The sequence below is a fragment of the Phaseolus vulgaris genome, chromosome 1 (assembly GCF_051622355.1).
Source record: "Phaseolus vulgaris cultivar YP4 chromosome 1, ASM5162235v1, whole genome shotgun sequence".
Classification (NCBI taxonomy): domain Eukaryota; kingdom Viridiplantae; phylum Streptophyta; class Magnoliopsida; order Fabales; family Fabaceae; genus Phaseolus; species Phaseolus vulgaris.
The window spans coordinates 10,485,610-10,629,788 of record NC_143498.1 but is presented as its reverse complement, the minus strand read 5'-3'; the positions used below and the strand labels follow the sequence as shown (position 1 = coordinate 10,629,788).

General features: G+C 32.5%; 6 protein-coding genes and 4 pseudogenes across 34 annotated transcripts; 2 read left to right on the top strand and 8 right to left on the bottom strand.

The window, feature by feature from the left end:
• Nucleotides 1–3,268: 3,268 nt before the first annotated feature.
• On the top strand, nt 3,269–4,943 carry LOC137813510 (transcription repressor MYB5). Its single transcript, XM_068615821.2, has 2 exons — nt 3,269–3,723; nt 3,850–4,943. The coding sequence occupies exons 1-2, from the start codon at nt 3,338–3,340 to the stop codon at nt 4,553–4,555; spliced, it is 1,092 nt and encodes a 363-aa protein (XP_068471922.1). The 5' UTR covers nt 3,269–3,337; the 3' UTR covers nt 4,556–4,943.
• A 14,098-nt stretch (nt 4,944–19,041) lies between these two features.
• Nucleotides 19,042–28,668, bottom strand: LOC137813509 (nucleotide/nucleic acid binding protein). The gene is made up of 15 exons (XM_068615820.1): nt 28,440–28,668; nt 28,238–28,345; nt 28,024–28,138; nt 27,173–27,900; nt 26,811–26,942; nt 25,310–25,396; nt 25,096–25,219; nt 23,866–24,189; nt 23,284–23,348; nt 22,449–22,620; nt 21,445–21,549; nt 21,248–21,349; nt 20,995–21,168; nt 19,617–19,748; nt 19,042–19,467 (listed from the first exon to the last, which is right to left on the bottom strand). Coding segments are annotated over exons 1-15 (2,544 nt in total). The 5' UTR covers nt 28,442–28,668; the 3' UTR covers nt 19,042–19,293.
• Nucleotides 28,669–36,205: 7,537 nt separating this feature from the next.
• Nucleotides 36,206–50,857, bottom strand: LOC137813508 (NAD kinase 2, chloroplastic). 3 transcript variants are annotated; one of them, XR_011081438.1, is made up of 9 exons: nt 50,532–50,802; nt 47,198–49,165; nt 45,980–46,101; nt 45,729–45,870; nt 45,378–45,602; nt 44,935–45,009; nt 43,955–44,044; nt 36,890–36,991; nt 36,206–36,646 (listed from the first exon to the last, which is right to left on the bottom strand). XR_011081438.1 is itself a non-coding variant. In XM_068615819.2 (8 exons), exons 1-8 carry the CDS (start codon nt 50,742–50,744, stop codon nt 36,443–36,445), a joined length of 3,051 nt encoding a protein of 1,016 aa, XP_068471920.1. In that variant the 5' UTR covers nt 50,745–50,857; the 3' UTR covers nt 36,206–36,442. The 3 variants fall into 3 exon arrangements, 2 of the variants coding, with proteins under 2 accessions (XP_068471920.1, XP_090156256.1); XM_068615819.2 differs by lacking the exon at nt 43,955–44,044 and having other exon boundaries at nt 50,532–50,857; XM_090300130.1 differs by lacking the exons at nt 43,955–44,044; nt 47,198–49,165 and having other exon boundaries at nt 50,532–50,821.
• A 6,552-nt stretch (nt 50,858–57,409) lies between these two features.
• LOC137813506 (uncharacterized) lies at nt 57,410–72,592 on the bottom strand. 23 transcript variants are annotated; one of them, XM_068615806.1, is made up of 18 exons: nt 72,035–72,488; nt 71,921–71,963; nt 71,429–71,550; nt 68,547–68,688; nt 67,330–67,437; nt 65,805–65,949; nt 65,630–65,721; nt 64,817–64,910; nt 63,788–64,265; nt 63,472–63,614; nt 62,973–63,301; nt 61,575–61,742; nt 60,615–60,905; nt 60,049–60,465; nt 59,905–59,949; nt 59,725–59,810; nt 58,509–58,599; nt 57,410–58,299 (listed from the first exon to the last, which is right to left on the bottom strand). In XM_068615806.1, the coding sequence occupies exons 1-18, from the start codon at nt 72,127–72,129 to the stop codon at nt 58,222–58,224; spliced, it is 2,967 nt and encodes a 988-aa protein (XP_068471907.1). In that variant the 5' UTR covers nt 72,130–72,488; the 3' UTR covers nt 57,410–58,221. The 23 variants fall into 23 exon arrangements, with proteins under 23 accessions (XP_068471907.1, XP_068471908.1, XP_068471909.1 ...); XM_068615807.1 differs by having other exon boundaries at nt 58,509–58,596; XM_068615808.1 differs by having other exon boundaries at nt 58,509–58,590.
• Nucleotides 72,593–82,232: 9,640 nt separating this feature from the next.
• LOC137813505 (ubinuclein-1) lies at nt 82,233–99,630 on the bottom strand. Of its 5 annotated transcripts, none has more exons than XM_090300094.1 (13): nt 98,969–99,630; nt 97,557–97,718; nt 97,392–97,481; nt 97,167–97,243; nt 91,864–92,449; nt 87,534–87,633; nt 87,328–87,437; nt 87,027–87,113; nt 85,835–85,960; nt 84,728–84,859; nt 84,554–84,601; nt 83,455–83,556; nt 82,233–82,877 (listed from the first exon to the last, which is right to left on the bottom strand). In XM_090300094.1, the coding sequence occupies exons 5-13, from the start codon at nt 92,287–92,289 to the stop codon at nt 82,431–82,433; spliced, it is 1,578 nt and encodes a 525-aa protein (XP_090156220.1). In that variant the 5' UTR covers nt 92,290–92,449; nt 97,167–97,243; nt 97,392–97,481; nt 97,557–97,718; nt 98,969–99,630; the 3' UTR covers nt 82,233–82,430. The 5 variants fall into 5 exon arrangements, with proteins under 5 accessions (XP_090156220.1, XP_090156223.1, XP_068471895.1 ...); XM_090300097.1 differs by having other exon boundaries at nt 87,027–87,110; nt 98,969–99,531; XM_068615794.2 differs by having other exon boundaries at nt 97,632–97,718; nt 98,969–99,500.
• Nucleotides 99,631–104,675: 5,045 nt separating this feature from the next.
• On the bottom strand, nt 104,676–107,237 carry LOC137815436 (uncharacterized). Its single transcript, XM_090295642.1, has 7 exons — nt 106,612–107,237; nt 106,404–106,530; nt 106,035–106,313; nt 105,854–105,955; nt 105,362–105,770; nt 104,926–105,023; nt 104,676–104,810 (listed from the first exon to the last, which is right to left on the bottom strand). The coding sequence occupies exons 1-7, from the start codon at nt 107,235–107,237 to the stop codon at nt 104,676–104,678; spliced, it is 1,776 nt and encodes a 591-aa protein (XP_090151768.1).
• Nucleotides 107,238–109,658: 2,421 nt separating this feature from the next.
• On the bottom strand, nt 109,659–112,342 carry LOC137815489 (uncharacterized; annotated as a pseudogene).
• A 297-nt stretch (nt 112,343–112,639) lies between these two features.
• LOC150029513 (uncharacterized) lies at nt 112,640–126,470 on the bottom strand (annotated as a pseudogene).
• A 4-nt stretch (nt 126,471–126,474) lies between these two features.
• LOC150029512 (uncharacterized) lies at nt 126,475–130,697 on the bottom strand (annotated as a pseudogene).
• A 430-nt stretch (nt 130,698–131,127) lies between these two features.
• LOC137815488 (uncharacterized) lies at nt 131,128–132,572 on the top strand (annotated as a pseudogene).
• The last annotated feature ends 11,607 nt before the right edge of the window (nt 132,573–144,179 follow it).

Genomic DNA, 144,179 nt, shown 5'->3' with positions numbered 1-144,179 from the left:
TGATAATGCTTAACATATTTGAATGTTAGGAATATATTTGAAATGTTAATTGTTATCAACGTCTGATCTTAATGATAAGAAGTTTTTATAAATATGCGAGAAATCGATATTTAGGACACAACTTAATAATTTTATATGTGAGGAATCAATATAAATTATTCTTATACGGGCATCAATATCAATCAAAGGACACAATATTGGCATGTTAATCAAAATATCAGCTACAACATGAACAAAACACACACACAATATATATATATATATATAGAGAGAGAGAGAGGGGTTTATAGGGATTACCAAAGTTGCTTCACTAGGTTTAGACAAGTTATTTGTACTAGACGATCCACCAAGTCTAGACAACCTATTTAGGTTATTAGCCTTCCCCTCTTTTTGTTAGGATCAAACCTTCTAGTGTCATTTCTTCTTGTAATGATAATATCGTACATTAGAAACACTTTTACCATTGCAAGACTTTAACTTCGTGCTCCTTCTACCTCTGTTATCACCAATGGACAATCTTCCCATTGCTACAAGACTATCTCCACTACTAGACTCCTTAATGTCAAACTTCTAATTCAACTCTTCGAGCCCAAAGTTGCTTGAACCTCCTTTAAGAGAAAGAGTCTCTCTTTGATGCAACAATTTTTTTGAAATGATTATACATCTTAGATAACAAACACAAAAAATATAATGTATAATTCTTATCATTAATCTGAACATCATTATTCTCCATATCCAAAATCATACAATGAGTACATTGTTTGCTTTACATTTAAGCGGTTTATCGAATATTTGATCAACTACAAGCTCTTAAGCTTCATCCACAATCTCGCTGCAATCTTCTCGTTAGAACTTGCTTCAACACTTTGTCACAAAGACTTAAAACAAGTTCACTACAAATGTCAATAAATTGATAACAAAATTAACCGCGACATATTCATTGTAAAAATAAAAGTAAAAAAGATAAAAGATAATACATAAGGAGTATTAACAAACTTTAATATATATATATATATGACAAAATTTACTATAAACAACAAAGATGATAACTCTTTGAATGAATTCTCGTTCAACTCGTTTTTAGTTAATAGTTTACAACAAACTTTTAATTAATTAAATATCATTTTATCATTAAGTAACAATACAATACAAGGTTCTAGAAAAAGACAACAAACTAGCTTTAAACATATACATTTGTTGACTTCATCTAGTCATAAGCACCAACAACAAAAAACTATAAAAAAAAAACTAGAAATGCTACTAAGACTAAACGTTCATAGACAAACTTTGATCACATTTTTCTAACCAATATTCACCTTCAAAAATCTTATAAAACTAAATATCTTGCGTCCTTTACGAACCCATCATTTGAAGATCCTACATAGTTCTATCTCTCCATAGTTTTAGGGAAAGTGAGAAAAAGGATTTGGATGTTATCCCAAAAGCGATTATTCTCTCTCATAATGTTTCCTTCCTCACTCCTACCTCACACCCCCGCGTTTTTTTTAAGCAATGCCCCAAAACTTCTATATTATTCATATAAATTCATAACTTTATAACTTCATTCATTATTTTAATATTTTACTTTTTCTTACATTTTTTATATTCACCAATTCTCCACTAATAATTTTTTCAGCTTTCAATACTATTTTTTATGTTTTTAGAAAAAAATATAATTTGATTTAAAAATTAAAAGATTAAATAAAAAAGAAGTATGTTTATTATTTAAATATTCATGTTTCATTGTTAATCACGGTAGTCCAAAGTCGTTTTATATTTTTTTTTATTTAATTATGTTTTAAGTTCTTCAATTTTGAAAAGGAAATTTTTTTTAATTTCCTGATTTTAAAACAGAACAATCTAGTCCCTCAAATTGAAGAAAAAAATACAGTTTTAGTCTTTTAAATTTACTGTTTATGAATTAAAAACAAATTTAAAAAACACTTTAATTACTCAGATTTAGTGTATTGTACTTTTCTAAATTTGAAAAACTAAAATATTTATAAAATTTAAATTTAAAACGGGATTTACTCTATGTTTTATGAATTAAAAATATAAGTAAACCTATTTTTTTTCGATAGTATGTCATTTTCAACATGCGTGCTTCGTTGTTAAGAAACGCCAATTGATGAAAGACACGCCTTAAACAACGATATCCAACACACTTTATGGTGTTAAGAGTAATATATAAATGATTCTCCCCTTCAACTTATATTTTTTTTATTTTATTTAATAATATTTTAAAATTTGGAAAAATAAAGAATAAAAGTAAATTATCTAACTGATTAAAGTAAGAGCACACATTTTAATCCTCTCTTTCACTAGTACCAATAAAATGAGTTCTTAATTATATTTTAAAAACTAACTGTCAAAATATATTTTTTTCTAAAATTATAATATAACAGAAGCTCAGCTACTAAAGGACCAAAATCAGTCATCATTCAAAGAGAACTTAATTAAAATGCAATCACTTTATTCATTATGTTATAGATAAAGATTGTACTAACTATTGTTTTTTTATTTTGATAACTCTAAAAAAAATTGAGCACATGCGCGATATCACGTGGGTGTTTTTCACTAGTATAACACAGAAAAATTGTATTATACAACACAGTTATTTGAAAAATTATTTTCACAATCATTTCTAAACAATTGAATATATTTACATATTTTAATGAAATATGAAAGTGGCCAACACACAACAGAATATAAAGTGAGAATAAGGATAAAAAGAAAGTAATAATCGTAAATGTAAATTATAACATGAAAGAATACAGATAAAAAAAAATAAAGGGACAGAAGAAATAATTATATACTCTGATCTTAGTCTCAACGCCTATTGTTTTACCAATCATTGCTCAATAATTAAAAAAGTGGGTTAAACATTAGAACATTATTAAACGTGCTCACACTTTTATTTTATTTTTTTCATATGCACGTGTTCACTTAACAACCTTTGTTTTATTTGTGTTTTTGTTAAGTGAAATGAAGTAAGAATAAATAAAAATTGCAGGAAAATAAAAATCAGTGGGTGTTGTTTGTTTATGATCCTTGCATGTTGTGGGTTACCTTTAGAAACAAAAAAGAGAGAGACAGAGAAACAGAATTATTAAAGGCAACAGTAAAAGACAAAAAGGTTTAGTTGTCAAGTAAGGAAGAGAGATCTCCATCCATTCGTGAATCTCAGTGGCGGTCTGAGGCGCGTGTGCATTGGGTTTTGCTTGGAAATTAGAAAGAAGATAAGTTTGAGAGACAGTTATATAGCATTACACTTCCTTCCTAAACCCAAACACAAACCCACTATATATTTTTTCCATTCCCTGAATCTGAACAAGATATGAGAAACCCTTCATCAACATCAACAACTAAGAACAAGAAGAGTGGTGGTAACAGCACTGCTACCAGCTGCAGCAACAACAGCAACAACAACAATGGTAGCAGCAGCAATAACAATGGTAGCAGCAACAACACTCCATGCTGCACCAAGGTTGGGTTGAAGAGAGGACCATGGACACCAGAAGAAGATGAGGTGTTAGCCAATTACATTAAGAGAGAAGGAGAAGGGCGGTGGAGAACTCTCCCCAAGCGAGCTGGCCTTCTCCGCTGCGGCAAAAGCTGCCGTCTCCGATGGATGAACTACCTCCGCCCCTCCGTCAAACGCGGCCACATCGCCCCTGACGAGGAAGATCTCATCCTCCGCCTCCACCGCCTCCTTGGCAACCGGTAATGTCTTTGTTTGGATTCAGGGTTTAGAGTTTTGTTGTCAACAGAAGAAGAATTATTAGGGTTCGTGTTCTTCTTTTTTTCTCTTCTCTGGCTAGGGTTTGATTTTCTTGTCTTGTGCATTAGGTGGTCTTTGATTGCTGGGAGGATTCCTGGAAGAACAGATAATGAAATAAAGAACTATTGGAATACCCATCTAAGTAAAAAACTCATTAGCCAAGGGATTGATCCCAGAACTCACAAGCCTCTCAACCCACCATCCATTATTATTCCTTCTTCTTCTACTACTACTACTTTCACTGTTCCTCCACCCTCTATGCCTCCTCCAATGATCATCAACCCTTGTCATGATCTCACTGCTGTTGACCAAGGAATTCATGCGATTCATCATTTGGGTCAACATCACCAACCTCCGGTCTCAAACCCCTTTGATAACAACAGCATTAACAATCAAGTGGCTGCTGTCACAGATGATGTTTCTGCAATGGGGTTCATGGACAGTGAGGACTGCAACTATGATATCAACATCAATTATTACTCAGATGATGCCTTTTCTTCCTTCCTCAACTCCTTGATCAATGATGATGCTTTTGCGTCGCAGCAGCACCACGTGCAAACAGAGCTCCCCAGTGAGCGTTGCATTCCACTGCCATGTGATGATCGTGTGGATGATCCTCTGGTTTCAATTACCACAGCTTCTACATCGCAGGGTTATGATGATGACCTTGGGGTTCTGTGGGAATCGCCTCTCGTGCCTTCTACTACTTTCACCCATCACGTTAACGATCCCATCATCAAGATGGCTCATGATCACCATCACCTCCATCAATAGTATCTACCATTGTTCTTATTGGTTAACTGCTTCATCAAATATCAAGTGTCCAAGAATACTGGAATTTTTATGTATACATGTTTTGTTGTGTCTCCTGTGAAAAAATATGAAGAGAAGGACATTAGAGGAGTCATCAAGAAAGATCTCACAGTGAATTATATCTTTTCAAGTTTTGGCTTTTAGTGGAGCTGAATCACAACTAATGATCCACATAACAGATCTTACATAGTGAGATAAGATTTTATTGTTCTTGTGTTATTCATGGTTCCACATACATGTAGTTGCTTTTGTTGTATGATACTCTTGTTGAGTTTGGCGTGTTCAATTCCATGATATAGCTTGCTATGTAAAACACAACAGATTTGTTAATGTACTATGACTTGTGCTTTAAATCATACTACCATTTTACTTTAATGGTTTGTGTAAGCTAAGTGGAATCGAGATGTATTATGTGTGGCTTCTTCACTTGATTAATTTTAGATTCTTCATCACTTAAAAGATAGTCTTCTTCATGATCGATTTTGATGTTCTTAGTGTTAACAAAAAAGATGTTTGTTATGACAATGAGTTTGAATAAGAAAATTTAAGATATACTCTATAAATAATGCAATAATATATACATTATGCAAACAGTTATAATGTAAGAAGATATTTACTCTTCTCTTCAAGACAGAATCTAAATGTTGGAGAATAAATCAATATCTAATGAAAAATTAAAAGCATAGAAATGTAAAGTTGTACATTAGTAATCCAAGCTATAAAGGACATTATTCGTAATCATATGTATAATGTATCCATGGTGAATGTATTTCAGTTGGAAGGAGAAAAAAATATAAATAAAGATGACGATAATATTGCTTCATACACTTTATATAATGCTAAAATCTCTTATTTATACTAAAGATATAAATGCTTGAGAGCTTTAACTTAGATTACTACACTACAGCCTCAATTACAATAATATTTGAATTAATACAAGTTCACACATGCATGAGGCTCTTCATTCAATTTCTATTCATTACTTCTATAAATTGTCTAGACTGAAAGTAAGAATTTACCTTCAAGATCATATTTGGTGATGCACACACAAATGCTTTAGGGATGTTTAAAATACTTTTTCCATTGAGATCTTTTTAGGAGAGGAAAGAAGGGGAAAATTAAAATTACTCTCAAATAAATTCTATACTTTTTCTAATTTGATTATAAGTTGCTTTTAATTTATAAAAAAAGTTTTTTTTTATAAATTTTTGTGAAAAAGTTCAAACAACTGGACCTGTTTTTCCCCTATATGGAAACATAAGGGGTGATACACAAACACCCCCATTTTCGGGTAAACAATCATCCAACATCAATGATATAATATTTTTATTTTAAAATATAAACTAATTTGGAAAGAATCAACTACAAATTTAAAATATTATTTTTTATTAGGTGTTTCATATGTGTGGAAAATTTGAAGGGTGTACATGTAAAATTTCCAACATAATTAGCACATGTGTAGAAAACTATGTGTCTTCTTAACTTTGTTTTTTTTTAAAAAATTCCATCATAAAGAGGTCAAATCAGCTGCTACATCTGCGCTGAAGAATATATTCCTTAATAATTTATCCTTTGTTTTTTATAAAAATTATGATAATAAATATCATTATAAAACTTGATATATCTCACACATTAATTAAGTGACAATATTACTCTTATTTTACTGTTAGAAGAATTTATGATAACTACAAACAAATTGAGTGTATTTGGATAAACAGTTAATTGTTTATTGAATATTTTGTATCAGCAAAAAAAATATAACATATACTACGTTGGCAATATAAAAGAAAGTTCATATTTACAAGACTTTTATGTAAAAGGCATATATAATCCATTGAACATTAAAAAATCCTTTATCTGAATAATTAACCAATTCAAATCTATATTTTATAAATTACATTACAGAATTGCCATCTGAAGAAAATAGTCAAATAGTCATACATTTTTTACTCTAACTGTATGAGTTTATTTTGAGCATATTCAATAATCAAATAGTCATACATTTTTTAAAAATTGAGATTAAGAACAATTTATACAAATATATTTTTTAATCTTTTATAATATATTTTAAAAATAAAATTATAATGAAAATTTGAACTTCAAATTAAACAATACTTCTAATATTGAGATAAAGAAATTAAGAGCCCCTCTTCATTCAACGTATTATCTCATTAATGCAGCAATCATAGACTCAATTCAAATAATATATAATATATTAGATTTCTTTTTTGTGGACAAAATATTATTATGATGAGATATGACACATGATGTACATCACAGATACAGTAATTGAATTTTAAAACATAATTTCTCTCAAGAAAATTTACAAAATATGCTTTATGATCTAACTGTGATAAGGTCAAACAAGCTAATCATATTAAAATCATCATGCCCTTAAAGACAATTTCTATATTCATATAATTCAAAATAGACTAATTAAACTACCAAAAACCATTCAAGCATGCATATATATCCAAATTTGTTTTAAAACTCTTCCTTCATACCAAATCTCTATTCTGGATAAAATGATGAGACTTACTGATCAAAGATAACACACTATGAATGCCAGCCATGCATGAACTGCATCCCATCACAGACCTGAAAAGAGATGTCAAAGTGAAAAACAAATTAAATGCATTGATCATGGCTTACATAAATAAGCACATATATGTAGAATAGTGTGAGGAACTAGACCAACATCTTTAAATAAAAAAAAAACTTAAAAAAAAAAATCAAATTACATCAAACTATAAGATTTATAGCTATTATGAAAAAAAAAGTTCAAAAAATGTTAGGAAACACGTATTATCAGTGCGAATATAAGTTAGCAATGCTACAACATTTCTTTTTATTATTATCTGTAAATAGAACTGGTTCTCATCATATATATTCCACATTTCAAAAGATTGAGAGAAGTTCTTCAAGCACATACTCTGAATAACTGGAATCAACATCAGCACGGTGAAAAAATAAATATTGATATTCCTTTTTTCTATCTGTTTTCAGCTATATTATGTTAATTTATTGGGTTTTTTTTCTATTTCTTTCTCTCCCTGGTTGTACTCTAGCACGGGGTTTTTCACTGAAATAACTTCTATACATTTTTTTAAAGTTTAATGCCCTTATATTATTTCTATCTTTATTTAGGAAAATAAAACTAAAAGAGTTAAAAATGTGTACAGTTTAATGAGTTATTCATCTGGCTTCACCTATTCATCTCACTTGCAGAGAAAAAAAAATACAAAGTTCCTACTTTATGCTTACATAATAAAACTCACAACACAAAAAATGTCACATGGATCGATATGAAGCATAAGAAATTCCGCAATATAAATAATTAATCTATGCATGCTGTTCAGAATGAAATTTAGTGTCTGTGCATACCATCAAAGCTAAACTTGAATGGACATTTAACAATAAAATGATGAACCTGTCAGATTAACGTTATGGACTCTGAGATTATAAATAAATAAATATATATATATATATATATATATATATATATATATATATATTTCGTTGCTTAAGTGAGGGAACATATCACACAAATGAGACTCTAAATCCTAAATATTGAGAGAATAAATTTATGAGTTTTTAATATATATATTTACTTATCTCTTTCCAACACAGCTTTAGCAAGTAAATTTTCGATACTTGACTCATAACTATGAGAGGTATTTTAGTTAGTAAAAATATGGTTTAACCTAAAAAAAAAGGAGAAATGAATAAAATTGAATTGGATGATAATGATAAGTATTGATTACAAACTAATCAACATATTTTTGCTAATAAGAACGGATATAAAATGATAGGGCATAAAAGAAAAATAAAGAGGAAAGTGAAGGTTTCTTTTGGAGATAGGCAATGTATTAAATAAAAAGAAAAACATAACCAAAATAGATATGTTAATTAGTAGTATTAGTGTTCTATTTATTTATTATTATTTAATAGAGTCAATCACAAACTTAAACATATATAAATAAAATAGTATATATAAATAGGAGTGAGAAGCTGGTCCAGGGTCATGTATTTGGTGATACATGGTGGTAAATTAAGTCCACCAATCTGTCCTGACATGTCTCACCTAGTCCACCAAGTTACTTTAAAAAAAAATCTAACATGTATAAAGTACTAAAATATTATAATTTTTGTGTTAATTTTTTGGAATACATAAAATGGTTATAATTTTTAATAATAAACATTTACAAATAATGTTTTAAATATTTATTGTAATTTAGTAACTTAACATGTAAAAGTAATAATACTCTTGATTTATCAAATTAAATATATTAATTAATCAATTAGTATTTTAAAAATATTAACATGATTAAGTGTATTTTTAATATATATATATATATACTAAAACAATAAAATTAAAAATTAGCAGGTCAACAAATTGACGAGCTAGTATGGTGAAGGCACCCAATTCATCCTGGCTATGAAGCAAACCAATTGGGCTTATTTTTGGCGAGTCAGAGCAAAGGTGGGCCTAAACAAGTTGGACTTGCCTGTTTTATTCTCACCCTTATATATAAAGACAAAAAAAAATGGTTTTTAAGTGTAGAGACTAAATTAAAGTTTATTTAATTATAAGGTTAGGGTGAATAATTTAACCTTTCCTAAAATATAGCATAAAAAGATTATCTTTTATATTTTGCTTCCAACTTCCAACAATCATTTTGTGAGCACTCTTATTTGACTTGTGAATTATATACTTCAAGCTTTTTGAAGGAAATATTAGTTTTTAAAATGGAATTTGAATTGAGTAAATAAAATACTTTGAAACAAAATTTCACATATAAATTTATTAGACATTTGTAAGGGGTGTGAGATAGTTTTAAAAACAAGTTCACAATATTTTTGCAAACATTCAAAAGATGACCTAGTGTAGATAACTAAGTAAAAAATAAGAATGAATTCTTCAATTTATACTTGGTCACTCTAATCCAGGTTATGTCCCGTTCTTCTTTATCAATTGCAAAGGATTTAATTAATCAAAATATGCTTATAAGTATTATTATTATCATTTCTAACTTACAATGATAACATAAAATTACTTCAAGTTATCCTCTAATCTCTCTGTGAGATTAAGAACAAGTATGTAGTGTCACTCCTAATTAAATACATAAAATTACTCATGGATATACAACAAAGTTATTTTTAACAAATACAAGGAAGAATCTCATGAAAGGATATACAACTAATCACTCATTGTTATAGAGACTAACTTTACAAGGATTTACAAATAAACGCACACTTTTAGTCATTAAGAAGATAAGTTTTTTTATAAGCACTTAGAAGCTTATGAAACTCTTTTTGCATGTAGTGTTTACGTAGTACACGTATCTTCACTTGTTCATACGTTAGATGATTCACTCGTTCTCATTATATTTCTACATAAGGAAGTTTCTTTGTATAGATGTCCTAAATTGAATTGTTGTACTTTGTGTGCTTTTTTACTTTCACTTGTCCTAGTGTTAGATTATTTTCATAATATTTTTAATTTTATGTTGATACATTTTGTTATTGTAATCAAAGTGTTGTATGAAGGACAATTTTGTCTCTGAATTGTCTCTAAATGCACCAAATTGAACACAAAAAACTTAGATAGCCGGTCGTTTGTGTCAAAGTTGTCTTCAAGATGCATTTTGGTCAACTAGTTTCTCTTAGACTATTTTCACATTTAATCAATGTGTCTTGATGATGTTTATACATAAGATTATGATTATTCTTTTCATCTTGCATCTTGTCTTCACAAGGAATACTTCATCTACTCTCTTGAATAGTGTATTGTTCTTTTAATCTTTTATACTATGTCTACTATTTGTATACATCTTGTCTTGAAGACTTCATCTAGTCTCTATATGAAAATGACACTTTGTGCATCCTTCACCTAGATATTCAATCAGACTTTGTTTAATCTTTATGCAATTTCTTGCACTTTTTTGAACTTTGTCTTGTGCTTCAAACATACTACATCTACTATCCTTAGTCTTAGAACTTTTATATTTGTTTCACACTAAGTAAACCATTAAACACATCAAAATATGATATTATTTGTTATTATCAAAATCATGAGTGTATTAGGCAAGAACCTCATATTTAGATTTGTATATACTCATATGAAAAATTCTCCATGCCTTAACACTTTTGTCTCAAATGTTTAAATTTGACTTTCAGAAATGACATTGTTAGAATATCAACACTTTAATTCTTTATTTGTAATACAATTTTACTTTTCCTTTCCTGCGAACATTTCTTGGAAGGAAAAACTTTATATTGAAGTATTTTATTTTGTTAGAAACATTAAATCGTTGACAAATTAGATTTTGATTTTGGTGTCCATAAAAATGTATTTTCCCTTATTGTTTGTTATATACATTTTCATAATTTTTTATTAAAGATTTTTATTCACTATCGTATAAATAACAACTATTTTTTAACATTTATGGTTGATTAAGCTATAAAAATTTGCTTTTAACACCATAAAAAAATTCTAGCTAGAACTAAAGGTAGAATAATAACTAGAGGTGTTTTTCATGTCATCAATAAAATATAACCAAGTATTATGAAAGTACCCATGAATCTTAAGATTATGACAACAAGATTACTTCACACCATAGTTTGTTATAGTACTTTTAATATATCTAACAAATCCTTTAACAACTTGTTAATGCATCTCATTAGCACAACGTTTGAGCATCAATAGTATACTTACTACAAACAAAATGTCATGTCTAGTTGTAGTAAGGCACATTATGCACCTAATCATACTTCTATAAATGTTTACTATCAATTTTCATCATCCTTACTAAACTTTTCCTTCTGGTTTAATGGGGATGTAATGTTAATGTAGTCTTTTATATGAGTTTTTTTCTAGTATTTCCCTCGCATTTTCTTTTGAAAAATTAAGATTTTGTTATGATATTGTTTGATTTCCATTATCAAGAAACAACAATCCAAGGTTTTTCATTTCAAATTCTTTAATATTTTTAGCTTTAAACTCCTATAAGTTCCTTACACATCTTGTCATAGAAATATAATCAACATAGACAATAATAATAATAATAATAATAATAATAATAATTAAATTTGCATCTACCAACTTTACATATAATAATGTGACTTCACTTGAACTTTTGCAAAATTCAAAATCTTGAAGATAATGATTTATCATATTATAGCAAGACTTAGTCTATTTAAGGCATTTTAAATTTATAAATATTTTTCTCTTCTCCTTTTATTTGAAGACCTTATGTTGCAATACACGTATATCTTCTTGTAAACCATTTAGAAAGGTATATTTTACATCTAAATGATAATACATTTCACCAGCGCAACAACATGAGTAGCATCCTAATTGTGTCAAGGCATACAAGTGGGACAAAGACTTTTGCAAAATTCACGTTAAGCATAATCTTTCATCACCAACCTAGAATTGTATTTGTATATAAAACCACTTGAATTGAATTTAGTTTTATAAACTCATTTGAACCCTAAAGATTATTGCGTTAAGGTTTGTCCACTAGATCCAAATGTCATTTTTTTTCGATCATCTTTGACTTTCCTTCCATGACAATTATTCATTTGTCATCCTTCTCATTTTATTCAACTTTTGCACCTTCTAAATCAACTACTTACTGCTACCTTGTTAAAAACTCACATAAAGCTCTTATATCTCTAAATAAAAATGTTATATATATCATTATTAGATAATTGTGAAATTTTTATAAAAAAAATTATAATTGGTTCCTTCATTATTGATCTTGTATGAATTTGAGATCTTTATTTCCACGAATTTTTACATTTTTTTATTGTAAAAATGTGCAAGTTTTATAAGTATAATATCTAATTAAAGTTGGTGTTTCACAAAATTTATTAAAAATATCATTTATCTTTTCCTCTTTGTCATTGAACCATTATATGAATCATGCAACCACATTTATTCTCCACTAATGATACATATTTCTAGAAAATATTAGCAACCTTAGTTCTAGATTTAAAAAACTAAATTTCTCAAATTTTGGTATATGCATCAATAAATGTAATATAGTATTCATTACCATTTAAAAATGACAGTCTTTGAGATCTTCCAAGATCATTGTGTACCATCTACAACTTTTTACTTTTTCTCCATGTTTAAGTAAATGGTTTTTTGAATAAGTTATTGTAGATCTTGGTATACTAACTTTTCCTGGGATATAGAGTCTGATGGTTCTAAAAGTCATTTGTTAGTAGGATCATTTGACAATTATAGACATTGTTTGATAACAGAGTCATAAAATAACTCAATTGTACATCTTCTAGTGAACCAGTAGTTTGTTGTAAGTTTAGTTATGTTAGTTGTCGTTACATAATTTTAAATAACATATTATCGTTGTATAGCCTTATACAAGGGTAGCATGTACTTGTTGTTATACAACAAAATACCAATTTGTAAAACTTATTTTCTTAATAATTTAGATGATTAATCATCTTTATTTATTTTGTTTTCTTTGTTCTATGTCCCTAGTTATTGTGATTCACAAACAATTATTATTTCTTTCATTTCTCTTTAGGCTTGTTTTGACACTAGGTTCACAACAAATTGGTATCAGATCTAGTTTTGGATCTCATTTCGCATTTATGATAAGTTTTGACAAAAATATGGGTATCACATCCAACATTGAGAATTTCAATCAGAATAAAAATTCCAACGTGTGAAGAATCAAAATGATAGGCTTTCTCAAGGAGAAAGGGGTGTGATACAAGAAATACATAGTTTATAAAGAGACGTGCTCTGGATGATATGAAGAGAAAATCTCATTTGGTTCTTTATGAGCTTGTAGAGGAGAAGACATGAACAATATTGTGGCTAAAGCACGGACAAATTTTCATGGAAAACTCCATTTGTAAAAAGCTTTTACTAAAAATAGATTAGTTGGGCTTTCGATGAAGGAGGATACACCACTCAAGGCTTATCTTGATGTAACTTTGAGACATATATGTCAAGATAGAAGATGAAGACACAATAACAATTTTGTTGACCTCTCTCTCACCATCTTACGAGAACTTGGTAAGTTTTTTAGTGTAGAGAAGGATTTCATGCATGAAGAGTTTAAGTTTAACACATATATAAAGAAGTTGTACCTTAAAGAATCACGAAATGTTGATGATGCTTGTCTTCAAGATTGGTGGTCTTTAAAAAAGACAAGTCGAGGAAGATAAAGGTTGATTATAAAGATATTTGTAGATAATGCAATAAACTATGGCATTGGAGGACGTATTACACGATATTCTGGAAATAAGATCACGCGACAGTTATAATTTAGAAGGAGAAATTATCTAATGATAATCAATTGTTGACCTTTCTCTCAAGATAATAGTAATCTAATATCTAATAGGTGGGTGTTAGATTATAGATTATCATTTCACATGAGTCCTTGAAAGGATTAGCTCACCACATTTGATGACCTGAAAGGTGGTAACATTTTGATAAGTAGTGACACTTCTTGCAAGAAGGTTGGTATAGGTTCTTTGTAGATAAAAATGCACGATCACATTATTCATACATTGACAAACGTCAAGTATGTTTCGAAGCTAAAGAATAACCTTATATCCATTATAACCTTAGATATGAAAGGTTATAGATGGTGTGTGAAGAGTGGAAAGTGATTAAGATAAGGGGAAGGAATGGTGTTGTAGAGATTTAAGGATACAAGGAAGAAAATTTATATTTCATTGAGGGGTCGTCTAGTGTTTGTCTTATTGGTGACACCCCATTTGGTAGTGTAAGTTGGCACATGTGTATGTGGTACATGAGTGCTAGAGGGTTGGACATTTTATCCAAGTGGAGATTCCTAAGAAACCAAAAGGTGGAGTTATCATGTGGTTGTATAAGACAAAGGTCGCACATTAGACTATGTCTATACAAATTGTTGAAGTCATCAAAATTTCCATCTTTGGAAGGTGTAAGAAATTTTCTCTCAATCATTGATGATTAATCAAGGTTCACATGAGTATTCATAATGAAGTAGAAATTAGAAGTTTGAGATTATGCTTCAAGGAGTTACAAATTTTGTAGTAAAATTTAAATATGAAATTTATTAATTAAGTAAACAACCATTGTCAATAAAGTAATCAAAGTCAAGAACTTGAGCATTCTAAGTACCAATGTATGATATTTCATAATCTACTCTAAGTTGGTTTTGTTAGAAAACCAATCAATAATTGTTATTAGTAGTTTCACAAAATTGTCAACGGCACTCATATAAATTGGAGGAACAACTTGTTGGAGAGACTAATGTTTCATTCAATTTAATGTGAATAATTTAAAGATTATGATTTTAAGTTGTGGTTTTCATTATATACAGATAACTGTTGTCAAATACGTTCTTTAAAACAATCTTTCTAACATATAATTTATTATTATTTATAAAAAATATAAAATTATAAGAGAGAACTTCTAAATAAGAAGTATGATAATGAAAATAGGAAAGATAGAGCTAACTTTATATGAACATAAAATATCATATAGATCATTTGTACTCGACAATTCTCAAAATAAGTTATAAACTTCTATACCATAAATTTCAACTTAAAACCAATTAGTATTAACTGAAGTTGTCCAACAAATATACAAGTCTCCAGTACAAAATTCCACATCAAGATTTAAGGCAATCGATTTGGGACTTCCTAACAACAAGGTGTCTCCAATGCTACTAAAGCTCTAGGTAGAAGGTATAAAAATAACAAATGATATAGAAGCATGTGTTTTTCCTGATATCAAATATTTTCAGATAAATTTAAGTAAAAATTGTAGGGTGGTAAATGTTTTTATTATGAATGTTATTATTATGAGTCTTTAAAATGCAAGACTGGATGATTGTGAATTTGACATTTTTGTCCTAATATAGAAGCTTATTTTTATCCTAATATAGAAGCATGTTTTTGTCCTAATATCAAGTGTTGAAGGATAAATCTAAATAAAAATTGTGGACTGTTAGTGTTATTATTATCTGTTTTTTTTTCTTACTTAAATGGAATGTAAGAATGAAGGATTATGAATTTGGTGTTGGTTCACACAAAAAAAAAACTAGTTTCAAGAAAGAGAAATCTCCAAAATTTAATTATTTAAATGAAAGAATAATTTTAAGAAAAATTGTTTTTTACTTTGTCAAGGCCATGGCCATTGGATGGACCAAGAAATTTTGTACAACTATTTTTACTATAAACTTGTGCAACGCCATACTCTAGAATATAATTTTGATTCACATGGTTATCAAGGAAACATTTTTTTGAAACACTATATGAACATGGACTTATATAATTAGGTCGTTATAATGTTGAAGGAAGTGCTCAAAGTAAGAGCATGTGTGAAATGGATAAAAAAATATAGATCAAATAAAGATGTCAATTTAGTGATAGTGTTTCCATTCTTTATTAGATTATAGATTATATGCCCTGTAAAGGAAGGGTATGATTGCTAAAAGGATTAGGATTTTTCTGATATATAATATGATATATCTTTTACCTTTTAATGAAATTTCTCATTTTAAAAAAATGTGTAAAATTGAAATTTTCAATAAATTTCATCCAATAGAGAAATATATTCTTTACTTGAAGAAATATAAAACTATTCAACGTGACTCAATAACTCATCCCAACGTGAAATCAATTGGGATTAGATTTGGGTGATGTTTAATATTTATTATTGATGCGTGGTAATATACTATATTTTAAAGTATATAATTTTTAATAAATAAAAAAAATATGTTTTTGGTCACTTTAAAATTTTCAAAAATTTCAATTCTAGGCCTTCTAAAATAATTTGTTGATTTTTCATCTTTCCAATTCTGAAATACACTACTTTTAGTTTTCAAAATGGTTAAGATGGACCTTCTGAGTTAAGGCTGGTACATTTCAAAATTAAAATGATGAAAAACAAGCAAATTTTCTTAAATGATTAAATTCAAACCTAAAAAAATAGAAGGTAGAAAAATATAAGTTACGAAAGAAAAACTTATAAACTTAAATGAAAATTTTGTACAAGTAATAAGTAAAATTCTACTAATGTTGTACAATCTAAAAGTTAATTTTGTAAGTTGAATCAAAACTAAGCCAGCCTTATAAAATAGATTTCAATACCATTTTGATGAAATTTGTTAAGTTTTACGCTTGAGAGGTTTAACTAAACATAAAAACGTCTATTGAAAATCTTACATCAATTAAAATAAAACTAAACTAAAATACATATAATTAGAATATAAATCTCATTTTCAAATAAGTTTTATACGATTAAATTAGAAGTAAGGCTATAAAAAAATTGGTCATATATGTTCTAACTCACATCATGCATAATTGTTTTGATGTGTTATAAGATATATGAGTTTTGGAAATGTGTTCTCAAAGAGTATTTGATGACGTAATAAAACCAATATCAAAAGAAATATTCTAGAACACATAATTTATAATGAATAATCTAGAATACTAAAGATGATGGTGCTTGTTATTTGAAAGAATAATTATATTACTTTCTATTATATTTTCTGGAATATAATGAATTGCGCGTATTCATGTTTTAAAATGGGTTAAATCAATGTTTGGTATCTTTAAAAACTCAATGAAATTGGTATTTTTAAATATTTCCAGTGTTTCTATATTTAACATTTAAATAAATAGATTTGAACTTTTACTTTGAAATATATTTTACGCTAAAAGAAAATCACACCATAGTTATTATTTTCATAATTCCTATTAAAACAGGTTATAATCAATTTTATTCATTTAAATTTTTATCAAATTAAAATTTGTGAATCAGTAATTGAAACATAAAGGATTAGTAAAAAAATCAATAAAAAGGAAAAAAAGAAAAGAAAGGTGAGAGGATACATTATTAGTAGCAATTGAATGCATGTCAGAAACGTTATGTATATTCAATATTACTTAATTAAATTTATCAATTTACCTTCCTTAGAGCAATTATAAAGTCTGATTATTTTCCAAACATGGAAGGCGACAAATTTGTTTACCAAAATAATGATTTTGAACTCAACTCAGAATCTCAATCTACCAGTCTTTGCTACTCATATATTGACTTCAACTTTGTGAACTGTTTTGACCGTTTGATTGATTTTTTTATTATTACTTTTATATGCAAATTGTACTGTCACTTTGGATTTTTTGTTACAATACAATTTATGTTTGAGAAGTACCCATTACTATATAGTACAGGACTATTTTATGGCAGAAACAAAACCTTTATTTCATCAAGCACTCTCGCACTGCACAAAATTTCCTTTCTTCAGGAACAAAATCATAGTACCAGCATTACCTTTTTTACATGTTCTTGAAAAGAACACAAAGTATTTTTCTTTATAAAAATGTGGGAAAATTCTATGCTCAAATATATACATACAAGGAGTTATATGATTTGTATAACTTGTTAAGGTGCTACATTCCATTCATAGAGTATAGTACTCAATAATGAGTTTTGGATTACTTCATCTGCCAGAAACTGATACATTAACTCGCTTTTAAAAAATGTTTATGTATATTTAGCCATTAAACAATAAAAGGGGTACCAAATGAATGATCAGTATTCTATCCCAGAAACAAGCCTTGATCAACTTAAGGTGTTGGTTTTTAAACTAACCGTGTGAAAAGTTGAACTTAAGATATTCTGCAATATTATTTAGTTTCTAGATACAACTAACGTTCTAATTCTGCATTTAACATCATAAAAATGAAAAATAACCAAACAATGTGAATTTATTCGCCTAGCATATTCTTATTATATTCATGTAGGAAAAGGGGAAACAAGTAATGATGAGGATAAATAGTAACCCAGACCAAAATGAAGGAATGGCAATAGAAATTAAAATGCACAAGCTCATGCAAACAGCATTCAATTCATGGTGCATGATGTATTTGAATGGCATGGACTCACCTGGAAAACTTGCGACGAAGAAAACTGCATACTCCAAAAGGAACAAGTTGAGCAACTCTCACTCTCGTGCACTGAGAGCCCCCCATCTTCTTTACTCTCCCAGCTAACTCAACTTGGATTTTTCCTTTTAAAATCCAAAGTTTGGATCAACCAGTCACGAAGTGGAAAAGGTAAAGTTGAGAAATGGTGGGTTGCTAGTGATATGTAAATATGTTGTGACATGTTAGGTCGCAGCAGGTGAGATAACAGAAAATCTATGGCCATGGCTAGTTAGATGCTTGCATGGGGATTTGACTGTTAGATTTGAGTCCAGAACAAAGAATGAAGGATTCATTGACCAAAGTCCAATACTAACCAAACGTTCTTCGCGCCACCCAAACCAACTTTCCTTCCCGCGTTCAAAGTCCAACACTGCTTCTCTTACGCAGGGGCAGAGATCGACGGTGTCTTTAACATCTAACCAACAAATTTAATTAATTATCTTGAAACTTGATTAAATCAATGTTCTAATCCACCGACATCAAAGAAAATTAAATGCGAAAATGGATTGATATATTATAGGAATACAAAAGTTTAGTCTAAATAAGCGAACAAAATTTAATGAGAGATGGAATTATGGATACAGAATACAGAACTAATCTTAGAAGCTGTTTAACACTTGAGATCGTAAGGGAGCACCATGGCATGCTATATCTAAGAAACTATGACAAAATTGTGATCCCTGAATTTTCAGGACATATGCACAAAAATTGTTTACATATTTGGACACGTACTACTCAGCAAACCTTCCAAACTTCATCTTCCCTTCATCTAAGATGTCAACGTCCTTTCTTTTCTTGGATAATTTAATAGCACCTTGAAATCCATTGTGATCGTCACTGAATTGGGCAGCTGTTCGTGCTCGCAGTTCTTCCAAACTCTCACCTTCTTTGGCTCTCTCTATCACCTGAAAATAGTGACTATTAGTTCTCAAATACTTGAAATATTTACAGACCTTCTTGATAACCAAGACAAAGGGAGTAGACTCTGAATTGAGCAGCTGTTCGTGTTCGCAGTTCACTAAATTTCTCAAATCCAAAATTTTGTTTCACTTACCAGATGTCTCCCGTAGAGATGGGTGCTTGAAAGTGCTTTGAGCGCATTTTGTGCTTCCTGCTGGGTAACATACTCTACAAAAGCAAAGCCTCTATGGCTTCCAAACTTCGTTGGCAACCTCAAGCTTTTAATCTGCACATAGAGCAATTAAACATGAGTGAAAAGAAAGAAATAAAATGCACAAGAAAACTGAAACCGCATATTCTGGCGGAAATAAATATACATATTTAAACAAAATCCATGGGCATCTCACGCACTAAGCCTCCCCCTTTAGATATCAGCTAAAACTGAGCTAAAACATCATTCAAAATTAAGATAAAATACACACATAACAACTCCTATACACAATAGCTAAGATATCAAGTTTGTTACTTGTCTCTCAATTTGGTATAAATCGCATTCCAATGATGTACGACCTAACTTAGATAATTTGGATTTGGCATACAAGATAACTGTACCAAAATCATGTGCAAGATTAACACAATTGCACATTATCATTTTTATCCGCAGTGTGGTTTATCACCAAATGGCATAATATGTGTTCATATTTTGATCTGCTGAACTACAGGATATGTGACTGGATATAGATTCATTTAGAAATAACTTGGTGAGGAAGAATGAAATTTTTTGTTGCAATTGGAACAAACTACAGATGGCAACATGTAGGGCTTAAATAGGATACTCTAACACTTGTCCCCGGATAAACATTTAAAATTGTATACTTGTACCCATATTCACATGGGCAGCAACTTCACTACCCATAAGTTAGTTAGATTGGTGAGTTAGATAGACTGAAGAAGGCATTGCCTATAAATTAGTGGGACAGAGAGAGACAGATCAAGCTCGTCATTTGTGAGAGGATTGAACCTTTGGCCAATAGGATGGGGAGGTAAAACCCTCAAAGTTTGGCAGTGCAAGATCTTTTCTACCAACTGGGAATTTCTCTCCTATTCTTTCTAGTAAAGACAATTTTCGGTGATTCTAATCCAGTTTTTACAACTCATTATATGAATTTGTTTGACAAATTAATAAAACATAAATGCCATCTTAATACTAATATTACTGATGAAAAGTCAATAGAAAGAACATTGATTAAAAACAAAACATAGCTTAATAGAAGAAAATATTCAAAGATATTCCAATCTTTAATTTTAAAAATGTGGATATATTATGACAGAATGAGTACGTTTGGTGACACATTACCCATAATTGCACCCATACCAGCCTAATTTTGTAAGAAACAAACTACTTATACCCAAACCCTTATTTGATGGACAAATACCGTAGCCATTGTAGGTAATTTTTAAGAGTATCCGCTGCACTTGGATCTTAATATCATCCCTATCTCAAATTAACTCTTTGAACAGTAATTAATCACCTGGCCAAATGGGCTAAACAATCGTCTTAGATCCTTCTCTGTTGCCTCAAAAGCAACATTTCTTACGAGCAATTTTGTTGAACTCTTATCCTTCTCAATTGCCTTTTGCTTTTGCCCATCATTCTTGACATGACAAGGTTGTAAAATAAGAGCATGGCTGTCCAAAACTGTCCCCTAAATCCAAAAAACAAAAATACAATTTAAAAAATCAAAAGTAGAATTAGGATCTGAAAATGCAAATAACATGTAATACCTGCAAATCTCTGCAAACATTTGTAGCAGTTTCAGGAGAGTCAAACTCAACAAATCCAAACCCCATAGAAACATTTTTCCCATTTTTCAAATGCTTCTTCACCTATATGTGAAAGCAACAAAATCAAAATATGAAAAGCAGCAAAACAAAATTACAAAATACAGCAAACTCATAAGAGTTAGCAATTAAAAAAATACCTTCACACTCAAAATTCTTCCCTCTTTCATGAGTTCACTAAAACGTTTCCTCAGAGTTTCATCTGTTGTCTTGAAATTTAGGTTCTTGACAAATAGTGACCGAGCCTAAAGCATGACAGATTAATCAGTAATCAATAATGAAGAACAAGTATTATGGATTATTTAGAAGCAACTAATTTCAGAAATATAGAATATTTCTACAAAGTAGCACCATGAATCAAAAAGAGACAGATAGCTAATTTCATTATGGGCAAGGACTCAAATAGCCCAAGGTCTCGTATCACTCTGCCATTTTATATATAAGGCATGGCAGCATTATCTTCTGGAATATAAAATGCTCAATATCATACTGACTTGACAGTCCTGCTAAAGGATAATTTCAATCATGATACACGCTGGGGGTAGACTCGACAAGTCAAAGACTGTAATTATTCAAGTAGAACCCAGGAACATATATGAGGCAAGCACATACCTCTCCTCTTAGGGAACCCATATCCTTCAAGATTATAATTAACGCAGAACATGAAATGTTCAAAACTGTTCTTATTTACATAGATATGAAGAAACTAGAAAGAATAAAAGAAATGGACCCAAAAAAATTTAAATGCCCGAGCCTTCGAGAAAAGTTACAAATGCTTATGGGATAAATACTTTATGTCACAACAACGAATAGAAGAAAAAAAATCTTCATTTGTAAAATTTAGGGGGATGAAATATTCTTATTTCCAATGTCTGTTGTTAGCCTTGATTGTTCGACCATATGACTTAATTTTCTAGTATCAAATAATTTTCCCACGTATTGGACTTTCATGGGTAGTAAAAGTTTGGCGTGTCTCATTTTTATCCTGTTTTGTTGTCACTTACATATAAAAAGACTTAAAACATCTCTCTGCTTATGCTTATACTGACATTATCTTTCCTTCTCTTATCCCCCAAAAACTAATGCTTCAGATCAGAAAATAGAACACAATCAAATGAAAAGAAAAGGATTTAATAGGTCAGACCTCTACTCTGTCTGGATCAATATCTACATCTGTTATTCTTTCCACATGCTGCTCCAATATCTGCCTCTTGGCATCGTTTTCTCCAATTGCACCAGTCATGTCATTATTGTTTGATGTTGAACTTTGGCTAAGAATATTGGAAGGAGCCCACTCCAAGTATAATGGAGCATCCCTACATTGAATTGAATATGAAACAATTAAATAACCTTCAATCAATCAAGACTGCAAATAGAGTGATGCAAATTATTTTGTGAATTCTAGGTCTTGACAATTGTGTGGGGGGTGGGAGTTTTGTGGGAAGAGGTGGGTAAATGGGGGATTTTGGGAGACTGGACAAATTGCCTAAACCATGTTCATTTGTCTAACATTCAGAACCTGTTATCACTTTGATACAGACCTGGGATTTGCTTTAACACAGTTTACCGTTAATGTTATTTATCTAGTATCTATCATTCTATCTATTTTTCTCTTACACTCTATGCCTCACATGCTCCTCACTTTGTGTGTAAGAAAGAATGAGCTTTTACAAAAACCATTCTCATAGAATGCTTTAATTTTCCAAACACCACAAGAAATACAGCCGTATTGCTGCAGTTTCTACACTTCAGACCCACCTATAAAACTTACTGCTAAGCAAACTAACAATAAGTTTATTTTTTTTCTTTTTCATGAAAATGAACATGCATATTCAAGAGAAGGAAACAATAAATTCATTCAGGGAGGATAAATGTCTTTAAGGATGGATTATCCATTGATAGAAGAAAATTAAAAACTAAAATATTACTGAACACTAGTGGGTGAAACTTACGACCAAAAGGAAAAGAAAAATACTTACTTATAACGCTTGTAAGCTAAACCTCTAAAAGCTGCTCGAGCTTCCGCTGGTTCGAGGAAAACAACCTGAAATATCATCTCCAAATAACTTCACTAGACACAAATATGAACAGGTAATGGTAACAACAATAGTTTCTCCAGTACATCACTTCTGAAGGCAAAGTTCTAAACATGAAAAGTAAGCAACATACCAACAGTATATTCAAATTCCCATACTACAGAAAATTTACAGTCATGATGTCATCTACAGAACATGACCAAAAAGAAGCATATGTGGGATCCAAAGGTCCAGAAAAAGAAAATTATAAACCCTTTTTTCCCCTTAGATAGTAAAAATATTGTATTTAAAATGTAAAAGGTGTATAATTTACAAGCAAAATGTTGTTATTTGCCTTTTGCTTTTGGATATTTTGGAAAATATAACTGTTTCATACCCACATACTCTGAACTAAATAAAAATGTACTAGAAACAGGGACAGAAACTAGGGCATAAGACAGGATAATAAGTACCAAATAATCCAACATAAATTGCCGAGGTACATCACAAACATCAAAAAGTTTGAGAAAGGACGGAAAAAAATACCAGTGCCAATGTCTTTGTTGGAGGGAGAATTATTTTATCCAAACTACCAAATTTCCCAAACATCTTTGAAAGTTCATTTTCTGTGGAACCATAAGGCAAGTTCTTCACCAAAAGCACATGATTACTTCTTTTTACGCCATCTATTTTATTGTTAGCAAGTTCCTCCAAGGCCTCCACATTTATGCCAGCATTTTTAAATGCCTTTTTTGTTTCTGAAATCACTTGAGTCTCTCCTAGAGCAATACGTACGGCAAGATCATCTGCTTCTCGGTCAAGTAAATCACTTTTATCAACACCAAACTTCCGTGCAATGTTTTCCACAATCTATTAACATAAAGACACCATTAGAAATCTATACAAGGAAACTCGAGACCACAGAACATAAGATTACAAAACCAGAAACAATTTTAGGAAGAAAAATCAACAGTAACACTAATTCCCTAATAGGGAAACAAGATCTTCTCTACGCTTATCAAAGTCAGAAAAGAAATGGATCCAGGAAAAAAGATTCTATTGTCAAAAAAATATATGAATACATCAGAAATGAGAAACGTCAGCATTGCCATTTCTCCCACATCCCATGCCTCCAAATTAAGAAATGATACTTAAACAACCCTGTATGATATTTAATAGAAATGGAACTTTTTACAAATAGAAAATGTACAACTATACAGAAGAATAATAAATTTCAAATCAAAGTACACAACTTGATAAAAAGTTATTTTAAAAACCCAAACTTTATGGATGCTAGAAATAGCAATTCCATTGAAATAACCATTAGCTGAACACTAATGTGAGGCCATAACAACGATCCACCCCATGTTAAGGGGTAGAGAGGCAATCCTGAAAATTAGAGAAATGTCCTCCAATAGTGAATCGGTAGATTGCCTGCTGTCACAATGTTATTTGTCAAATCCTCAAAACCTAATAACCAGAAACTGATGCAGAGTATGTGAGGAGAAACCCAATGCTAGCAAGCACCTTCCAAAAAACCACGAGAATAATTGCTAACAGTTATTTCAGAGCTAGAGCAGCACAGACACATGAGGGGAAACACAATAATGGTAAAAAATTGAAAAATAAGCAGAAAAGGTTGTTATTTTCTCATTAAAATTAAGATAATGATAAGCATCATTCAGAATTTTATTTACAGTTGCCTACTCAGCTATTCAAAAAAAGCTGAAATAATAGAATCGTGATTTGCAATTTAATAAGTTTCAAGAAACATACTGTATCAGGGCGCATGAACAGACTATTCCATGCTCTAGTATCTCCACTAGCTTCATTCGCTTTCCTTTTTTCCTCTCTCTGCTTTTTGAGGGTTTTAGAGCTTTGGTCCTTCAAAACATTGTTCCTACAAAAAAAATTGCAAACCATAAACTATCGAGTTGGTGCAAAAAGAATGATATCCCAGTTCATACTGCAAGATTTATGTTTTACTTACTCTTGATTCTCTGAATGTCTTTGTAAGGCTGGCATTACATGCAACAATCTTCCTTGAAAGATTGAATTGTCTAACTCTTTCTGAGCCCTGATAAAAAAACAATTATCATACAGTCAGGTAAATTATCACAAAAAATAATAATAATAATAATTGCTGATCAAAAAAAAAAATCACGAAAAACTAATACATCATAAGCTGATGACAAGTACCAGCTGATGTTTTGAAATAATTTTAGTATTAGAAGAGGTAGCAACTTTCTGAAGTCAGTTATTTTAAGTACATTTCAGATGCCAGGGAATACATACTACCAACCTACATAAGATTTATTGCAGAAAACCTCGTATTCAAATTCCAAGAGGTTCTGAGAATCATTCAGATTTTCTCAATGACTAAACTGACCAAAGCAGTGTATATTATTTTCAATTCATATTCTCAATGCAAAATCCATATTTGGAACATTAAAGTATAAAATGACACTATTTTAGTTAAAAGAAACAAGGGCACGTGATATGCCCATTACACATATTTATAGAAAGAAGGACAGAAAAATGAGAGAAGGAGGAATTAAAAGGAACAGGTCCAATGAATCAGACCTGCAAACATATATGAAAGGGAGGAATGGTGTGCAACAAAGGGGGAATGGAAAGAGAAGAGTAAAAACAGAAAGGGGACACATGGGAAGAAGATATTGAAGCGGGAGAGTAGGGGGAATCTGGGTGAATCGGGAGGGAGGTATTTGGGGGGAGAGGAGTAGCCATAAGAGGGGCTTTTGTACATATCGGGTGTGGAGAGTAAGGGCTGCTCCTTCTCTCTGGGTATCTTTCAGTTCCCTTCTTTATTGGTTAATCCCATCTTGTAAGGAGCAGTGTTCAATTCCAATTTCCCTTTTCATTGTTGATTTTCTTTATTCAGAAAGATTTTAAGAGGATAGGTCCTATATACTAGTTCAATACAGCAACATATTTGTTCTTCTTAACTGCTGAGTTCAATCCTAACAGCACACAAAAACTTCTGAATTACACTCCTTTGATACGCAGAGAAACAGAAAAGATAACCTTGAATGGAAAATGGGGTAAACAATAAAAGGTCATAAAAATTATCCCATCAAAATAGACTTTAGAACTAAGGACTGAGAAGAAAACAAAGATAATAACATTCCATTCAGGTCAAATACAACAAAGTATAGTGACACATCATAGTAAAGTCTCTCCCTCCTCGATTCTACCAAATCCTCTAACATCAAAACACAGAAATTGTTCCAAAATGATAAACATAAATTTTACCAAAACTATCAAATAACCAACTCGAGAAGGAAATGGCAATAGGAGCTCAGGTAAAAAGATCATTCTGAAATGAAATGGCTTAACTTGACAAATTAGAATACCCTACAACATCTAATGACCTACCATGAACTAAAAGAATAACAGCTACAACAAAACAACAGTTGGCATAATATAAAAAAAAAGGGCAAGACAACAACTTCTAGGTGCCCAATTGGTACCTGGCTGCAGATTCTGAAGATGTATATAGAATATATGCGATTCCTTTGGATCGTTTTGTATCTTTATCAACAACTAGATGAACCTGTGAGACACTACCAATTTGACTGAAATGTTCTTCCAGTTCCTCCTCACTGTAAAAACACAATACAATGATTCAAACAAACTACAAATAGAAAGATTATAAGTTCAAGTAAACCACAAAAACCACTGATAGTTTTGGTAACGCAGATGATTCAACTTTATTAATTAAGACATTCTTTCTAAAGAAAGCAATGCAACTGGAAACAGTGCCAAAATAATATCACACATGCATCCAAAAAAAAATTCGAGAAAAAAGAGAAATATATAAGCATATAAGTACGTGGTGGTGTATGGCAGATTACGGACAAACAACCGACAGGACTCAAAAACTCCTTTCACGTCTTCTGTTTTTGATAATTGCTCCCTGTGCTCAGTCACATTTACTTGAGCCTTCTCATGGGTAACATCCTCTCCACTAGTATCTTCTTTGCCCTCCAGGTCTACCTCTCGAGCATCATTTCTCGGATCACTATTTTTTTCATCTTCATTAACCCCACTATTATCATCTTTGTCATCATTGTCAACAGATGAGGCATCATTAGCATTGCTATTGTCATCATCTTCATCACTACTTTCAGAATCAGACCACTCTGTCGTCACCCTACTCTTGAAATAATCCATATCTGAAATGACCTCACCACGTTCAGGTTCAGGTGACTTGCTGCTGGGTTCAGAAATATCCAGAAATTCATCTTCTAATAAGCCACTTTCATCAGTTGAAACTGATGCACCTTCATTATCCTCATTGGAGACTGCTTGGTTGTTACCAACACCAGTCAAACCGGAAGTATCATTTGCCCACATCTTAGAGTTAACCCAAGGCTGCATGACCTGAAGAAAATCCTGAAGCTGCGGGTCATCAATATCCACACCGTCCTTCAAATTTGTTTGCCGTCCCTTAGCTCTAGCAGGTTTCCCCGCATCCGGTGCAGTCCCTTTGTCCTCTTTCTTCTTCGAATGGCGACCCCATGGACGAGGAAGATTTTCATCCCCAAGTTTTCGTGCTACCTGCTTGGTTAATGAGAAGAACATTGTAAAACACCTTTAGTGGCTTCCAGTTTCAACAACACAAATTTGAATAAAACACATCAAAGTAAAATATATAAGAGAAAAGTGGCACATATAACAGACCTCACATGCAATTTTAGATGTGCGAAGATAAGAATTATTGAAATATCGAATGGCTTCATGAGCTTCATTCTCGGTTCGATACCCTATAAACGCAAATTGTCGACTCTTACCATCTCTGGATTAAAAAGCAAGTCAAAACCAAACAAAACAGTCACAAATTCAATTTCCATAGGGAGAACACTACGATTCGAGCAGAGAAAGAGTAGTACAGTACTTGGTACGCATGAGCCTAACGTCAGTGATTATTCCTTTCTCAGAAAAGAATTCTCGTAGTTCATCCTCCGCAACATGTTTCGGAAGATTCTTCACGCAAATCCTCGACCTGCAAAAACAATTCGTAATGGCGCGTGCATTGATTCTCATTCAGCGTTGATTTTAATTTTCTTCATATGAATTAGTAGCAAGGGTTCACTTACATGATTCGATTGCACGTTGAAACAGTAATCAAGCAAGAGTTGCAACTATTCAAAATTCAGGGAGGGATTGAGCTTGTCGTCTTACTAACCCTAAAATGTGCGCGCCTCTTTAATCTGGTTTTTCGAATATGAGAATGTGGTGTGTTGTTTGTGAAAGATTTTAGGGCTTAGTGCTGTCACACTATACCAGTGTACGGATCCGGCAGGTTTTTTTTTTCTTTCCTTTTTTACTATAATTTAAAAAGTTGATATAGCTTTTTAAATAAAATCTTTTATACAAATGATTTTCATCCTCTAAAATATAATTTGATTCCTCTAAAATATGTAAAATTCAGTTTTGATCCTTTTAGATTTTTTTTATTTTTTATCCTCCAAATGTTATTTAATAGTCTTCCTTTTATACGGGCTATCTTTTTTTATCCCTTTATAAATGTTATTTAACTTGTTTTCCATTTATAAAGTGTTATCTAAACTACTTTGAAGATTGATACATTTTTTAAAATTAGAGAGATTATAAATAGAGAAAAATATTTAAAATAATATAATTGAATTTTAAATATTTTTAAAAAAAATTATATTTTCTTTCTTTCTTTTATTTTAAGTGTATAATCAACATTTTGAAATTTTAGTCTCTATAAATATGTAAACATATAACATTTAGATGATGAATAATTATAATTCTACATTTATTATATTTCAATAATAAATATTTTGATATATTTTGATAAAGAGTATCAAATTGAAATGGAAGTATAAACATCTTACTAGATGCAGGACTGTGAGTATGCACTTGGGGTGGTTTATTAAGCCCATGAGGATGAGTATGTTCTTGAGGTGCTGCAAATTAGATATTTTGAATAATTAGATAAATTTTAATGAGCAAGTACCAAATTGACATCCAAGTATAAATATCTTACAATATTGTGGAGGATGAATATGCAATTGAGGGGTTGAGTTAAAAAAAATTGAATGTGTAAATTTCATCTTCAAGGTTCCTAAGAATAAACATTAGTTAGGTTTTATCTTAAAGTATTATTTTCAAAATTAGTAAGGGGACTTAATAATTCAACTTAGTTGCAGGACGTGGAGATGTAAATGAAAGTTGGATAATTCTATTTTTGGAAGAGCTAAAACTTAGTCAAAAGTGTTATTGAGGGTCTCATGTCTTGTCTTGGTGATTTACTCTTCTGGATCATCTTCAAGGATTGTTGAAACAATAACATTAATACAAGTGAAATCATAAATTCAATAAATAATCATAATTATCTAGTATAATGTATATATAAGTAATAAAGGTGATATTTTTAAATATATATATATATATATATATTCTTAATTAAAAATGGGATCTTATTATTGATATATTCTATTTTCCATCTAAAAATAAAGTTTCCAATTTTTGTTGTTCAAAATTATTAACATTCATGAAAAAGTAACATTATAATCTTCATCCATGTCATATAAGTTTGTGGCTTTAGATGAAGAGTCTAATTTTTATCTAATCCATCCACTTGGTATAAACCATTTGAGCTTTTGTAGTCTGAATGTTTGATTTGTCATCATCATTATCATCAATGTATTTACAAATCTAAATCCTAGGTTATCTTTCATAATCTTTTAGAAATAATTGTATTATCCCACACACATTTAAAGAAAGTAATAGAAAATTGACCATTATAGTTTATCTCGATTATGTCAACTAATTTTTCATATTAAGGTACACCCCAAATTGCATTTGATTGTTAATGCTACTTACAAAACATTTGAACAAAATAATAGAAAATTCAATCAAGTAATTTATCTAATATTAATTAAGATAATTTTACGATATCACAATATAAAAGTAAAAAAATAAAAAAATAAAATTAAAAAATCATTAAAAATATGAGAAATATATGTGAAAACAATATTTAAATATATTAATACTTTCTTAAAAATTACAAATTTTAAAAATAAAATTTCATTCTAAAACGTTTCCACTAACCTCCAATATAAAAAAAAAATAAACATATAATTGTATATGTGAAAAAAAAATCACACTAATTTAGGTTTATTTAAATAACTTCATTTAGAGAGTAAAATTGTTGTTGCATCTGATAAAAAGTTTTTAAAATATTCAAATAGGACTAAATGAAATATGATATGTGCAAATTTTTATTTAAAAAAATATTATTTTTTATTGAAAACTGAACATTTTGTTGTGAAGTTTGATGGGATAATGCATAAAAGAAGAGTGATATAGTTGTTGAGTTGGTTATTGAAAACCTAGATATGGAGCTTAAATATTTGGTGATTGGTTTATATCATTAATCCTCAAAGATACCAATTCTTAATCTTCTTTATCTTTCTTTAATCTTTTTAATAATCAATTCTATTGTTAATTAACTAAATTAACAACTCACTTGCATTCATTTTTCTTATACTATTAGGTCATCATTTCATTAAAAAAATACATTAAAAAATTAAATTCGGAATAAAATTAAAAAAATGATAAAAATAAGTTGTATTGAAAACTTTTATTTTTTATGGTAAAAAAATCATTTATACTTGTCATTTCACAAGAAGAAAAAAGAAAAAATTATGGAATTGGTTGAATTTCAATAATTACTCTTCAATATTCATAGGAATAAAATAAAAAGAGCCTGACTAGGTTCGGGGTCATGGCTGTAGATAAAGAAAAAAAAAACTCCAAAATAGAAGAATATAGAATAATGAAAAAAAAAATAAGATAAAAAAAAACAAGTCTCAACATAGGAGTTCTAAATATGCTTGATATTTCTCCATTAAACATTCAAAAAGTCTATTTGGTCAAATAAAGAATCAGAGAGGTTGTGATAAAAATAAAAAATACGGATATACAATAATGATAAAAATAAAAAAATACGAAAACACATGTTAATATTTAAAAAATACAAATACATATAGGTTAACAATGAATTAAAATATTACCATATGAATTTTTAGTTCATTTTAATAAATACAAATATATGATAATGATAAACTAAAAAATACAGATATACAATTTGATATCTAAAAAATATAAAAGCACATATTCTCAATTAAAAATGGGATCTTATTATTGATATATTCTATTTTCCATCTAAAAATAAAGTTTCCAAATTTTGTTGTTCAAAATTATTAACATTCATGAAAAGTAACATTATTATCTTCATCCATGTCATACAAGTTTGTGACTTTAGATGAAGAGTCTAATTTTTATCTAATCCATTTGGTATAAACAATTTGAGCTTTTGTAGTCTGAATGTTTGATTTGTCATCATCATTATCATCAATGTGTTTACTATCTAAATCCTAGGTCATCTTTCATGATCTTTTAGAAGTAATTGTATTATCCCGCACACATTTGAACAAAGTAATAGAAAATTTACCATTATAGTTTATCTCGATTATGTCAACTAATTTTTCATATTAAGGTACACCCCAAATTGCATTTGATTGTCAATGCTACTTACAAAACATTTGAACAAAATAATAGAAAATTCAATCAAGTAATTTATCTAATATTAATTAAGATAATTTTACGATATCACAATATAAAAGTAAAAAAAAAATATAAAATTAAAAAATCATTAAAAATATGAGAAATATATGTGAAAATAATATTTTAATAGATTAATACTTCTTAAAAATTTCAAATTTTAAAAATAAAATTTCATTCTAAAACGATATAAAAATAAAATAAACATATAATTGTATATGTGAAAAAAAAAATCACACTAATTTAGGTTTATTTAAATAGCTTCCTTTAGAGTGTAAAATTCTTGTTGCATCTGATAAAAAGTTTTTAAAATATTCAAATAGGTATAAATGAAATCATATCATATGTGCCATTTTTTATTTTAAAAAAAATATTATTTTTTATTGAAAACTGAACATTTTGTTGTGAAGTTTGATGGGATAATGCATAAAAAAATAGTGATATAGTTGTTGAGTTGGTTATTGAAAACCTAGATATGGAGCTTAAATATTTGGTGATTGGTTTATATCATTAATCCTCAAAGATACCAATTCTTAATCTTCTTTATCTTTCTTTAATCTTTTAATAATCAATTCTACTGTTAATTAACTAAAATAAACAACTCACTTGCATTCATTTTTCTTATACTATTAGGTCATCATTTCACTAAAAAAATACATTAAAAAAATAAATTCGGAATAAAATTTAAAAAATGATAAAAACAAGTTGTATTGAAAACTTTTATTTTTTATGGTAAAAAAACCATTTATACTTGTTATTTCACAAGAAGAAAAAAGGAAAAATTATGAAATTGGTTGAATTTCAAGAATTACTCTTCAATATTTATAGGAATAAAATAAAAAGAGCCCGACTAGGTTCGGACTCATTGGTTGTAAAAAAAGGGAAAAAAAACTCCAAAATAGAATAATATAGAATAATGAAAAAAAAGGATAAGATAAAAAAAATAAGTTTTTAAAGAAGAATTCTAAATATGCTTGATATCTCTCCATTAAACATTCAAAAAGTCTAATTGGTCAAATAAAGAATCAGAGAGGTAGTGATAAAAATTAAAAATACGGATATACAATAATGATAAAAATAAAATAAAATGCGAAAACACATGTTAATATTTAAAAAATACAAATATACATAGGTTAACAATGAATTAAAATATTACCATATGAATTTTTAGTTCATTTTAATAAATACAAATACACATATGATAATGATAAACTAAAAAATACAGATATACAATTTGATATCTAAAAAATATAAAAACACATATTCTCAATTAAAAATGAGATCTTATTATTGATATATTCTATTTTCCATCTAAAAATAAAGTTTCCAATTTTTGTTGTTCAAAATTATTAACATTCATGAAAAGTAACATTATTATCTTCATCCATGTCATATAAGTTTGTGGCTTTAGATGAAGAGTCTAATTTTTATCTAATTCATCTACTTGGTATAAACCATTTGAGCTTTTGTAGTCTAAATGTTTGATTTGTCATCATCATTATCATCAGTGTGTTTACTAATCTAAATCCTAGGTCATATTTCATAATCTTTTAGAAGTATTTGTATTATCCCGCACACATTTGAAGAAAGTAATAAAAAATTTACCATTATAGTTTATCTCAATTATGTTAACTAATTTTTCATATTAAGGTACACCCCAAATTGCATTTGATTGTCAATGCTACTTATAAAAAATTTGAACAAAATAATAGAAAATTCAATCAAGTAATTTATCTAATATTAATTAAGATAATTTTACGATATCACAATATAAAAGTAAAAAAAAAAAGATATAAAATTAAAAAATCATTAAAAATATGAGAAATATATGTGAGAACAATATTTTAATAGATTAATACTTCTTAAAAATTTCAAATTTTAAAAATAAAATTTCATTCTAAAACATTTCAACTAACATCCAATGTAATAAAAATAAACATATAATTGTATATGTGAAAAAAAAATCACACTAATTTAGGTTTATTTAAATAGCTTAATTTAGAGAGTAAAATTGTTGTTGCATCTGATAAAAAGTTTTTAAAATATTCAAATAGGTATAAATGAAATCATATCATATGTGCAAATTTTTATTTAAAAAAATATTGTTTTTTATTGAAAGCTGAACATTTTGTTGTGAAGTTTGATGGGATAATGCATAAAAGAAGAGTGATATAGTTGTTGAGTTGGTTATTGAAAACCTAGATATGGAGCTTAAATATTTGGTGATTGGTTTATATCATTAATCCTCAAAGATACCAATTCTTAATCTTCTTTATCTTTCTTTAATCTTTTAATAATCAATTCTACTGTTAATTAACTAAAGTAAACAACTCATTTGCATTCATTTTTCTTATACTATTAGGTCATCATTTCATTAAAAAAATACATTAAAAAAATAAATTCGGAATAAAATTAAAAAAATGATAAAAATAAGTTGTATTGAAAACTTTTATTTTTTATGGTAAAAAAATCATTTATAATTGTTATTTAGGAAAAAAGAAAAATTATGGAATTGGTTGAATTTGAAGAATTACTCTTCAATATTCATAGGAATAAAATAAAAAGAGCCCAACTAGGTTCAGGCTCATTGGCTGTAGAAAAAGAAAAAAAAAACTCCAAAATAGAAGAATATAGAATATTAAAAAAAAAGATAAGATAAAAAAAAACAAGTCTCCAGAGATGAGTTCTAAATATGCTTGATATTTCTCCATTAAACATTCAAAAAGTCTATTTGGTCAAATAAAGAATCATAGAGGTAGTGATATAAATTAAAAATACGGATATACAATAATGATAAAAATAAAAAAATACGAAAACGCATGTTAATATTTAAAAAATACAAATACACATAGGTTAACAATGAATTAAAATATTACCATATGAATTTATAGTTCATTTTAATAAATAGAAATACACATATGATAATGATAAACTAAAAAAATACAGATATACAATTTGATATCTAAAAAATATAAAAGCACATAAAATTTTGATGAATTATACATATATGATAATGATAAAAATAAAAAGAGTCATACAAGCAGAAAATCTCAAATATCCTCGATCACGAGATATATAATTATCACTATGAATAAGAACGAGAATGCCAACCGTAGTAGTTAATATTTACATAATAAAAGTAAGTGAGTCAATCAAGTAGTCAAACTCTAAAGAAATATCATTATTTATGGTTAAAGACCATACATATTGAAAAATTGAACTTGATGAATAGACAAATCCACAGAAATAATGTGAATACATAATAATAATAACATTAATAACAAAAATAAAAAATGAGAATACACAATAATGGTAGAAATAAAATATTGAATACATAATAATAATAATAAAATATAGATATACATTAAAAAAAAATAAAAAATGTAAATACATGTGCTTAACAAAAAATAAATAAATACGAATACACAGACGCGTGACTGTTCCCATTAATTCTCAACAATGTAAATATAAAATTCTAGAATTTGGAATGTATTTTCGAACCCAAAAAATACATTCAGAACTTTAAAATTGAGAATACAAAATTGTATTCCGAACTTTAGAGTTCAAAAAGTTTTTTATTTCCTTTTACTTTTTTTATTTCCTCTTACTCGTTCCTTTGTTCATTTTTTCTCCTCTTACTTGTTCCTTTGTTCATTTTTTCTTTCGTGACCACACATCGTTGATGGCTTCGACCACCATCTCTCCCTCTGAAGCTCGTCACGACTTGTATGTTAGTCACGACATCCATTGAAGAAATGAATTTTAGAATCGAGAAGAAAGGAAAGAGGGGTGTTAATGGAAAAAAAATAAGAAATGGACAAAACTATCATTTCACGTTTCTATAGAGTGCATGAAGAAAGCATGGAGGTGCCGGAAGAAATCCCTTATTTTTATTCTAAAGAGAAGGAGGCTGAGTTCACGTATTCCCACAAAAATGAGAAGTTATTGACTTCAATACCTATTCCCACTACATTCTTTTATCTTTCTTTTATCATTTTTAAATGAAATTAATTTCAACCTTTTTAATAAAATTATTAAATACTACAAAACATGTTTTCGAGAATATCATTCCTAAAATGTAATATTCCACGAAATATTATTCCTGAGAATACAAAATCATACTGTCAAACAAATCCCCCTAATAAATTTAAAAATCCTTGCAAGCAAAAGACTCTTGAGTAAAATTTATAGTCGAGTCTTGTGAAAGAATTGCACTTCCAAAATTGTGGCATGAAAATATAGTTGCAGGTCAATTAGAATTCATATCTTAAAGAAGCCTAGCAAACAATGATAAATTTTTTACTAATAAGATGTATATACAACAGCATCTTGCCATTATAACGTGTTGAAAAACCATTGGCAAACCCTATCTTCACAATGGTAGCCAATGTAATAAAGTGGGGGTATCTGCTATATATCTACGTAATCTCAATGTACAAGCTGTACAGTAGTTATACGAGTTTTCCTCATAAGGGTAATGTATAGTTCTTCACTTTCACACGCATCACAGAGCCTTTTGATCAAGCCTCTCATTCCAATTTAGGCACCGAATCAAGCTATGGAACCAATCACCCGTTTGGTCAAACTTGTTAACAGTTGGAAGGGGATGTTGACTCATAGATATTCTGACAGAATCACCTCTCGAGAGTTGCTGCCTTCTCTTCCCATCAAATGAAACCCAAGCATTACTTCTTGCATCTTCCGGAATCTGTTATGAATGAACCCTATTTCAGTATGCAACTCAAATCCTTTTACTTAACCTTAAATTATTAAACACAAATGAACGCGTAAGTCTATTCATCATGTATCCTGTTCTTTTTAACACAAGCCGGTGATGCAACAAAGCTTAGCTCAAAAAGGGAAAACATTTGACATTGGAGACGCATCATAAGCCATGAAATAACAATATCCAATATGATTATGTTAGGAGGGAGAGGAAGATTAACTTCACCTTTAATTCTAATTGTGCAGAATCTGGAAGTATAACTGGCCTAAAGGAGAGTGAATGTGGACAGATTGGAGTGAATAGTATGCAAGGAACATTTGGATGGACCTGCAAGTATTCTTCTAAGATTAGATTAAAACATCAAGGAAAACAATTATGACAGTATAACTATAGCAAGTCCATATATTGTACTGACACGGGGACACCATGCCATTAGAAGATGTACATATGCCACATTTGAGAAGTTCTATGACAAAAGCATACAAGATGACTTCTATGTTTCTGATAGTGGGCCTCCCACTATACAAACTCATCACAGGAACCCACATGGCTTAAAGACTAAATTTGACATACCATGAGTTGTCTCTGCTAAGAATATCTTCCGTTAGATTAATTAACAGGGATCACACCAGTACTGTTTTCTTGTAATTTTGGTCCTTTTAAGACCAACACCATGAATGAAAAAGGCAGAGAAGAAAGTTATTAGGATTGTTTTAGTTTTATTCTTTACTTTTCCCTTCCTTTGTTGAGTTTTTTGTACCGTGCTTTCATTGGCCTACCTCCACGCCTCCCAAACCAAACAAAGACATGGAAGAGACCCTCCAGATTATCCTGGACAAATTAGTCAATCTGCAAACGTTATTCACTGCTGATCCTTGCAACAGGGTTCTCCTTTATGCAATAGGGTCATCGGGTTTTACATCAGAAGTGATCCTTAACTGTTTTATTTCCAGCTTCGTTCTCGAGATATGCAGGGAAATTGCAATACCACAACCAACATCTATCTCTCAAGCACTTGGCCTCGCTAAGTTAGTGGAGTTCAAAATCCAAGACTCTAAACCCAAATCCTCACGCCATTTTCCATCCCTCCTACAACCGTGACAAAACCTCCTACCACCAGCCCGTCCCAACCAATTCCAATCCACAACTTGTCCCATTTCTCCCATACTTAAAAACAAAACTTACCACAACCCAACTCCAACAATGTAGGGCAGCTTTCCTTTGTTACATAGTGATGAAAAAGAATTCTACCCTGGTCATAAGTGTACATACCGTTGTTTCCTCCTCTTGTTGGGAGATGAGTCCATTCCACAACTGAACACAACCTCCACCCAACAACCTTATCACCACTGAACCAGATGACCCTCTACATGTCCATTTATCCTTCCAAGCTATCATTGGCACACCCTCTTGCAACACCTTTCAGATTTCAAGGTCAAATTACACATCTACACGTAACCATTTTGGTAGACACGGGTAACTCCCGCAATATGCTAATACCCAAGTCGACATCCCATCCCACTTACACCTATGCGCAATCCACACCACCCCATTCTCTGTTATGGTTGGCAATGGAGAGTGCATTCAATGGTCATCTTGCTACCCCCAAGTCACCCTCTCCATCCAATCTCACTCATTTACCATACCATTTTACCTTATCCCCATTGAAGGGGATGTTGTTGTTTTAGGCATGGATTGGTACGATCCTTAGGCCCAATGACAACTGATTTTCTACCTCTATGCTCTCCATCTATAACAACTCTCCTATTACTCTTTTTGAGTCTTCCTCCACCACTCCAGTTGAAAGAAATAGATGAAATATATTTATGAGATATTTTACAAATGTGATTACAGTCTCTAATTATAGATTGTTTTACAACCTAATTAAGGAAAAAAATAATAGGTAATGAAAGCCAGAAATAATGGGTGTTTTAAAGCTGTACAAATCAAATCACTAACAAATTTGTCCTAATAAATATAGAATGAAATCTGCACTTAATTATAACATAATTCTTCTGATTATGCAACACTCCCCCTCAAGTTGGTGAATGTATATCTATCATTCCCAACTTGCAAGTAAGATCTTCAAATTGTTTTGTGGGAAGTCCCTTAGTAAACATATCCGCCAATTGGAGTCTTGAAAGTGGCTATAAGACCATGATCCAACTTCTCTTTAATAAAGTGTTGATCTATCTCTACGTGCTTTGTTCGATCATGTTGAACCGGATTGTGTGCAATACTAATAGTGGACTTATTATCACACGCCAAGCCCATAGGAGCTTCATATTTTATTTTTAGGTCATCAAGTATGATCTTCATCCATAAGAGTTCACACACCCCTTGAGCCATGGCTCTAAATTCTGCCTGTGCACTTGATCTTGCAACTACATTTTGCTTCTTGCTCCTCCATGTCACCAGATTTCCACCCAAGAACATGCAGTAGCCTGTGGTGGATCCCCTATCAACAATCGATCCTACATAGTTAGCATCAGTATATACTTTCATGGATAAGTTTTCCCCCTTTTTGAATAACAATCCTTTTCCTGGAGAGGCTTTTAAGTATTGAAGAATTCTATCTACTGCCTGCGAGTGTCTTTCCCTTGGATCATGCATAAATTGGCTAACCACACTAATTGCATAGGCTATGTCTGGCCTAGTGTGTGATAGATAAATGAGTTTTCCCACAAGTCTTTGATATTGTGTCTTCTCTACTTTTGGGTTTTCCTCATCATTCCCAATCCTATGATTTTTCTCTATTGGCACTCCAGTGGTCTTACAACCCAACTTACCAGTCTTTTTGAGAAGATCAAGGATGTATTTCCTTTGAGAAATAAAGATGTCCGAGTAAGCAACCTCTATCCCAAGGAAGTACTTCAGCTTCCTAAGATCCTTCATCTCAAATTGAGCGGCTAGTCTCTGTTTCAAATTTTGTTTTTCAATCTCATCATCACCTGTAATAATCATATCATCTACATAAACCAAAAGTAGAGTGAGTTTACCATTCTAAGAATGTTTTATAAACAGAGTATGGTCACCTTGGCTTTGTCGATACCCTAAAGATACCATAGCTTGAGTAAACCTTCCAAACCATGCACGAGGTGATTATTTAAGACCATACATGGCCTTCTTAAGTCTGCACACCTTATTTTCTTCATTAACATTACCATAACCAGGTGGAATCTCCTTGTATACTTCTTCCTCCAAGCTTCCATGCAAGAAGGCAACTCCAATACTTACTTCATTCTACCAATCTTTCAGTTCATACACACTGACATTATTGCCTTTCTCCACTTGCTTACTTATCACCTCCTTGAAAATGAAAAAGTTTTCCCTTAGCCCCTTCCCACTCTTGACCTCGTTATGAATACCCTTATTAAGGAATTTCAACATGTTTTTTCCACACCTTGAGGCCTACACCAAATTTTCCCCACAACCACCCATATTCCCCTGTTACCTAATATGCTCTAGTCAACATTAAGCCCTACCACTATCCATAAGCCCATAAACAAACAATGACATCCCTGGTCACCAATACATTAAAAGAGAGTATTATCCAACCAACCACAAGCCTCTTTTCCTCTCCAATGATACCAAAAAAAAGATGGCTCTAGGCGTTTTTGTGTTGATTATAAGACTCTCAATGCTATAATAGTTAAGGGCCACTTTCCTATTCCCACAATAGAAGAATTGTTTGATGAATTCATTCTTGCTAAGTTGTTTACTAAACTAGACCTTCGTTCTAGTTATCATCTATTAGAGATCTTGCACCAACTGGAGATTTAATGAAGTTATAGTGTATAAGTGGGGGCAAACCTCAAGTTACAAGCTAGTTTTGTGAAGTTAATCTTAAAGTCCACTTACTAAGATGACATAAAAACTTCTCTTAACAAGATTTGTTAGGCCTATCATGTCACCTTCTATTGGGCCGTTATCAAACCACTCACAAATATCTAGTCTCATGCTTTAGATGTCTAGTCCTAGACGTGTGGGGGCAGGGGGTTGAAGATCCCTCATTGTCTCAAGATATGACAAAATTATAGTATATAAGCGGGTGAAAACTTTACCTTACAAGCTGATTTTATGAGGTTGAGTTAGATTTAAAATCTACTTTCTAAGATCATCAAATCAAAACATTTAGGAAGATTACCACAAAACAAACTTTAACACTTTTGATGGATACTGAAGTTTTAGCTATGCCTTTAGACTTATCTAATGCTCAGTCTACTTTCCAAGCAGCTATGAATGACATACTAAGAGCACACCTATGCAAGTTTGTCTTAATGGTTTTTGATGATATTATTGCTAATATTACAATTATTACAAGAGCACAAACTTCCAAGCAGCTATGAATGACGTACAGAGAGCACACCTATGCAAGTTCGTCTTAATGGTTTATGATGATATTGTTGCTACAAGAGCACAAATTTTATGTTAAACAGTCAAAATGCGAGTTTGGTGTCTCCTCGATGACATTTGGGCCATGTTATAGTCCAACGAACCATTGGCCCTGACCCGACAAATTCAAGGAATCAAAGATTGGCCACAACCCAATTCTTTGACTAGGGTTTTTGGGCCTTATAGGGTTTTATTGAAAGTTTATTCATGGTTACGCCACTCTCACCTCTCCCCTTGCAGATTTACTAAAATTACAAAAGTTTATATGGCTAGACATAGCAAATAAAACTTTTACAACAACAATGAAAACTATTCTTATTGTTGCTTCTATCCTCATGCTCCCAGATTTTTCTTTAGCATCTTTTGTTGAAACTGATGCTTCTCCTATTGCTATAAGCGTGGTTCTATCATAGAAGGGAGACCCAATTGCTTTCTTTAGCAAGAAATCATGTCCTTGCATGCAGGCTCCCTCGGTATACGTCCATGAGATGTTTGCTATTACAAAATTCACTTAAGAAATGATATCAATATTTGATAGGGGTTCATTTCCAAATTATAATTGACCAACAATGTCTTAAAAATCTACTTTCTAGTGCTTTCCATACCCCCCAGAACAACGATGGGCAACTAAGGTCCTTGATTTCTACTTTGACATCTATTGTAGACCAAGATGTCTAATAGAGATATGGATTCCCTCTCATGACCACCGACACCTTAACCTACATTGATGTTCATCTCCTCCCTCATACAATTATCAACAACCTTAAGGACTTTTACAAAACAATAGAAGGAAAATAAATGATAAATCAACTAACCTCACCGCCAAATTCGTCATATTCCTTTCGCAAAAGTCTCATTTATCATCAACAAGGGATTTTCCTCCCCTGACTTCCACACATACACAACCATGTTTTAGAAAAATATCATTTAGCAACCACCATTGACCACTTTGGCATCAAAGCCACCATGCCAAACTCATTATGTCATTCCACTAGCCTGGCATGTAAAGACTACAAAGTCTTAATCCAAAAGAGCCTCACATGAAAATAGAATAAACAAATTAAGAAAAAAATTGGATTACTACACTCCTTTGTCCCATAAGAAGTTCGGATGACTTAACATTTCATTCCAATACTCATTTACATTCTTCTTTTGACCATACGGTTGTATAGGTGGTCTATAATCTTCTTTTCAAATTTACTCATTCCATAGCCTTACCGGCCTTCTTCACAATCCACAACTTGTTTTTCCATTGAGATTGGCAACTTACATGGACTTCTAAAGACCACCGTCTTCAACAAAAATCCCCTTTTTCCTCAATCAGTTTTGGAAGGAACTGTTTAAACTACTAGGCACAAAATTAAAATTCAATACAACATACCCCCTCCAAACTGATGGACAATCAATAGAAGCATAGAGATGTACCTTAAATGTTTTGTTGGCAACAATCCCCACATGCAGTACAAGTTCTTACACCTCATAAAATTTTGGCACAATTCATCCTTTCATTCCTTTATCAACACCTCCCCATTCCACACTCTCTTTGGCCACCATCCACCATCAATAGTAGATTATGTCACCAATATTTCTACCATTTTGTCCTTAAACACAATGCTTCAAGAACATGCACAAATACTCCAACAGCTCAAGGGAACCCTTGAATGCACATGTCAATGCATGGTCGTCACCACCAACAAGATTCATCGTCATCACTAGTTTCACCCTGTAGACATGGTTCTCCTTTGCATCCACCCCCACCGACAAAGTTCCCTTTGCCACCACCATCAATACAACAAGCTCTTGCACGTGTTCTATGACCCCTTTTTAGTGCTTTGCCACATAGGAGATGTAGTGTATAAACTAGATCTACCCCCTCAGACCTATACATCCAGTTTTTCATATCTCCCTCCTTTGTCCCTAAAATGGACCATTGCCACCAACCATCATCCAACAACCACTGGCCACCTTTCTTAACCCACCAGACCAATCCACTAACCCCCACCCTCTTACCAAACATAGACCCAAATTTGCTCTCCCTAAACAATCCTCTCAGTTACAGTTAAAACATTTTTCGCGTTTTTTTTACCTTCTCGCTTTCCTGTAGAATCTGAAAAGCAAGCTCAAACACACTTCTTCTAAAACCATACAATGGTTGTACCATTTTCTCAACCCAATACTACTCCCAAAAACATTAACACCTTACCCTTATCTCCACTACATGCATTGTCCCTTCCCACCCATCAAACAACATTTAGATGCCACCTACCATCCTTCACCAATCACCTCAAGCCCATCACCTTGACATGATACTTAATAAACCAACTAGTTTCAACTCTCCAAGCACAATGACTCTTCCTTTCCCACACGTATCAACTACATTTTCCACACCAAGCAATCCAACCACTTAAGCTCGACGCCCAACTTCATTTAACCCAAATCCTAGCATAAACCCATTAATCCCAAGGCCCAAATTCCGCTACCCCAAATTCCAGTGTAAACAGATCACCCTCGTACCATGAACACATCCCATTGTCCCAACCCAATAAAAAAGCCCCATCCGTATTACCTACCTCCCCAACACTAACAAAGCCCAAACCACACCAACATCCACATCACAAACAAAGTCCATTTGCAAAAAGGAGGATATTTATACAAATTCATCACAGGCCCATCAGAAAGATTAACAAACCCACATGGCTTAAAGACCACATTTGACCTACCATGAGCTGTTATGAGTTGTCTATGCTAAGTATTTTCTGTTAGAATAATTAACAGGTGTGAAACATGTACTCATTTTTTGTAAGTTTGGTCCTTTTAAGACTGACACCGTGAATGAAAAAGGCAGAGAAGAAAGTTATTGAGCTTCTTGTAGTTTTATTCTTTATTTTTTCTTGCCTTTGCTGATTTCTTCATATTAGTTTCTGTACTAATCCAAACTTTGCCAATAATTCTTCATCCATTGTCTTGAAGAGAAAGAAGTGTTTACTGCATGACATCAAAGGAGTGATTTATTCTTACCACATGTATTCAGTATTTTTAGTTTACATGTGCGATAACCTACAATTGAAGTGTAAATTAAAGTGTATTATCTTTAGGGGATAAGGTAAATGAAAGTACTAAGGTAAATGAAGTGCTGATGGCATCACATTGAACCTTATTTTTATGGAAGCAAGGAATAAAAGAAAAACACTGTTTATGTATTTATTTCACCAAATTTATTTTTAAAGAAAATAAAATACACATAACAATGTTTAGATATTGTATGCGGCGACTCATTCTGTCTACCTACCAACATTTGCAAAATAGGAAAAAGAGAAATTAAACTCAAACAATTTTACTACAGCCTTGTTACATTATAAAGAATATCATGCAGTTATCTTTGAAGTTAAATTGTAATTTTAGACCCCTTTAAACTCCAAATCCCTGATTTTGGTAACTTATTTTTTTTTCTGCACTTTACTCTCCACATTTTAAAAAATCTGCTATTTCCATCTAACCCTCAAATTTGCACATTTTGTTTTTGGTTCAATAGAACCTAGCTTAACATTTCACGTAATTAATTAAAATATAAAAAATAAAAACAATAAATGTACGTGAAATTGAAAATTAGACAAAATTTGTAGGTTTTGTAAAATCTGCAGACCAAGATCGCGAATAAGAAATTAAATGGGATGAAAATTGTAATTTAGCCTATCTTCTAAGTTTCCACCTATAATGCAATGATGTAAAAAATGGAACACACAAAGCAATATTCAAAGTCTAGCACTCGTGCAGAGAAAGCATCGCAGGGAGGCTTAGGTCAAAAGCAAGAATATCAAATCAACATATCCAATAATTCCATTTTGAGTTAAAGTGTAAAACTCTCACAAGCTTACCATGGAACCTCCAGCAGCAGTAGAATAGGCAGTACTTCCTGTTGGGGTGGCCACGATGACTCCATCACCTTGTACCTGAAATACATGACACTCATCATACAAAAGGTATGCCACTGCTTAATAAAAGTGTTGAGATGTGAAATTTCAAATATTTACTATTCTCATCATAGAATATGTTATAACTATAGAAATAAAGAATTGATCCTATATGATTATATAAATATTATTAGGAATCTTTTTATTTATTCATGTATCATATCTTTGTCACTAAAGGATATCAAATCTCCTCTATTTATTATGTTGATTTCTTCTCAATATACACAAAGCATCCGTGCTGCTGGTTTTAGCTAAATTTTTCCCTTTTTCCTAGAGTTTAAAAAAATATAAAAAAAATGAATAGATATTGAGAAGGCATATTATATATTAGACAGAATAAAACTCACTTTGGTTATTAGACGATCATGTTCATAGCATTCAATCTTTGAAAGGTATGGATTGGAGCCCCGATCAACAACAGCCTCATTGAGGATGTCAAATACTTTCCCTGGTATTGCTTTACCTTTACGGAAAATTTCACATCGGAGACGCATTCTGAGAGTAATATACACACCATCTCGTGTATTATTTCCATGAATGACTTGTCGTAAGTCTTGCTTGTAATCCTCAAACTGCAGACAGACAGAGCAGTACAGAAGTCAAAAAATGGAAATATAGGTACACACACACATATATATATATATGTATGTATATATATTATTTTGCAGTAAAATAAATTATAAATTTTGAAAGCTTACATAATGAGAAGTTAGAAAACCAAGGGAGCCTAGGTTAAATGACACAATAGGGGGAACCGCTTCTCTGAATAGATTTGATGCATGCAGTATAACGCCATCTCCACCCAAGCATGCCACAAAATCTACTTGTTCATGTAGATCACTGAATCAAGCACACTTTATATGTTAAACAAAAAGAATGAAAGCAACACTTCTTTAGGAACAGAAAAAACTGTCTGAAGCTATTCATATAAATTTACAAATGCCAGCACCTGGTATCTTGACTGTAGAAGGTCTGAACAAATCCAAAGCCAGGAATTCTAGCAAATACGTCATGCACATCAGGTTCCACAAGAACATTCATTTTCTCTTGGCGATTAAGAAAAGAAGCAACCTGCATATTATAAATAAAAACTGTTGAGAATGTATGAAGTGAAATTGACAGAAGTTCATAATAAATACTCTCAATTAACATTTGAATTAAAAACAGACAAAATGCTTTTATACTATTCAAAGCTCAAAACTACTCCAGTCTCATGTTCCCTAACATATTTTATTGCTAAATTCCTCCAAGTCTTTATTAGACAAGGAAGTAGAATTAATATTCTTTTTGGTCCATTCTTTATTATTGAAAAAATATCAGTATCCCATATTCTATATTTTACATCTAAAATGTTGTGAAAGCAACACTTTTAATTTACCGATATTCTTCATCTATCCAATTTCCGTATTTGAAAAATCCTTCAAAATTTAATGCAAGAAAGGGACAAACAAAATGTTATAGCTTTGGATTTTACAATTATTTTTAATCATTATCAAGGAATTCAAAATATTTTATGCTTGAATGATTAATAAACAATAAAAATCTGTCAATCATAAACAATCGGTTATTATAATGAGCACATATAAAAGAACTCAATCTTAAACGAGTCCAAATCTTAAATGAAATCTCATACAACACAAACTTTTAATGAAAACCAGTACAAAAAATCATAAAATCTGTTTCATAATTATAAAATTGCAAAATAATTTGAAAAGTATTTATGTAACGATATAAAATTATATATAAAATACTAAAACAATATAATCTACAATTATAAAACATTTTTCTATATTTTATTACGGGAACTATTAAATAGTCAAGCAAAGGAGGAATCTCAAGCTAGGCTTGTTTCTGTAGATATGTTTCATCGCTATCTTAAATCAATATTTACTACACGATGAGACCGACCAAGCCCAAACCTCTTGCTAAAAAGCTAAGCACAGCCACAATCCGACAACTATGGTTCTTTAGATTAATGGTCGAGATGAGCATATATTGTTTATAAAAGATACAATAGAACTTCAGACATAGAAGATAGAAAACAATGCCAATGATCGTCATGTTCAATGCTAAATCCTTTTGCAAAAATATTGTTTCTAAACACTCCAATATGAAGACCATTTCTTTGAACCACTTACATGCTTTTGGAGTCAAAGAAAATCCTTACCATTTTTGCTTCTTCCATTAGTTCATCCCCAAGTTTTTTTAACAATAATACATTCTTCGGCGTAGACTTCCACATAAGCATCTGCTGCTGGGTGCTAGGATGAGTGAAAGCCAAAGAAGATTCAGTCACTTTTTCTCTGGTACAAGAAAATCCATCTGTTCGAACCAGGAACATCTCAGCCTTCTTTCTTGATTGCACTCTTACAACTCCTGTTGAAGAAGCACACATATCTCCTTCAATGGATCCCAAGTCATCATCATTTAAGGCTAACCTATCTTTAACCATATGATCTTCAAGCCTTTGAGAGTTAGCTGTGACATCATCAAAATTATTCTTCACAATGTTGGAACCATTGCCATTAGTCATGTATTCATGTTTACTAAATCCATTTACTGTTGCCCTAACAGAACTAGAAGTACTCCCCTTCACTAACTTCCAATTGCCATCAACTGTAATCTGGGACTCTCTAGATGGATAGTCAACATGGGCTGATCGATTTGAACTTTCTGGACCTACTATTTTAGGTATGGGATTATCACTACTGCTGACACCCACACCTCCCTGTAGTCTTGTGATATTCATGTTCCCTGGTTGCAGAGAGCATTCCAACCTTCTACTCTTATAATTGACATAAGAGGGTGGTGAGATCTTTCGGCTTCCCAAAAATTTTGACATCTCTCTTTTGGAAAAGATATCACAAGGAGGAAATTGAGATTTTAAAGGGTTAATTTTGCTGAAGTCACTTGGAAAAGATCCTTCCGCATTAGCAGAAGTGGCTTCTGATAATTTCCTGTTATCAGTCGAAACTTCACTCAAGACTGTAGTACCTTGTGCTTTACCGTTATACTTCTTTTGAGAGGTACTTCTGTCAAATGTTCCAACAGAACTATGTGCTGAGTTCAAATTCTCAGGCAATGAATTGAAATCCTTTTCCAGGGAGGTTCTCTCTGCAGTCACTGAAGAATCCTGAAGTTTAGCAGATTCATTTGTATAACGTGATAACATGTCATAGGGTGTAACTGGTGGATTAGAAACAATCTGCGATGAAGAACGAGACATGTACTGCCTCCATCGGGAGACCATAGCAGATGTTCTTAAAACTCCTTCCTTGCTGTGAAGATAGATAGGCCTTTTGCTGCAATTTGAAACATAAGATGCAAACCTCACAACCTGTTCCATTGTAGGTGCAGTCCTAGCTTCCACTGGGATTTTTACCAATTCAATTCTTCCAGATGAAATAGCATCATCTAAAGCCGCTTGATAGAAATTATCTTTTACAGTCTCTGCTCTGAGATCTATAATGGTTTTATATCCTTTATCCAGTAACCACTTCAGGCCTTCTTCTGTTACCTGACCACCAGTCCAAAAGACTGCTTCTGTCTCTTTGGTATCCATGTCCTCTTTAGAAGCAGATAAACATACAGGATTCCAATTTGAAAATAGTGAGTGACAAGGAAAACCCTCTCCACGAGGAAAACCAGAATCATAGCAGACATTCTTCAGTCTTTGAAGTGTCCTCCATACATTTAAGCTTCGATCATCATCAAGTATTAAAAAGTTCTCGAGAGCTACATGCAAGCTTTCAGAACACCTTTTCATCTCACTCCTAAAAAGGGCAAGTGGGGGGAGCTTATCCTCTGTTGTGCTAACATCTGCAGCACGAAAGGAATTCATAATTGAGGATCTTCCAGAAAGAATATCCTCCCTTCCTTTGTTCACAAGGGATACCATGCATCCAAGGACAGAAACTATTTTATCTTCTAGTTGAGGTTTCTCATCTGATGGAACCTCATATGAAACACTACACTCACCAGTCAATGGGTTACATAATGCATCCATTAATGCAGAATAAAGCCTTTCTGAATTCCTAAAGATCCTACAAAACGCCTCGACTTCAGCAATATCACCTGGAACTGGACCCATCCAAGATAGCCGTGGTGTATCATTGGATTGGAAGGAATTTAAATTCTATAAAGAAAAGAATCAAAAACAAATTTGAAAGATGGATGTCAGTCCATGACATGAATAAAAGGACTTAAATCATTAATGCACGTAAGCTGAAATATTAAACAAAAGAAAAACAAAGAAGAACAAGATGACAGACACTAACAACAATATGCTAAAGCACACATTCAAAATTAAAAAAAAAATGGACCTCAATAGTAAATTGAAGAGTTCGTTTTAGATTTTGGGTAAGGCAGTGTACAATGACCCTCCTATACGTGTACAAAGCGAGGAGTTTTTTCACATTGGGGTACATAATTTAGTTTTAGATTTTGGGTACAAAATCAATTCTGCAAGTAGTGTTGATTTTCAGAGAAGTAAAAATTTTAATTTTCAGTTGAGAAGAATTGATTTTATGTATGAAACCTACAAAAACACTTATATTTTACACTTCTAAAGCTATAGTACTTTACTATCGGAACAGAATAAATTCTTGTACATCGTATTTGGTTAGAGGGAAACGGAAGGGAGAGAAAGGGAGGAGGAATTTTATAACTTTCTTGTTTGATTCAATTTTCAGCAAGGGGGGAGGGGAGCAAAATCTACTGGACAATTTACAAGAGAGATGATTTAAAACATTTGCAGTGTATTAACATAAACAGGATATCTAATCAAAATCTCTCTCTTCCTTCCATTTCCTCTCCCTCCCCTAAACTCACTTTTAAAAGAATCATTTCGAAAAGCAAATCGATTCTTTCAAAACCAATTCCTTAACAAATTTCAAAATTAAAAATTCCATTAAAATTAACACAAACACACTCTTTACTGCATGTGAACCAACATCAAAGTAAAAATGGGCTCCATATCTAAGCTACTTATACACACGAACACTGATTTAAAGAACTAAACTCAGATGCAGTTCCCTAACTGTTTCAAGTAATGTTCTCTCATCAAAATTGAAGTTCTTGAAAACAACACCAAAAAATTCCATTTCCCATAACATACATTTCAAAACAGGGTAATACAATCCAGATCGATTTCTCGGCTAATATAACACTGTCACATCAAACACAATATTTTACAATAAAATGTGAGCCACCGAGCTTCTTAATCCACATAAAAAATAAATTGTCTGACAAAATATTGTTTCTACCAAGCACAACTAATAAAAAATTAAAAACTATATTAAATTAATTTCAAAAGAACCTTTCCATTCTCACCATTATTTCAATTAATTTTTTATAACCATTATCAAATTTAAGTACTCGCGTCAAAATTGCTAATTGGAGTAAATCAACTTAAAAAAAGCAAAAAAGAAAAGCTGAAACTAGTGTATCATAAGCTGAAAAAAGAAAAAAAAAAAGTTGCAAAAAGAGAAACAGATACGAACCGGAGAGTCTAGACCGAAACTGAAGGAGTTGTTGGAAAATTGGGCGCTGATGACCAAGTTGAAGTGTCTACGGCGCCTTCTTCCCTTCCTCTGAAACTCCAGGCCCAAGCCCAGGCCTAAGAACGACGGAGGAGGCTTAAAGAAACAGTGATACGAAGGTGACAGAGCAGTGGCTATGTCCGTCGAGAATGCCATGTCGATGCATGCTACCATCTGAGTTTGCCACGATCTTGCAAACCAAGAATATTATATATATTTTTATAATAATTAAAGTATAAATAAAAATGTTGCTTATTTTTATTATTATTATTTTTGTATAGATATTTGCATCTGGGAAAAGAGATAATGAGAAAGAAAATGAAAAAATTGTGGCTGGAAAATGGCGGAAGATAAAAATAATATGTACGGTCTACGGTCTACGGACATTTGCTGTTTTGTGTTAGAATCTTGATGTTTATTATATGGGTTTTACGTATTTTTCTTTATTTTTTTTCTCATTATTATCCATTTTGCTTTCTCAGATTTCATTGGCCCAGGTCATTGGGCAAATCTACTTTATCTCACTCTTGTTCTATTATATATATAAAGAAATTGTAGAACTAACTCTATTTTCTTTACTTTGGATTGATTTTTTTATAGTTTAATTATTTGATTTTAATTTGTACATTTAAAAGATAAATAAGTTTAGCTTTGTAGTTTTAATGGTTTACATTTAGCCCACACGTTTACAAACAATTTAGAATATGTTTGACTAAATTCTTTATGATAATTTATGAGACAAAAAATAAAAAAATTTATAAATTAAAATTAATTTATATAATTAATATGTAAAAACAATTCTATGTATTTTTAAAAAAAATTATTTTTGACTTGTATATAAACTAATTTTAATTTATGGCAAGTTGGATTTATTTTTTTATATTTTCTCTCCTAAAAATCACTATAAAGAAATATTTTTCTCTCCTAAAAATCATTATAAAGAAATTTGTCTTTGCTCACTTATTTTTGCATTCTTTATGAAAGTTGTATTTCTTTTCTTAATTTAAGTTGTATAAATGCAGAAAAAACCTGCAGGATGTATCACATATACAATTTATAGTTTTTTTATTATCAAATTAATTGTTTATGTTTGTAGCCTTTCTTGATTATTTTAATCAATTCTTCTATGTTAACATATATACTCCTTACTAAATCATTAGACTCTTTACGTAGAAGATCAATGTATTAGGCATTAACTTAATTTTGATTGCATCTCATCATATATGTTTAGATAGGTTTAGTTTTGTATATAAAAATCATTAGATAAGTTATTTGTCTTTGGATAATCTAGTATCTCACATACATAAACTAGACACCACACTATAAGCAAGAATTTAAAATAATTACTTTAATGCTTAATTGTATTTATTATTGTCAAAACATCAATTTAATGACAATCTAATGCCTTTATAGTGTACTAGACCTTATATTTAAGTCATCATCAATGATCCAATGAGAAAGTAAAAACTAGACTATGTTTTAAGGGAATTTTGTATTCCTATCTTTTAGAGTCCAATTTATGAAATGTTATACAATCAATAATGCATTCAAGTTATTCAAGAAGACTAATAAGTTAAAAAAAAAAACATTTGGAACTTGGTGGAGCTACTAAAACGCAAGAAAGGAATTGAAGGAAGTTCCACAACAAGCTCTTTAAACAAGGTAATGTTATAAGGAAAAAGTTGTACTAGTGATTATAGGGTACTCAGATAAGAAATTCACAAACTACACAAAAGACTTATGCACATGTCACAAGACTTGAGAACATACACATCTTATTATCATCTACTACTCATAGTGATATGAAGTTTATCAAATAAACATTAAGAGTGTGTTCCTCAATGATGATAAAGGAAGAAGTTTATGTAGAAAAAACTCTTGGACTTGAGACTACAACATTTCCTTGTTTTTAAATTGAACAAAACTTTATATGGTTTAAAACAAGCTTCAAGGGCGTGCTATGAAAAGTTAAGATATTTTCTCTAAGAAAATGGTTTTAAAAGAGGGAAATTTGATATATTATGTTTTGCAAGGACTTCAAGTTTGACTTTCTTATTATACAAATTTATGTTGATGACATAATCTTTGGTGCTACTAATGAATCTCTTTAGGAGAAATTTCCTAAGGTCATACAGAAAAAGTTTAAGATGAGTATGATGAATGAACTAAAGTTCTTCTTGAGACTTCAAATCAAATAAATAATGAATGATGTCTACATTTACCAAACTAAGTATGTTAAGGAACTTCTCAAAAAGTTCAAGTTTGATGATGATAAAGAAAAGAAGACCTTTATATAATCACTACTTCCCTAAGACTAGACAATAAGTCAAGGAAACTGGACAACAAAATCTATCACCAAATGATTGGTTCACATCTTTACCTTACAACGTCTAATGTTGTTGTATGTTTGTGTGTTTTCTTTCAATCTAACAACAGAAATCCATTTAACAGTTGTTAAAAAAATTTCATTATCTCATTGGAATTTGTAACCTTGATCTTGCTTTAAGGGTAGAAATACTTTCAGGTTAAAAGGTTACTCAACAACTGAAGGATGATACTTCATAAGAGGTGTTGGGTATCTAATAAAGTAACTCATAGAAACATGTAAAGAGCATTGGGTGGTTTAGTGAATGTAAAATAGAAACGCGCAAGGAAAGATCCAAATACAATATGATGAGAAAAAAATAATATAATTATAAACTTGTTCTTGGTGAACACATATAAGAATAAAATTCAATGATTATATAAAGTTTACAAATCACATATGTCAAACAAGAAAAAGAAAAGTATAAAGATGATCAATACGAATTATACAAGCACATATGGTCCAACTCAATTAGCTTTACTTAGACTAAAGCATGTACATATTAGCTACAACATAAGTAACTATATAACCGAAAACATAAAGCCTATTGACTAAATACAATAACCATTTAATTGTTGAAAAAAATAGTCTAACTTCAAGAAAGAGGTGAATTTAATTTCACAGAATTTAGAAACTTTTTCAAATAGATAATTAACTTTGAATCAATGAATAATTTAAAAAAAAATCCAATTTTAGCTTCAAGATGTTATATTTTCAATGTTCTTTAATCTTCTATAACCATGCAATATGAATTCAATTTGGATGAGTTGTAAGAGATAAATGAAAGAGAATAATAGCAAGAGTTACTGGTTCAACCTCATAAGAGAGTTCCATCCAACTGTTTAATCGCCCTAATTAAGTTAATCTATTAATTTTAAGTTTTTACAAGCACCCTACAAGAAAAAAAAAATACGCAACACAAGATCTTGAATACTACAACATTTCTTACAACCTCTTGTGAAACCCTATCACAAGAAAACCATCTTGACAACCCTACTCAAGAAACAAATAACAAAATTAGAGAAACAAAACTAGAATAAAATCGACAATGAAGTAAAAAGATTAAATCCCTCTAGAAGCAATGTTAGGTTATTCATAACAAAAGTGAGAAGCAACACTTGAATCTTGATCTATAGAAAAATTTGAAAGAGAGCTCCAAGAAAGATCTTTTATTTTTCAAATAAGAGGTTCAAATGTGTACAAACAATATTTGAAAAAGCTATTTCGAGTTCTCTTATAAATATAAAAAAATAGAAACCAATTTTTTTGAATTGATAAAATCCACTAGTTGAAATATGTTTTAATGGATTAAAACAATGTAAAATGAGTTTCTGAAAAAAAAATCATTCGATTAATTTTTCAATTCAATGATTGAAATAACTTAAAATGATCCTTTAGTAATTTTAATAGATTGATTTGCATTTCAATCGGTTGAATGAAGTAGAGCAAATTCAATCATGAACAAAAGGTCCAAGATTTTAACCAATTAAATCCTTGTTTTAATCGATTGAAATGTTTAAGCTTGTATTCCCAACAAAGCTCTGAACATTTCAACAGGTTAAAATTCATTTCAATTTATTGAAATCTTTTCAAAACAATTTTAGCACATAAAATATCAAGATCAAGCATCACATACTAACCCAAACACAACCTAAACCTCATGCAGTATATCAAGATCTCCAATAAGATGCATCTCATTAGATTGCCCCTCAAATGAAGATGACACAAAGCATGATGAAAGCAGACTCCGAAGTAATGGAAGACTTAGAAAATTTTCAAACATTCCCGAATTTAGGTTCCTCTTCTAAGGAAGGTTGAGAATATCCATTACGAGAACACTCCCATTTTTTAGACCTAAGAAGAACAAGAAGGCAAGCATTTTTATTCAATTCAAAGGTGAGCTTACAAAATGGGGTATGTCTTTATTTATAGCTAGAAGAGCTCTTAACAATCGATGATTTAGGAGATGTAGGACTAATTGTACAAATTGCAGTTGCACTTACAATTTTCGCCACTCCATGCAAAATAAGTCACACATTGCTCATATCTTTGATTTTCCAATTGTTTATAAGGTTCATGTTCTCTTGAACTTGCATAACAGTGTGGGTGTGTGGACAAGATATTTAAGATATTATAACAATTCCTTTATATTCAAATAAAAGAAACCATATATTTAAGAATAAGTTTATATTGATTCACTTTCTAAAGAAAATTACATCCAATTGCTCAATCACATTGATTAAGCTTATTCACTAATTCAATTTTTTTACATACACTCTGCAAGAAACAAGAAAACAATACAAACACTTGATCTTAAATCCTACATTATCACCAACCACTTCTGAAACCCCTGCACAAGAAGCCTTGATCACGATGTTAAGAAACCTAAAAAATTATGATATCAACTCATATTATAAACAAAACCAAGGTGATTTCCACTATGTAGTAAGGTTCAACAATGCTTGACTCTTGATCTTGAAGACATTTTTCAAAACTGAATTATTCATAAAGAATTTTTTGACTACGAAAATGTCAAAACACGGAATATTGTCATTATTTTTTTATTCATCAGGTTTCATGTATTTAACCACAATGAAATTAGTTTAGAAAAATAAACCAATTGATAACAATTTTAATCGATTGATGTAAAACATTGAATGATTCATTTAACTATTTCAATTAATTGAAATACAATTTAATCAGTTGAAATCACTTAAATCTCACTTAAATGTACTTTTCTTATTGAGTTTAATCTATTGATTCATGTTTCAATCGATTGAAAAAGAATGAGGCAGCTTTTTAATGAAGGGTTCAAGATTTTAATAGTTATGAACTATAAACCTTAAACCCTAAACCAATTAAATCTCATTTCAATTGATTGAAATGTTTAAGCATTTTCACATAGCTATGAACATTAAAATTGACTAAAAATTTATTCTAATTGGTTGAAATTACATATCCTAGAAAACAAATAAAACCATTTTAAACTAATTTGAAAACATATATTATCAAGATCAAGCATTTTTTAGTTTACACACACCTCCCTAAGACAAGAATAACACAAATAACTCATTATTCATAAAACACTTTGTATCTTCATTAAAAAAAATTGTGTATTCATTCATCAAACACTTTACTCAAATAGGTTGAAAGCATTAGATCAAATTTCAAGCTTCAACAAAATTCCCCGTTCCCCTATTTGATGATGACAACCACTTTGATACCTTAAGAAAAGGCTTAAAACTTGAAACAAAATAATACACCACCTTTTTCCCCTTTTGGCATTATCAAATAAGGATAAGGAAGGATGCATTTTCATTTATGACAGAAATTTTGGTCATTGATATAAGACTACATTATAGCAAACAATGAAGAAAAATAATTAGAGTAGTTTAAATAACCACACAATATACTCAAAGTGAACAAGCTAAGAACCAATAAAAAATGAATATTTTTTCTTAATCCTTCTCTCCATCTCCATATCCATAAGCCATCTACATCTTAGAAAACTAGTCGTACAACTCTTCAACACTATTGTCAAGTTGATTAAACCTTTTCACACAATAGATGTAATGCATTTGTTTGCCAACTGAGATACCATATAATCTTTGTATAACCATCTTTTCAAATGGAGAGAGTGAAGTGCGTGAAGATACTAGATGGTCTAGTCACTTCTAGACGGTCCAACACCCCACTAGATGGTCTTATACGTATAAGCAAGTCTATGAGATTTCGATAATAACAAAAGTTATAAGATACGCAAAGGTTTTTAACAAAGTTGATTTTCATGTACAGTGTTAAGATAAACATGTTAGATAGTCTATGTGTTAACATGTTAGATGATCTCCCATTGCTAAATGCGTTAGACAATCTCACTATGCTAAACGTATTAGACAATCTCACAAGTGTTAAATATGTTAGATATTTGTCTTATGTTAAACTTATTAGACGATCTTGTAGTACTTAACATGTAAGACGATCTAATAGTCCTAAATGCATTAGACGATTTTGTCTTTGTTTTCGTGATAGACAATCTATCCAATCAGGACTTTCTGAACTTTATTATTTTGTCCTACAAAATATTTCTAAGTTCTTAAATGTTTATTACCAAATTTGTATAGATTAATCATTTAAATCTAAAATATGCTTCAACGTTTAAAATTGTAAGTATGGAAAGTTTTCGAAATACAATGTTAACATAAGCTTTCATAAACATAAGTTTTTCAAAATAATGATTCTATTTTAATCAATTAGATTTGCCTTTATTACAATATATTAAGAATCTATTTGAATTGTTCATAAGCAGATAAACATTTAGGACTCATTAGATTTATCAAAGCTGAAGTTTCCCTTCTAAGCTTGTACTGCTAAAACGATGAAGATATGCAGAATGAAATTAGTGCAACATCAAGTATTGGTGTTTCGAGCTTCAAACGATCATCGTCACTTTATATAAAGGATTACAACACAAAGATGAAGATAAGAACAATTATAACAACTTTGTACAAAAATATTCAACATACACGAGATTTTTATATCTGTTGATTTATTACATCTGGTCTTTTGGGATGTAATTCTTCATAGGAAGTCTTAATTGAAAATTAGTTCTCATAAAAATTCGTAGGTTCACATCCCCTCTATCCTTGGTACATAACTACTCTTGATGAGAAGCTATTAATTGCATGTTGGGGGTTAACTTTTGGCATTCTATAATCCACGTCCATTTTGATGCAATCAAGTGCTGCTTTGTGTCTTGTTACAATTCTGTGGCGTAAATAAGTAGAGGGGTGCATCAGGAACGCTGAAGGAAACAAACATGCAGCCACTGTCTCGCCAGAAATGTCACGTGACTTCAGATTCTTGAAAAGCATTTTGCTTATCCGATCAGAACAGACATGCCAGCAGAAATTACTCATTTACACAACCTAACACATGTTTATTCCCTTTTCTTCCGCCCCTGCCCACTTTACTGGTAGACAATCAGGCAGATTGGTACTAGACATGATTCTATAGCTAGATAAATTTTTCTTCTAGGATGAATTTGATCAAAATTATCAGAACACCTTTGTCATTTTCGTTATAATTTTCCAACCTAATTCTGTGCACTTAAGGGTGTTATTTCTCAATCAAACTCAACATGTTTAGACACTAAGGTACAGACATAATTGATTGACCTATATACTAAGCTGCTGCTGATGTTCCCTTCGTTAGCTGACCAAGATTGAGTTTTTTTTTTCTTTTATCTTTTGTATTTGAAATCAGGACAAGACAGATTTTTGTTCCTATTCACTGCGTGCCACTTCGAGTTCGGATTATATCTATAAGCCTTTGCCTTCCTGATAAATCTTCTTCATAACTAACAACCTGCATTGTGACAAAAGTAAATGACATCCACCAAAAACACTCAAATAGTCATTAGTCAATAGCAAGTGCAAAAGGTAACTAATTCTTGTTCCAGGGAAAGACTTGTAAGTAACAATGAGTGTTAAAACAAAAAAAGAAGTCACAAAAACAAGACAAAATACTTGAAAAAATTGAACAGTAAAAGCAGTAGCCAATGTCCAAAATATAACCTGAGATTCTGTCTGTGTTTCACTAAATCCATCGTATATTCCTGCTCGTCTGTCTTCAGAAGCCTCCCCATTATCATCTTTTCTGCCACTTCTAACACAATATATGCTCAGTACCGATTCAAAAGAGAGGTGAAAAAATGATATGCATTCTGGTATAATTTACATTGTTATCAAAATAGACAAGAGTTTGAACTTTATTATCATGCTTTTTACACAAAAAACATATTATCCAAAAATAATAGTTGTGCAAATGGCACCTTGAAGATTTCATAGTTATGCTCCAACCAAATGCACAAGTTATTGCACATTGCCACAGAGTCAATCTTTCTACTTCAATTTTAACCATCAAAGGGCATGTCCAGGTTATTTCCAAAAGGCAGAACAAAAAATTCTACGGAGACACAGGACAACGTAAAAACGGATGAGACGCCAATTCTAAGCAAGCGCCACCCATGGTATATTAAATGAAATAGCCTTATGCAACTAGTTGGATGTTGTTAAATATTCAGAGAAAATGTATTGCGGGACTTTTGTCCTTGGCCAATTCCAGGATCTACATAATTATGGTAATCAAGAAACTAAGAAATCTGAAATATTCTTTTATTTATCACCAATACTTTATAATCATCCTTATTTAGCTTAACCTCCAATCTCCATATGATGGAGTAATATATGATATTTGCACGAAAATAATAAACTCTTTCAAACACTCTTTTATTGGTTGAAAGTTGTAGGAAATCATAAAATTATGTGAATCCTATTCTTATTTAACCACACAGGCTTGCGTATGGTAATTAAAAACTAATTATTATAACAAGATTAATTAAAAAATCTATCTAAAATTTATATAAAACTTATAAAAATTTGTGCACATAAAAATAAAATGTACAAAAAATATATATTTTTCATTTTTATTAATTGTTATAATTATATACTTTCAATCTTTATGGGTAGATCTTAGATAATGGAAACTAAAAATTACTTAATGAATATAAGAATACAAAGGGTAAGAAAAAGTGTATATAAAAAAATAGTTACGAGATTCAATCTCCACTAATAATTCCTATAGATAAACATGGTGTTCAATAAATTCTAATCAATAAAGTGATCAAATAGGTCTTTTAAAGGCCGTGGTAAAACAATCAAATTCTGACAGAGATTATGTGGCGAATGAGAACAATATGATACATTTTAAACAGGGAACTACGGAGCTAACCTGTTTGACCAGTGTTTAGATAACCCAAAGACGGTATGAGGATTGGAATTATCTTCACCAAGGACTGAAAGATTAGATGGGTAAATCTATTCTACCATCAAGGATAACTACTCCCAAAAATAAATTAAGGAAATTATAAAATAAAATAACATATATGAAATTGATCACACTTAAGGATACACCTCTCTGACACCCTGTCTGTGCTGGGGACCTCTGACCATGCATCTTTGTAAGAAAACGAACAAGTTGAGCAGGAATACTTTGGCCATAAGTACAAACAAATTTAATGAAATATCAACATAACAAAAAATGCAGCTGTTGTACCTTACTAGTCTGCTCTAACAAGTCCTCAATTGCAGAAGCAACATCAGGAACAGTAGGACACACCTCCCCAGCATCTATTATCATATTGTCTTCAGAAAAATTCTTTTCATAGGCATGAATACCTGAATTTGATGCGAAAGGCATCTTAGTAGACAGGCAAGGTTCTTCCACAAGTCTTGCCTTTTTGCTATAAACACTTGGTTTCTTGAAATTGGCCTCATGATTATCAACTCCACAACCCACATTTTTATTTGTGATGCCTCTCAAAATTTGTGATTGACTTGACAACTGCGAGGGCATGTCACTTATCATTTGAGCAGCCTGGGTAGGAAATTGACTCCCAGTGCAAATTCCTGCCTCTCGATCTTGAGCAGTTACTTCTTTTGGTAAAAATCGATCAGTGGCAACAACTCCATTCTGGAAAAAATTAGTTGCATGTAGATAAGGACCTTTTTAGTAATTAACACATAACATAGAAAATGTAGACTTTCATGAAAAACAAAATGTCAATGCACATATATTAAAGCTCTCACTGCCCTGTACTCGGTCACCATAAATAATATTACCTGTTTGATGCATTCAAATATCCATTCAGATGTAACTGATTGAATCCCCCATTTACAAGCACCATCATACTTGGGTCCATTCGTGAATTTACACAACAAATGCGTAACCTTCTTAGTCAACTTCTCCCCAAATTTAGCTCCTAGAACAAAACACAAGTTTCTTAGCAGATTCCTGTCTTTCTCCTCATACTGTGAAACACAAAACCGGAATCTTTCAAATCCAGGCAAGGGAACATGGCAGGGAAGTGGAGAATAAAGAATGTGAGTGTCAACATCCAGCAAGGATCCAGCCTTCAAGAAAAATAATCAAAGTATAAGTATGTAAACCAACATATATTCTCAATGTATCCAGCTTTCAACAGAAAAAGGAATCATCATACACAATGGTAATAGAAGCATATACACAGCTATGGAGCCTTTACAAATATCTAGTTCCACACTCGAGATATCTTGTCCTAGCATGAGGGTGAGTTTGAGATTCCATATTGATTATATGACTAAATCCAAACAAACTTCATCTTAAAAACTAATTTAGTAGGGTTGAGTTATTCTTACTGTTTACTTTTTAAGATTCTTTCCTTTGTGATAATAAATGATACTAGAGATAAGAAAAGGATAGATGTAACCACAATTTCAGGATTTAAATTCAGAAAAATATAAGGAAAAGAATACATCCATGCATCACAAGTGATTGAAGTGTTGAATTTTTGCAGCTATATAAAAATGGATCCAACTTTCCGTCATTATTTTATTCTTGTTAATAGCACTTTTGATATAATAACTTGGGACACATGGACCAAGACTAGTTTGGGTTTTCGCCTTAAATCTATCCTAATCATTCAATATATAAATAACGAATTTTAGCCCAACAAGCACAGCACCTGAAAAATGCAGAAGATAAAAAGCATCTTAAAATAGAGGTGAGAAGGGAAATCTACATTTGTGACTAATAAGGCTTACCTCCAAACAAGATCGTATCCAATGACTGGAAATGTACAAACTCGTGGAATCACCAGTCAACATGGGTGTTACACCATGACACTCAACAGTGTAGTGGACAATCTGTTTTGTTTTCCCACTTATTACCTCTCCTCCACCTTGACTTATCCATTGAACAATCTCACCTCTCTGAAAAGTGATCAAAACTAAAATTAAACAGTATCCACAAACATATATATCTGCATATCTTTGGTGAAACACAACATTTATGATTACTCATATAGAAACTTTAATTTTAGAAACCAGAAAAAAGAAAACATATTGTTATAATTATAAAAATAAGGAGAAGATTCTATATAATCAAGAATATCTTGATTATTTATGTATTATTAGAAACAATTATATTTATTCCTGCATCATTTCTTTATTCTTAGAGGATGTCAAATTTCTTCTACTTATTGTATTTATTCTTCTCAACATAAATACAGCATCCGTGTTGTCTCAGAACCCCCGGTTTCAGCTCAATGCCTTTCTCCTTACGTATAGTTTAACACATAGAAAACACTAAATAGCTAGATCATATAAAAATAGATGATTCAGATATCATGCATATAAAAAATGAATAGTCCAAGCACCAAAAGGTTGTGGTTGAAATAGTTTCTATGGTATTCAACTGTCTTAGTAATTTATTTAAATTTGTCTACAAAGCATCTAATAAATCACCTATTAGCATGTAATCTAGGTTGTGTTCCTTGTTGCCCCATTTGTCTAAAGCAAAAGGTTAAGTTTTAGCACAAGGTAGGGTATGTTTGTGCATCCACATTTACAAGACCAAGGGATTCATGTGAGGCAGCATGTTTAATGTAAAAGCAGTCAAGTTCCTCCACCAATCAACTTACTTTTTTTGGATAATTGGTTCCTGTTTCTATGATTCCAAATTAACCATTAACAAATACTGGTACACCATTAAGCTCAATTTGATAACTAACTACTTGACACAACCTTATGCAACCTCAATGAATGCCTGAGGCCTGTGGAAAAATAAACTTCCTTTGCAACCTCAACCTTATGCATAAACCCAATACACAGGCCCACCTACCTTTTGCTTCAACTTTTACTAGAAGAATAGGGATAGCAAGGATTGAGCTCAACTTTTTTGGTCATAAATCCTTTCAGAATTGATATCATGTCATGAAAATACTATCCCAAAAGCTTAAATTGTGATGTGAACACGTTTTTATACTAAATCTAATACTGATAAAGTTCCAGGTTCTACTAGAATAAAGCTGTGGCCCTTTTTTGTTTACGAAAAAACTTGAATATATCTTTCTTGTCCATGAAGTATGCCGGGGGTGATTTAAAATAACCAAATAGACACTTCAGGAAGAGTTTATGCCTAATAAGATCATAACGACTTACCTTTTCTTCAGGAAACAAATTTGAGAAACAAAACAATTTTCCTCTGAAAACATTTGTAGATTTTTCATAATGAACACTGAAGTCAGGCCGGCTCATTCTTTGTGTGCTCAATTTACTATCAGGAAGTTGATTTTGCAACATAGTTCTACAATTTGCTTTACGGAATGAGTAACCATTTATATCCATATCTTGTATCTCTTCTTTTCTTTTCTCCAAAGATTCTGGCTGCACAATTTTGAAGTCCACCTGATGCGAGCTTTGATGACAACTGGAGCTTTTACTGTGATCCATAGATGTGCTTCCTGTTACAGTTCCTTTTACCAAGCTTGCTGAGTTTAAGAAATTAGAGAACAAATAAAGCATGAATTCAATAAAATCAACTTAATAAATTATTTAAGAAATATCTAATAAATTAACAAAAAAGTGTTCTCCAGCTTGAACATGGTGAAGAGATAATAGACAGACTACAAAAGCGAATATGTGCATCACAATACCAGACCTTTTGGATGAAGTAGATCATATGCAATGTGTCTCCTAAGAACAGGGACTTCTATCTTTTTATGGTCGCAATCTTCAAGCCATGTGGTTTTAACAACATAAATTACACCTAAAGCAGCAAGACTCCTCACATCCTTCTTTTCCCTTGAAAAACACAATGCATGTAAAGGTAGATAGCAAAAGAGAAGGAAAAAAGAAATAATGTTGCCAAACATTTAAGATTGATACTTGTAACAATCTAAAATATATATTCAAGATAGAAACATAAAAATGAAATGCACCCGTAAAGATTCTTTATAATATCACAGTTGACTTACATTTCAGTAGGATTCCCAACTACTATGTGTGTCAATTTGTCATTAAAACACATATACCGGGAGCCTCCACCTTTACGCACAATATTAACTAGTTTCCGCATTTCTAGAGCTTCAAAACCAACTAGTAATATTCTGCACTCTGATAAGTACAAGTCATTATCATCAGATTCAGAATCATCAGCAACAACACCGTCAAAGTTCAAGTCACCACTGGCCTGCAATGGAGGTTCAGCATCTGCCTCCTTAGCAAATCTACAAGAAACAGAGGACATATATTCTGATGGCATAGCTTCTTGATCTCTTTCCACAAACTCAGAGCAAGAAACTTGCACATTTGAATCTGTAGCACCTGAGGATGCCGCAGATTGCAATTTCCCAATATCCTTTTCTTGGCAGTGTTGCATTGTTAAGTCCCTAGTTACTTTATGTGAAGATACAGATCCATGCAGAACAGGGAAGAACTCCTCATTCAGACATGCTATCCATGAAAAGAAAAACAAATAAATAAATGATGAAAGTCAGATACAATGAGTGGCATTGAAATTTTAGAGATGAGATGGAAAGTAGAAAGGAAAAAAGATAATTAATATGGCTCTGAATAATTGTATGCCGACACAAACACTAACTTCAAATTCCTACCGGCTGAGTAAATATTCATTTGGTCCTCCTAAGATATTGATGAAATCACATTGGCCTCCATATATAAATAGATAAAATTGCTCCTCCAAAAATATGCATTTCTGTACCACAAATTAGATCACATGTAGAAGTCCAATATAAACTTCAAACTCAAGATGTGTAGTCCTTATAGTAAGGAAGTGTTGAAAATCTCACATTGACCGGTGACATGGCCAAAATAGTGTATAGAGGGGTAGCCCTCACATACATCATTTTGAAGTTGATTAGCCTAAACCCAAATTCTGAGACTACTATATTATAATAACATTGTATTTTAACATATGGCATTCTACTATTCAGTTTTGAACCTGAAAGGTAGTGCAACATACATCATTAAAGCATAGAAGTTACCTCTTCGAGCAATTGATTGATCAAACCATTTACTTATCACAATATGAATGTGGCCCCATCGTTTTGCTACCTTATACTTGTCACCTTGAGGAGCGTAAGAACAGTCAAGAACACAAATATCCACCAAGTTTAAACAATTATAACATATCCTTGAGCTCATGTACTCAATTATTCCGGCATAGAGGATCTCACAGAAAAAGACAAGAACAACCTTCCATACCTTTAGACAACTAGCCAGTAAAGTAGAGCATCTAAGCCTATAATAGGCTAATGAATAGCAGACACCAAAACAAGCAAAATGCAGAATAGCATGCCAAAAAGTATTTCAGATACATGAACTTGAGTTATCAAAAGGTTCACTAATGCAGGAGAAACAAAATTTCACCAAGCCAGCTGTTGTTGAAAACAGAAATCTGACAATTATTGTGGATTGTTAGAAAATAAAAATAAATAAATGTCATACATTGAAACAATGTGTGCTCTTCAATAGGTAGTCTTTTCCAATACATTGAACGCCAACTTTGATATCAATTAGTAAGCACCCAAGCACTTAGAAAACTCATCCTTAAAAACTAGCAACTAAGGGGAGATAACCAGACACTTAAATTTTTCACTGAGTATCCCATAATACTCAACGTGGGAATTAAGTACCCCATAATATGCAAGTCCCTATTAGAAACACATACGTTGTTGGCATTTTGGCAGACGAACTACTGAAAAATAATATAAGATATGCTCTCTACTCAAATAATAGATGAATATTTGCATGTCCAAAATATACACAATCATTTACAATAACTATGAGAAGGATATCTCAGAAATCAAATGTGTGCAATTCTTTGTCAATTCCGCGGAGTATTTTCCACCATTTTGTAAAATAAGCTTCTCCATCTCTTTACGAACATCTGAAAAAAAATATCAAAATCATTAGCATCCAACAAAGAAGCATTCTATTATGAGCAAAACTAGCAGATAGCTAAGTTACAACCTGCTGGAATTCCAGTAACACAAATCTTTAACCCAGAGAAAGGAAGGACCTTGTATGACTCTTGAGGAACAACACGATGCTCCTCCGAGCATTGTTTTAACCATTCATACGTGACTATTGGTTTCTTCAATTCATTCAAAGCCCACTGCCAAACATAAAGAAATGTATTAGATAGTAAAGCATGAACAAAATTTCAATATGACAATTAAAACCTCCACAAAGATTGAATAAGACAGTCTAACTGATTTTTTGAATTATCACCCACTTAAAATACAAATTGTATATTCAGAAAAGGCAGGTGGATTTTTAGTATCGGCACATTTGCATAATCAAATGGCCATCTAGATGCATTGTAGGGAAATAGCCAAACCAACTCAGTAGAAGGCCGAGAAACAGAACATATGAGCTCTATTAAGAGCCATTGTAGCCACCAACAATTTGGAAGCTAAACTGTGCACAAAACAAGTGCCAAACATTATTTTATATTACTCCAGACCAAATAGATATATTAAATTTCCTTAAATACTGAGCCATGACCACGGAAAAGAGCACCAGTTGAATTTGTTGAAAACTAGAGCAATATATTTTGTATTTATTGCAATAGTAGTGGTTTATAGGAGTATATCTCTGGTTTAGAGGAAGCAAAATATCCTCAATTTAGGTACAGTTAATGTAATAAGCCGATATAAACTTACATCTTGTGAAATAAACATACAATTTCAGTCTAATTAAGTCAATGATTTTCTCTCTCTTTTAACAAGTCTATTTTGCATCTAATTGTTGTTACTAGGTCTATTGGACCACCCATTATTGGCTCATCATCAAACTAGTTGCAGATGCCCAATGTTGCAAACTTCATGCTCAAGATGTCTAATAAACATGAGGAGGATGTCAGCAATGTCGTATCAATTAGTGATATAGCCAAATTAATGATTACAAGTGGGTGACAACACTCACTTTACAAACTGGTTTTGTAGTTAAGTTAAACCTGAACCATATTACAAGTTGGTGTAAGATTTTCTATCTGATTTTAATATTACTCTCTCCATTGGCCAAAATGGCTTTCGTACGACTACTATTCTCCATGGTCACTTGTCATTGGCCTCTTTTCCAACTCTTAATTAAGAATGTTTTCGAATGTTAAACTCTGGGAATGAGAGAAACATGAGCTGAAATAGTGTATTTCTGAGATAGCACTAGTGCTTTATTTATATTGAGAAAAAGGAATCAATATAATAAATAGAGGAGATTTGATACCTTCTAATAACAAAGATATGATATGAAAATAAATAAAAGTGTTTATAATTATACATATATAATCTTTTCTTGTAGAAAACAAATATATGATACAAAAATAAATAAAAAATGTTCCAAGTAGACTTCTTCATCAAGATCAGCATGCAGAAATGTATTTTTTTATGACAAGTTGAAATAGAGTCCAATGATGAATAGCTGCACTGGAAAAGTGAAGTCAAATAGATTTCATTAATAGAAGAGAAAGTGTCAATATAAACTAGTACCAGACCTTGTACTTTGCAGCTAAAACATTTTTCACAAGGACAAAGTTCAGATCCAACGATGTCTTAGTGTGTAGCACTCCCCCCATTTCAGCCACTAATTCATCTATCTTAACCTGCAAGATCACATACATTAAACACTGTCAATTGAGATTAAGAAAAGATGAGGAAGAAGTATAGGAGAAGACAACAAACAACAAAAAATCTTATCCAACTAGGTGATCCAACTAGGCGAGGCCAGCTACGTGGATCACACGATGCCATCAAGCTCAACTAAAGAAGAAATTCACAGGAATTTTATTCACCATGAGATCCCTCTTCACAATCTACTCTCCTCACTCGGACTTCTAGTAACCTTCTTTGCACATGCCCAAACCACTTTAAAGAATTTTGCCATCTCCTTAATTGGTATCATACCAATATCTTCTCATGTATTATCATTTCATATCATGCATCTTCTCATTCTTATTTCTAGAACTCCCACCTTTTTTCTCATCCCTTCAAAACATAATATTCACTACGATAGAATATAACTAAACATACAGTAGGACAACAATACTTTCCTTTAAATTTGGTTGGTACCTCGTGATCAGGAATAATCCTCGATGTCTATTGCGTTTTTAATTGTCAAAACAGTGCTGCTCATTATGTAATTTAGAATGTTTTTTATTTTATCCTTGCTATAATTTATTATTTATTACAGGTGTATCTTGCCATTTATACTAGGATTATGTATTTAAAAACAATCCCATGATTACAGGGATTTGATTCCTTAGAATTAGCTCTCTATATTTCCTAAAATAACCAACAAGCTCACGTATTTACAGGTCCAAAGGCCTCATTATTGAAACATAGAAGAAATATATTATTCTTTCTAAATCTGAGATTAACCATCTAGTTTGTATCACATGTGTTTCATCTGTTATTTTCCCATTATTTTCATAATTTTGATCCATTTTAATTTAGTGTTAGAGATATGATTTGATTATGTTAGTGATATGATCCGATTATGTTAGATATATGACAAGATTTTATTTAGGGAGATATGATATAATATGATAAGGAAATACCTTACAAAATATTTCCCATTAGAAGGTATTGATTTTGTTCCTTATTATTGTATCTCTTCTTTATTGTGTATAAGAGTACTCATGCATGTTTAAATCACACAATTACAAGCACTCCCCCCTCTACAGGTTCCCCTTGTTCTGTGTGAAAAACTCACTGGAACAGCCAATTGCACCAATTGGGCTGCTGTTGTCCACTTGACCACCAAAATGGCAAACATTCCTGCCGCCAATAAAAAATGTTGGAAACAGATTGATGCCTCTCTATACAATGTTCTTTGGTTTTCCCTTGCTCCCAACCTACAAGCATAGTTCCAGGTTAACACCTACCTGTGTTGATGTGTACACAAAGGCCAAAAAATTGTAATTATGTTCACTGTTGCTACAATGTCCTCAATACGTTAATGAATATTAAATTGGAAAACATGGGCATGTAGACATACCTTAGAATAAACTTGATCACTTCATTCCAAAATATTCCACTCTTACGCCCTTTGCTAGTGGTGCAGAGATATTTCACAACCAACAAGGACAATTCTTTACAGTTGTTTCTTTCGCTGGACTACCACCTAATCTAGTTGTAGTTCAAAATCAGATTTTATTGGGGTTGGTGTCTCTCTACTCTATATACTTTCGGATCCTCTTCCACATCTACTAGGGATTCTTTTGCCCTTGTCTCACAATCATCCTGTTGCGGAGGATGTGGTAGTTGTGAATGCAGTCTTTATTGAGACTACTGTATGAATTGGGGACATGTTGAAGTATAGTGTTGAACAAAAGTTAGGGAGCAGTCTTAATCCGTCAATGTGGCCCAAGTCACCACTACAGCCTTAGATAATACTATCTTTACTGCTGAATATAATGAGCTTCCCCAGCTTAGTGCAACCCATGAAGCTCCCTCACTTGTTACTATTGTGGTGCAATCTAGTGATACTATAGCTTTCATTTCCAAGTTCCCCTCTTTGGACCTTGGATCCTTGATTTTGGTGCCTTGGTAACCAATCTCTTTTTACTTCCTTGACTCTATTATACCTTGCCTTCTATTACTCTCATAGATGGCCCCCAAATTAAAGTTTCGCGTACCAGAAAAACTCATCCTCTTCCTAACCTTTCCATACATTTTGTATTATTTGTTCTTGGTTGTCCATCCAATTTAATCTCTCTTAGCAAACTCACCAGCACTCTTGGTACCCTGTTTGAAAATAACTTTGTTCTTGTATAGATCAATGAACTGGACACATGATTGGAGGAGGACATGAGTCTAAGGATTATATCAGCTCATTCTCCAATTGCCTATGTCTCCTCTACCTCTATTACTCTTGAACATCTATGTCTTGGCCACCTAAAGTGTGGAGAAATTGTGCTTACTTTGTCCTAGTTTTTCCAATGTTAAGCCTTTTCAGTGTGAGTTGTGTCAATAGGTAAACACACTATTATGGTCCTCGTGTCAATAAATATGTTGTATCACCTTTTGCTTTAACTCGCTTTGATATTTAGGGCCCCATTCAAGTATGTATGTTAACAATGGGATATTTCATTTCATTACATAAGTTGTACTTGAGCTTTTCTAATGAAAAGTCATTTTGATGTGTTGTCTATTTTTCATAGTTTCTTTTACCTAAATTCAAAATCAGTTTGGTTTGTTAATTAAAATTTTACGAATTGACAATGCAAAAGAATACTTGCCCTCCTAATCTCACTATTTTCTAAATTCATAAGGGATTCTTCTTTAGACATTATGCACCCATAGACCACAACAAAACAAAGTTGTTGAGCACAACATCACTTGGTAGAAACACTTTTGTACCAGTCTTCTTTATTGAGATGGCCCACAACGTTTTGGGGGGATGTCATTCTTACACCTATCACCTAATTAACTGTACTTAACAATCAGATCCTTATTTTATCTTAAATCCTAAGTAGAACATACTTTAGTTTTTTTTTAATCAGAGTTGATACAAATATCCTTTTTTCCATTATTTATTTTTGGCAACATCATACTTTCTCCATTCTTTGATCCAATATCCTGTTAAAACTCTTCAAAAGATTTAGATTGTGTCTCACTCACAGCTTTCTTTGTGTCCTTTCTAGTATTCCAATACCTTGTCTAATCCTTAACATTTTAGCATGATTATAACACGTTAAGCACTCTCTTTTGTTTCTTACATTGCCTTGAACATTTTCATTCCACCATTAAGATTGCTTATCTCACAATTCTAAACCTTTTGATTCACAAGACTACAGTAGCACCCAACCAAATTCTCTTAGACATCTCATCTAAAATGAAATTAGTACTACATTGTAAGTTTTATTATCCTCCTTCAATATCTTTTCTTAAAACTCAAATATTTATCTCCTTTGAAAGCTATCACCACTTGGTTCTTGGATTACTTTTTGAGTTTCTGGGGTTTTGGCTCTTCAAACAAACATCCATGATCAAAATAATTGAAAACAGAGAAACTAAGAAAGCCAAAAACAACAAAGAGAATGAAAACATCAAAATATGACAAGTTAAAATTAAATTAAAAGGGAGGGAAGGCCAGACAAAATATGAATTGAAATACATAACTTAACTTCAAATAGTAACAATATTTAAATCAAAAGTTGCTCATATTAAAGAAATCTTTCATAACTCCTTTTTATTTTCCTTTTTCTGTTGAAGAATGTTCGAGGAAAAAGAGAGACATTGCAGTTCATGGCAATGCTGACAAAGAAAGTGAGCCAGAAAGGACCTTTTTGGTTGTTGAGATTGTAAGTGTTCACTTTAGCCCCTCACTTTACAAAACTTTCCCTCTAGTCCCTGACTATATAAAAGGCAGTAAAGTTTTATTCATCTTAACCCCTAATGACAATGGGAAAAAAAACCTAGTGAAGAAGAAAAGAGGACAAAATTTTGAAACATTCCTCAAATCCAGGGATTGAATTGAATTGAGAAATTTTTAAAGACGGGGGAAATAAATAGTCCTCACAATCATAGCAACCAAAATGAAGATTTACAATGAAAATAGGAACACACAAACATGGACAACAACGAAAATACCTTCTCTTCCGTATCAAAACCAGATGCAAGTATTTTGACGCCGTCCATGGCAAGACAACAAGTGAAGCCTTGTTTAGGCAGAGACCTTCCACCTTTGGCACACGAAAGAACACATCTAGGACCTGTTCAATAAAATAAAGAAAAAACAAAGACTCACGAACAACACCAATTTCAATTTCAACTACATAAACCAACACAAAGACACACTTATAAAGAGTGTGTGAACTTATTAGGTGGTTTTGAACTACTGCATTGGTCCAAACTAATGTATATAACTTATTTAAATATTAAAATTTACAAAAAAGAATTAATAACACTTGATTATGTGCTGAATGAAGATTGAGAGAGACTATGGAAGAATTTCTCGTATACCACCACTAAAACCTAGAACTACCATTGTCTAACACACATTAGAATCCAGACTGGTTCAATAAGCAATAGAGAAGGCAAATTCAAACAGATAATACAAGCAAAGTAGAAACGGAAAATCACCGAGCAACTTGCAGCCCTTGGATTTGAGATGATCGAACTTTTCCTGCGAAACAGAGAGAGGAATCAGAAAAGAAAGAGGAGAAAATAAAGGAGAGCATGAGTGGAACTAATTACGTGTTTTCTGGAAGCAATGATGTGGTAATCGTTGGGGCCGTTACGGGAGGGGTCGCAGCAGAGGTGGAGCTCAGCGCCGTTATCTTTAACGGCATCGTGCAGCGCGTCGAAGACTTCCGGCGGCACGAGGTTTCGCGACATGAACACGTGAGCACCTTGGAATGCTTTCGTCTTCAACATCTTCGGACAATCACTTCCGGCACCCAATTTTTTTAACCTCCATTCATTGAATTTTTAAAATTCTAAAATTGTCTTTCGACGTTTTATTTGAAAAGAGAAAGCTCTGTTTGATGTTAGTGGTTTCCAGTGGTGGCAGCGTTGAACTGCGGCGAGGTGCAGTGGAGCTAATGTTAGTGTGTTACAAGGTTAGGTTAGTGGTTTCATATAAGAATGGGTGGTGAACAGGGGTTTTGGGTGAAATGGTGGAAAGTAAGTTTCTGGAAATGGTGGTCCAGAAGGTGTTTTTCATATTTTGTGTGTTTTCGGAATATGAAATTTAGAATTAACAATTTTTTTCAAAACAGGAAAATTTGAAATATAGTGTTTTATGTTCCAGACAGATAAATCTTAAAAATAGTGAAATATGAAGATGTTAGGAATATTTTTTTTCTCTATTTTTTAGTCAATATTTAATATAATATAATAATTTTAAAAAAAAATCAATTTGGTCTCAAAGTTTTTTTTAAAAAGTGCAATTTGGTCTCCTCCATTAAGTTTTTACCAATGGCATTAACTATTGATGATGTGACACACATTAATATTGGTTTGCACACACACGTGGTGCGGTGAGACTATTATCTTAGGTCTGCATTAATTCTTTACCTTCTTCACTCAACTTCTTCTTCACCATTAATTCACTTACATTTCTCACTCACTCTTCTAAAACGTCTTATTCTCCCTTCCCTTTATTTATTCTCTTCTCCCTCCTATTGTCCGAAAGGAATGTCTCTCATCCTTTTTCCACTTTTCCCTCTCTCCATTTCTTCACACCCTCCCTCCACCGTGAATGTTTTACTTCCTGATGTGAGTTGATTTTTAGATGTTTTCATTTAGGTGATACTTTACTTTAAGATTGAGATTTTAACAATTAAGGGTGAGGACCTAAGGAAGATTCTCACTGGACACGAACTTAACCAAGTGGTTAAGTAAGTGTGAATGTTCACTTCACAAAGGCAAAGATGAAAAAACAATATATGGTGAATATGGAATGCAATTGCAGAAATGAATTGGGAACATAGTAAGCATCAATGGTGGTCATTGCCAAACCAAATGATGATCCATACCCAATAAATGAGTCAAAACCCAAGAACACAATTCAAGGAAACATATGAAAATTAAGATCATAAATGGAATGGAAAATGGAAAGGAAAATGGAAGAAGAAACTTAGGAAAGGGATGGTGAGGATGATCACGCCACTTGGGGTGTGGAGGCCACCAAGATAAGTGGAAGGACCGTCACTTGAGAGCCTCACTCTTCAGGATAAGACCATGTAAAGAGGAAACAAGCCTCACTATAATCTCTCACAAAATGTGCAGAGGTTCTTTACTTCTCAAAATTCAACATGTAAAATACAATGGGTAGGCCTCTTATTTATAGGTGAAAGAACCTTGGAAAACAAGCAAGAGGGGTAACATGGGAAAAGGAAAAAATGGGCAGCCTTAAAGTTTGACTAAGTCAAACCCGCATCCTAGCTCGTCCTTCTAGAAACTAGGTCATTCTTAAAGGGCTAGGAACAAGCTAAAATGATACATACACCCCCTATTATGCTAAAGACACCTTATTCTAGCTTATATTTGCTATTTGGACACCTAAAGAGAGCCCAAATTATCTACAAGATATTTGTATCTTATAAGAAGATCAAAAGGAAGAATAGTTTGTGTGATGGTTTATGCTCAACTCCTTTGGTGAGGTCCATGTGATCCTTGGTAGGGTTATGAATTGTACGCTGAGATGATTGTTCATCATGTGCTTTGTCCTTTTCTTCCTTGGTCATCTTCATAGCTACTTGGGTTGTATCATGCCCCCCAAGTTCGAGACAATTCGACCTCGAATTTAGAACTCCTATATATAACATAGTTAGTTTGTTCACATATAAGATAGTGGAAGGATTGGGATGTGCACTCAACTTATGAAGATGAATAAAGGGCTGAAAAATAAATTGCAAGAAAGTAAAAACAATAATTTAAAGGTACTTCAATGTAAAGACAAGGAATTAAAGGTGCTTGAAAGTAAAGTGTCAATCAACTCTAAACAAGATAAGCTAAAAAACCAAAGCTTGAATACCACATGATGTGAGTTGATTTTTAGATATTTTCATTTAGGTGACGCTTTACTTTAAGATTGATATTTTAACAATTAAGGGTGAGGACCTAAGGAAGATTCCTACTGGACACGAACTTAACCAAGTGGTTAAGTAAGTGTGAAGGTTCACTTCACAGAGGCAAAGATGAAAAAACAAGATATGGTGAATATGGAATGCAATTGCGAAAATGAATTGAGAACATGGTAAGCATCAGTGGTGGTCATTGCCAAACCAAATGATAATCCATACTCACTAAATAGGCCAAAACCCAAGAACACAATTTAAGGAAACATATGAAAATTAAGAACATAAATGGAATGGAAAATGGAAAGAAAAATGGAAGAAGAAACTTAGGGAAGGGATGGTGAGGATGATCACGCCACTTGGGGTGTGGAGGCCACCAAGATAAGTGGAAGGCCCGCCACTTGAGAGCCTCACACTCTTCAAGATAAGACCATGTAAAGAGGAAACAAGTCTCACTATAATCTCTCATAAAATGTGTAGAGTTTCTTTACTTATCAAAATTCAACATGTAAAATACAATGGATAGGCCTCCTATTTATAGGTGAAGGAGCCTTGGAAAACAAGAAAGAGTGGTAGGATGGGAAAAGGAAAAAAATGGACAGTCTTAGGGTTTGACCGCATCATAGACTTGTCCTTTTAGAAACTAGGTCAAATTACCTTGGAGGTTGTAGGAGGTTGTGGTGCACACAAGCTCCATGCAGTAAATCACGGGTGGTTGTGAGAGACTGCATGGGTGCACCACTTGAAGCTTGTGCTATGCATGAAGGAGCCAAAAGCCCCAAGATGAGAAGTAAATGTACGCAGAAGAACCCATGTTGTGAGGAGAGAGAACAAAAACATAAAAACTAAAGTTAGTTTTCGCATGGTGTCATTGGTGTTTCTTGAAGGTGGAACCCTATGTGCTAGAACAACCTCTCATTCTCATATATATATATATATATATATTCAAATATATCATAAGGATTTTAAATATCTTTTTATCATCAAAATAGTATAAGATATACGTTAAATTATTCATGCAAACTCTTGTTATTTTTTCTATTTCTATATATTTTTTTCTTAAATTTTACAAACTTTAAATGGTAGAAACTAATACAATAGGTGTATAAGAATGGAAAAATACAAAAAAAAAGTCAATAAGATATTATTTTTGTTAGGACTGTAAACCGACAATAGTAATACTGTTACCTATGGGAGGAGGAATGGAAGAGGAAAAGTGCAAGTAGAGAATGTAGACAAGCCAATAACAAAATATTTTTATACATTTCTCTTTTAATAACATTTTTTTCCTTTTACAAAAGCAAACTACTAAATCATGTATTAATTGTATTAACTTTGATATGCAGTTAAGCATATATATTATTTCTTCAAATAAATAGAGTTCTCCACGAGAAAAAAATATTAAAAAAATCAATTTTTTTTTATAAATTAAGTTTAGTTTATATAAGTTAAGTGCAAAAAATTAAATTAATTATGCAAATAAAATTTATAAATTAATTTTAATTTATAAAAAAAGGTTATTGTTTTCTTTTTAACTCTCTTCTCTGTAAGTTATGCCCGCATCAACACCAATACCTGCACCCACCACACCAGCAACTCAACCACTATCTTTAAGGATGAGAGAGATATTCCTTTGGTACATTAGAAGGGAAAAGAGAATAAATAAAGGGAAGGGAGAGGGGGAGATGTTTTAGAAGAATGAGTGGGAAATGTAGGTGAATTAATGGTGAAGAAGTTGGGTGCAGAAGAAGTTGGGTGAAGAAGGTGAAGAATTAATGGAGACTCAAAATTGTAGCCTTAACGCGCCACGTGTGCATACCAATACCAGTGTGTGCGCCACGACATCAACCGTTAACGTTGTTGGTGAAAACTTAAGGGAAGGTGATGTGAGTTGATTTTTAAGAGTTTTCATTTAAGGTGACACTTTACTTTAAGATTGAGATTTTAGGAATTTAAGAGTGAAAACCTAAGGAAGATTCCCACTGGACACGAACTTAACCAAGTGGTTAAGTGTGAAGGTTCACTTCACAGATGCAGAGATGAAAAACAAGATATAGTGAGGATGAGATGCAATTGCGAAATTGACAAGGGCACAAGGTTAACATCAATGGTGGTCATGGCCTCCCAAATGATGCATCATACTCATAATAATGAGTGAAACCCAAGAGCAACAAAGAAGAGAAACAAAGACACAAAAACATAAATGGAATGGAGAAATGGAAGGAAAATGGACTGAGAAAACTTATGATGGTGGGTGAGAAATGTCATGCCACTTGGAGCTTCCTAATCACTCAAGATAAGACCTCAAACCTAAGAGGACATAAGCCTCACTAAGAGCTCACACAATTTGTGCAGAGTTTCTTTACTTCATTCAAATTCAACTTGGAAAATACAATGGGTAGGCCTCATATTTACAGGTGAAGGAGCCTTGAAAATCAAGCAAGAGGGGTAGGATGAGAAAAGGAAAAAAATGGGCAACCTTAGGGTTTGACTAAGTCAAACTCGCACCCTAAGCTTATCCTTCTAGAAACTAGGTCAAATTGCATTCCTAAAGGGCTAGGAACAAGCTAAAATGATAACTACACCCCCTATTATGCTAAAGGCAGCTTATTCTAGCCTATCTTTGTCATTTGGACCCCTAAAGTGAGTCCAAATTATTTACAAACATATTTGTATCTTATAAGAAGACCAAAAGGAAGAATAGTTGGTGTGCTGGTTTATGTTCAGTTCCTCTAGTAAGGCCTATGTGATCCTTGGTGGGGTTATGAATTGTTCGCTAAGATGAATGTTCACCATGTGCTTTGTCTTTTGCTTCCTTGATCATTTTTTAAGCGACTTGGGTTGTATCAGAAGGGACCGAATTGAACATTTTTAAAAAACCTTGGGACCAAATTGATTTTGTTTAAAATCATTTTATTGAATTGAATATTAACCCCAAATGTACGAACCAAAAAGGTAATTATACCAAGATGTTATGTTGGAAAGTAAGATTCAAAATGAAAATAATACATCATGAAAAAGAAAATTTTGAAGATAAAATAGGACTTACAAGTTTTAAAATTCAGAAATTATATTTTGTCAACTATTTCAAGATTAAAAATCTATAATTCAAAAAATACAATTTAAAAATCAAAATTTTATTTCAAAAGAATAATTTAAAATGTAAAAAATACATTTTAGAAAAGAAAATCTGGAAGACAAAATCTAGAAATACATTCTGAAAAAGAATTTCTTGAATTTAGAAATATGTTCTAGAAATCCAAATTCAAAAATGGATCCCACAAAAGGAGTTTAAGAAGTATTTTTTTTTATCCTCATTCTCCTTTTATTTGAAGTTATTCTCGTCATTTCTTAGGAACATTTTTTTCATTTTATTGAAAAATCGGGTGCATGCTAAAATTGATATGGTGTAAGAAGAATTTGTCAAAATTATGTGTCTGAATGGGTTAAAACAGTTATTGCACTAAAGATTATGCAAAAATAATGATTCAGGTTTTGAAGAACAATATTTTTCAAGCTGACACTCTTATGCTTTGTTTGGATTGGAGAGTGGAAAGTTGAGGGTGTTGAGGAGTGAAGTATGAGGATTTGAGAAGAAAGTTGAGGGTGTCTAGATTGAGGTATGTTAGAGTGGATGTGTGAGAAAAATTTATTAAAATATGTGAGTGATGTGATACTTGTAAGAATATTTTAAATTATTTTTAATGGTGTAAATTATAAGATTACAAATTTACCCATGTGTATGAAAAAAGAAAAAAAAAATAATTAATTTTGTGCACATTTTAATTAATTAAAATAATGTAAATTTTTAATTATAAATAAAATAATCTAAAATAAAATAATTTTTTTAAATATAATTATATTATTTTTCATTTTATTAATTTAAATTAACTTTTTTAGTTAAATTAATGTATTTAGATAATTTTAATACTATCTATGATTATTTAATTTATATTAAGTATATATATATATTTATATAAGAAAATTAATATTAATCATGATTTTCATTATTATTATTAAAAAAATTAATATATTTTAAAAAATAAATGGATATTTAAAACATAGGATGAAAATTGAGTAATCATTCATTACATTTAAATCCTTCTTGTGAAAAATTAAGAACATAATAATGTTAATTAGAAAAAAAAACCACATCCCACTAACAACATTTAAATCCTTCTTGTGGAAACCTTCAAAGATTTTTCTAAAAGACATTTCTTATTCCTTTGACTGAGAATAATTGAATCTATTTCATCGTTAACGTCTTTCATGCACCATTTGAAAAAATTATAGCCTAGAACCATGTTACTTTTAATCTATTTTGAAGAAAAAAAATAAAATTGAACAATGAATAATTTTAAAATATCATTCTTAAGTTTGCATGAAACCTAATTGAATAACTTTTACCTTTTACTTAGGACAACCCCAAAATCATTTTTCGGCTTTTTTTTTAGTTGTTGTTATTCTCAAAACAACAAAATCTCCACAATCACAAATAGGTGCAATGAAGACACTCGTGCTCCCACCAACATGGATAAAAGTACAACGTTTTTGCACAGTACAATTAAATGTGAATGAGGTGTGATACACAGACATTGGAAGCCACCGAAGCAATGCTCTCGATTCTCCAATAAAGGTATTGGAGCCTAAATTTGATTTATGCATAATATAAATAAAATGTTACAAAATTTTCATTAGTATATTAATATTTTTAATTTTAAATAATGTATTTAATTAATTTTGATTAATAAGACAAAATTAATTTATATTAATAATAATAATTTTAAAAAACATATTCAGATTTGCAATCTAAAATAATGTTAAACAAAATAAAAACTTATATTTCATTTTTTTTCAAAATACAATAATAAATTAGATAAACAACTTTACAGAACATGAGATAATTAATTTATTAATATAATTATTGAATTTCAAATAAAATATTTACATCTAAAATTGAAATACATATAAACTAATAATTTCTAAAACATCTTAATTAAAAACACATTTAACTGAAGCTACAAATATATTAAATTACAAATATATTCAAGTAAATTACAAACTTATTTACATAAATAATTAATGTGAAATAAATTAAAAAATTAAATTTATAATATAAATATTAAAAAAAATATAAATTTAAATCACAAATTTAAAACAAAAACAAAATATACATTAAAGAAAAAACACATACCTTGACAAAAGCAAACAAAAACACAAGTGGGAGGAAAAAGAAGGTATGCTTGAAAACACATAAAAACAATCAAGATTTTATTAAAAAAACAAAGAAAAAATCAAGCAAAACACAAATTTGAAAAAATCTGAAAAAAAGTATGTACATAATCGATTATCCTATGTCTTAAAAACACAACCTAATTGATTAATTAAAGGTTTCATAAGCATAATCAACTATGCCTTCAGTTACAAAACAAACATAATCGATTATGCTATAACATAATCAATTAAACTCTTATTTACACACATCAGATAATTGATTATGTATTCAACCTAATCGATTATCAACTATTTTCTATAATATAATCAATTAAGTGTTGTGTTCTTTTCCAATGATAATCAGTTAGGCATAGTAGAAAACTCACAGAATGACTAACTTGAGATCAAAGATGCAATAACAAACTCACTGCCTTTGCACTCTACTAACTCACAAAGCTCTCCAAGGCCACTCAAGTAGTGCATAAGTCTGTTTGAATGAAATGTTTGTTTCAAATGCAGTGTGTGTGTTTCCTAGAACCATGCTTTTATATAATTTGTGAATGACATTATTTATGACCTAACAACTCTGAGACAGTGCATTCATTGCGTTCACGTTCACGATGGTCAAAGAGATTCCCTGTGTCAAAGTCAGGAATCTCTAAAATGGAATAATTGTGATGTTGTCGTGACGGCAGTGGTGGAGTGGTGCATGACACTGATGCAGTGTAAAATCAATTCACTTTCAAAAAAGTGAAGAAAAGGGAGGACACAATGGTATTTCACATACTATGACGTGACTTTCTCTTCACTCATCTCTCTTTTTTCTTCAAACCTCAAAAGTCCACTCACTCACTTTTCTCTCCCCCCGCTCCCGCTCCCTCACCCTCATCTTTGTCCTAATCCAAACGGGAGTGACACCATATCATTCGTTCTCAACTACAATGTCATCCCCCAATCCAAACATAGTGTTAAGGTGATAAATGTTCTCATTTCTGCAATGTATAATCGAAGAAGGTCTTGGAACACTACAATACTAAACAAAAAGTTGTTTCTTTCTTACCATAAATGGCTATCACTTTTTCTAATTAATGGGATAGAGGATCAAAACATGCCATTGAAAAACTCTACTGAGACGACAGACTGCCAAGAATGTAGAGGAGGTAGGATGGACAGTTGGTTAGATCTAGTATGTATCGTACATGGACGGTAGTTGGAGTCAATGGCTCTCCTTGGATTTCCTCATTTGGAATCATCATGGGGAAGAGGATCAAGCTGGTCCTTGGGAACAATAGGCTAAGGTATCTAGAAAAAAAATCAAAGGGATCTCGGGAAAAGCAATAGCTCTGAGAAAGTCTTATTTCTTTCCAAATGGCTTATGTCCCTATTGAATTGGAACACATCATTATGAGCATGCATTAAAGTTAAATTTTAATCACAAAACATATGGAGAAGGAGGAAATATGCAACTATTGAACTGGAATTAATGGGGATCGATGCTTATGATATTCTTAGTATAAGTATGTTGAATCATACCATGAGAAAAATATTTTGAAAAGGTAACTCATTGTAATTTTCAATTCCAAATTGAGATTTTTCTCTAGAAAGTTGAAATTTAGACGGTCAGTCCATTCATCATCAATGATTTCAATCCATGTGGCAAAATTTTAACTTAAAATATTAATGACCAAAGCTTAAAGCCTTACAAAGTGATGTTGAAAAACTAAAAAAAATAATTAATCTAAACAACTTTTAAAGGGTCATCTCATCCATCAAGCTAATAGCATTCAAGAAAATGTTTACTAGGTATGTGCCGAAAGCTTCGCTCTTTTCTTCATTTAGTTCATACCCGTTCGTTATTTTCTCGTGTTGTTTTAACACATGGTTTTTAATGAAAATGCGTTATATGGTTAAACTCGAAATAGAAACAATAGGATGTACGTAAATCCTACAAGTACTAAAAATATCCACAAATAAGTAAAATAAACACTCAATCAATTAAAAGTAGACCCGAAGTATTTATCAGAAATTTTTAATAAAAGTTAGTGTATATACAAGTTCTGTAACAGTGAAACCACTTGCACCAAAAATTGCTATTAAATTCATTTATAAATATTTAATTAGCCCATTTTAAATTTATTTATTACTTCCATAGAATAAAATATGTTCACATTTTAAAACTTTCTTTTTAAGAATTAATGTGTTAAGAATCTTATGATGCTCAAAGAAAATGACCCTTTTAAACTTTTGGCAAAGGATTTTAAAGGACTTCCCATCCTTAAACCATCTCCATTGTAAGAGTCATCCTATGAAGAAGTTTACTTCTAAATTTCATTGTAACACATTACTTTTAAGTTTTTTTGCAACTTTTACTTCAAAGCAAAGATCTTATAAAGCCTAAATTTAAATTGTTTTATTTAATTAGTAGAAAAATATATTTTTAAGACATTTATTTTTCTTATGATTCAATCTAATGATGAGTTCTTATAAAACTCAGATTTAAGCTTATAACCCTGTACATTATTACCCAGCAATGAAAATGCATTTAGAACTTTGGAAGACCAAATTATGACTTCTATCACGTTTGTTCAACACGGATCAATTCATTGCACGCTCACTGCAGATGCAACACTTCCTGCGAGAAGAATACTGAGACAGACTTGAGTTGCCAATATGGCCCAACCACCACCAAATCTACCTATATTTAAGGGAACCTTACGAGGAAATTAATTACAAAAATGGTAACAGTAAATAGGATATTAACTGATCTTGGGAGGAGGATTGTACCAAAAAAATATAATGGTAAAAAAACTGTGAATCGGTGAATCTGCTAAGTAAACATCCTAGTTGATATCATGTTAGCTTGACTGCTCAAGACCATGGAGAGAACTTGGCTGAAGGTTTGATTTGGGGAGAACACCTGCAGACTGTTTTAGGGACATAGGTTTTTCACCTCGCGAAAAAGCCGTCTTCTCGGGGCGAAAATGAGTTCCTTCTAAACCCTGTTCAGGCATTCTCTTTACTCTCTTCCTTACTACAATACGATCTGTACCCCTGACATCATTCAGAGAACCACTAGAACTTCCCTTTGCTTTTCCTTGTTTTGAACCATTCAAAGAAGGATTGTAAACCCGTGGAGCGGCTGTATTAGAAAGTGCCTTGTTTACTGAATCATGATTAAGACTGCTAGAGTCTGTAGCTAATCTCTCTCGCATGGGCTGTTGCCAAGTAATTGGATTAGCATCGAATTGAGCATTCTCATCTTGTCGAACTGCAAATAACTTTTTCTTAATTTCCTCCCGATCCTAACAATATGAGAAACCAGTGAGATAAAAGTAGAGTAAAACCATCATCGCCACGAATATCAAATCCTGATTGTCATCAGTACATACAAATAACAGAAAGCAAGTTCCCCAATTCTTCAGATGGCAATGGCCCAATTTATTCATAGCATTTTAAATCATGAAAAATTAAATCCCGTGTCAGATTCCTTATTCTTTTTCTCGATGGAAACACAACCATTTCTGACTAAGAATCCAGAAATTGAGAAATCAGAATTTCCATTTTTGGCCATGGTAAAAAATGTGACGCAATCCAGGATATAATAGTTCAATAACTTAATATTTTAACAATATTTTCAGCGGTTCATAATTCATAGTTATCTATTTACAACCATAATTATAGTAAGGACAAGACGAAAAATTAAAAGACTACTGTTCCAATATAGTTATGCTACATAGGCATTTGCAGACTAAACAGTAAACTATGGTCATGACAAATTCCTCTCAAATTTCCAAAACTGACAACAAGGAAAAGGATCCTTTTAAAGAGATTTTAGAATAATACTACACTATTAAAAGTTATTTCATTGCATAGGCATACCTTATGTTTGATATGCAGTGCTCGGCGCCTCTCTTTTGACCTGCAAATTGCTCGCTTGATCCCATGGTTGTCCATGTAACCAGTTGGCCATAATTCTGCAAGCTGAAGAGAATGCACTTGAAAGTGAGAAATCCTTTTTATAAAAAATAAAGATATTAACTTGGACACAAGAAACTGCAATGCTATATAATACACGATCACACATAAAGTAACACAAGCTTCAGAAATAAGAGAACCATTTATTGCACGGAATAATGGGAAAAAATGGCAAATATTTCCAAGCATGAAAATACAATTGAGAACCTTTTCTTTTCAATGTCTTAAACATAGTTATCAATCTAGATAGTGATACTTGCTATTTGAAATTTATCATACAAATATATTATTATTGATCATTATGTACATAATTACATATATAACAAATACTTGTAATTGATATTTCTTGGAATATTCAACACTATTAATAAACAATCAATCACAAAGTAAATAAAAATATGAAGGGGAGTAAAATTTCTTTTGTTGGAGAATAGAGACAAGAATAGAGATGGGTGTTGCAGAAAAAAGTGCATTAGAATGTTTCACAGGTTTGGTAGTACAGCAGAACAAAGACCAAAAGAAGAAAGGGGTTGTTCACTGAGAAGTGGAAACGTAGGAAAAATACGGGTTATGGTTATACATGTTGTCCGAAAATGGTTAAAAAACTCTAAAGAATGTGTAGCTTTTGGGCAAAAAGGGAATTCAAGGTTTCACGGCTGACTGCAGTGGTGCCATAGTTCAGTGAAAACCTGCATTTCCACAATTGTACTGCGATTGTGCACTATTGATAACCATGGTCTATAAAACTTGAAAAGAAGGGATAAAAGATATTGTAAATAGTCCTAATTTAGTAATTTAACAAAAACAAGGATATATTGAAAATAGAATCAACCAAATCAAACCTACAGAAAGTAGGTACTGAAATTAAAGAAAACAAAAATGAGTTTGTGTTCCTCTGCTGCATAAATCCATAACTCAACTATCGATAAACATAGGGATAGCACTAGTAATCCATTAACTCTGCTAGATCAATATTGAGAGGAAGACAGAAAATTTGAACCACCTCATAATACAACTTTCTGATTTGCGGACCAGCATTTTCATCTAAACCCTGGAACAATTACAAATAAGATTCATTAAGAGCAAACATCAACAAACCAAACAGGATCTTTCCCTCCTGTAACCATAAAAAAACCTTGGTCAACAAAATAAATCTTTAAAGCTCAAACTTCTGTACATCAACGAAAATGTCATAGAGATCACAAATCCTGTCTTCCAATGCAGTGTCCATACTAAAAATCCTTTTAGTTATTGCTTTTCCATCAGGACCTAATTCTTCTTCCCCAGATGCACCAGCTTGCTGCTGTAGCTGAAATGCAGGGAAAACATGAATAAGCATCCCATAAAAAATAACCAAAATATTTATTTATCAAAAGTACACTTTAATGAAAAATTGCAATCAAGATACAATGCAAACATGATAGGCCATTAAGACAAGTGTATAAAGGAAAAAAAAAAGGGTGTGGAAAGTGATGAGGTATTTGGAGGAGGGGGAAATTTTCTATTGGACATTATTGTGGCCTGACCGAGTGAAGGAGTTGGTCCTTCAGGAAAGGTTTTCTTTAATTTTAGTAGACTACATATTGTAAGGAGTAGTGCTCCATTCACCCTGCACTCATGTTCAATATCTCTGGAATGCTGTTTATTTTTCAGCCCAGTGATTAATTTTAGTTGACTACTCCATATTGTAAGGAGCAGTGTTCCATTCCACCCTGCACTCATGTTCAATATATCTGGGATGCTGTTTATTTTTCAGCCCAGTGATTAATTCTACCATCAAAATTATATCAGTTCCTTTCCAGTTCTTAATTCAATTCGGGGTCCTATCAGAACATCAAGAAATATTGCAAGAAACATAGATCGAGTGTTGTATTAAATAGCCAAATATTTGTTAATCAATCAAGAGTACCATTATTTCCTGAAAAATTGCAATCAGGTTAGAATGCAAGAATCAAGAAATTTATCAAAAATACTACATTGAGTGTCAGAAATACAAATTACAATTAATATGAAATCCCTTTCTGTGTAAAAATTATTCATCTGCAAGTAACCATGCCAAACTAAAGATTTGCATATAAAACTCAACTGAATTAAACTCATATAGAGAAGCATCCACAAAAGTGTAATTATTACTGTAATACAGGGGAACCAAAAAGGAGCCATATGAACCAGCTAAACAAGTAACTATTGAATGAGTGGAAAACTGAAAATATGACACGTTAAAGCCAGTTTACAAATATTTGATTTTGATACCGAGTAAATAGCAATGGTAACTATGATAAACCTTGGATTCCATGGATGGGGCCTGCATCTTAATCATCTCAACAACTTCCTTCTTTATCTGTTGAAACCTATCATCTTTCTCCTTCTTCGCAGACAAACCCATACTGATCATAATTTTTAAGTTTCTCTGTAGACATTGCATGAGAAGATAAATTTCAATTTGAGCAATATCGGAAACTAAAATACCTATATAATGATTCTTATAGATATAAAATATAAACAAAGAGAAGAATAGTTGCAATATGATGACCACAATGACATGCAATAAAAATAGGTGGCAAATTCCTATTATTTGGATTGGATTGTAAAACAATGGAGTTTTAATACTGAAGGATAACTAGTAATGCAGTAGTTATAGAAACCACTTGAAAATTAGAGTCCACATAATGTTGTAGAGATGGAAATATATATTTTTCTTTGTGAAAAATCACCTGCTCGGTTTCTACTGTTAGTGTTTAAAAGGAACATTTATGTGATTATAAATAAAGAGCATGTGCAGGTAAGGAACATTCTACAAATTTTTTCTAAAGCTCCAATAAGTTCTTTCTCGCAGAGACAATGCAACTTTACTCTTCCTAAACTTGTTTCTATGGATAAAAAATGTGAGCTTGAAAAATTTCACAAACATGATCAACTACAATGAGTGTGTGCTTAGTTCAATTTATTTTGAAGGGATAATTACATATTTTTGCCCAATTCATGATAAATTTCAAGAAATAAGTTAGTAGTTCTCCAAAAACAATCTATATCAATATTGAACTTAAAATCCCTTCAGGAAGACCTTCTGTCACTCTGGAGTAAGCAAATAAGAATTTCATAGACAGACATATGACACGGAAGTACACCATATCAAGCAAGAAAAAATCCAATCTTTCAGATGGTCACAATGGGATAGGTCACGAATGTATTCAAAGCCTAAATATGGTAATGCATAATCACATCTCAATAAATAAATGAACTACAATTGTATAGAAGTTCAGTATAATGGACTCAACAGCAAGATAAGTGGTTTGAGAGATACAATCTTTAGTTTCAATTGTCATATTTAATATAACGTTGGGGTTCAACAACCAATAATGAAAAAAGAAGCCGGTCATCTATAAAGCTCCCAGTACGCATTGGAGGTACTATAACCAGAAACTGAGACAATACACACTAAAGGATTATCGTTCATGTTTATCAAGCTGAAATACCTTTAATGTTCTAAGCTGAATCAGATGTCCAAGAATACTCATAAGACGGTTAATTAAATCCTTTGATACTTTCCCTTGGCTTGCCTGCTGCATCAAAAGTATATAGTCAATATTACAAAATGATAAATATGCTCTACTGTTTTAGATTTAGTGAAGTTGAAATAATTTTTTCTTAGTGCTTTCCCTCCCTCCTCTGTCTATTCTAATAGAAAGTTCAAACTGAGAAGACTGGAAAAAAAAGTAATGAATTGTTCATATCTAGAAGCACTAAGCATGATATCACAAATAAATTTGCCAATACCGCTAATCTAGCCACTTTAGCGAGTTTCAGCTTTATATCTCTAGGCAATCTCCGTTTGACAGCCTGAGGTGTGTTATCACCCTCCTGGTTTTCCATAGTAGGTGGCCTTGCTGTAACATTATTTAAGAGAAAAACTTCACATTAGCAACAAACTCCCTACACTGCCAATATGAGAAAAGTAAGCTTCACAAATTTTCTGAACTTACATTCTGTGACTATCTTCTCCAAATCTCGAATAGCTTTCTCAAGTGCGGTAATTTTTGGCCTAGCACTAGAACCATCTTTCTTGAGCACATGTTCAGATTTCTGAGTAAAAGCTTCAATCAAGTTCACAACTAAAACAGTATATGTTACACATAAAAAAGTCCACTTTCACAAATTTTGTATTCAGAAGTAATAGCAATAGGAACATTTTATTTCACCGAGTGCATGTTGCAAGTATAGTATAGTTTGCCAAAGCTTCAATTTAAATCTATCTTAAAGATACACCAACCTTGTATACCAATATTGTAAACAATTAGGACATCTTGGGTTGACAAAATTGTAGAAGATGGTGTCAAGTTTAAAACATTTGTCTAGTTTGAAGTGTAAGTCGTGTCAATTAGGAAAATATATTCAACAATCTTGTCCTTATATTCTTAATAAACAAGTTTCGTATCTTTTTCATTAGTTCACTCTGATAGTTGGGGTCATTCTTGTATTATTACTCCTTGTGGTTTTAAAATTTTTCTTATCTTTATTGATAATTAATGTATATGTACTAGGATTTTTCTATATTTAAAGCTTTTTCTAATGAAATCAAAACACAATTTTGCTTATCCATGTGCTTTCACTACAACAATGACCACGAATATTTGTCTCACCAATTCCAGTAACTCATGGCCTTTAATGATATTTTGCATCAAATTTCGTGTCCACATACTCTTCTACAAAATTAAGTAGTTGAGCACAAAAACAAATATCTTCTTGAAACTACTTGGGCACTTCTTCACAATCATCTTCCATCCCATCATTCTAGGGGGATGTTATCCTAATAGCATGTTATCTCATTAACCAGATGCCCTCATCTATCCTTTATTATCAAGTACCTCACTTTGTCCATGTTCCTCATTCCCATTTATATAATCTTCCTACAAATAGTTTTGGTATCACATAATTTGTATATAACCTCACACCAGATCGAGATAAACTTCTCCTTAGTCATTCCAACGTGCCATCCTGATATATCATCATTCTCAAAAAGAGTATTGATGTTTTTCTCCTGATCTTAATAATTATTTTCAATCTGCTAAAGTCCCTTTCTTTGAGTGTCATATACTATACAAATTTTCCTTCTAATGAGACATGCATTCACTTTCACCACCAATAGTCACATGTAAGAGAAAATATGCTTTGGAGATTCTAAAAGAAAAAAGGGATGATAAATTTATGCTTATGGACACACCAATGGATCCATTTCTCAAACTTGAACCTGACCAAAGAGAATCATATTCTAACCATGGGAGATAGAAACACTTAGTAAGCTAAATTACCCTAACATAGCAATTGCAGTGAGCGTAGCAGGTCAATTTTTAAACTTTCCTTGTCAAGATCATTGCGATGTAGTCGTATGAATTCTAAATTATATTAAGAATGCTTCGGGCAAATGCCTCATTTATGAGCGTAGCAAGTCAAATTTTAAAACCTTCTTGTCAAGATCTTTAATATTAAGGATGCAGTCATGTTGCGTTCTTGTTGGAAGAAAATTAATGTCATGGAAAATTAAGAAATAAAATGTTGTGGCAAGATCAAGGGTAAACTCAAAATACAAGGTGACACTAGTTACTTGTAAGCTCATATGGCCAAATCAATTCCTAAAAAAACTTAAATTGGAAGAAATTTTCCAAAATATGTAACAACCAGGCATCATTACACATTGCCTCTAATCCTTATTTCGTGAAAAGACCAAACATATCAAGGTAGATTGTCATTTAAGAGAAAAGTTGGAGTCTAGAGACAACACCATTAGATTTGTCAACTCTAGCAAAAAGTTGGCCAATATATTCACCAAGTCACTAAGAAGATTAAGCATCAATTATATTTGCATAAAGTTTAGCACATACAACTTGTATGCTCCAACTTGAGGGTTGTTATAATTATAGAAATAACACAAATCCTCTTATAGTCAGGAATATTTGAATTATATATTATGTATTATTAAGAACAATTTTGTTATTCTCATATCATATCTTTATTATTAAAGGATATCAAATTTCCTTTATTAATTGCATTGATTCCATGTTATCTTAGAAACACATAGTACATCAATGTCACTTTTTTTAACAAACTCCTTTCTTTCCTCCTTTTGTACATGATGTTCATTAACAAGCACCACATATGCCATTAATTGAGTCCTTTGTTCCTCCTGCTCTTTACCACCTAACTCCCATCCAAAATCCACCCAAACCATCATCACCACCTCTTATACCCACCAATGCAGGGTCCATATGACAAGTCCAATGCTTTAAGGGAGTTCTCTTCATCATTTTCTTCTCATTCATCATTGGATACCCCAACTCCAAGTAATGACGATTCAAGTTGGCCTATTGTATTTACAATTTTCTCACATACATTAGGTCCTCTTCTTCCTATTTTTCTTCTATGTACTCTATGTCTTCTATTATAATTCTTAAAAATGTGAACAAAACACTTGATCATCTTGGATGGCAAGAACATGATTGTTGAAATTCAAGCTCTTGAACATGATAACACACGGATGTCATTGGGTTTATGCCATTGAAGTTGAACCCAAAGGTGAAGTTGATGGCATAGCTAGATTAGTGGCTAAAGAATAATTGATTATAATGATACTTTCTTTCTTGTGGAAAAAATGACTATTGTCCACCTTTTCTCTGCCATGATAGCTACTCATCATTGACCTCTTCATCAATTGGATATTAAAAATGTTTTTCTTCTTAGTCATCTATAGGAGGAAGTCTACATGGAACAACCTCTTAGGTTTGTTATCCAAAGAGAGTTTGGTTTTGTTTGTAAATTACATCATTCTATATAGTCTCAAGCAATCTCCACCACATGCTTTGTTTGGAAAATCTAGCCACGTTGTTCATACCTTTAAGCTTAAATGTAGTGAGGCACATTATTTGGCTTTTTACTATCATACCTCCTCTAGAAAATGTCCTTACTTAATAGTATATGATGATATAGTCATTATAGTGAATGATGTTGCTAGAAGCTCTCAGTTAAAAGAACACTTATACAATCATTTTAAAACCAAGGATCTAAAATGTCTCAATTTTTGGGCATTGAAGTAGCCCAATCAAAGGAAGGTATTGTAATTTCTCAAAGGAAATATACTCTAGATGCTAAAAGAGACAAACATGATTGATTGTAGCGTAGTAAATAGTCCTATAAAACCAAAACCCAAATCAGAAATTAATGGCAAAACAAGGTGAATCTTTCTGACCTAGAAAGATATAGAAGACTTCTTAGGAAAATTACTTATCCTACTATAACTAGACCTAATCTATCCTTTGCAGTTGGTGTTATTAGTTAGTTCATGCAAACTCCTTGTATTCATCATTAGAATGTTGTCATTCATATTCTAAAATACCTCAAAAAGGCTCCAAGATAAGGTCTATTATATGAAGATAAAGGGAATAGCCAAATCTTTGGGTATTGTGATGTTGATTGAGTGGGATCTCCTACGAATAGAAGTTCCACTACAAAATATTGTATTCTCATTTAAGGAAATGTTATTTCCTAGAAAACAACAAAACTAAGTGTAGTTGCCTAATCAACTGCTGAAACTGATGTAGGGCAATGACATCTCTCACTTGTGAACTTGTCTGGGTAACACAGTTCCTCCAAAAACTAAACTTTTGTAAGTATCAACAAATGAAGATGTATTGTGATAATCAATTAGCTCTCCGCATTACTTTCAATCATGTATTCAATGAGGACCAAACATAGAGAATTCAACTATCATTTTAGAGAATTCAACTAAATTTAACAATTCGAATGATTAGCTTGCAAATGTGTTAACAAATCCTTAAGGGACCTCATAATGAATTTAATTGTTCCAAGCTAAGTACATATAATACGTATGCTCCAACTTGAGAGGGAGTGTTAGAATAGGTTTCTTAAAAAGTTGTTTTGAGTTGTACCTAGAACCCTAGAGGTGTCTTTACTTGTTTTCTAGTCTTCTCTTTCATTGTATCTCAAGATTAATCTACAGTTTCCATATAAATATTGAGAACCTATGAGAGACTTGAACAAGCTCTCTAAAATATGTTTTCTCTTTTTATTTTTCTCAAGTACATACAAGTGCTTATTTGGTGGAGTAGTTTCGTGCTTCTTACTGTATATATTGCTTAGAATGGAGAAGCCTTTAATTTAAAGCTGAATAGAAAAGTTGAATTTCTATAGCCTATAAATGCAGCAGAGGACCTTTTTATCGGTATTAAATGTTTCATAAAATTATATTAATCATACTGCAAATAAAATAAAGACCACAGAAAAGAAGTTTGGTAAACTTACTGGTGCACGTATAGCAATTTTTCCCACAGACAAGTTTAGATCTGGCAGTTCATGGATGCCATTTTTATCTTTTGACCGACCAGTGTTTTCTAAATTGTCAAGACTAGAAGATTTTCCAGGTTGGGATTTTGAATGTGCAGATTGATTTTTTTCATAGTACTTGTGATGAGAAGTATCTAGCAATCCACTTGCATCTTTAAATTTATCACTCGTGTTCTTAGATTGAAGCACTCCAGTCTTCTGTTTATCAGCACCTTCTGCAGCAGTCGGATCATTATTTGATACTTTTAAACACACAGGGGGATCCGACATTGGTCTAGTGTCAGCAGTTTTCTTTTTCAAATTAATTCCAGAGACATCCAATTGCTTCTGAAGTTTCTTGTCTTCATAATGTTCAACGACAAAATTATGTGAGGAACTGAGCATATTTTTCGCAGGTAATGACACAGTTTTCCCAGCAGCAGTCTTGCCCACTTTCACATGTTTATTTGATAGATGACCATCAATATTTTCTTCAGGATTCTTTGATATATCTTTTCGTCGCCTTTTCTTTGCTTGCTGGATAGGTAATACTGGAGGTTCATTTCTTGTGATATAGAAAGAACCAGAAAATGAATAAAATCAGTAATTTGATAGAATACCTTAAATACTAAAGTGTACAATTTAATAGATTCAAAATGTTGACACACATATGTAGAAAAGTGTCACAGGAATAAATATCCAACCACAAGCCAGAAAAATAATGCTATGAATATTCAACAATGACATACAAACTTCATTTCGTAGTTATCAATCATAAATGGAAGTATGTAGCAATCAACCCCAAAACTGCTATGGTGAGATAGACACTTGCTGAAATTCTGAGATACAAATTAAATCATTTATACAGCCCATATATAAATACTCAAAGGAAATAATTAGGCAAAATAAAATATATATTTATAATCAATAATCAAAAGTCAAAGTGAACAAAAAAACTAAAACGGAAGAACAGAACAGGTAAAAACAGGCAATATTTGGGCAACAAACAATCTAGTACTTTCATTGATTCAATTAATGATCCAGTTTCATAAACATTGTTTTCAAAGGTTGAAATTGCAACAAACATTTTATGGAAATAGTTAAACAGTGTAAAGAAGCAATACTCTAAATTTAAGGTTCATTCAGCTTGCATAAGTTTCATATAGTGTAAATCTAAAGAGGAAAAGAAAATAAAAGAATGGAATGGAAATGAGGGAATGTAGGTTGTTTACAAAGAGTGGAATAACTGGGGAAACATGTAAAAAAACAGTCAGCTACAACATACAAATTTCAACACTCAATTGCACAGAAATAGACCATGTTGCCACCTTCATCGATCATACAACTTGTATAATCGATTAAGGCAGTCTGTCTTTCTTCCTTTATGTTAACATCAAACTGCACTCCCAGCTTGCACCAAACTCCCTCTCCTTTTTCTATTATTTAAGAACAATGATAACAATAATACATACTAACAGTGCAATCAAAATTGGATCATGAAAAATGTAAGAAACCCCAAAAATGTTTTATGAAAAAAATATCAGAAGTCATAACACATTAAGGCGGAAGCATCACAGACAAAATGCAAAAATATAACTGTAATGCTAAAATCAATGAAAGAACCATATAATGAATAATAATATTATGTCTAGAAATTCAAATAACAATAAAATCAAATCAAAACACCACCATATTCAAGTTTTAGACTTAAAATAACAAAAAAATATAAGATAAATGTCCTAAATTTCTATTTATATCTTGGATGTTCTTGCACTGCCTTGTTCAGTTGCCATTGGGGATGCTCGAAAATAGGTGATCAAATGTTTCAGAGATTCAGAGAGTAATTAGAGTGGAAATGAAGAAAAGAAGAATTCAGGGAGGGCAGGTGTCATTGAACAAAGAGGAAGTAGAAAGAAAATAATAATAAGAGGACTTGCAGTGGAACTAGAGGTGACTGCAGCAGCAAGACTATGATGGCACAACAGCAGGATGCCGACGGTGGGACAGCGACAGTGCTCGTACTGGAATCAGAGGAGGCTATGGGTGGGGAGCTTGAGGCTGAGATATGGGGCGTGTTAAGTTTATTTTCTGATGATGTTTTGATTTGGGTCAGGTTGTATGGCCCAACCCTTTGATTTAAAAAGAAACACCTATTGGACTGACCCAATATGCATTAGCCCGAAAATAGAAATGGAAGAAAAATAAAGTTAAGGTTTTAAATGCCTAGGGTTGGGTCGGGTTAGGTTGTCAGGTAAAAGGTTTGATACTTTTGTTCATTGTTATGCATTCTATAAATAATGATAGGAGCATTTACATATAATTATTATAATTACAAATATCCTGCGTGATTGGTGTGTCTAGCTTAGGAATATTATCATATATATAATTGAAGAGGACAAATCAATTCATGATTTGTCAGGCTTATTCTTAATTTAAGGAAATAAAATATTTCCTAATTCACACGGTTCATGCTAACCCAAGGCTTCTTCTTCCTTACTCAAACCAGCACTGCGCAGTTTATGATTTCCTCCATGGCCGCTCTCAAAGCAATCACTACAAGCCACCATGCAAAACCCGATTCGCCACCACCATGTTGTGGCAACCACCAAAAAGTCCACCATCGAAATCCGCCATGGCACCGCCATGGCCATTTTTCGATAACACTGCATAATACTAATAAAATTATATTAACTAGTGGAAACACAAGCGCAGCGGCGTCATGTGTCGTCATTCTTATTAGGAAATTGAAAACAACAATATCATAATAAAAAAACAAACAGTTACAATTTTTTTTTAAAATAAAGTTATGACAACAATCACAATAATAGTTGTAAGGAAGATGTATGCACGAAAACAATAATAAAACATAGAATAATCTTTACATTTTATATAATACACACACATATATATTACTAGCAAAAACGTAGACTCTATAGTGCTTTGCATTTTTTATCACGCTATTTTATTTTAACAAGTTAAAATTTAATATTTATATTAATTTTAATTTTAATTTTAGATATATTAAATAAAATATATGTATTATTATATTTTTTGTTTTATGTGACTTTGTTTATTATAATCTATATCAATATATAACCAATACATCATGTAGATGCCCCGTTTGGTATATTTTTTAATTTATAACTATATATAGTGGGATATCCCTATTTGGTGTTAATTGTAACAGCGGAAGACAAATAAAGTACGTGTATGCATTTACCTTTTTTTGTGTAGAGGTGGCAGTTTCTCTCCACTACTTTCTCTCATCACTACCCTTCCCAATTTGTTTTGTATTGTGGTTTTAAAACATTATTTAAGGGTAAAATAAGAAAATGATTAGTGTACATCAAGCAGAGAAGTTCTTCACCATGAGTTATGTATTGTGACCTCTTATCACTACCATTCACCATGAGTTTTGTATTGTTATTTTAAAACATTAGTAAGGGTAAAATATAAAATTGATTTGCGTAAACTAAACGGGAAAATCCCATTCTACATATTGTTATAGATTATATTATTAGTAACAATAAATAATAATAAAAACAATAAAATATTAATATTAATAATAAAACAAAAAATAATAAGAGTTAATAACAGATGTATTAATACTATAAATAATAAATAATAATAGTAATAATATTTTTTAAAAATAAATATTCTTAAATTTAATTTCCACTTTACTTTTTCTCTATTTCTCTTCAACCAAACAATCTTATTTTCACTTTATGTCTCCCCTATTTCTATTATTTTCTCTTGGACACTAAGTAGTTAATCCAAGATAGTCGAGCGGAGCAGCTGACTCCAAAAGTGGGATATCGGGATAAAAAATTGCAGGATGACCGTTATTCTATTTAATATATATACATATAGATAATTTTAGACTTTTACATGTATATAGTTTGTATTATATGACAATGTAAATATTGTTTTAATATATTTATATTATTTCTTATATTATTATATCATATATCTGTGTGTTTCCTATCATTATATTATGTGTATTTATAATCTTGATATTATTTGGGTTATTATATCATATAGTATGTTTCATTTAGTTTTTATTCCTAAAATACAACAAATATTTAGCTTATTATATTTTTAATCACTATTTTTAACATATTAAATCATATAATATGCTTTATTTAGTTTATTAATGATTTAATTAATTTTTAAATATTTATATATTTTTAATAATATTATATTTATTATTATCATTATTTAGTTTATTATACTATATTGTAATTAATAATTGTTCACATAATAAGTTAAAAAGCAACTCAAAAAATATGGCAAATGTTAGACTCAAGTTTACACCCAGAACCCTAAGGGACCACCACAGATCAGTTTCTGATAGCTAGCATTGCACCCTCAAAGTCAATCGTTTTGTGACAACGAAAATGGAAGGTCAACGCCAGCATAATGGAGGTCATGGAGCAGCAGTTTTCAGTTGGGCTTCATAGCCACAGTGCTAAAACACCCCAGAAGCACAACTACAGCCACCCCCCTCACGGCTTCTCCAACCAAAATTATAAAACACAATGCAACAAAGTCTGTTGTGCCTCACTGCTGCTCTACCCTGATAGCAACTGCTCTGGCGGTTATTGATAACCCAACTTTAACCAAATAATCTTTATTTCCACTCTATTTCTCACCTATTTCTCTTATTTTTTGTTCCCTTCCTTTATTTTCCCTTTCTTTCCTCTACCAAACACGCCCTAAAGGTCATATTCTAATCATGGATCTATACATCCATGAACTCTACCTGGCCACTTCAATCTTAGCATATGCACTCAACAAAAATGCACACACATATACATGTACACACACACATATCTATATATGTATGTATTCTCATCATTCCAACCATAAAATATATCTCAACTCAACAGATATATATTAGTTGTGATCACTACTCAACAGATATATCTCATTTCATGTTAAGATAACGCCACAAGCATAAATATAACTAAAGGTGCAACATTATTCCACTAACTTTAGTATTGTACCCATTGCCTTAACAAGAGAAGAGTGAAAGTAATTTACATAGTAAAGAGATAGTCATAAAGAGGGCAACCCAGAGTCCATGAGACTCCCACCTAGAGAGATTTGTGGAGGGAAGATGTACACATACTTGGCCCCACAAGCAAAGAGGCTATTTTCTAAGATTTGAACTAGTGAATTCCAGGCCACAAGGCAGCAACCTTAGTTTGGTACTAAGGCTAGCCCTCATAAAGAAAAGAAATGACATACTCTGAGAAAATATTCAAACAAAAATCACTTACATGCGTTCCAATTTCCCTCTATTTACAAAGAATCCATCATGCTTGATTGCAGAGTTATCAACCTCAAAATACTCATCCTGCAGAAAGAGCAGTTGAACTAAATAAAAAAAATATTCAAGCTGCAATGGTCACAATATAGGAGAATGAAAATTTCTGTTTCATCATTAATCAAAGTCAAATAGTCACAATGTTATAACCAATCAAAATGGTATAAAAGATACCAACCAATTCAGCATCATCAATGAAAGAGTCTTCTGTATCATACTGATCATCAGGAGCATCAAGTAGATCCTCCTCATCACTACTATCCTTACCCTAAAAAAAATGATTCGGTCTCATTATTCCCAACATGGAAAACAGATTGAAAAAAATTAATAAAAACTTACATACGCATATTTACAGTAGAAGTCAATTCATTTTGTACAGTGCATTCAGTAACACTATCGAGAAGCCATACACCCATACCATGTAAAGGCGTTCAATCTTTTCTATTACAGCACTGAAACGGTTTGGCTGAGGAGCACCCTGTTCTTCGGTCTCCTTAGGTTGTCCCTAAAAGTGACAAGTTTATTAAATAGCGAAGCACAAAAAAAAAACCACACACCACTCCAATAGACAATATGCTAATTTCTGCTGGTATATTAATTCAAATAATTATAATGTGGCATAAAACTAGGTAGAGACAATTAAAAAGGCTTTATCACCTTGTCTATAATAATTTCATCTTACAAATAAATAGATATATGTATTTGGATTTGCATCTAGGATACACATTTTCATGGTAAGTCAGCTAATCAGTGTAGAAGCAACATTTGACACAATTATACCATGCCAAAAGGCAAACAGACATTAAATTCATATGCATAATGCAGTCAAATAATTCAAATACACATGCTTCCAGGAGTTATTCGACTCTTCCATTCAAATAATTTTCCATAAGAGAAGCACCAGAGCACAAACCATTCTCGCTATATATTCAAACTAATAAATTTGAACTCAAATACAAGTACTTCTAGGTGCAATTCGACCACAACAAAATCCTTTCAAATAGTTTTCCATAAGAACAATTATGCATTCAAACTAATCAATTTGAAGTCAAATGCAAGTACTTTCTAGCACAATTCGACTTTGCCAAAACGAAAACCTTTCAAACAATGTTTTACAAAGAGCAGCAACGAGTGGCACAAACCGTTATGCATTCAAACTAGTAAAAGTAAATTACAAGTACTTCCAGGAGAAATTTGACTTTGCCACGACTAACCCTTTTAAATAAATTTCCATAAGAGCAGCACCATGCGGCACAAACTGTTGTCATCATGCATTCAAAATAATAAAATCTAATACAAGCACTTCCAGGAGCAATTCAACTTTGCCATGACAAAACCCTTTTAAATAATTTTCCATAAGGGCAGTGCCACACGGCACACTGTTGTCAAAAACCGAGAAGAAACGTGCACTTCCCATTTAATAGACAATTATTTAATTTTTCAAAAGAGGAACCTAAATTGTTAGACAAAAACAACGTAAGGTCAGTCATGTTCGGTTTGGCAGAATATGTTCCCAAAACCTAGCATTACCCAGACCCTTATTTCAGTGCCAAAGAAACAAACAATCACGTCTCAGTAGAAAGCCACTCTTACAAATTACAATTAAAAAATATCATCCATAAACCACAGTAACCCTCCCACACATTGCTATCTACGCAACGAATCACAATGTGCGTACACTGAAATTTCAGAAACACACCTACACATACTCGGAACAATTCGGAACCTAAATGTAAGTTGGAAAAGGAAGCTCACCGGAGCGATTCTGGACTCGAGCGCAGGGTGCGCATTGGGAAGGTGCTCTGGTGCTGAAACGGGTCCCTTATTATTAACCTTATTGGCGTCTTTCATCAGCTTCTTCCACGACACTATGGTGGTCTCTCCCGGCCGAAGCTCCACTGTGAACATTTGCCGGTCGCCTTTCTTCACAAAGGACGACGGAGCCCTCGCCGCCGACAACGAATCGCCGCCGCCAAGAGAAGCCGTATCCTCCGCCATCGGAGTGTTTACTCGGCGAATTTCTCGGGCGTCGGTGCGTGTTTTCGGGGAGAATTGTTAGAGCGCGAGGAACATGCGGAAACGGAACGATAAGCCCTAAAATCTGGAAAGAAGAACAGAAACAGAGAACGAGAAGAGGAAGAACTGAAGAAGCGAATTGGGATTGCGCGGGATTCAAAAAAAGAGAAAGGGAGAAAAGAAAGATAAAAATAAATAAAAAATGTATGAAAAAAGAAATAAAAGAAAAGATATTGTGGATGGGTTTTAAGTTTAACTGCAATTTCGACTCGGTTGTAAAAATTTTCCAGTGCTTTTGTTTTCCGGGAAAGCGACGGAGGCAAAAGGGATTTGGGGCGGGGAATGGTGTATGTGGGCCGCATTATTTGCTCAATGTAGTGCTTTTACTTTCTGCACTCCCTACTTTTTAAAAATGTTTATTTTTCACATTTTTGGTCTTATAACTCATTCCACCTCCAAAACTTCTATTGATACTCTATATTACTGTTATAACTTAGAATTGTTGAAGATGAAGGTTTTATAAAGGTTCAAGTTAGCTAGCTTCTTTAGGTAAGCTTTTTGTTGTTTTAAAGATTCAAGCAACACTAAAATAGCTTTCAAGTTATTTTTAGATTATGCAATTCTAAAGTTTTTAGATTGAAAAATTATAAAATCTTTTAGATTTACCAATTCATAATAATAACTTCATATTCAGTACAATTAAGAATTGCACAATTTAAAATGTCACTGGTAGTATTCTAAATTATACAATAAATAAATGGTTATAATGAATTGAGTTTTAATAAACACTTCATTAGAAGAATTTTAGATTATGTAATATGATTTTATTAATTAAACTTCTAGATTACATAATTTAAAAAGTTATTTTTTAATTTATGTCGTTGATGTTTGATGTGAATGTAACTACAAGAACACATGATTCTTGACATTCTTAGGAACAACTTGAGCTGGATTTGAAAGGCACTTTACTTTAGAATTGGATCAATGTTCTAAATTCAAGAACTCACCAAAACTAAACACCAACCAAGACTCATATTGAAGTCCATGTATTGTCAAATTGAATCAAAACAAAAGGAAAGAAGAACAAGAATTAAAACTGGACAGAATTTAAATGATAGCTACTGAACCAAAACAGAATTAAGAACACAATGCTGGAAACTCAAAAATAAACGGTAGAAAAAGAAGTAAACTCTAGGAATCAAAACTACCGAATGGAAAATTGAAGAAAAGGGAAGAAGAACACTTATAGAATAAGATGCTTGCTGGATTTTGAGAATTGGAAGAAGCCATTCACGCCACTTGGAACCTTGAACCAAGATAAGTGATGGAGTGCCACCACTTGAAGCTCACCATAGCTCACAAGATAAGGCAAAGAAGAGGAAGACTCAAAACTCACAAATTCTCTCCAAAATTGAGTATAGTCTCTCTACTATAAAATTCCAATCTGAATTGTACAAGCTAAGCACCTTTATTTATAGCCTAGAGGTGCTGAAAATGCAAGCTAAATGGCACACAAATGCAATGAAATTCGGTTTGGCACCCCCTAGGCTCCTATCTACACTCCCCCCTAGACTCCCTTACTACTTACACCTTTTTATTACATTCACACCCCTATTCTACAAAAGAAATAAGAAGAGCCATTTTATTATACTCTTGTCCCAAAGCTCTTGCCATGCTCCTAGTAATTCGTTGGGCTTGGGCCCCTTATTGGGCTTGGACCCCTTGATGGGCTTGGGCCCCTTGTTGGGCTTGGGCTTCATAGCCTAGAGCATCCTCTACTTGGTTTCCATCAATGTTGTTGTGAAGAAGAGTAGAAAATTATTATGACATGAATTATGCTTATGTTATGGAAAGTAGTAAGCATAATTGTGTTTTAGAGTCACTTAGTCCTTCATGTAAACACTCATAGTATAAATAGACTAGAGAATAAAGGTTTTCAAATGTTAAAACAACCCTAAAAAATTGAAGAAATGGTTACTTGAGGTTAAATTTGTAAAAAGGAATCTAGTGAACGGGAAGAGTAGAGAAGGAGCATTGAGGTTATGACTAATTGTTCTATTAGTCTAAAGTATTTTTGAAAATCCATAAAAACTCAAGGTTAAGAAGTGAAGAATTCAAACTTATCAGGACAAAACTCAAGAGTTTTAAAGAAGTAATAAAACCCAAAAGAATAAAGTAATTAAATCAAAAGACTAAATATGAGAAAAGGTGAGAATAAGATAGATAAAACACTTTTAAATAATAGTAATATTGCTTAGACTACTATTATAATATAAGTTATTCAAACGAACTAATTATTATTATCTAAAATTCAGTGTCACTTGAACTACAATATTAAGACAATACAATGCTATTATCAAATTGTCAAATCCATATGAATCAACAACTAATATTCTACGTAGGTTTAGAACGATTTGAATTAGCACTTAATTCTTTTTCATTTCAATAAGAATTGAAAAATCGATCCCTCTTTTTGAAGTCAATTAATCAACTCAAACTCAAAGTAACATCAAACTTATACATTAACTGAAAATTTATTATTTATGGTACTTTGTCTTTTTAAACAAATGTTTGAACAAGTAGAATAGAAACTGGTGAAAACTGCAACAAGAATAACATGAACATGACTTAAACAAATAAAGTTAGACTATAGTAAAGGAAAATATTATCAATAAACAACATTATTAGACATTATACATGCTTAAACAAAAACAACACATTGATAAAAAAAATTATCAAGATTTTATGAACACACACTAGCAACATAATACACAGGGAATTAGCAACCAATAACAAAAACTAAGTACGAATATTGATATGTATGTAGTCGATGGCCGACAAAAAGGTTAACAGAATCACCGCTCGATGAAACAACGATCTCAATGTGTACGTAGGCGGTGGATTGCAAAGGCAAACATGATCACCGGTCGGTGGTCGTCGAAGTTATGCAAAGATAATCGCTGGTCGAGGAAGTGGCGTGCTCTTTATGGACGTAATCGGTGGTCGCCGAAGGCAATGTGCATGGGCAACTCGTTGCGTGGCGAGGCGAATGTAGAGGGCATAGGTTGTGGGCGTCTCGAGTTCTGTCTTATTCAAAGCACAAGAAGTTAAGCAGATTCCCTATCCGTATCCACTGTTTCTGGATGAGCAGCTGCGTGGTTGGTGTGCGGTAGTTACAGGGGACTGTTGAGTATAGAGCCTGCGGTGGAGAACGGGTGTTATTCAACACCGTCAACTTAGCGTATCTTTTCTGGCGTGGAGGGAGCTGGTGGTTTTATAGAGTGTTGATATGGTGTGCTGTGGAGGCTTTGTTTGGTTCTGTCTTAGGTGGTGAGTGAGGGTCTTTTGTGGTGCTTTTGTCTGCTGGGGTAAATGGATAAACCATAAGTTTGAGGTTGGCTTGTTTATGTCTAGCAGAACCTGTCGTCTAGCTTATGCATACAGTCTAGACTTTAAGGTCTGTTGTATACGGGTTGGGACACCCCTAAAGTGTCTCTTTTAATTTTATTAATTCGTTGCTGATAAAAAAAAAGTACGAATATTGAAATCAAATTAAGAACACGTGAAATAACAACGAATTGCTTATGATTTTAGAAACTGATTTCATATTAGTGATGATTTCTCAACAAAATTACTAAATCAAACTGAAACTCAAAATCAACTCATTCCTGATAGAAAAATATTGCTTAATGGATTCTCTGATGACCAAATTATAAAAGTTTACTAATAAGAGGATTTAAATTAGTGTAAGAATTTGAATTTGTTTATCTTTTTAGAATTGTAAAACAAACAACGTCAAATCAAATATACTTACCTCTAGACACAAATTTATTTCATAGGATTATAAAAGTGTGAAAGTTTGCATATATAAGAGTAAAATATTCATTACAAGAAAATAATTAGTTGTCAATAATTTTAGAAATAAGAAAAGAAAATTATAAGAGATAAAATTCATTTTAGAAACTAATTTAAATACTAATAATTTTTTGGTCTCTAAAATAGTATATAGTCACTACAAAAAAAAAGTTTATTAGAATGGGCCAAAAACGGACCCTAACCATGAAAAACCTACGCAAAATAGTATTTATCGTGGGCATAGCGTTAATGTGAATTTCGAAGCTAACGTAGTCGACGTAAAAGATATTGGCGGGTGCGGCAACACATGGCGGGTGTTTTTTGCGTAGGTCAAGCGTGGGCTTAGCCCACGCAACGTCCACACATTTTTAAAGTAGTGTGAGTTTAGCCCACGAAAATGCCACACAATCTTTAAATAAGAGTGGGCTAAGCCTTGGCCACAAATAAGCGTGGGCTAAACCTTCATGTTGGCCACAAATTAGCGTGGGCTTAGCCTTCAAGGTGTCCACGCATTTTAAAGTAGCAGGGTACACAATCTTTAACTAAGCGTGGGCTAAGCCTTCTAGCCACAATTAAGCGTAGGCTAAACCTTCACATTGGCCACAAATTAGCGTGGGCTTAGCCTTCAAAATATATTTTATATTATTTATTTGAAGAAGTGTAGGCTTAGCCTACTTGGCACACAAAAGAAAACGTGAAATTTTTTTATTAAAGAATATTTTAAAATTATCTGATTATAATTAAAAAAAACTATTTTTTTATTGAAGTAAATCAATTTTAAAATTACATTCACTAATGTGAAATCAATTATAAAATTACTCTATTTCTCTCTTTTTTTTATTGCATTTATCCTATTTTTTACTTGTTTATTTTTTTTTAATATAATTATTAAAGATACCATTATTTTAGGAGAATATGATGAAGAAATGTTTTTCATCAATGTTTAAACTTGTCATTAACTTATTCTATAAAACTTTTAGGCTTGGCCTCACTTATATATAAGTTTGGCTTTTAATTTCAAATTTAAACAAACTAATGGGTAATCATTTAACTAGTGGACAGATTCACTAAAAACACCAATACGTTTATTAGGTAAAAAGAGCATAAAACTAATACTAAAAAAACTCAAATCAAAGTCAACGTAATGATGAAATATCGATGCTAATAGTTATTTTACATCTGACAAAGGTCATAATCATTCAAAAAAACAGATACTAATATAGTAATAATATTATTATTATTATTAATAATAATAAATAGTTGGATATAAAGGAATTAAAGTTTTAAATATTTTTAAAAATGGTAAATCTAGAGATTGAAATGAGATAATTGAAAAATATGATGGTCAGTAAAACATCTATTAAAATTTTTTAAAAACATATTTGCCATCGAAATTTCAATTTCACTGGAGAATGACAAAAGAAAAAAAAAACCGCATGCATACACAAAAAATTCCTAAAATGAGGTAAAAAAGAGGAGCGAGCCCATAAACAAAGAAAGTACAAACAATTATAGCTAACTCTCTTAGTTACCCATAACCATAGGCAACAAATCAACCAAACAAAATAAATGAGAGGTACATTTTTCCAAATTAAGTCCACAGCAGTGAAACTCTAATGATCATTGTAAAATAAACATACAAAGCACTGCTTACTTCTTCTGATAATCTGTCAATTTGATAAACAGTATAAAAGTCAATTGCATCCACTCGATCACCCCCAAAGACCTAGAAAACCAGTCTGCAAGCAAGTACAAGATAATGGAATTATAGTGCAGCAGAAAACCAACATTTATACAACATAAAACCAACAAAAAGCAGTACTAAAACTGCAGCAGCAAACCAGCATTTGCACAACATAAAAACCAGCAAAACCAGCACCAAAACTGCAGCAGAAAACCATCATAATCCTAGCAGCTACTTCGTGATATCTAACTCCCCCTGCATAATCATAATCATAAGTTGAGCTATTAAAGCCTACCCTGCTTACAACAAATCAATATCTCCTACTATCTAATCACCCACCAAAGGAAAAGAAACTTCTACTTTTTGATTATTTTGTACATTAACAAACTTCATCAAGAGCAGTATGCGACATCAATGAAGGTAATTTCTCCAAAAGCAACTTTAGGGTGCTAATGAAACATAATCTAGTTAATACAAGGAAAAACAAGTTATAGTACCATACATAGATATTGTTTTAAGAAAACTTACAAAATGATGAACTCAAGGCAGGGGTTGATCATCAAAGTTCCGAGCATAGTGATGGTGAACCTGACTTGTGCTTGTTGAGGTGTCACCCTGTTGTCGCTCCATCATCATGGTTAACTTTTGCTCCATGAACTTTATTTTATCCTCCATCATTGCACACTTTTGATTTGCTTGAGCAGCTATTTGAGTTGCTTGATCGGCTCTTTCATTTGCTTGCATCACTTGTTGATGAAGTTGTTCATTATGAGAAAAGTAATCACTGGAAGGAGCAAGTATTGGAGGTTGGGTTAGGGAAGACACTCCATGGCGAATGTTGGAAGCCAAGTCTGCAGTGCCATAACATCGACCTCTACTCTTGCCTCCAACAACATCCTTCCAGCATTGAAGTTTTGTTGTTGGATTGATCGGTTGTCTGTTGGAAGTTGATCCTTCAGAGTTGTCTGATTGGAGGGCTTTCAATCGCTCATGGTAGGTTTCCTAGTTCATTGTGAAAATTGTAAGTGGGACAATAATAAGTTAGAAATATAAATCATGTATACAAAAGTAGAGTAATAACTTACGTAAGTCTGTTTGGCACGACTATCTACCCAAAGTCCATCATTCTTAGTGTGTGTGGCTATGAATAATTCATCGGGTTGAACCGGCCGACCAAATTTTCGTTCCTAAAATAAATGGAAAAGTTACCAATATTAGATATTATATACTAAATTTAGGCTTATGCAACAAAATATAGATACTTACTAGGCTCAATGCAATGTCGAGGTGTGATTTACGACCAGTAGAGTGCAATGCCCCACCTCGAGTCGATGACCTATTCAATTTATTTTGGATTGATTGTTCTTTGAACTTTTTCGAATCCCAATAGTCCAAGAGACCAATCCATGCTTGTTCACTAATCCAGTTAGGTCTAGTTGCTTTCATCCTAGCTTTACCAAGCATATCAGAGAGGCGTTTTCTCACCTTTGACTCGTACACTTTTCTAATTTGCCACTCATCATGAGGGGCCCAAGTCACTCGAGTCTATAAAAAATAACAACAAATTTAAATAAAAGTTAATGAATATAATAAATGCTTAAATGGAAATGAGTGAAAATGCTATGTTAAGATCACCTTAAATTCAGTCCACCATTTAAGTTGGACTTCCTCTGGTGTTTCGTCATAGTGATAGTAAGGACCCCTAAATTGTGACCTAATTGCATGTCCAATTGCCTTAGTAGCACAATGATTAGGGGTCCATCTACAAAACATGCAAACCAAAATGTTAAACATGAAGTATAGCAAACAATTCACAATAAAGTTCAATGCGTAATAAACTTACCCTTTACCCACTGGTCGAATGATGACCCTCCCACTACCATCATGTTCTTCATCAGGGATATCATGGTGTGTCGTGGGTTGTACTGGCGTATCAGGGGAGGGTTGCACTGATGCCTGAGTAGGCTGAACTGATGTATGAGTGGGTTGCACTGATGCCTGAGTGGGCTGAACTGATGTAAGAGTGGGTTGCACTAGAATTTGAGGAGTCACATGAACGGATGGAGCACTAGAGAAGTGAACTAATGAGGGAGTAGATGTAGATTGTAATGGACTGTAAGTGGGAAAGAGTGTCGGAGTAGACAAATATTGGGCTGTTGGAGCCACGGGCGACAAGACTGGTATAATACGAGAGGTATAAGGAGGAACATTGTCCTGTCGCACTGCAGAACGAAAGGATGAGGAGGGGGTTGAGGAGCAAGGGGTCGAAGAAGAAGAAGGGGTCAAAGAAGAAGAAGGGGTGGAGGAAGAGGGCGTGAAGGATTGAGGAAAACAGGATTGGGGTGATGGGCCAGAATAAGGAATGGACCCTAGTTCTATTGCAAGACGACCATGCATAGATGTGTGAACTCCACGCCTAGCATTGTTATGTCTGATAACAGAACCATCCCTTCCTCTAGTTCTAGGCATTTTTCCTGGAAAAAAAATGGCATCATAAAAAACAATGGCATCATAAAGTGGAAACACTTTAACGTATAATGTTACTTGGAGACATGTTTTGCATGATTATAATTTTATACTTGTGTATCTAGATAACCTGAGATTTAACAGACTTCTCCTTCATGCTGTAAAAGAGTACGAATGAGAATAATAAGAATGAGATTTTTCTTGAATTATTAGTTTGGTTATACATAAACAAAGTCAAAAGGAGACAGACAACACAAAACATGGGAGAACAAGTCTATGCTAGGTCTCAGTTGGAGTTAAAAAGGGTAGGTGGAAATGACAATTATTCGGACAAAATAATCTGTAAACAAAGTACATATATATTTCCATCTAATCCATATTCACCACAAAAAAGAGAGAAGAAAGAAGAAGAAAAGAAAAGTAACCTGAAATTCGAATGATCGGCTGACAAGGTTCAGACCAAAGCTGACCAATTGTTGAAGTGGGATTACAATATGCTACAAATAAACCTTACAAAGAGCAAAGTTAAGTTCATCCAAACATCTATCTAACTTGTACCTTTTTGTACAGTCACAATCAAAATAGCTTTAGCTGTAATGTAACTGTAATAGCCTAGCTAAGCTCTATTATTTCTTTTTATCTTTTGATAATTTGCATAATACTTCAGTAGAACCCTCATTTTTTAAATTATTAAATTTTGGATGAAACATTTCAGAGAGAGTTTCAAAATATAAAGGACACATATAATTTTTAAAAGTATAATAATTTTTAAAATTTATAAGTCCGAAAAAATAGCCTATTCCTAAACATGATTTAGCCCAACACATTAAAGAATATATTATATAGTTTAGATAAATTAGAGTGGAACTTTTGACTCCATGATGCAGTAAATAATAAATCAGGTAATATTCAATTTCAGTTCTCCTTGATACAAAGAAAAGCACAACTTTTATAGTGCCATGAGATGGTACACAAGCCAAATAGCAAACATAAGTGTTATATTTAAGCCACCCACCACATTGTAGATTAAATTCGTAATTGCTATAAAAGGATGGCTAACGAACAAAGGCATCATCTCAAATACATATTCTATTTAGCATTAACTATTTTGAATGTTTAAAAATTTAGTATATCATGTTAATTGAATATGTGCCACACAGATTATCTTAAAAGAAACAAATATTATCCAATCATTGACACAAAAAATTGATTGTATGTATGCTGCAGAAAGATGTACATCCAATCAAAATCAAGCAAACAATATTTTAGGTGATAAGACAATAATTTTGAAATGTACCTGGAACAAGATGAGCCCAATAATTTCAAAATTTCTACACAGGTAACAAATCAGAAATTCCTTTGTGATTGTCAAGAAAAGTTTTACACTAATTAGATAATTCATCCCCCACTATAGCATATGGGAACAAGAGGTTAAAAGCTGGATAAGTTATTTAGCAGTGTTGAACTACTTAATTAGCCAGAAGCTATTCAAAGTCCCAATTGTCCATGTCATTGTCATCATGTTCTTCATCATCTTGACTTGATTCATTGATCTCATCCTCATCTTCATCATCACATACTGTTTCCATAACATCATCATTGACGAGTTCAACAATTAATGTGTCAGCTAAGCCTTCTACTTCCTCAATTCTACTAATTGGTAACACATTAGGCATTTCATCAAACTGATAAGGTAAATCATCTTGTATATTATCAACTTCAACATGACCTCGGGGTTTTGTTGTGATTGCCACGCTCCAACCACGCAAGTTCCTACATATCTTTGGATAAGGCACATAGTAAACTTGTCTTACTTTTTGTGGAAGAATGAAGGGATCATATGGAATATATCTTCCACTCATCTTGATTTCTACAATGTTATATTCTGAATGAACTTTGGTGCCTCTATTATTGGTTGGGTCAAACCAATCACAAAAGAAAAGAGGAATCTTCTTACTCAAACCAAGATATTCTAATTCATAAATATGTTTGATGACGCCAAAGAAGTCATCTTGTCCTCCTTCTGTTACACCTTTTACATGCACCCCACAATTTGTGGTTTTCTTGCCTTCACTCCATGACTTTGTATGGAACTTGTATCCATTAACAAAGTACATGTTCCACGATGTTGTAGATGAATTAGGTCCCCAAGCTAATGCTTTCATGTTTGGGTCAATCACCCTATTCCTTTCATCATAAACCTACGAAATAGTTACATAGTTGTTAAATTAAGTAACACTTACTTAGTTGTTAAATTAAATAATACTTACGTAGTTTTTAAACCATTCTGGAAAATGTCTATGTATATTCATTGAACCCTCTTCGTTGTTGTCGTTAACTTGTAAGAACAACCTTGAAATAAATAAGTAATCAGTCATAAACTGCAATTTAAACGTAACCAATACAAATTTTGTTGTTGTTAACTTACTCAAGTATTGGTTTAACTTCATTGCAATTGATGAGGATATGTACATGGGCAGGACGATATTCATCATCATTTAGCCAATATTCTTTGCATGATCCACTAGGACGACCACATTTGTTGAGAACGGACAATGTTGATTCAACTCCCTCATTTGAACTAGTCCGAGGATCATTTCTCAAACTTGTATTTGACAACAAGCTTACATGTTGGAAATAATGAGAACAAAAATAAGTTATTTCACGGTGTAAGTAGAATGCACATATTGAACTTTCTACCCTTGCTAAATTAGCCACTGATCGTTTTGCATCTCTCATCAACCTACACCATATGTCAAGTTTTAAGTATTGAACAATAATTATGAACAATAAAACTGAGGATTGGGTGATTACCTTTCAAATGGATACATCCATCTATATTGGACAGGACCACCGAGTATTGCCTCAGTAGGAAGATGAATAACCAGGTGTTCCATTGAATCAAAGAAACCTGGTGGGAAGATTCTTTCCAATTTACATATAATAATAGAAATATTCGCTTTCATTTGAATTAAATCATCTATCCTCAAAGAGTTACAACATAAATCTCTGAAAAATCGACTTATTTCAGCTATCACATTCCAAACAAATTCTGGTAATGAACGAAATGCAATTGGTAGTAAACACTCCATGAAGACATGACAATCATGACTTTTCATACTATGCATACTCCCTTTATCAATGTTTGCACACGTGGCAATGTTAGAGGCATATCCATCAGGCATTTTTAATTCTGTAATCCATTTATAAATTGATTTTGCATCTTTTTTTGTGAAAGTGTAGTTTGCCTTTGGCTTTCCTAACTTCCCATTTCGTAACTGAACCAATTCCAAGTCACCACATCCACAAAATTCAGCAACATCCATTCTTGCCTTGTGATTGTCCTTTGTTTTATCCTTGACATCCATCACAGTATTGAAGACATTATCAAAAAAGTTTTTTTCAATGTGCATGACATCAAGATTGTGTCTTAGCAAATTGTGTTTCCAATATGGCAGATCCCAAAAGATTGATCTTTTTGTCGAATTATGATATTGTCCATACCCTAATAAGGTATCAAATGGACCATCAGTCACCTTTGGAAAGTCTCGAATAAATTCCCACAATTGCTCTCCATTTAGGAAATTAGGAGGCCCATCCAACTCAATCCTGTTTTTCGTAAATCTCCTCTTGCTTCTCCTAAATGGATGATCGGTAGGCAAGAATCGACGGTGACAGTCAAACCAACTACTTTTACCACCATGTGGTAATGTAAAAGCTTTTGTGTCCTCCATACAATGGGGACATGCTAATTTCCCTTTAGTCCCCCATCCTGACAACATGCCATAAGCTGGAAAATCATTGATTGTCCACATCAAGCAAGCTCGCATGACAAAGTTTTCTCTTGTAGAGATGTCATATGTCATTACACCTTCATTCCACAATTGGTTAAGATCATCAATAAGAGGTTGCAAGTACACATCTATTTTTTTAGTTGGGTTACTTGGGCCAGGTATGAGACAAGTTAGAAACATATATGGTTTGGTCATACACACTTCAGGGGGCAAATTATAAGGAGTAAGAAATACAGGCCAACAAGAATATGGGGATGTTGAAGCTTGGACATAAGGAGTGAACCCATCAGAACATAAACCAAGTCTCACATGTCGTGGGTCAACAACAACATTCAGATATATCTTATCAAAGTGCTTCCAAGCTTCCCCATCACATGGATGTCGCAGTATGCCATCTTCTCTTTTGTTTTCAAAATGCCATCTCATTTGCTTAGCAGATTCTACTGATGCATACAGTCTTTGTAATCTTGGGATGATTGGCAAATAAAACATTCTCTTCCTTGGAATTTGTTTGTATCTTCCCTTGTCATCTTTAGGAGGAAAATACCGAGGAAGATGACAAAATTTGCATTCAGTTAAATGGTTGTCATCCTTGTAATATAACATGCATCCAGCTTCACAACAATCAATTTTTTGGGCTTTCAATCCAAGACTTGACACAATTTTTTTAGCTTCGTAGTAGTTCTTTGGTATGCAATTATCTTTGGGAGCTACATCAACTAACAATTTTATGAAATGGTCTAAACATTTTTCAGGTGTATGCCAATTCGTTCTAGCTGCTAGTAGTCTGATAGCTACTGATAATTTTGACTCAGTGGCACCATCATAAATGGGTTCATTTGCAGCTACTAACATATCATAAAACCTTTGGGCTTCTGCATTAGGTGACTCTTCTACATATTCATCATCGTTGTCCATGTGATCATAATGACTTGTTATGCCTGCTTCTTGCATGTATGCATCATACACCATATTGGTCATTGAACCAATGTTATCAACAGGTTTCGTTCTTCCATGGCTACTGGATGCATAACCAAAATTGTCCTCACTTGACATCTCTTCTCCATGTTGAACCCAAACTGTGTACTTAGGTTTAAAACCATATCGTAGCAAATGAGCCCTCACATGTGATGGTGGAAGAATTTTCTCACAGACACACTTTATGCAAGGACACCTTATCCTTCCTTCTATAGTATAAAAAGTTTGATCCATTGCCTTTGAAACAAACTCACTTACTCCAATAATGAATTGTTTACTAAGTCTCCTTGAAGGATCAAGTCGTTCATACATCCATCTTCGATCCATTTTTCTGCATAGAATATATGTATATAGTAGATTGCATACCATATCACAATAGTGTGAAATCAGTTTTAATTTGTAAAGTGATTTTCAACTCAAAATATTGGTAATAAACTGGTTGTAAACCAGTTTTTTTAATTGGACAGTCTTGTGAAACCACAAAATTTGTGTGTTTGCTTCAATAAAAAGTGGAAGGATTAATAAAATCCATGAGAGAACATAGATATCACCAATTTTAACAAATTTAAGACCGTATATGTATATTAATAAAAATAATATACATGAAACACTTACTTTTCCAAACCGAATGAGCTATGGAATAATTTGCAATACAGTTGAACATGGAATCGCAAATCCTACACCAGCCGATGTTCCTGCAATAGCAAGAAAAGAAAGGAAAAAACATGAAGCATGCAAAACTAATAAGAGCAACTAGAACTTGCAGCTTAAACATTCATTTCTCCATGCAAAGTAAAGTGAATGGATCAACAATGTAAAGAAGGAAAAAGTGGTAGAATTTTTTTGACAAGTGAACCCAAAAGATTTTCTCAGCTATAATTTTCATACAATGCTTAGTAACGTGGTCTAATTCCTTCTGATTGTGATGGTTAAATAACTTGCCTGTCTGAGTAAATATTGCAGTATTAATCCCAATTAAGCTTCCTTTCGAATCAAGAAGGGGACCTCCACTGTAAGCATCATAGGAAAAGTAAAAAATGCAGCATTTGATGTAAACAACCAGTTAACACTCAATACCAATCATGAAAAAAACATTTGACCAAGTGAACTGCACCAAGCTGAAGGAAGGGGATTATTCTAGCTCATATACGGAAAGGATCCTAGTGTAACCTGTTCCCAGGATTTATTGCTGCATCAGTTTGAACACCACCACCAATTGTTACCCCAGTTTGACGAAAGATGCCTCGGTTAAGTCCACTTATAATCCCAGCTGTGAGGGTGTGATCAAAACCAAATGGATTTTCAATTGCCAAACATTGCTGCCCAACTTTTAGAGACGATGATTGCTGTATTTGTAGATTTGTTAAGATCTTGTCATGTGTATGATACATGCATGCACAATTTTATTAACTATCTAAATGAGAGATTAATAAAAATATGTGATTTAGACAGTCATCAGTCTTGCGGCTCAATAGATTGCATATACATACAAACACGTCATGAGTACTATTTTAATTAACAAAGAAAGCAACTTTAAGCCACCATTATTTTAATGAACAAGTAACATGAATGAACCAAAGAAGAAGACAAACCTTTAGACTTTGAATGATTAATTAATCCTTTTGATGGAATAGATTATTATAAAAGTAAAACAGAAACTAACATACAGAAGACTTGACCTATTACTAGGAACCACAACAACAACAAAAGGATATCCAACTTGGAAGCAAAATGTTATAAAGTGAAACAGAGATGTTAAGTATATTGCTTATGGAAATCAGGCAATTGATTCACAGAAGAAATAAATTCAGAAAGTAAAAAGGAGATCATGCCTTCAAGACAGTAAGATCCTTTAAACGATCAGCTCCAATGAGTATTTCTTCAATGTTATACTCATAAACACGAACCTGAAATGAAAACACAAATTTTCATAGGCCAAATAAAATAAATTCTGCAAGATGCAAAATAAATAGGGATTTTGTTCTTTAATATACTATTATTCAGATAAGAACAAAATTAACAACTAGGGGAAACATAAACAACTATAGTGGGGTCTCTTGTAATTAATAGCCAAGGTGGGTTGTGGATCACAATAAACTCACCACAGTTGACAGTTTGATAGCAGCACCATAGAAAAGGTTGCCTAATCAGATGTCAAGTTTTAACTTTTAATTAAAGTCTAGGAAACTAAAGCACACAATATATTGAGTTAAACAAAAAAACACAGTTGATTAAATTGCATGTTCCTCATGGATTCAACCATCTAAAATGAGGAGTTTAAGTTGGGAAGTAAAGTGAGGAATCTAAATATTGATATATAAATGGTTGAGATCTGTCACTTTTCCTTCTTAAGTGAACACTGTTAAACTATAAGGGACATGGAACAAAGCTGTTCAATCCCTCAACAAGAAAAATAATCATTCCATGGAACAGAGCTGTTCAATCCCTTAACAATTGTTATGAACTTTCGTGTAGGAGCCTCATGGACCTAGAAATAGAGTAATCCTTCTTGTGACTAATGGTGAAAGCATTATGCAGACTCATCCATGACAGAACCTCCTAAACTATCACAATTTTTCTGAAAATTATTTCTCATTGATAATATTCTAATCAATTATGCTGTTTGAAAATGCTACATAGTTATCACTAACAATTATCCCAATTGATAAAATATAAATAAAGAGATCCCTTAGGAATATAAGATCACATCTAACAATCATCCTAGTTAATAAAATAGGGAACTAAAAACTGGATTTTGGTATCCAGATCTTATTAGGAAGGAAAAGATAGAGTGAAATAAATAAAGATTTAAAAAAAGATATATGATAATCTCAAGTAGTGGACAAGTAGTGGAACATGGTGAGCACTAAATGCATCATATCTAGTTATGATTTAGATACTAAACATGGCATGTCACAACCAAGAGCTTTTGTTTGATGTGATACAAAAGCAAATGCAAGAGACATAAGGATTCTTGCACGTGAAACACTAATCTCCAACCCCGCATTCCAACCTGAAATTAGATGTTTGGGACATAATAATGTTGAATAAATTAAGTGTAGTAAAACTCAAAGAAGTTCCTCAACATTTTAATTGCTTTGGATTAATTAATCTTCATTTTTTAAGTAACTAAATCATCTTTATTCAGTATTTTTCGCTGGAATTTTCAACACACACCAGCAAGCAAAATACATGTAGCAGGGAGCAATACAGTGTTGTATGCTTGGAGAATCCACCACCTTATTCCAGTCACTAGAACAATTTCTAGAGAAGAATACCACTTTTATGTAAGAGACTTTGTGATGAGAATCAAATAAAGGAGGCTTTTATTAATGGAGGAAGAGGACATCCACCCTCACATTTGAAGTTCTTCCTTCTAGTCTTCTCAAAATTAAAAGAAGACATAAAATAAAGATGAGGCCCAAGCCCAAGCCCAAGAAGGCCAAAGCCCAAGTCCATCCTATAAGGGGCAAGGCCAAGCTTTGAAATACTCTTGTATAGTTTTAGGAGGTGTGGTTATTAAATAAAGGAGTGTGAAAATGTAAAATAAAGTCACATTGTCCATGTGACTTAGGAGAGTGGTGTAGGTGTAGCTTTTAGGAGGTGTTATAGTAGAAAAAGGTCACACCTCCCATGTGACTTGTTTTTTGTGGGAATTTCAAATGAGTTTTATTTGAAATTTCCCACCTATTTTTCAGCACCTCTTAGCCTATAAATTAAGGTGCTTCCTTTGTATTTTTTAGATTTGAATTTTAATTAGAGAAACTATACTCAATTTTTGAGAGAGCATTGGAGAGCTTTGTGCCTTATTCACTAGTCTTATCTTGATGGTTCAATGGTTACCTCAAGTGGCGGCTTGCACACTTATCTTGGAGTCTCCATCCTCCTAGTGGCGTGATCATCCAACCATTCCTCCATCTTCATGAGCTTTCTCTTCTCCTTCCTTCCTTCTCTTTTTATGTTCATGTATTAGCTTGTGTTCCTTGTCTTTTGGTTCGGCACTTTCATTTTCCAGCTGCTGTTCTTCTATTTTTGATTTTGGTTCGGTGCCTTTTAATTTCCAGCACTTCTAATTCAGTTTTCTTATCTTTTGTTCCATTCAATCGGTTCAATTTGACAATATGTGGAACTTCCATATGAGTTTGTGTTTTGGCACTAGTTTTGGTGAGTTCTTGTTCATAGAACCTTGATCCAATTCTATGATAAAGTGCCTATCTCATAACCAACTCAAGATGATTCCTAAGAATGTCAAGAATCATTCAAGTGTGCTATTGGAATCACATCATGTGGTATCAAGAGTTTAGGTGTGTTCTTGTTTAATTGTTGAGTTGTGTAGCACTTTATTTAAAGAGCTCTTTAATTTCTTGCAATTTACGTTTCTGTTTTAGGCTTATTTGAGTTTTCTTGCTGTTTTCTTTATGTTGCCTATCATATGTTTGAGTATTTTCCTTTTTGAATCCATACAAGTTTTGTCTTAGTCTTGTTTTTCCATAATTGTCGTCACTTCTTGTAGTACTTTTATTGAATTTTTTGTTTCTTGCTTTGGTGTCATATAATTTTTCTGAGTTTGATATTTGATCTTTTGTACATTTTCTGTTTTAGAATTGAGTTCATACTTGTATTCTAGACCTATACAAGTTCATACACATCATTTTCCATTATGTCTTTGCTAGTTCATAATTCTGTTTTTCATTCCTATTAGGATTCCTCTGTTTTCTAAAAACGTGCTTACTGTTTTTGCCTTATTGCAATTGATTTACTCTCTGGAAAATTCTGAAATTCTGGATTTGTGTTCTTCAAAGTGTTATAAAAGCATAGAAAAAAGAAGTACTAAAAAATTCAAAGTACACAAAAAATGATAAATAAAATACAAAAAGTGTACAATTCTGCCGAAAAAAATACGGTAATCTGGCAGCGATTTTGAAAAAATATCTCAATTAATTGGCTTACTGTTTTTAAGTAATTCCAGTGCCATTATTGAGTTAACATCTTTAAGTTTCTGTGGTTTAAATTTCATAATCCAGTTCGCTCTATATCATTCCAGTTAAATCAGTGAACATCAAGCACAGTTTGCATAAAAAATATTTTCCAGTAGCTTGTTTTTGTTTTCTTCATCTACTCTAGTGCTTTTCTTTAAGTATTCTTTTGTGTGCCTACTTTTTCATTGAGTTCCTTATTTTCTTGCTTGCTTTTGTTCATTAATCTTTGAGTTTGTCATACATCAAGTATTCCTTTTGTTATAGCCTTTCATTGCTTATACCTTTTCTTGTTTGTCTTTATTGCTTCATTGGTTTTGTTGTGGTTGGCTTTGAGATTGGTGTGCCTTGCTTTGACATCTTTCATTTGAGGATTCCAAGACCTCAAGATCAGATTGGTGCAGGGACATTATTTCTTTGAGAGTGACTTCTTTTTCTGGCCAAATTCACTTCGACAATTTGGTTGCCAAATTATTTTTTTTTGTGCTAACTTTGTTTCTTAACTTGTTTGCTGTTTTTGTGTGTTTGCTGTTTTCATTTGCAAATGGCTGGCTATTCAAGTGGTGCATCTTACAAGCAGCATTCTCCTTCCAAAGCTTCGGTCCTTGGTGAATTGCATGAAGCCCAACGCACCATTAGGCGTTTGGAAGAGAAATTGCAAAAGATGGAGGTGCAACAAGCTAGGCCATCTCACTCTATCCATGATGGACATCATTCACATAGACCTTCTTCAAGAGGTTCTTCAAATGATTTAGGTCGTGAAGAGAACCATAGGAGAAGGAGAACTCCACCCCAATTTCTTGGACATAGACATCACAACCTAGGGGAGAGACCTCACCATGGAAATGGCTACTACCAAGATGCAAAGGCTAGGCTACCTTCGGTCAAGCTTCCTTGTTTCAATGGCTCTAGTGATCCTAATGTATATTTAGATTGGGAGGCTAAGTGTGAACAAATATTTGAGCTCCATGAGATCCAAGATGAACACAAGTATAAGCTAGCCACCTTAGAATTTGTAGATTATGCCATGAAATGGTGGCATGGTATGTATCACAAGGGTCCTCCCGTGGACTCTTGGAACTCTTTAAAGGATCAAATGCGCCTTAGCTTTGTGCCACCACACTTTAGGAAAGACCTCATGTTGAAACTCCAACGGTTTCAACAAGGCACGCTAAGTGTGGATGCTTATTACAAAGAATTAGAAACGCTTTTACTTAAAGTTAATTTGAAAGAAAGTGAGGAAGCTATGATAGCTAGGTTTGTAAGTGGCCTAAGAAAGGATATTCAAGATGTTGTTGAACTTCAAAAGTATTCATCTTTGGGATCTTTGGTTTACCTTGCAAGGAAGGTTGAAGCCCAAATTGCTAAGAAAAATGCTTTAAAAAACTCTCCCAATGATGGTTACTACACCAACTCTTGGAAAACTAAAAAATCTTTTTCAAACCTTCCTTCTAAGGATTCTTCTTTCACACCTAGAGAGTCTAAGCCTTCTACTTCTACTCATCTCTCACCCATTAAATCGTCTAGTAAAAAATGTTTTAAATGTTTGGGATATGGTCACATAGCTTCTAATTGTCCTTCTAAAAGGAATATGTTTGTGCATAATGGGGTAGTAGTTAGTGAGCATGATTCCAATTCATCTAGGCATTCTTCACCTTCTAAGCCATCAAGTGAGATCGAGAGTGAAGGTCCTTGTGAAGGTGACTTATTGATGATAAGGCGTATGTTGGGAACAATTCCAAAATCTTTGGATGATGCTCAAAGAGAAAATATTTTTCACACCCGATGTCTTATCTACAACAAGTTATGTTCCTTGATTATTGATGGGGGTAGTTGCACTAATGTGGCTAGTACAAGAGTTGTGGAGAAGTTAGCCTTACCCACTATCTCTCATACCAAGCCTTATAAATTGCAATGGTTAAGTACCAAAGGTGAAATCATGGTTGATAAACAAGTCCTCATTAACTTTGCAATAGGAAAGTATAAAGATGAGGTTTTATGTGATGTTGTGCCCATGGAAGCAACTCATCTTCTTTTAGGAAGGCCTTGGCAATATGATAGACATGTTTTACATGATGGCCTATCCAATACAATGTCTTTTTCCTTCCAAGGGCACAAGGTTATCTTAAAACCCCTCTCTCCCAAAGAGGTTCATGGGGATCAAGTAAAAATGAAAACTAAAAGAGAAAATGAGAAAGAAAAAGAAGTAAGTACTAAACCGAGTCACACCACTTTGCCCACTAAATCCAACATGTTGACTCGTGCTATGCCTCAAAAGGAACCTCCAAGGTCTTCTTCTTCTTTATCTTTTTCATTACCCAAGGTTCCTATTTCAACACCAACTTGGTTTAAAATTTTAGGGATGATTTGTTCATACCTCCTAATGGTTGTCACCATTTAAGAGGTCTTTTTCCAACACATCACATCATTCCCAAACAAATTTTTCCAACTTGGTCGATTTATAGAACCTCCTTTTCTGAAATCCCATTGTTTACAAATACTAAGTCATGTTTACATTTTTCTTCCACTTTTAATTGTAAAACTAAACTGACTTTATTATATGCAGGGATTTAGAATTCGTGGACGAATTCTCTCCAACTCGAGGAGTATGATGAGAATCAAATAAAGGAGGCTTTTATTAATGGGGGAAGAGGACATCCACCCTCACATTTGAAGTTCTTCCTTCTAGTCTTCTCAAAATTAAAAGAAGACATAAAATAAAGATGAGGCCCAAGCCCAAAGCCCAAGCCCAAGCCCAAGCCCAAGAAGGCCAAAGCCCAAAGAGCCCAAGTCCATCCTATAAGGGGCAAGGCCAAGCTTTGAAATACTCTTGTATAGTTTTAGGAGGTGTGGTTATTAAATAAAGGAGTGTGAAAATGTAAAATAAAGTCACATTGTCCATGTGACTTAGGAGAGTGGTGTAGGTGTAGCTTTTAGGAGGTGTTATAGTAGAAAAAGGTCACACCTCCCATGTGACTTGTTTTTTGTGGGAATTTCAAATGAGTTTTATTTGAAATTTCCCACCTATTTTTCAGCACCTCTTAGCCTATAAATTAAGGTGCTTCCTTTGTATTTTTTAGATTTGAATTTTAATTAGAGAAACTATACTCAATTTTTGAGAGAGCATTGGAGAGCTTTGTGCCTTCTTCACTAGTCTTATCTTGATGGTTCAATGGTTACCTCAAGTGGCGGCTTGCACACTTATCTTGGAGTCTCCATCCTCCTAGTGGCGTGATCATCCAACCATTCCTCCATCTTCATGAGCTTTCTCTTCTCCTTCCTTCCTTCTCTTTTTATGTTCATGTATTAGCTTGTGTTCCTTGTCTTTTGGTTCGACACTTTCATTTTCCAGCTGCTGTTCTTCTATTTTTGATTTTGGTTCGGTGCCTTTTAATTTCCAGCACTTCTAATTCAGTTTTCTTATCTTTTGTTCCATTCAATCGGTTCAATTTGACAATATGTGGAACTTCCATATGAGTTTGTGTTTTGGCACTAGTTTTGGTGAGTTCTTGTTCATAGAACCTTGAGCCAATTCTATGATAAAGTGTCTATCTCATAACCAACTCAAGATGATTCCTAAGAATGTCAAGAATCATTCAAGTGTGCTATTGGAATCACATCACTTTGTTAGAATCCTTGAATTGATGTCTATATTGTTTCGAACACCCCATGTACTTATCACCTGAGTTAGTGCGTATGAAAAGGGAACATTTAGATTAAAAAAGTTACAAGATAATAGGAAAACAAGTATTTGCTTCATTACCGTAAAAGGGGAAATAAAAAACTCTTTGTTGTTAGTACAAATACAAGAATTTACCACATCTATTGTGCAGTGAACACCGTACACATACATTTCATCTTTTGGATTGTCAAATAAATTTTCTATTTTCTAGATTGACAGGCTAAAAGAAACATAAGCCATTGTACAACAACATTAAGTAGTTTCCGCCATTGATCAACTAAAGCTCTAACAACTATCGATAGAAAAAAAAATCAAACAACTATCGTTAATCCATTAGAATCCCTAAATAAAGAGAATCTAACACATCCGCAAACACAATCCAAAAGAATTTCAAAAACAAAGAAAGGAAGAAAGGAACCTAGGGTTTCACGGTCGAATCTCACACGGCGGTCGCTGTTGAGTATGACGGTTGGTGCATCAATCGATCAAGCTCAGTCGAAAATGCTCTCAGTCGAAATGAGTTCACGCACCAAAAATGAGTTCACGCACCAAAAATAAGTTCACGCACCAAAAAGGAACAAAAATGAGTTTTCGAATAAATGAATTTTTGTCAAATAAATGAGTTTTATTTAATTTTAAAATGCATTAGCATGGGCTTAACCTTCAAAACTTTAAATAGTCATAGCGGGGACTTAACCTTCAAAACTTTAAATAGTCATAGCGGGGACTTAACCTTCAAAACTTTAAGTAGAAAGGCGTGGGCTTAACCTTCAAAAATTTAAAATTTTATTATTATTATTTTTTTATTTATTTTTTAAAAGTTTGTGTGGGTATAACCCACGCTTTTTCCCCACTTTATTTTATTTTCTTTAATTGTGAAGGCGTAGCTGACACTCTTTAGTGTCACAAGTGTCACCCTCGCTTTTCTTTGCAGCTAAATGTACTTTTTCGTGTAGTGAATTTAGTCAATATAGCAACTAATTATTTTTTGTCTCTAAAATTTGTTTCTATTTAATGATTTTCTTGTAATGAATGGAATGAAGATAAGATAAGAACTACAACAACACAATTGGAAAGATGAAATAAGAATTCTTAGAAGTTTGCCATTGCCATCAAATACGAGTTTAATCCATAGGATTATAAAAGTTTGAAAGCTTACTTCTAATAGAGGAAGATGAATGATAAGTGTCATTGTTTAGTGATATTTCATGCAAAAACTTAGACATTTATTGATTTTAATTGTTCATTAAGTCATGACTCAACCCTAATTTGAGAAGTTAGAATTTAAAAATATATTTTGGAGTTATGAGATTAATGGAACTATTTAATCCCAAATTTCTGTTATTTTCAGGAATTTAAGAAAAGATTGAGCAAAGGATTAGAGGACGAATAGGGAGGCTTGAGAAGAGCTAGAAAAGAGAAGGATTAGACATTCAAGATGTTGGCTTCGATAGTGTCAAAGTTCAAGAGGGGGGGTGAATTGAGCTTTTAAAACTTTCGCATAAATTTGAATTTATCACAGGACAGAGACAAATAAATCGATTTATTTAACAATGAACAAATTTATTTTTCTTATTCTCTTTAATGAAACAGTAACACAGTGCTGTGATTTCAAATGTTGAGCAAGATGATCTGCAGGCAAAGTTCAAATTGATTTCCACAGGATAAACCAGAGGGCTAAACAATTAATCACAACCCTTGAATACAAAAACAATTCTTGTTTTTAAATCAATTAACAGATTGGGTTAACTTTTACAGAACACGAATTCCAATTATGTTTCACAACTCATACAAATTTACACAAAAGTTCTTCAAAAGGTTTTCCAGAAAATCAAGAACAGTATAAAAGTACCCAGAAAGAACAAATTCAAACACAATTGAATAGATTTATTTCTTGGCATATTAGTTTATTCAGCGATTATTAAGTGCAAGGATTAAGAGAGAATGAACACAAAACAATTATACTGGTTCACTCAAATGAGCTACATCCAGTTTCCACCTAATCCAATGTGAGATCCACTAAACCACAATTCAAAACAATTACAAAACCACTGTTCTTGAACCCTACAAGAACATGACACACCTTGCTGAAAAACACTATTCCAGCACACACAACTCTTCAAGAAACCCTATCAAGAAGAGTTTTACAAACACACTTTACAAGTAATTGGAATATGAAACGAATACACCTGATAGAGAATGCAGAAATCTGTCTTAGACCAGTAGAACAGATTGCTCACACAGTGACAACACCTCTAGCCAAGCCTTAGAACCAACTAAGAACAAGCACACTTTGTAATTTGAAAAATCTTTCAAGAACCTGTGCTAATCCTCTGAAATCTCTTTTATCTCAGTTGTAAAAACCAGTTTTCTCAACTATATGAACAACCATTTAAAGCCAGAACAAACTCTCTTTTTATAGGAAACATTTTATAACAAACTTTCAAAAAACAGTTAAAGTTGTTACAAAAAGAACAGATTGAAAATAAAATGAACAAATTTATTTTCAAAGGTAGTGAGAGATTTTGTTAGATTTAGGAGACTTAGTCAAACACCCTGGTGCAAGGATAAAGCTGTGAAAAACCTTTCAAGAAAAAAGTGGCACCAGACTAAAAAGAATCTATTCATTTAGAGAAAAACATATTCATTTTCAAAACGATAACAAGAGCTTTTTAATAAGAGAAACACAGTCGTTTTGATGGAATGAAGACTTAGTCAATATACTCGATGCATAAAACATGATTTTAAAAAGCACTTAATCAAAACATCAGTTTAAGAAAAGAATCTATTCATTTAGAGAAGAACAGATTCATTTTCTATGCAGTAAAGAATATTTTTTTCAAAACATGTGAAAAACATTTTCATAAAACTTGTGCTTGTTCTTATCACATGGTCAAGGGTTAAGAGGTGAATTACTCAGCAAAAAACCTACTTTAAACAACCTCTAATCTATACCTAAGACATCCTTAAAACAAATACAAACACTAAGGAAAAATACACATTTGGCTTCATCAAACATTTTGTCTTGAAGAGGCAGCATCCATCTTCAACACAAGATTCCTCAAACTCGGCCAAGCCAACTTAATTTCGCTCAAGACTTGCTCAAGCGGGCCAATCTTGCTCAAGCGAGAATGGTCCAAAGGAAAACTTTACCATCCAAGCCACCGTACACAAGAATAAATGACAAACGAACTGTTTATATAAATACTAGAATAAACCTGTATAGGAATTGTATTTTGGTTTCTTTTTCAAGAGTACTTTATAGATGAAACAAAGACACTCTAGAAACCCTAAATTATCACACAAGTAAGGGATTTTAGAGCATCTTAAAGGAGCATACACAACCTCCTTAAGCCACCATGGTAGCTTATGGAGCAATCTAAATTCATCTATAAAAACTCTAATTTCCACTCATGTACTTAGACTTGCATATATTGACTGAAGACTTCAGAACTTGAATACTCATTCTCTCCCAAATCTCTCTTGCTAGTGAGCCTATTTGGCCTAGTGTACCTAGGGAAGGTTGGTCAAACCTATCTCCTTTCATTGCACCTTCAACCTCACTGAATCCTTGCACCTCTCACCATTTCGGTGCACTTGTTTCAATTCAATTTCATTGCCACTCCAATCAATCCATCAACCATAAGGTTGGACTACATTATGTGGATTAGAGCACATTAAGATCCTTCGGCCAAGCTAAGTCAAACACTACAAAAAAATCACTTTTAGCGACCACCAAATTCAGTCGCTAAAAGCACTATAGTCAGTCACTAAACATATCTGTGACCGAAACAGTCACCAAATAAAGATCGAAGCGAAAACCCTAGTCGCAAAGCCCTTAGCTACCGAATTATAAAGTAGTCGTTAATTTGCAACCGAAATTTCGGTGGCTAAATCGGTCGCAGGAAATTTGGTCACCAAAATTTAGAAACTAAATTAGCAACCAAAATATCGGTTGTTAAATTCGTCGCACATAAATTTGGTCACCAAAATTCGGAAACCAAAGTAGCAATCGAAATTTCGGTGGCTAAACCGGTCGCAGAAAATTTGGTCACCAAAATTCAGAACCCAAATTTCGATGACTAAATCAGTGGGTGAAATAGAAGGTGATAGCGACCACCGTTTTCAATCGCTAAAAAATATCTTTTGGTGGCTAATTCGATGGCTAAATGGAGACCCCTATAGCGACAAATTTGATTTCGGTGGCTAAATAGCCACCAAATCAATTTCGGTGACTATTTTTATATGTATTATTAATACCTATTTAAAATGGTATTTTGACCATTTTATAAAAAAAATTCAAACCTCCTCATAGATACTCAAAATTCAATCAAGCTAAATAGGAATGAACTTCAAATACATAGTTTAAGAAGGAGTTGTACTCAAATTAAAGGTAAATCGTACTACACAACTAAAACTGTTGAAAACTAGTTAAAAGAGTCAAATCTATTATATAATTCAACATACAACTAATCTTCTTCTAAACTGTCATCTCTAATGTGTCTCCTTTATGATGTCCACTAGTAGTAGGATCTGAAGAGCCTGATGCTGGATTATTCATTTGAATGTGTTGTAGGATGAGTTGCATCTGCTCGTCTTGTTTGTGCATGCGTTCACTTTGCTCTTCATGAGTTTTCATCAATAGCTCCATCTTTTCTTCAAGTGTTTGCTCCTTGACATGTTTTGTCATAATTTCATCATTTAGCTTTTGAATAATCTCACGCATTTCTTCTATTTGATGAACTACTGGAGTTTGGCTTGTAGCAGAATGAGCACTTGTTAAACTATTAAACCTTTTTCTCAATACACCATGACCATAGACATTCCCTTTTTTATTTCCACCTCCAACAACATCGATGTATATTTCATTGTCATCAATAGAGGCAACATGAGATTTTTGCGAAGATGCGCTTTCAAGCATTTGCTGTTGTTGGGCTTCTTCTCGGTGTTTCTTATATTTCTCCTGAAAATGAAGTCAAATTGATTATTGCGAAGAAAACATATAGTAAAAATTAAATTAGAACTTAAATTTTAAACATACCGCAAGGTCGCGAGTCTTGTCATTGACCCATTGTCCAGTCTTCAATTTCTTTGTTCTCTCTACAACCTCCCAAGCAGTTGGTTGTCGTTCAAGCTCCTTAGTCTACATAAATTTAATAAAAATATATAATAGATTGTATTTAAATTAAATATAGAAAGAGAAAAAAAATATAATAATATTACCATTTTCTCAAAGTGAGCCGCAGTAGATATGGAACCACCACAGTAGGCTGAGGCTCCCTGCTCAACAACCTGATTCGCCTTAGCAATAACACTATTGTTTTGGAATTTTGTAGAACTCCAATGCTGGTCCAAGGTTGCTCAAACAAGTGGTGGAATCCATGTCCCCTTATCTTGACCATGCCTAACTTTACTCATAGCATTTTTAAAGATACGAGAGGCTTTTGTATAAAAAATGGATCTAATGAGTTGGTCTTGTTCTAGATCCCACCTATACTCTTTATGCATGAAAAATAAATTTGAAAACAAACATTGTAGAAAAATAAAATAACATTTTAAATGTAATCATAACTCAAATTACCTTTAACTCCCCAAACCATCTATATCTGAGCTCAAGACGAACCTTCTTCCAAGTGGGACTGGATTCATCATATTTTTGCTTGATGATTCGTGAGATTACATTGGAAGGTCCATTTGCCGGTGAAAACCTGTGTTCAAAACATATTGTCAAAATGATATGTGAAAATCAGATCATATTGATGAATTACAATTAGATTAAAATATACTTACTCTCCTCTTTTTGCATGAAGTCAGGGTCTTTGATCAACTACATTGCCAGACTCATTGTCAAGTGTAAAAGAGTCTTGTATCGGTGAAGGTTGATTCATAATTGGCTCTATAGAAAAGGTAGTAGGATTTGATTCTCCTACATGATGTTCAATATCTTGTTCGTGAAGTAGGGGTCCTTCATAGATATGACATGTAGACTCCATAGTTGTTGGAAAAACAAACGAAGGGGGAATGTTGGTGTTGGGTAAAGATATATCAACAACACGAACACCTTGACCACCACGATTAGGTGGTCTACCACCACCACCTCTACCCCTTGGTGTCATCTGCAAGTAAAACATATTACATATATAAGATGTAATTAATACAATAATCAAAGTGGATCAATCAATTTTGAATAAACAAATAAAGTAATCATGATCAAAAGACTCAAACCTGATTGTGTTTTCTACAACCAAATATGTCAGTTATCTTGCCTGTTATTCACTACAATTATGGGAAACCACAATAAAATTAATGTTAAACATAATTTGGACAAGGTATACAATCAATTTTAATGCATGAATTACCGAAGAGGTATCTGTGTCACTAAAATCACTCTCAATGTTATCCTCACTTGAAATGTATTCCTCCTCATATTGCTCATCTATGTTTGTTTCATTTAGTAATTGTAGATCTATTTTTTCTCCCCCCATCAACATCAACAAGAGAATCATGAATGATTTATGGATCAACATGCAGCACTACTTCAAGTTTTAAAAGCTCATAATCTTGGTATGGAGTGTCATGCTCAACCTCTCTTACTGTGTTATCAATGATTCTAATACGAGCTTTTGTTTTAATTACTCCCAACCAACCTTGGTGTCCCTCTGGATATTTGGTGTAATAAACTTGCTCTGCTTGTTGTGCAAATATGAATGAATCATATTCTTTATTATATCTCCGTGATTCTTTTACTTGAACGATCCCATAGTTCTTATATACTATGGTTCCTATATTAGGAGTATTATCAAACCATTCACACTGAAAGAGAACTACATTCATTATTGGAAAGCCAATATACTCCAATTGAATAATATTAGACAATATTCCATAAAAATCTGACTCTGATTGACCATTGGTTCCTCGTACATAAACACCATAGTTAGTGGAATTCATGCCTTCACTCCAAAGAACAGTGTGAAATTTGTATCCATTGATAACATAGATAAGCCATGATTGAACTTTTCTCTTAGGACCCCATGCTAGATTAACCAATAATGGATCTTCAATATTATTTTCTGGATTTAGAACCTAAACAAAAGGTTATAAAGTACACAATGTCTATCTAAATATAAAATTTTTATAAAAGAAAAATTAAAAACCTACATATTGTTTGAACCATGTAGCAAAATAGGATGAAATGTATTGGTCAATTTGAGCTTCTGAAGCAGTAGGACTAATCTCTCTTAAATATTCAACATAAATACTACAACAAAGAAATTGATTATTCAAACCTCATGCAACATAATTAACTTTCTTTTCAAATGAGTGAACATCATCTTACCCAAAGTATGGTTGAACCTCTTCACAGTTTTGAAGAACATACAATTGGGCAACATCAAAGTCTCTTTGATTTAGATAATATGTCATGCATTTTCCAATTTCTCTTCCTGGATAATTCAAAATTGAAATAGGAGGAGCATGTGAACAACCCTTACCTACTTCAAGATTACGAGGGATCCTAGTCCTTCTTGTTTCAACATGATCAGGATAATAAAATGAGGAAAATGTAGATGTTTCCGCTACCAAGTAAGCTTCACAAATAGAGCCTTCCACCATGGCTTTATTTTTTACATTCTTTTTTAAGGAGTGTAAGAACCTAAAAAAGAATATGGATGTACATAATTTAAAATATTAAATAAATAAACTACAAATGTTGTAATAGTGATTAATAATTTTATACCTCTCAAATGGATACATCCAATGATATTGGACTGGACCACCAACTTTTGACTCGTAAGGTAGATGAATTGGAAGATGTTCCATGGAATCAAATAAGCTTGGTGGAAATATTTGTTCCAATTTACACAATAGCACATAAATATTTTCGTCCATAACTCTTAGGTGTTCAACATTTAGTGTTGTCGAACTTAATTCTCTAAAGAAAAGACTGAGTTCAATAAGAACATTCCAAATTGATTTTGCTAATGCGTCAAATGCAATTGGAAGCAAACGTTGCATGAACACATGACAATCATGACTTTTCATGCCATGTAAATTGCCTTGATTAAGGCCAACACATCTACCCAAATTGGAAGCATATCCATCTGGAAACTTCAGTTCTTTAACCCATTTACAAATAAAGACTCTTTGAGATTTCGTAAATGTTTATGCTGCTTTTCATTTGATAAGTTTACCACCACCAATATCTTTCAACTCTAGCTCTTTTCGATTGCATATTTGTGCTACATCCAATCGAGCCTTGTTTGTGTCCTTAGTTTTTCCTTTGATATCCATCACAGTGTCAAACACATTCATGAACACATTTCTCTGTGTGTGCATAACATCCATATTGTGACGTAAAAGTTGAGTTTTTCAATATGGCAACCTCCAAAATATACTTTGTTTCTTCCAATTATGTTTAATACCATATTTAGGAATATTTTGTTCTTCTTGTAATTTAGTGCAAACTGGTAAGTGTGCAACCCTATTCCAAATGTCAAGACTAGACAAACATGGAGGAGGGGGATCAGTCTCAACAAACTTCTTCTTGAATGCCTTTTTATTATTCCTAAAATGATGATCAGGTGAAAGAAACTGACAATAGTCGAAAAAAGATATCTTGTGACTATGACTAAGATAGAATGCCTTTGTTCTTTCCATACATATAGGGCAAGCAAGTCTACAAGAAGTCATCTAACCCAATAACATGTCGTATGCTGAAAAATCATTAATTGTCCACATCAAATCAGCTTTCATCATAAAATTTTGCCTTAGTGACACGTTATAAGTCAATATCCCATCAGTCCACAAGGTTCATAAGTCATCTATAAGTGGTTGCAAGAACACATCAATCTTATGCTTTGGATTTGAAGGAACTGGAACTAAGATTGTCAAAAACATAAACTCCCTCTTCATGCACATGGAAGGCGGAGGGTTGTATGGGGTTAGGATAACTGGCCAACAAGAATAACTTTTTCCATATTGACCAAAAGGATTAAACCCATCTGCACATAAACCTAATCTGACATTTCTTGGGTCTTGACTAAAATCTGGATGCATTCTATCAAAATGCTTACAAGCTTCTCCATCAGATGGATGAGACAAAATAGACGGGTCCCTTTGATTCTCACTATGCCATCTCATGTGAGGTGCAGTTGCCACTGAAAAGTATAACCTTCTAAGTCTAGGAATGATGGGAAAATACCACATTTTCTTAACAATTTTCTTGTCAATTCCCTTCCTAGTGTTTGTCTTATATCGCTCCATTCGACAAATAAAGCAATTAGTTCTACTTTTATGACAATTTTCCCTATAATACAACATGCATCCTTTTGGACAACAATCAATTTTCGTACAACCCAAACCCAATTTTTCCACCGACTTCTTAGCTTGGAAAAAATTATTAACCATTCGATGATCTTTGGGCATAGCCTCCCCCATAAGTTGGACCATTCTATTGAAACATCCTTCAGACATATTATAACCAGATTTCAAGCTTAGAGCTTCCAAAGAAGCTGACAATTCTGAGTGATTCTCACATCCTTCCCACAAGGGTGCTTGTGCAACAACAAGCATATTAAAAAAATTTGAAGTTTCCAGATCAGGATTTTCCTCCATGTACTCAGATCCAATAACACTCTCTGGTTGCATGCAATGTGCATTTGAGGGCCCAACATGATCCATTATCATTTAATGGAAATGACCTAATTCATTATCTTTGTTCACAAGTTCCATAACATAAATTGGAAACATACATTGGGGGAGATTGTGGCAATTCTTCACCATGATTTGTCCACCAATAATAATTAGGCATGAATCCCTTTTGATAAAGATCCCACCCAACTTGATCCACATACTTGAAAACTTTACAACTACATTTAATACAAGGACATCTTAACATTTCACCTTGTTCTTGAAACTTTTCTTGACTAATAACATATTGTAGGAACTCATACACTCCTTCTCTAAATTCCTTTATCAGATGTTTGTTTCTGTCAAATCTTTTATAAATCCACTTTCTACCTTCTGGGATTTCCATTAATGCAATCTGACTACAACAAATTCCTAATGTATACACTTGTTTTAAGAGAGAGAAAACAAGACACTGAATGGAGAAAGTTAAAAATGCAAATATGAAAGTATTAGGTTGATAGGAAGAAAAGCATACATTTGTTGGTTTACTTTGTAACTGATCTTGGGAGGAGGTGCTACTACTTATATAGAGGTGTTGCTATCTATATATTTTTCCTGTAGACAAGAGAGATGAAGAAAGTCATATTGAATCAAAATATCATTAAAACAAGCTAATGGTTAGATGAATTATATTTTAAAAAATTAAAATATATTTGGTCATACATCAAGTCATCTTAATATGGATGTGACACATCTCGATCATACATTACATTAAGAGTAAGAAGTTGCTTATTTTTTGTGGTTCGAACTCCCTTGTTGTATCAGGGCCTCTTTGGATGGGACCTCTTCATGATGCTGCATATCTTATGGACATGCTAAATCTGGGCAAGGAGTGGGGATGGATAGGCTGTAATGGTAAATACAACTTTAAAAAGCTAATAACAGTGATGGTGGATGAAAGTGACCCTAATTTACCATTTTTATAAATTGTATTTTTGCACAACGGGTTTGGTTTCTTTGTTTCAGGTGGATTGGTATTCTGTCTGTGCAACATAAGGAAATCATAAATCACTTTGAGAGTTTTCATTTAATCCATCTCAGTATTAAGCAAAATCAAGTATGGAAGGGTTTATGGATTGTTATTGTTCGGAGCATATGGGATCAGAGGAACTTGGTTGTGTTTAAACAAGGGATACCTGATGCTGAAGAAATTTTCCATTCAGCACAACTCTCCACATGGCTCTGTTTGAAGTATGAGGCGGGTTCCACTAGCTGTTCTTTCTCGGATTGGATGCTCAATACAGGCCTTTGCTTACACGACTACTGATATGGGAGATGTTGCTGAGAAGATGTAGTTTCATGGCATGTACAAGGTTTCTGTGCTAGCTAGGAGTGGAATGAGGATGGCAGAGTGGTGTAGTTGTTTCGATAAAGGGATGCCTTGGACAAGGGGATATGTGTTATATTACAGGTGAGGAGGGTGAGTAAAAGAGGTAATCGCCAGGAAGTGTGGAGGGCTGGATGGAGGGTTATGTACTATGTGATGGCAGGAAAATCATAGTGCTCCCTGTGATGAGTATATGCAGTCTCAAGAAAGCAGAATGGAAAAAATCACGATGGCTCTAGTATTGGAGTGCTTGAAAGGTAGTAGCACGGTTTTTAACTGGTTTCGCTGTTGCATCTTGCTGATATCACGGAAAAAGGTGTGACATTTCAGTCACCTGTTGATGGAAAGCCAATGCTTCTTACACCTGAGGAATCAATTGAAATCCAAAATTGGAGCAGATATCATTATGGCTCTCGATGATGCTGTAAAGACCACCATTACTGGTCCATGAGTTGAGGAAGCTATGTATCGAACACTTAGATGGATAGACAGATGTATAGCAGCTCACAAGAGACCTCATGATCAAAACTTATTTGGTATTGTGCAAGGTGGTTTAGATCCTATATTGAGGGATATCTGTGCCAAAGGTTTGGTGGAGCACAATTTTCCTGAGCGGTGAAGATAAAAATTCATTTTGGTGAGTTGTTGCTCACTGCACTGCTGCTTTGCCAGAGCATAACTCTTGATATTGTTGTTTGTAGTGCTTTGGGCGCTGACATGTATGACTGCGTGTATCCCACTCGAACAACACGCTTTGGCACTGCTCTCATTCCTGAGGGAGTATTGAAATTAAAACACAAAGCAATGGCTGATGACACCCATCCAATTGATCCTACTTGCCCTTGTATGGTTTGCAAGAACTATACCAGGGCTTACATCCAATGCAGGGTGTAGTCCTGGGAGTGTTCTAGGGGTTTATTTGGAACCCTCAATGGTGAAATGGATAGATGCAGCAGGAAGGTGAAAACAGGTTGGCTACATTATGGCACACTGTAAGGTGAATTGAGGCAGCCCTGCAAGATGGTCTTGGAGGGAGTTTATTGCTTAATAACTGGGGTTTGAGGATGGTACCACATAATCCGAAAACACTAGTGGTGAAGTTATTGGACTAACTCGGTTTCAGCTCTGAATTGAGAGAGCATATCTGTAAAATTATAGAGCCATTTGGTTGTCTCTTGGAAGAAACCTGGAGATGAAGGAACTGTATAAGAAGATAGGGGCCAGAAAAATGCCCTAGTAGGAATAAGCTTTGGTTGCATTCCAATTGCTAACTCTAGTCAAAGCAAATATTGCTACTGTGATAAAAGGAAGGCGCTTCTAATAAGAAGCAACTAAAAACAACAACACGACTCAATTCTGCTAGGGAACAAGTCTGGAAGTGCTGAAGTATGATTCATGGAATTTGTTGGTTCTTGTTGCCGTGGTTGTTAGGGATTTGAAGATTATACCAATTGTAGGCTCGGTGGGTCATTGATGAAGGTTAATGGAGTTGCTGGAGAAACAAGTGTCATGGCAGGCAATAGCTTTCTATGCTGCATAACCTGAAAATTATGCAGATCTGAAGCACTTTTGCCTATGCTGATTGGTTTTCTTGGGTTTAAAGCTTTGTCTTTTCATATAAAACAACCTGCTGTAATAAGCTTTCTGTGAGACTAAATTTTAGTCTCTTTGGTTTTGAAAAAGCAAGTGACAAAGATCTAGGCCTTTGTGCTTGTATCTATCTTTCTGCCTGGTATCTTTATAGATGTTTTTATATAAGGGTTGGGACACCCCTGAAGTGTCCCCTTAATTATTTTATTCATTGCTGATAAAAAAAAAAGTTGGATGAGGTGCTTCTTATTGAAATTGTATCTTTGTTGCAATGTGAAATAATGTTAGCTACTCTGGTTAGAAAAATGGTTTAAGGTGGTTTTTGTGTATTTATGCAGATGGACAGTCGTGCAAAAATCAATTCTCCACGTTTGAGGACCTTGATGAGCGCAATACACCAGGTACTCTTAAACAAATCTCTTATCTAAAAAAACGTAAGTCATAATTGTGTACTTTATTGAGTATATATTTGGAAGATTTTTGTCAGAAACAAATTTAGTTTAGATCTTTTTCAAAATGGCTAAAAGATTATTGATCATTACGTTGTTCTAGATAGATAGTCTTAAGTGTATTTATTGATCATTAATTCAAATATGACTAATTAAACTCCTACGTTAAGCCATGAAATCATTTATGGCTTAACATTGTTCACATCACATGGCACAACACAACCCCCTTCTTTAGGTAAATGCCCAAAACTTTACTTATTCACTAAAATTGATTGGTTTCCTTATGTATGGTTTACCAAAATATAAAACGAAAGGGTGTTACCTTTTATTATGTATCATGAGTGTATTCTTTCCCTAGGAAAAAGATACATTAATAGAGGTTAAATGCTGAAAAGTTTAAAATACTCTTTAATCTCTTTCAATACTAAACAACATACTAAAATCAATGTGAGTTTCATTACTTTCTTTGGTTAGATGAGATAATGAGATCATACATTGTTCATGCTGACTCTAAATAAAGCTCCATAAACCAGATATTCATTGAGCTTTTAATGTTGTTTATTGCAGAAGGGTTATGCTGCCAGCAGGTCTCACATTGCAACAAATGCAATCAAGACAAATTTCCCCATGACAGAATGCATCAAGATTGCCAAAGAACTACTGCAGGTTTCTATCGCTTAATTTAAGGGTTGAAGAAAGTCATATGGTTTTGAACCACACACAAGCATAATACAGTCACAAGTACCAATGCTTGGTAAATGTTTAGAAGTTAGAAGAAGTGCAAATTTTGCAACTGTAACCTAATTATGGAAATGCCTTTATGGTTATTTGATGATTATTTCTTATCAACGGATAATGATTACAATTTACAAAAATAATACCTGTTGCAGTAAAAAAATGTTACATATATTTCATTACTTCAGAAAAACATTATTTTCCCTTTGAATATGTTACAAAGTTTCCCCCTAACCATGCCAGAATGTCACAAATATCACTTACTTGAAGTTTTCACTGTAACAACTTGTTATAACTTCCAGGATGCATACGAAGGAAAAGTTATAAATGTATGCAGTTTCAATCTTGTTCAACATGTTTAGTAATAATACAAATCTACCACTTAATACAATTTTAAAAAATAAAAAATGAAGAATTTCCCATTTATAGGTATAAAATATGCGTACTACACTAATATTTTGCCAATTTTGGAATATGTATGATAGAGCAAATATTGAAGATAGAAGACTCTAAGTGCAACAAAACCATATCAAGCAAGACAAAGATCATTTGAAATCTCTGGTCTTCTAATTCAAAGTTGCAGTGTAATCATTGCCACTGTTACTAGTTACAAGGAAATGATTTACTGGGACCTTATTGGTTGAGTAATCTGCATAACTACGTAATTCGCATATATTTGGACACTTTTAATAAAATTGAGATCCAACGCGTTACTCTTAAGGTGTTTTTAATTACGCATATATAGAGGAGTTTGGTTTGTAAACCTTTTTTCATTTTCATTCATTCATCCATAAAGTGCTCACTTATGCCACCTCTTTTAACAACTAATAATGTCATTACGTGATTATATAAAAGTAAATATAAATGCTTTGGAAAATATGGATTTGCATTATTATTCTACAGAACATAGTTCAATGCCCTAAAAGCTAACAATAACTTCTTAGATTTATGCAAGCAATCAAAGTACCTTCGATCGCATCTCCACTCGCACCTCCGTTCGCACCTCTGTTCGCACCTCTGCACGCACCTCCATTCGCCTCCATTCTTACCCACAACTTCCTCCTCCTCCAACAATAACAGTGTTCGCTCAAGTACCCGATTTTTGAAGCAGGGTTGGGGGTTTGTGTGGGGAAGGAAATGGCTTTGTTGAGGGTTTGTGTGGGGAAGAAAATGGCTCTGTAGAGGGTTGAGGGTTTGAGATTATTATTATTATAATAATAATAATTATTATTATTATTAAAATAAAAAATTTCATTTAACGACCAAAAGAAATTCGGTGGCTAAAACATAAACGTATTTGGTGGCTGATTCGGTGACAAAAATAAAAAATTACATTTAGCGACCAATAGAAAATCAGTGGCTAATTCGGTGGCATAAAATAAGCAATAATATTTAGCAATCGAAAAAAAATCGGTGGCTAAAACATAAACATTTTCGGTCGCTAATTCAGTTGTAGATATATTTTTCCCAATTTATTCAAAACACCACTTTAGTGACTAATGGTTTTGTCACTCTCATGTTCGGTCGTTGATTCGGTTGCAAAACTAACTAACATCATTAAGAATTTACTCGGTCGCTATTTCGATCACAGATTTGATAGTAAGGGTATTCGGTGGCTATTTCGGTCGCAAATTGCGACAACTTATTTTCAGTCACTGAATTCGATGACTAAATTGTTATTTTCTTGTAGTGAAATTTCACCAAAAAAAATCTATCAACTTGTGTTCTTCACGATTCTTGATTGTTTTTGCTTGATTCTTCCACAAATATTTGTTTCCACCTTTTATTATCATTGTTCATTACTTGTAATATGTTTCCACGGTTTAAAATCAAGTTTTCACTGTTTAAATTCATTGAAACCTTCAACAAACACTCTTTTATCTTATTCATTGGCAAACCTCGTTGTTTTTCATTGTTTTCGGTTGATTCTTGCATGTTCTTCAAGTTTTCTTTGATTTCCACCATTTACAACTCATTTTCACTGATTAAAACAACAAATCCACCATTTATTTTCATTAAGTCATTCATCAAATAATTTTTGATTAGTTTCGCTGCATAACCTCATTTGTTCTTCATTTTTTTGCATGGTCTTGTTGGTTTTGTCCATTTTTTTTTGTTCTTTTTCGTAATTTTAGCTTGTTTCATTGTTTAATGTGTGGTCTCTTCAATTTAATGGGTTAATCTTGAGTTTTGTACGGTTTATTTTCACTCATTTTCCATCAAACACTTTCCATAAACAAACTTCTCCAAAGGTGGTTGTTCTTGCTGTTTTCATTCAATTCAGTGTGTTTATTGTTATTTATTGTGTTTAATTCAGTGTATGTATGTGTTTAATTTAGGTGTTGTTTAGGGTTCCTAATCCTTGCATGTCCATTGTCACGTCCAAATATTGCTTAATTTTTTCAAAATCATTTATCTGTTGTTGTTGTATACAATGTGTTTGATCATATTCTCTAGTGCACACAACCTGTTTGATAAAAGTTCTTTTGTGTTTTTCTAAGTCTATGCTTTCGTGCTTGTAGTGTTTACCTATTCTTGAGTTTTTTAACTTGCTTTTAGTTCATTAATGAGTTTCTTCCACTAATTTTCACTTGTTGTCTTGTAGTTTTTTTCATTTCTTCATTGCTTCTTTAGGTTTTAGTTTTAGTTTCCAAATTAGTGTATTTTCCAGTTAGTTTCAAAATTTTATTTTGATATTGTTCTGCATACAAACTTTGTGAAATGTTTTCTGTATGTACCTTAACATGTCAACTACAACTAATAAAAAAGGCACATCCTAATCTCAACCACAAAAAACGTATAAATCACAAAAGTCAAGACGTTTTTGTTGTATCAAACCTTGTTTTAGTGCATTTGAGCTCTCAGTTTTTAATTTGCTGCACCTATTTTACTTGGTGTTTTAGCTTGAAAAGATTAAAAAAACAAAAATTCTAGAGGGGACTAATAGGGACTATTCCATAATTTATATGTATTTTTACACAAAGCTTTTGAATTTGAAATTTTTAAGGTATATTATGCGCTCAATAAGGAACAAAATGCCACAAAATTGAGAGCAAATAGATATGTATACAATGAGAAACAAATCAACCAAACTTGTAAAAATGCAAACAGTTTGGAGCAAAGGAGAAACTGGTTTCAAAACTGACAGATTGGATTTTAAAATTTATGGTAATTTTTCTATAGTGAATTTGAAGCTGAAATTTTGACTAGTTCAAGGTAACATATGAAACACGATATGGTAAAAGTTCCAGGCTAAAAAACCAAGGTAATTAGGTGCAGAAAATTTAAAATTGAGAGCAAAATTGACACTTAAACAGTTTGGCAAACAGAAAAAACGTCTTGACTTTTGGAATTTATAACTTTTTTTGTAGCTGAGATTAGGACGTATCTTTTTTACTTGAGTGTGGTACACATGTTAAGGTCTTTATAGAAAAAAATTCACAATAGTTGGATGCGAAATAAGGTCAAGATAATTTTTCAAAACTAAGTGTAAATCATACAATTATGGAAACTGAACATAAACCTAAAGAAATCAAAGAACAATGAAACAAAACATCAAAACAATTATTGGAAATGTATGTAGAAACTTACTAATGAACTAATAACAAATTAAGAGACTCAAGAATAGGTCAAAATGAAAAGACACCAAATCATATACTCAAAAAAATACAAGAGGACTTTTATCAAATAGGTTATGTGACTAGATCAAATGAACAAACACATAACATACAACAACATCATAGCAATGATTTGGAAAAATTTAATCAATATTTGGACATGACAAGTAACATGCAAGGGTTAGAAACAAAAAAAAAACAACATCTAAACACACATAAAAATAAAATTAAACACAAAAAGCAAGAAAAACTGAAAACAATGAAAAACAGAAACAATGTTGGTCAGGTTTGCATGTGGATGAGGGTGTAAGCAATTTTAAGCGAGCAAAAGACAATGCAAATCGTTTAAATTGTGTATAAAAGATATTAAATGGTGAAACATCAAATAAAATACAAAGTTAACTGATTAAAATGAGGAAAACAACAAGAACAACTGAAAATAGTGAAGAACAATGAGGTTTGGCAATGGAACATGCAAGAAAGTGTTTGATGAAGGTTTGAACAAAAATGAACGGTGGTACTAGATGTTTAATCGGTGGAAAAGAATTATAAATGGTAGAAGTTGATTTTAAATGGTGGAAAGTAAGTGAAGAAAACAAGAAGAACACTCAAGAATAAGTGACAAAACTGAATATGAATAAGTGCTTAAACATAAAAAAATTTCTAGAATTTTGACTTAGCTGAAATGCGGTGCAGCAGCCATGGATCGTTGTGTGCTCTAATACCACCTGATGCAATCCAAGGTGATGGATTGTAGAAGTTGAATGCAGTGGCAGCGGAATGGAGAAGAGTTTGCACCGAGAATGAGAGCTCTTGGTGAGGAACGAGAGTAGTTTTAGTGGTAGAAGTAGAAAAAGGTTTGGCTAAATTTCTAGGGATTACTAGGCCTTGGAGGCTCTCTAGCAAAAGGAGATTTAACAAAGAATGAATCTCAAATTCAGAGTTCTTCATTCAATATTTGTAAATCTGAATAAATGAGAGTATTTTGGAGTATTTATAGATGAAGGTAGCTTGCTCCTTAAGCTGCCCTAAGTCTAGTTAAGTGGACTTAACTATGGTGAGTGTGGTGGCTTAAGGAGATCGTGTGTACTCTTCTAAGGTGCTCTAGAAGTCCTTACTTGTGTGACAGGTTAGGGTTTCTAGAGTATCTTTGTTTCATCTATAAAATACTCTAAGGAAATTTAAAATACAAATCCTATATAGGTTTATTATATTATTAATACAAACAGTTCATCTATCTTTTATTCTTGTGTATGGTGGCTTGGATGGTCCTCTGTCATATCTTTAAGGTAAGCTTTGAGTAGGAAAACCTTGGTACTTAAGAAGTCCTTGTGACTCATCTTGCTTTCCTAGGAGTGAACTTGAACCTTTCTCACTTTTGTTTCCTTTGCTAAACTTCACCCAAATTATAAATCTTTTATGATTAAAACAATCTTTGACCCTCACTCCAGTTGAATTTTTTTTTAAAAAAAAATACTTGTGAAATATTTTTACCTTCACATAATGAGTTACCCATCTCATCAGTCTAGTGTTCATGGCAATTTAAATAATCAAACTCCAACGGATATTACTGCACAACTTAAAAACTATGATCTACAATTTGCTAAAATAAGGAATATTTTACATCAACTTGTAATAGATGATAAGTGACATATTTTAATAATATTTCATATTAAAATACAGTCACTTATAGATGTTTATTGATAAACTAATTATAATATAACCCTGAACTTACGAATTTAAACATTTTTACATATTTTGTGATTATAATATGAATAAGAACGATTTATTCCCAAATTTGTTTTAATTTTAGGATTCTAGGGAAAAATGGAGAAGAAAGGGCAAAAGGGGAATATACAAAGATAAAAAGGGAAAGTTGGAATGCTTCAACACTTGCCCAAGCTTGCCTAAGCCAGAAGCTTCCAGAGAATCTCGCCTAAGCGAGTTTAGTCACGCCTAGGCGAGATCACATTAAAGACGTTAGGCCTATTTTCGTCCAACTTACCCAGGCGAGTCCAATCACGCCTAAGTGAGAAGTCACTTAGCTCAAGCCCAACTAGGTTAAATACGAGGTGCGAGGAACAACCCTAGACATTCATTGAGAGAATATAAGGTGATAGAAAACCCTAAATGATGTGAGTTGATTTTAGACTGGCACATTTTAGAGGTTTCACTTTGGTTTATGATTTTTGGATTAGCAAAATATGGTGATAAGTTTAAAGAAGATTGTCAATGGACATGAACTTAACCAAGTGGTTAAGTAAGTGTGAAGTGTTAGAATTGTAGGCCTAAAACAAGAGGAGGGGGGTTAATTGTTTTTAAATGTTTTTCGCAAACTTTGAAGGTATAGAGAAAGTCAATGAAGAATCAAAGCCAAAGGAATGAAAATGCCCAAGTTACAAAATTGTTTTAGTTGATTTCTAGAAAATCAACCGATTAATTTTGCGATTCAACCGATTGTTTTTATCAGCAGTTAATAAAAACAATTTTAAAACGAATACAACAAAGATTAGAGAAAGAGAGAGTCACACAACCAAACTTATATTGGTTCACTCTTACACCAAGAGCTACATCCAGTCCCCAGAAACCATTAGGTGATGTAATCAAACCTAGATTATAAAACACAAACACCAAATAGGTGATCTTGAGCCCTTCAAGAACAGTCACCCTCTTTGATACACAATTCACTACAAGTCAGAACATCCTCTGATTGTAGACATCAGTACCTTACAAGTTTTACAAATATGAAACGAATACAAGTAATAACAGGAAGGATCAGACCAGATATAGAAGAATTACAACAATTTCCTATTCCACTCTTCACCAAAGCAAAGCCTTAAGCAATCTTGCAATCTTGAAAAACTTTAATCCTTTTTGGTAATATGATCTCTATTTCTTCAGAGATGTAAACACCAGTTATATATTCTCAAAATAGTTGTTTAAGACTTTTAATCAAAGGCCAAAACAATTTAGAATCATGGAAATAAGATTTTTCAAAAAACGATCGATTAAAAACTCGATTCTAGCGATTGAATTGGCCTTGACTGTTAGGTCAACCCTTTTCAGTTTTTTCAAATCCTTTTCAAAACCACTAAGTGTAAAAACAACCGATTGAAACCATAACAGGTTGTTTTTCACTACTTTGAAAAACACTTTTCTTTTGAAAGAACTTGATTGATCCAATTTTGAATTAAGCTAAGATAGGATTGAAAAATTCTAATCTACCCAGAACCCATGCCAAAAGTAGCAACCCAGCCTTCAAGCAATCTTCATGGATTTGGAGACATCAAAACTTTAAGTTCAATATGAAGGTTCTCTTCTAGAGAGCAAAAGAGAAAACACAATTATAGTGTAAAGGTGATGATGATTTGCAAAATTGAAAGAACAAAATGAAGGAAAGAATAAAATGATGACCAAATAGTAAATAAGGAAAACAAGAACATAAAGAGGAATGATAAGGAAAGGCGTATTGAAAGATAACAAAAGGGAAAAGATGAGATAGAGAAAGCTTATGGAAGAATGATGGTGGTTACACCACTTGGATTGGTGGGAGGATCCAAGATGAGTGGTGAAGAGTTGCCACTTGGAGCATGCTCTCACAAGATAAGACCTAAGAACTTTAGGAGAACAAAACTCATTAAACACTCAAGCAAAGTTTCTTTTCTATATTCAAATTCAATGTGAAAATGCAAGAGGCAAGACACTCTATTCATAGGAGAGAGTGCCTTGGAAAACAAGAGAGAGTGATACAACCCAAATAGCTAAGCAAATGACCAAATAAGGGTTATTCATACTCAATTAATAAGAGCTAATTCACTGAACGAATTTCAAACTACTGAGTGAATTGCTAAAAATTGCATTGCCACCACCTTAAATTTGTTGAACACAACCCCCACATGATGAGAAGATTTTCTCCCAAATGCAAGTATGGAGAAAGGCATTCAATAAGAAAAAAAAAATTGCTCAACACAACCCTCATGTGCTGAGCATATTTTCTATAGAGACAATTTTGGTGCAAGGCTAAAACTGACTTAGCCAATTTGACTGCTAAGCAGATTAAAAGGCTTAGATAACTTATTATTTTTCATTATTTTGCTGTAAAGGAAATTTGTTGTGGGGATTAAATATTTGTGGATGTTACAAAAAGTTGTCCAACATACGAGGATAAAGAGAATATGTATTTAAAGAGTTTTCTATCATTTTCTTTAAGAACAAATAAGAAACATGAAAAAGATACAAGGATAAAGGAAATATGTATTTAAAGAGTTTTCTATCATTTTCTTTAAGAACAAATAAGAAGATAGCGAGAATAAATATTAGGTAGTAATTTGTATGACACAGATGGTGAAGTTATACATGACTCATTATTTAATTCATATGCATAGATTTAAATTATCTTTATAGTGATTAATAAGGATAAATAAGCTCTAATGTATGAGACCAATTAATCTAGTTCAAATACCACTTTTTTAAATTCTCAATGCCAAACCTCAAACTACAAATAATTTAAATTCTCACTTCTTAAAATCATGTCATATAAGGTAATATAAGGTAAAATCAGGTAAAATCAAGAGCACGGTATTGATAAACAATACCAATCAAAACAAAACAATGACATTAAAGATCCCTTACTTGACAAAAAAAATATTATAATTTGAACAATAAATATAAAAAGAAGACTCAATGCAACGCTTCATTCATTCATTAGGCTTCCTTTTAATTTATTTTGAAGAGTGCAAGTATTTATTGCACTGTAATGTTCTTATTTACAAAGAAAATTATTATGATTGCATTCTTTTCATTTTCAACTCTCATTCCAAAATTTGGTTCCAATTGAATCATAGTTTTTAGGATTAGTTTGTTAGAGATAATGAAAGGATAAATCTTTCATGTAAATTGTAAAACATGAAAGGATAAATCTTTCATGTAAATTGTAAAACATAGTTCAATAATTTATGCTAAAGGTTTCTAATGGAGTAGAAGAAAAGAATATAATAAGCTTATATTTCTTCCATTAAATTTGTCATAATATCAACAATATGGTAAAAAAATCTTTTTGTTTTTATCCATATTATAAGAAAGAAATCTAAGTTTGTATTATTCTGTGTGCTAAGATTCTTATTACTCTTATGATAAGTAATTTTGCCCAAAGAGTTTATTAAGAACTGGATGATTTTATTTCTTTTAATTGATTTGAGTTTTGGTGCAACTACTTTCAAACATTTTAGATGAAATACTTGACTATTATTCTCACATGCCTTTCTTAAATACTCCATTTCTTCAATACAAATTATTTTGTCATATTAGGAGCATGTATGTCATGCGAGAGTTATTTCAGTTATTTCTTCCAACCCAATTCGTTTTATATTGAAGTTCTCCAAAAACACATGTTAACAAAACTCTAAATCTAATTTGCTTATGTAAAATTTGTTAGATTATGGCGTTAGAGGAAACATTGGATTAACTTATCTTGTAGGATTTTCGTGAAAGTGAAAAGAAGATTCATATTCGTTTGTAATCTTGATATTGTCAATTCAGCCTCAAGACTTAGAAAATCGTAAATAATATTATAGCGTTAATGAAATTGTAAGTATAATGTTTGATATTAAGATATTTTAAAATGCACTGGTAATTTTTTGTTAAATAATGATTGTAGTAAATTATTTATCACTAAGTTTAACGGTTTAAAATGCTAATAAAACAAAAAAAAAGCATTAAACATAAACGTTTGTAGTGTATAAAAGTATTAAGATTATTACTAAAAAAAGTCAATGATGTGAGACACAATTTAATTATAAAGTTACTAATAGTGTTCCACCATTATTAGGCAATGATTTTTCCTAAGATGTACACATGGTTTTACTCATTGGAAAAATTTTAGTTAAAAACACTCGGTCAAAATATAAGGTAATGGCTTACTAATGTGATTTGGGATATTAGAAAGACTCATTTTATTTCATACTCATCAAAACTTTTCTTAAAATACGTGTTTAGAAGCAAATTAAAATAAAACTAATTAAAGTAACAAATTATAATTGATTTGATGAATTCTTTGATTATTTTCACATACAATCCTTTACTATTATCTAGCTTACAACACAATCTCAATT

Coding starts and splice junctions, on each gene's coding strand:
- LOC137813510 (XM_068615821.2), top strand. CDS start 3,338: ATGAGAAACCCTTCATCAACATCAACAACTAAGAACAAGAAGAGTGGT. Junction 3,724..3,849: donor CACCGCCTCCTTGGCAACCG/GTAATGTCTTTG, acceptor CTTGTGCATTAG/GTGGTCTTTGATTGCTGGGA.
- LOC137813509 (XM_068615820.1), bottom strand. Junction 28,139..28,237: donor GTTAGGCTCATGCGTACCAA/GTACTGTACTAC, acceptor TTTTTAATCCAG/AGATGGTAAGAGTCGACAAT. Junction 21,550..22,448: donor TTGATCCAGACAGAGTAGAG/GTCTGACCTATT, acceptor GTCATGCTTTAG/GCTCGGTCACTATTTGTCAA.
- LOC137815436 (XM_090295642.1), bottom strand. CDS start 107,237: ATGCCTAGAACTAGAGGAAGGGATGGTTCTGTTATCAGACATAACAAT. Junction 105,956..106,034: donor TCGACATTGCATTGAGCCTA/GTAAGTATCTAT, acceptor CATTTATTTTAG/GAACGAAAATTTGGTCGGCC. Junction 105,771..105,853: donor GTCGTGCCAAACAGACTTAC/GTAAGTTATTAC, acceptor ACAATGAACTAG/GAAACCTACCATGAGCGATT.
- LOC137813508 (XM_068615819.2), bottom strand. CDS start 50,744: ATGGTAGCATGCATCGACATGGCATTCTCGACGGACATAGCCACTGCT. Junction 49,166..50,531: donor GTTTCGGTCTAGACTCTCCG/GTTCGTATCTGT, acceptor TTTTCTTTATAG/AATTTAAATTCCTTCCAATC. Junction 45,871..45,979: donor TTCTACAGTCAAGATACCAG/GTGCTGGCATTT, acceptor TGCTTGATTCAG/TGATCTACATGAACAAGTAG.
- LOC137813506 (XM_068615798.1), bottom strand. CDS start 72,129: ATGCCGTTAAAGATAACGGCGCTGAGCTCCACCTCTGCTGCGACCCCT. Junction 67,438..68,546: donor TGGTGCAATTGGCTGTTCCA/GTGAGTTTTTCA, acceptor GTGATCTTGCAG/GTTAAGATAGATGAATTAGT. Junction 64,266..64,816: donor TCAATCAATTGCTCGAAGAG/GTAACTTCTATG, acceptor TTTCATGGATAG/CATGTCTGAATGAGGAGTTC.
- LOC137813505 (XM_068615794.2), bottom strand. CDS start 99,211: ATGGCGGAGGATACGGCTTCTCTTGGCGGCGGCGATTCGTTGTCGGCG. Junction 87,634..91,863: donor AAATTGCTATACGTGCACCA/GTAAGTTTACCA, acceptor GCTTTTACTCAG/AAATCTGAACATGTGCTCAA. Junction 87,438..87,533: donor GGAGAAGATAGTCACAGAAT/GTAAGTTCAGAA, acceptor ATAATGTTACAG/CAAGGCCACCTACTATGGAA.